Here is a 144,179-nt window from a genome sequence, read left to right as displayed (position 1 = left end):
ATTCTTCCCAGGCACAGAGGAGCCTCTGCTATCAACTGGTAAGGTTTTTTTAATAACATAGAAGATGGACCTATTTCGATTGTCCATAATCTTTCTGTTTCTTACCTAGATGGCCAATGAACTAGGTACACTTGAACAAGTGTGAGGTCCTGCATGATTGCTACTATTGACAAACTCCCCTGAGAGTTAGGGGTACTGCATAAGACAAAACAGCATTTCCCAAGAATCGTCTGTAACCAGGTTACAAGAATTGGCTGTAACTAGGTATTAAGCAAACAAAGGTTCTGCGGTCAGACAAGCTTGGTTTATGCTGGATTTCTTTATCATGGGACTTGTTAGAGCTTCTAATGTTAGCATCATAATCTCCAGGAGGGAATCTGAGTACACAACATTCCCAAACTTATGTGATCATAGAACTTTTTAAAAAATTTTGCATGTAACATCTCAGGTACATTTCAGGAAATGCTGAATTACCTGAAATTATCTTTGTTGTCTCTTCCCCCATTCAACTTTAAGCTTCTCGAGGGAAAAAGGGACTATGGTCTAACAATTTTATTGCTGTATTTCCCAGTATCAAGAACAATGCCTGGTACACTGTAGATGCCCAATACCATAGGTACACCATGTTGTAAGCTGAGGTGGGCAAGCCCATCTTCTCTGCCTTCCTTCCTTTACCTGCACATCTCCCAGATATCTCTCAGTGTCAGGTTATTAAATAGGCAGGAAGTCTACACTTAGTTTAAGTGTGATGAACATTTCATTGTATTAAAATCTAATTATATAAACTGATTTCCTTTTGCTCTTTAAATAGTACTGTGGTATATATATCTGTGTACTTAAACTTGTATTTTTTAACTTCACATTGCTTCTACATGCAGAATCATTGGGTCAAAGTATATGCATATTTTCAAGGATCTTGATAACATAATGCCAATTAATTCCTCAACATTTCTGAAAAGAGTGATAGATTGGTTGATTAATTTAAGTTTGGCTTGATTAATTGCTCAGAGAAGTAAAAATTATTTAGATCATGTAGATCATAGGCATGGTGGATCTACCACTTCATGCTCCTTCTATTTTAGCCTGCTCTCTGATATGCTTTTATATGTATTTGTCCATATACCCAGGTTATTATGTATATTAGGAACTCCAGTTCTGTAGGGCCAGTATTTTTTCTTAGGCTGAGCTTTATGAGCCCAAAATACAAATAGTTAAATTAATCAACCACCTTTTACTATAATTTATGCAGAAAATCTAGAGCTACTTCTAGCTCCAAATGATGTTTATTCCTGAATTACACAACTTAAATTAATAATCAGTTCTCCTCTTCACATTGCACTGAGCATCCTTAGTTTTATCTTCCATTATTTTATTCTGCCTAATGCAGGTTCAAGTACATTGTAAGAACTGGACCCCAGTGGGCAAAATTACTTGATGCTGCAGTAGAAAGCCGACACCAGGGTGTCAGTGAGTGGTAGTAATGATGGACTCTAATGCCTTTTTCAGTAGATTGTCAGTCATTAACATGTGTTAACAAGACTACAGATGTGTGGATGCATAAAATAGCAGTACCATTAAATACTGCTTTTTATGAGTGGTGACGTCTCCCGACTCCACTATTAATATCTCACAATAGCTTCATTCACCATCAACTCTCCATTGTAACTACCTTATACTTTACTATCACTAATTCATCATTTGATGAGACAGTTAACCAATATTTTAAGTTGAAACACCTTCCCCCCCCCCCACAGGACTCTAATTATGGGAGATAAGAAAGCTGGATTTTCTGTATTCTGGGCCGACGATGGTTTAGACACAGGACCCATCCTTCTCCAGAGGTCATGTGATGTCCAGCCCAATGATACGGTGGATGCGCTTTATAACAGATTTCTCTTTCCCGAAGGAATCAAGGCCATGGTCAGTATGCCATCAAGAAGAATTTAGTAAACCTTTGAGTTTTGAAAATATTTTTCTTTTCTTCTCTAAATATATCTTTCTATTGATTTCAGAGAATACAAATAGTTCTTTTTATTGATTTCAGAGAGAGGAAGGGAGAGGGAGAGAGAGAGACGGAGATATCAATGATGAGAGAGTCATTGATCGGCTGCCTCCTGCACGCCCCCGACTGGGGATCGAGCCTGCAACCCAGGCATGTGCCCTGACTGGGAATCGAACTTCGATCTCCTGGATCCTAGGTCGATGCTCAATCACTGAGCCATACCTAGCCAGGCAAGAATATTTTTCTTTTATTGAAAATTTGCTCATATGAATTTTTACTAAAAATATAAATCCAAACAATTAGATTTTATATTTACCAATAGGATGGTATACTTAGGGTGGAAATCTGAACTTTAACATTTCTAGTCTATGAAGCTGATTTGATCTCCTGGGAGCAATGATCAGATGGAGGAACTAGCAATCAAACTGCTTCAGTTACTTTGCCAAGTACTTGACTCTCCAACCCTGTTTATAATGACGGATTGTAAAGAAGTGCAGAGAATCTTGAGAAGTTTTGCTAAGCAATTCGGGCTTCTTTCAAAGGTATTTGAAATCAGTCTGTGTAATGAGGTGAAATTTGGCGTTGCTCTGCTTGCTCAGATGTGTTCTGGGTTAAAAGCTCAGAGCGTGTACAACACAAAGTAAAACTATATAAGCCTGTGAAAGTATTGAAAGATCATTTTAATGTCGTTTAATGTTTTTTAGAGTTTGATATGGTAGAAGTAGCAACACAGAGATGGACAGTAAGATGATATAAAGCAGCAGCCTTTGATTTCAGAGGCAGGAGAGTAATGTTTTGTTTGTATCTTTTAATGATTTAATGACACCAAAGTTCTCATTCTACCACTTATTTATTGTATGGCAATAGGCAGGTCACCTAGACTCTTTAGTATTGGTTTCCTTGTCTATAAAATGTAGATAGTACTGCATGATTGATAGTTGTTGTAAGAATTAAATGACATTTGTGTAATGCACCTGGCATACAATAGGTGCTCAAAAATGATAATTACAATAAAAATAGTATTATGTGTATTCAGTGGCATTTGCTCAAACCCGGTTCCTGTACCCAAGCCCAGATGATGTTGTAGCCAGAAGTGGGTAAGATGAACGAGCTGTAAACTTGTTCTTGTTTCCAGATGGCTTTCTCCATGTGCTCTTGGGGAGGTTGGTCAGCAACTGTGAGGGCTTAGAGAGAAATCTGAGAACCTGAGCTCCCATAGGCCTCCCAGTGAGGGAGAAAGTCTCTCAATTCAAGGCAAACATAAATGTGGCATGGGAGAGAGTGCAGGACACATCCCAAAGGCAATCAAACTCATGGGTAGATGTTAACTTTTTAAAATTCCAGGTATCCTAAGCTAGAAAGCAAGTTGAATTACTTTCATGTAACAATGTGATCACAGTCTAGAATTATCGTGAGGAGCATAAATAATCCATAATGATTTATTGTACAGTTATATCCCTGAAAGTTCCATTGAGTCACCAAGGGGAGATTGAAATTTGTTAAAACAAGAAAGTACAGACTTGATGTTGGCAGTAGATGGACTTGGACGCAGATCTTTTTTCTGACACCTACAAGCTGTCTATTCGACCTTGAGCTAGTTGCTTAACTTTTCTAAGCCCCAGTTTCCTCCTCTGTGAGACAGGAGTAATAATGTCCATCTCGCAGGATTGGTGTGATGTTGCGAAGGGGATTTCACATGAAGTAGCTACCACATTGCTTGCCAGATAGATGGATCTGAAAAAGTGCTAGTTATTATCACAGTCTGAGTCTCTGGACAGATTTATATGCAGTGATTCTGCACAGCAGAAACTTCAGTTAAACAGATCATGCTGTCATTGCCCACTGGGCTGTTAACACAGGTAACATTTCTGATTTTAGGTGGAAGCTGTTCAACTCATAGCTGATGGAAAAGCTCCTCGGATTCCCCAGCCAGAAAAAGGGGCAACATATGAAGGTATCCAGAAAAAGGAAAATGCTGAGGTATTTATACCAACTCAACAGCACATTTCCAAATTCATGGCCCTCAACCTTTAAGTGGTTCCCAATGTGCCATTTTTCGGCCCAAAGGTAGATCTCCAAGCCAGCCCGCCCCACCCCACCCCACCCACTTCTACCTCTGATAGAGAGAAATGTGTCCGTTGCCTTTGACACTGTCAACATTGGGAGGCTCAGCCTGTGGCTTTGTGCTTTTCTAGATTTCTTGGGATCAGTCTGCTGAAGTTTTACATAACTGGATCCGAGGTCATGATAAAGTCCCTGGAGCTTGGACAGAGATAAATGGACAGGTATGTTCTAGGGATCACTTTTTTCTCATGTTACGGTTGTGAGAGGCATTACACATAAGTCTAGGCTTCCCCTGGTCTTCCCTTGGTCATGAGGAGGGTCAGTGATTCTAGGAATATGCGACCTGCTCAAAGAAAACAGCCCCTTCTCTACTCAGCCCACAGAGAGCACTCGCTGGGCCGGCCTCTGCTCTCGCGGAGCCTGCAGCTTCAGGGCAAAGGGGAAGTGAATGAACACTGGTCACACAGTAAGACCCGCGCTGTAGTGCCTGGGCCCAGGCTTAGGCGTGTCAGGGAAGGCTTCCTGGAAGAGCTGAGAGAGAGAAGGTGAAGACCCAGAGACAGGAAGGCGCATTACCCAAATACTCGCAATCAAGCCGGGGCCTCGGGTGTGGGGAGCAGGTGTGAGAGGCCGGGCAGGGGCAGGGAGGGATCTCAGCTCAGCTCAGCTTCTCAGGTTTCTCCTCTCCTAGGAGTTTCCTGACCTCACAGGTCCTGCGTGGTGGGGTTGGGTGCCCGTCCTCTGTTCCAACCACACCCTGCCTGCCTCTGACATAACACTGCATATTGTGTCTATTTATCTATCCCTCCTCCCCCACTAGACTACAAACCTTTTAGGGGCAAAGGCTTCAAATTGCTGTCTTGGTAATCTCAGCACTTAAGCTGGCTTCTTAGTGCGTATAAGTTGCCAACAGAAATATGTGGGTTCAAGGAAGGACCAAGGGAGGAAGTATAGTGAGTGGTTAAGAGTGTGGGATCTGAAGCTGGAATATTTCAGTTAAAATTCTGGCTCTGCCACTATTTGCTGCGTAACCTGGGGCAAGTTACTTAACCAATGGGTGCCTTGGTTTCCTTATTGCAAAATGGGGTATGTGAAGATTAAATGAGTTAACACATGTTAATTCATTTAAGTGCTCGGTCCCGGCCATAAGTATTCAGTAAAGGTTAACTTGATAGTACTCAATAAATGATCGCGGATAGTCATAGAATTATAACAACAAAGGGTCCCTTGGTCACAGCCTAGATCCAGTCCATAAGCTGACCCACAGAGCACCCTGTACTGCCCATCAGTAATCCCACTGCATTGGAATCGCCTGTTTTCTACTTCGCGTCAGCCCTTGCTGCCCTCCCTCCCCGGCACCCCCGCTCCCCTCACACGCCTGCTGCACCTGCAAGGCCGTGACAGCTTCTTACCTCTCTCACCTTGGTGTCCGCGGGAATACACGATAAACGTACACATGCTCATGTTGTCTGGGTGTGGGGCACTTTTTGAAACCCTTCAGTCATTTAGTTGCAGACTGCCTCTTGCTTTGTGCCATTTCTATAGATGCTTGACACAGTCTCTCACACTGGGGTGTCCCGATTTCATTGTAAATGGTAATTCCAGCTTTTTTGCAGAGCACTGCTTGCGCACACCCGTCCAGAGGTGTACCTTCCCCACTCACACTCTGGGTTTGATCTCTTTCTCAGATGGTCACATTCTATGGCTCATCGCTACTGAGTAGCTTGGTGCCTGCTGGGCAACCGCTGGAAATTAAAGGTGCCAAGAAGCCTGGCCTTGTTACCAAAAACGGACTTGTTCTTTTTGGCAACGATGGAAAAGCAGTGAGTGTTCAATATAGTCACCTATAAAATACCTTTTTGGGCTTCCTTCATAACCTGAGCTATTAAGGGAATATCGTTCACCAGCTGATCTGGTTTTGCAGTGGGATGTGGGAGACTCAAGATACTGGTGCCCCGTTTTTCTCTGGGGCTGAGCTGGGTCCATGTGCCTGGATGAGAACAGGTCTCCCGGGATGGGCCCCAAGGACCTGCACCGTAGAAAGTGCGTGGGATTTAGTCAGAAAACAGGATGTGAATCCCTGCTCTGCCACTAGCTGGCCTTGGGCAGGATGCTTCTCCCCCCTGAGTCTCAGTTTCCCCATTTATGAAACAGAGAGAGTTTCCCATCTGCCTTCCCACTGGCAGAGATGAATGTGGTCTTCTTTCAGATGGTCTCCTGTGCTTGGGAGTGTAGGCTCTGGCCTCAGGGGGCGCTTGGGCAGCTTCCCCATGAAGAAAGCAAAAGGGAATTTGCCACATGACAGATATTCTCTGCTAGTTTGCAGGGTACATCAGTTACTAAGATTGTAGGCTTCAGGGTCCAGCTAGTTCTGGGTTGTAACCCCAGCGTTGTTACTTACTAGCTGCTGGCATTGGGCAAATCACTCACCTTCATTAACTTCATTTCCCCATCAGTAAAATGGGTATAGTAATGCTGATAATAATTTAATCAGGATTTATAAAATTAAATAAGACGCTTCAGCACATACATACTAAGTACTGTGCATGCTGAAGTGTTCGGATAATGGCAGTAGGGGTGGCTATAGTAGGTTTTAGTCCAAATACCTACATCAAATGTCAATTTTTCAGGAGCTTATTATCCATTTTGAGATGTATCAGCCCCTAGACTTAACTGTCTCCTGCTACTGCCATTATTAAAATACGATTTCAATCCTTTTATACATATGGTAAGTGCTCTTCCTCCACGTGTTTGAATTTGCCGAATGATCTACTCCTTAAATACATGTGATACGTGGCGCCTTCTCCCACCAACCTCGCTTCTGAATTGCCCGAATCCTCAATTCTTGTTTCGTTGCTCTTTTGTAGCTGATGGTAAGGAATCTGCAGTTTGAAGATGGAAAGATGATTCCTGCCTCTCAGTACTTTTCAGCGGGCGAGACGTCAGTGGTAGAGCTTACACCCGAAGAGGTGAAGGTGGCGGAGACCATCAGGGTGAGCGTGTGACGTCCTCATTATTTCTCTTCCCTTGGGAAAAGTCGTGGAGACGGAATTTTATCTTCTCTTTTTTGTATTAGCTACAATAAGAAATCAACCCCCAAATTATATGCAGATTTATTTTCCAGTCACACAAATAATCCAGGCAGTTTTAGGTTGGTATGGGGATTAGGGGTAAAGCTGGGAAATGAGGGTTGGGGTGGAGTCATTCAGGGACTCAGGCTCTGCTCTCTTCAAGGTCAACCTGGGGGTCATCTCCATTCCAGACAGCCAAGAAGGGCAAAAGAGCACAGGGAACTGGTTGGGGGAAGTTTTTCAAGGGTCAAAGCCAGAATGCGGATCACTTCTACTCATATTTGTTGGCCAGATGACAGTCTTACAGCTGCATCTTACTTGAAGAGATGCTGAGAAATGTAGTCAAGCCATGTATCCAAGATGAACAAGAAAGGGGTTTGGTGAGGAGCTAGCCAGTCTCTGCCAGTGTTCTACGTGGCACATCCCTCATAAAAGTTACCCTTGTTGTGTAGGTCATCTGGGCTGGAATTTTAAGCAACGTCCCTGTTATCGAAGACTCAACAGACTTCTTTAAATCTGGAGCGAGCTCAATGGATGTGGTTAGGTAAACCGCTATTCACACACACCCTCCATGGGGGATTCTGACTATGACTTTGAAAATCAAATCTAAATCCTTGGTTCTGGATGTTATTACTTTATCCTACCTGTCTACTATATTTCTCTCCATCTTTTTTGGTTTGTTTCCATGGTCAAACACATATATTTGCTCCATTCTCTTTGTTGCTAACCAGGAGTTATTTTTTCTTTTTTAAGCCTCACCCAAGGATATTTTTTCCATTGCTTTTCAGATAGAGTGGAAGGGAGAGTGAGAGAGAGAAACATCGATGCGAGAGAGATGCGTCGATTGGTTGCCTCCCCCACGTGCCCCGACCGGGGCTGGGGATTGGGCCTGCAAGCGAGGTACATGCCCCTTGGTTGGAATCAAACCCAGGACCCTTCAGTCCCCGGGCCGACATTCTAACCACCGAGCAAAACCAGCTAGAGTGGGAGTTATTTTCATATTTCCTGTATACCCAGAAAAGCAACCCTTCTAATTGTTTGTTCCCTTTAAATTTGTGTCTTTATATTTCTTAGCTGATTTTCCTCCAATATGACATTGGAATTGGGATGCTCTGGATGACAGTGTCCATCAGGAATATCCTACATAGTCTGATTCAGAGGGATGCCTGACCTTGATTACACTTCCCACCAAAATCTTTTTTTCCTATTCCTCTCTAATTGCCCAGTAAGATCTATCTAGAATGAGGGTTGTAGGCTACTTGTGAGAATAGGGTCATTGCTCTATAGTCAGAATTTCTCCACAGAGGTTTTTAGAGCAAGTTGAAAAGGCTGGAGTCCTAGAAAGCCCCCTCTGTGGCAGACGAGTGTACCAGGATCCTAATGGGGGAGTATTGCAGAGGCATGTTTTCCTTTGGCACTATGGCCATTCACTAACTAAACAGGTAAGGAATGCTTCTCCTCTTGACAGAATCCTTCATGTCAACAGAGCGAGTGTGTTCTCGACGAATATTCTGTCTATTCACTTATTCACTCATTTAATTAACAAAATCTATTGAACACTTACTACATATCAGGAACAGTTTTTGTGCATTGGGGACACAGTCATCAACAAGACAAGGTCCCTTTATTCACGAAGCTTTTGTAGTTTGGTAATCAAAAACAGTCATCTCAAGAGCAAATATCATTATCAAAAGTCAAGAGTTTTGGTTCCTCAAATTATAAATCTTTCAGCTATGACTCATGAGTTTCCAGGAACTTCTAACTTGCTCAACTAAAAATTTCAATTCCGTACTTTTAGTACTTTTTTTTTTTTGCCAGCAAGATACTCTTGCAGGAATTACCCATTTCCTGTTTGAGTGTCTGGCTTACCATAATCATCTAATGTTTTTATCTTGAACTACCAAGGCATCTCGTCTCTTTTAGACAATAAATGACTGAACAACAACTGTGGTAGACTTTCTATCCTGCACCTAGTACACCACTGCTATCCAAGAAATGTCAAATAACAGCTGTAATTTGAAAAATTATCAGTGAAAAGTCAAAGGATTGGAAAAGGCTTCAAAAAGTATATTGACCTATGGTTCTAATTAGTATCTATATTAGCCATGTAACACAAACAACTGTTTGTTTTATTCTTGCACATAATCTGAAGAAAATATTCTGCAATATGACTTATGTTTCTCATAATCTTTACAGTTAGGAAATTTCCTTTATTTTTTTATTCCTTAACTACATTTGAAAGGAAAGGAACTGATTTTATGCGCCCCTTATATCTTGCTTGCATCGAAAGTAATTAAAATGATTTAGTCTTGATTTCTTTTCTCTTTAGGCATGTATAAAGAACTACCATTGTCCTTCCAGATAGCTTTTTAATTTTCCCCCCAGTCTTATCAGTTTCTCTGATTACTATCATGGAAGATCTCATAAAAAAAGCATGTGACATAAGTCTTACTTCGAAGCAACTTGACAAATGTAATAATACAGCTCCCCTAAACCCTTTAACACATGTAAGTAACATGAGCTGTTTTTTACTTTAAGGCTGGTTGAAGAGATCAGACAGAAATGTGGTGGGCTTCAGTTACAGAATGAAGATGTCTACATGGCCACCAAGTTCGAAGACTTCATCCAAAAAGTCGTGAGGAAACTGAGAGGGGAAGATCAGGAAGCAGAGCTGGTAGTGGATTATGTAAGTCTATGGTGTTTAAAACCTGAATCATTAAGATCCCTGTACTCTAAAAGAATGCTATGTCTTTCCCTAGTTTTTAGACTTAAAACCTTTTAAAGATAACAGTTGTATTGAGATATAATTCAGATACCATAAAATTTACCCTTTCACAATGTAGAATTCAGTGGTTTTTAGTATATTCAGAATTACGCAACCATCACCACTATCTGATTATGGAGCATTTTTATCACCCCCAAACAAAACCCTGTATCCACTGGCAATAATTCTCAGCTCTACCCCCCTGGCCACTGGCCCCTGGAAACCACTAATTTACTTTTTGTCTCTGTGGATTTGCCATTCTAGATATTTCACAAAAATGGAATTATGCAATATGTGGCCTTTTGCTTCTGCCTTCTTTTACTTAGCGTAATTTGTTCAAGGGTCATCTATGTTGTAGAGTATATTATCACTTCTTTCCTTTTTCCTGGCCAAATAATATTCCATTGTGTTGACCTACCACATTTTGTTTATTCATTTCTCAGTTCATGTACATTTGGGTTGTTTCTACTTTTTGACTATTACAAATAATGTTTCTATGAAAATTAATGTATAAGTTTCTATGTAAACATATGTTCTCAATTCTCTTGGGTATATATTCAGGAGTGGAATTGATGAGTCATATAGTAACTCTGTGTTTCGCTTTTTGAGGAACTACCAAACCCTTTTCCAAAGTAGCTACACCACTTTACAGTCCCACTAGCAATGCAGAGTATCTCAATTTTTCCTCATAATAAATGTATAAAGCAGGTATTATCTCCATTTTATTGTTGAAAAAACCAAGGTTCATAGAGGTTAATGGACTAACCTAAATTCACTTGTTAGCTAATAGTAAAGTGTACAATTTAGGCAACACGTATGTAAGAGAGAGGAAGTGAAAATGGGGAGGAACATAGGAAAGAAAGCTCAAAAGGGCACCGGCATAAGAGGAAACCTATTGATAAAGGCAATTCCAAGGCTTTAGGTAAGAGCAGTGGCTGCACTTCAGAGAAGCTGCCACTGGGTGGTAGTGTTTCCATTATCTGGAGGTCTTTTGAATTCATGTTTCTTCGTGGGTGTAAGAAAGAAAATCAGATCTTTATGAAGCCCAGCCTCCAGCACTTCCATCATCACAGGCGCCACCCTCCTGCCCCAGCAGCCCTGAGCATCATGGGGCCCAGCTCTCCCATATGCTTGTCTCCTCTGGACAGTAGGAATTAGAACCCCGTTGACTTAACTTCTCCCTCTGCCATAGTGAATAAGCTTTTTAATTACTATTCAGTATCAAATGGATAAGCACGGAAATCCTTTGACTCTATTAACATAATTCTCTCTCTCTTAGGTTTCAAAGGAGGTGAATGACATGACAGTAAAAATGCCCTATCAGTGTTTCATAAACGGACAGTTCACAGATGCTGAGGATGGAAAGACTTACGACACTGTCAACCCAACAGATGGCTCTGTAAGTAATTACTCAGGGAGCACAGTGGCCACTGGTCATGGATTTTTAGTTTCCACACAGTTGTAAAACAGAGAATCCCAAGGAGTTGCTTTATTCTGCCACTCTGCCTCCGAGCACTTAATATAAATGGACTTCAGGCATTCCTTTCAACTGTTCAATTCTGGCACTGGCTGCTGTCAACTATAGGAGCCTATTTTATAGAATGACTATTTATGATGAGTTTAGACAGGTACATGTACACATCAGAGGCACCCCTACACGTAAAGCTACATGTGGGGGGAAACTTTCAGACTTTGCAAGCCCATGGCAAGAAACTCAGCTTCCCTGAGGCAGTAGGAGAAATAGTTATAGTTTTCCTAAATGTGTCTTTCCGTAATGTAGTGGGACATAAGAAGCACCAAATTTCAGGCTCACAATTTTCAGGTTAAATTGTTTTGTTGTTGTTTACTATGTTACTGGATGTATTGGTTTTCTATCATACAATTTCCTGGATTTTATAATATAATATTAATTCTAAGATGCATATTCATCATATATCTCGCTATAAAATAGCCTTTAACCGATATTTACTCATCTTGAAATAGACAATATGCAAAGTAGCCTATGCTTCTTTGGCGGATGTTGATAAAGCAGTAGCAGCAGCCAAGGATGCCTTTGAAAACGGCGAATGGGGCAGAATGAATGCAAGAGAAAGAGGAAGATTGATGTACAGGTATGTTTTTTTTAAAAAACATAATCTTGCCCGGCCGGGCGTGGCTCAGCGGTTGAGCATCGCCCTAGGATCCAGGCGATCAGGGTTCGATTCCCAGTCAGGGCACATGCCGGGGTTGCGGGCTCAATCCCCAGTCAGAGGCATACAGGAGGCAGCTGACCAATGACTCTCTCATCATTGATGTTTCTGTCTTTCTCTCTCTCTCCCTTCCTCTCTCTGAAATCAATAAAGATATATTTAAAAAAAAACAACAACAAAAAACCCCACAATCTTTGATATTGACTAACATTGCCAACATTTAAACTATTTCTTTAAAACATCCTAATTTGCTCCTATAATATGTCTTCTGTTACCTACATCATGTAAAATTTCACATATGTGAGTTCCTAACTTTCGTATTATTGTTTGTATCAGTCAAGGTCCCATTAGGAAAAGAAGTTTAATAAAAGACTATTTACCAAGGTGCAGGCAAGGTCAAGGGAAGATGAAGTACCCAGGCAAGGACAGCAACGGGACAGCTACCACTACTCCAAGGTCTGAAGGGACAGAGGAAGGGGCTGTTACTAGAATCTGGCACGATCTAAAGCTATGGAGAGGACCACACTATGGTGGCTTGGGTTGGGGGACACAGCAGCTGCTGAAGCCATTCCCCTCTGTGAGGGAGCCGGGGGATTCCAATTCCCAGCCACTCTTGCCTCTAGGTGACCAGTCTTCTGGGCGTGCCTCCCATTGGACTCTCACTGGCCAAACCCAGTGAGGGCCAGGAAGCCGAGTGATGCAGTCTATGAAGGTCATCCTCCCAGGTCGCAGAGCAGGGTGAATGATTCACAGCAGCAAGTGGAGAACATCCAGCACCCTGTTGTTTCCCACGACAAAATTTAAACCTCCTTGTGTGTAAGAAACAGACGCAAGGAAGGAAAACACTCAGGCCTGGAAGGGGTGTTATAAACTGATGACTGAGTGTGTCAAGAAGAATCCACTTCAGTCCTGAATTAAGTTCTCTGCTTACCTGAGCCAAATAGCTGACTGTGGTCAAAAGACCTCCTGGAGCAGGATCTGGAAGGAACACAGGGGTAGGAGATTTCATGCCTGACTTTGGAATGATCCAAAAGGGAGACAGCTCAGACAACTACTAACGGAAAGCAAATAGCCAAAGCGAACAAAAAAGAGGAATTTTGACTATTTCATAGTCATTAAGACAGTCCTAGACTTATCTTCCCACAGAAACTGGTGTTTGTAATTTATTCCATCTATTTCTATCTTGCCCTCTTCAGTTAGCGTCAGAAATACTTCTGCACCGACCAGAAATGCTCACGTGTTCGTGGATTCTCCAGGGCTGTGGGTTGCACTCTGACATCTCCCTGAATGTTCATGAACTATCCACATGCCCACTAATTTCTATCATTGATCTCCTTTGGACTACCATGGCGCAATCACTGTTCTACTTCTTGTGCATTTATGAGGCGAATCATACAGGCTTCCAACACCCTCTGCTTCTCTTGTAACTCTTGAAACAAATTTTTATGGCATTATTTGTTTAATGTCTGTCTCCCCACATTCCCTATGAGGACAGAGACCTGGGCCCTTTGCGTTCACCTCTGAATTCTCAGCCCTTAGGATGGTGCCTTGTACAATACAGGGCCCCAATCAGTGTTTGTTGCATGGATTTCTTTCACTGCCCATGCAGACTTGCAGACCTGCTGGAAGAAAACCAAGAAGAGCTGGCAACCATCGAAGCCCTCGATTCAGGCGCTGTCTACACCTTGGCTCTGAAGACTCACATTGGAATGTCTGTGCAAACTTTCAGATACTTTGCTGGCTGGTGCGACAAAATTCAGGTAAGCGCAAATATTTGTCTCCACGTTGGTCATTCCAACAGGAAAAGGGATGGACGTTTATTAGCCTGTAAAGACACTGTGTCAGAGCCGCCCCTTATGAAGGTTTTCTCACTGGATTCTTGTAACAGTCATCCGAGGCAGCTGCATACCTACTGCCCCTTAGTACAGGTAAGGAAACGGAGGCTTGAGGACCCTGAATGACTTGCCTGTGGTAACATGGTTAGTAAGTAAACCACAGAGCTAGGATTTGAAATCAAAATTTTCTGTACTAAAGTCCAGCCATGTTCTTTATACTTTACGGTAATTTCTCCTGAGGGCTTCTAACCTTCTGGATATAGAGGGAGAAACGTGGTATCATGGAGGGATGGCAAACTCAAATGCCTACCGAGGCCAGAAAGCTAACGTAGATGGGCTAGGCAGGCTGGGTATAAGAAAAAAAAGTTAAGACATGGGTACAATAAATATTTCATTTTCCTTTTACTATAAAAAATGTATAGCACATGTGTGATGACAAATAGCAACCATACTTGCTCTTGGCATTGGGGCTACAAAGGGGAAAGGTATGGCTTATGTCAAACAGCAGAATGCATTCCCACCCCATTCCTCCAATGCCTTGGGAGGCTGCCCCAGACCTACTGGGGGTTACAGGTAGTATAACATAATCTAAGGTATATGTATTATATTATGTTTCTAATCCCAAACACCTGGCACCAAGGGTTTCAGATAAGAGATTATACACTTGTATTAGTAACAGCAATTATGTTTTATGTGACAAAACAAATATATCGCTTCAGTAAGGATTACTATCATGAATGAGTTGTGATTAAGTCTGGCTGCATATAATAGAGAACCCAACTAAGAAGTTTGTTTTTATCTCACTTTCAAGGAGTCCAAAGACACCCAATCATGTCTAGTATGTGAGATGAAGGTTCCTTCTCTCTCTGCCAAGCCATCCTTTGTACCATGTGCTCTCCATTCTTGAGGTTGTCTCATGAAAACCACTGCAGTGCCAGGCATTTCAGCAGAATTTTGAGCTGGAAGAAGTGGGAGTAGGGGGAAGGGGGAAAGAGCACTTGTTAGAGCTGAGTCAGCCTACTTTAAAGAGCTTTCCCTTTTCAATGCCATGTGCTTACATCTTCCTTTGACCATCCCTGTCTGCTATGAAAACTGGAAAACAGTGTTTTGTCCAGGCATATTGCCATCCCCATCAGGAATATAGAGTTTCTGTCACTAAGGACAGAGGGGAGAATGGATATTGGGCAGACAATTAACATTCTCTACCATGCCAAGAAATTGGAATGGAGGTGAATAAATTAGAATCACATTTCTTCTCCTGTGCCTCAGTTCTTTCAAGAGAGAAATAGCAGTTCCTTTCTCGGTGTGCATGTATTTCTTACAAAGTGAACACTGCCTTTTCATGTCAGCTGGGAAAAACAAGACAGAAAGTGGATTCTTTGAGATTAAAGGGGGGGAAAAGTTTTTAACCACCCATAATATCCTCAAGTCTTTAACCTATTTTGAAACAGATTAAAGTCACTCATTTCAAAGAGTAAACTAGGTATCAACCCTGTTTGCTTTTTAGGGTTCTACAATTCCCATCAACCAGGCCCGTCCAAACCGCAATCTGACCTTTACCAAGAAGGAGCCACTTGGGTAAGACAAGGAGAGTGCCTCTGAGTGACTTACATTAGCTCCAGACAACTAAGGATGTCGCCTTTCTTCCTCTGCAGCGTCTGTGCCATAATCATCCCCTGGAATTACCCGCTGATGATGCTGGCGTGGAAGAGTGCCGCCTGCTTGGCCGCAGGCAATACCCTAGTGCTCAAGCCAGCGCAGGTGAGGCGCAAGGGGCCGCTGCATCTCCTCCCTCCTATTTCCGTCAATCGGAGCCATGCGCTCTTTGTACTCTATTTGCCACTTTGCTGTAAGTCCGAAATTACGTCAAAATAAAATGAACCTTAGCGCAGCCACCGAGGGAAAGCTGGGTACTGATCTAAAGGACAGGACAGCCTGAAGAAGGTCACTGCCGTCTGCTTCCGCTCAGGTCACGCCCTTGACCGCCCTGAAGTTTGCGGAGCTGTCTGCCAGAGCTGGCTTCCCCCAGGGGGTAATCAACATCGTTCCAGGCTCGGGTAAGCCCGGGCCCCTCACTGCAGTTAACGAAGGGGGCGGGGCAGCTGAGTGGCTGTTTCCCCACCCGAGTCTGCCCTGAATTATAACTGTATCAAAACTCAATACTGTTTACCAGTTAACGAAGGGTAAATATCCTTACCATGCCCTACAATCTTAAACTGGAGATATAATGGTGCATGGGGAGGCCAGGAGGGGCAGCCGGTGAACAGCATTATAGAACTGCCGTGAAGTGGCCCATTTCAATTTTTAAAAACTATTTTGGAAGATAAAAAAAAAACACACACAGGTCTTACCATCTTTGAGGGGGGATGACAGTTACATGGAGGACATTATTTAGATTTTTGTCAGTTTATAATGAATACAGAAAATGTAAAACTAAGATTTAAATGAGAGCCTAGAAGTCTCCTTCAATGAATTCAAAGCCACCCCAGCCATTAGAACTTGACTAATGTTTTAAATCACGTATGATTCCCTAATTCTACAGGTGGAGGAGCCGGGCGACACCTTTCTGAACACCCTGATATCCGCAAACTTGGTTTCACTGGCTCCACTCCTGTTGGCAAACAGATCATGAAGAGGTATTGGTTTGAATAGTCAGTTTGCTGTAGATCCTGTTAAGCCAGGTTTTTGGTTTAGCTTTTCCTTCTTGGAACAGGGTGCTTTGGGAGGGAGAAAAAAATCACATCAGATTTAGAAGAGAAATCTACTTATCACTGCAGGGTACTGAAATGTTTGAATATAGTAAAATGCTTTCCAAATTGTAAAGCCCACAGTCAATAAAACTAGAGCCATGTTAAAGTTCTGTGCCTGACTTGTAGTTTTAACAATCCAGCACGAAACATTTTCTGGACTACATCTGTGGCCCAAATTGTTTTGGGAGCATAAGTAAGAAACGAAAAAGACATATAAATGACAAATCTGGATTATTAATAAAATTAATTTCTAAAAAGCAGTAATATTAGTTTTTTTAAAAATTGCAAATAATCGCCTGGGCCAGTGTGGCTCAGTGGACTTTGATTCCCAGTCAGGGCACATACCCAGGCTGTGGGTTCAATCCTCTGGTCAGGGTGCATGCAGGAGGTAACCAATCAATGTTTCTCTCCTTCCCTCCCTCTCTCTCTGTTCCCCCCCTTCCTTTCCTTCTCCATTTCTCTCTCTCTAAAAAAAATCAATAAAAATATATTTTAAGAAAATAATTGCAAATAATCTAAATGTCCAAAATAAGGCAGTGGTTAAAGGAGGTCAACATAATAGAATACTGTGCGGTCATGTCTATGGAGCATTTTAATAACAGTGAAAAGTGTTGTTAAAATGGTAAATGGAAAGGAAAATAGGTATAAAATTGTATATATTGGGCGATTCCCAAGTAGGTTAAATAAGGCAAAGGCTATGATTGGACACAGACCAGAAATAACTATATCAAAATGGTAAAAACAATGGTCATTGAGCCATTGAATTGAGATTTTTTTCTTTCTGCATTTTTTTTTAAATTTTAAAAATGTTTTAAGTAATACTTCTGCAAGAAAGGGGGGAAAAAAACAATATATTTCTAAAAAATCTATATTTTTCCCCCAATGCTCCAGTAATCTGGTTTGAGGCTAAATTCCTTGCCAGGCCTCTATGTAACCAAAATTCTTATACCTAAAGAATCTGAATTTACCTATAAGGATCTCTAATCATTTACCACAGAATTTTTTTTTAATATGTTTTTATCGATTTCAGAGAAAGGAAGGGAGAGGGAGAGAGAGAAAGAAACATCAATGCTGAGAGAGAGTCACTGATCGACTGCCTCCTGCATGCCCCCCACTGGGTATCGAGCCAGCAACCCAGGCATGTGACCTCACCGGGAATTGAATCATGACCTCCTGGTTCATAGGTCAGCACTCCATCACTGTGCCACACCAGCCGGGCAACCATAGAATTTAAAACAAAACATTTTATTGCGGAAAATTTCTAATATATACAAGGCACACAGAATAGCATAATGAACTCCCATGTGCTCACCACCCAGTTTCAATAATTATCACTATTCGACCATCATGTTTTGTCTTTGTATGAATTCCTGAATATTTTTGAGGCTCAATTATGTTTTCCATGTCAAATGGTAATTTATGGTGGAGAGAGAGAGAAAGAGAGAGGGTCTAAATGTTCATTTCTCACTTATTTTCTCTAGTGCTGCGAACAACTTGAAGAAAGTTTCTCTTGAACTTGGTGGCAAATCTCCACTTATAATATTCAATGACTGTGAACTTGACAAAGCTGTGCGAATGGTAAGAGTGGGTCAAGTTCAACTAAATAGAAGCCTACTTCTAAAACACATTTCACCTCTTTGCTCATCAGAAATCTGAAAGTGAGATTTAGTCTTGTCTTGTCATATATAGAAACTATCCTCTTTATGCTTAGATATGGGAAAACTCAAAGCACTTAATTTTAAAAATAATGTCTTTATAATTTGTCTCATTAGGATGTTTTTAAACTTGGGGGCAGGGGAGTCTTTCTAAACATTCATGATTTATACAAACTAATGGAGAGATCTCAAAAACAAAATTTGCTATACAAGTATGACATTTAAATGTATAGAGTAATCTAAATTTTCTTGTGACACAAAATTTGTCCTTAGTGGCATGTCCTTATTTTTACACACTTTTTTTACATGCTCCTGGACCAAAAGGGGGAAAGGAGAAACAAAACCCCTAAAAGCAGATCAAAGCAGAGTCTCATCACTAACTAGGCCAAGGGATCATGCTTGTCTGTGACCTCTCTGTGTCGTCTGCTGCCTTTCATAGCATCTGATTCTCAGTATGTGCAATTTTACGACAATCCCAACTTCCCAAGTCCTGTTAACAATCTTTTCTCCTCTGCTGCCCAAGGGCATGGGAGCGGTATTTTTCAACAAAGGGGAGAACTGTATTGCAGCGGGGAGGCTGTTTGTGGAAGAATCCATCCACGATGAATTTGTGACCAGAGTGGTAAGGCGCCTTTAAATTGGCTCCATGAGTCGAACAGAAATTCCTAAACCTGAAAAGTACTTCTGAGACGTAGTGAATTTTTAGGTGTGATAATAGTCCTGCAGTTATATTTTTTTAAAAAACAACACAGTCCTTATCTTTTAGAGCTACTCGTGACATATTTATAGGTTCAATTATATAATGTCTAGACTTTGCTTCCCTCCTGCTCCCCAGGAGGGGAGGAAGTGAGTGGTGGAATAAATTGGCCATGAATTGGTAATTGTTGAAGTTGGGTGATGGGTGCATGGAGTTTTATTATATTATTTGTCTACTTTTATATGTGTTTATAATTTTTCATTGTAAAAAGTTATAGGTCTGTATAAAAAACCTTTAAGAGCTGTTATGACCTATTTCTTGCTCTGCATTTATAGTATATTAGGTCCTTGACACTTGAGGTTTTGATAAACCCCTAAATTGACTATGAGAGCTGCACTGGTAGATCCTTAAAAATCCTCAATTCATAGTTAACAGGACTGATATAATTCCCTCCACTAAGATAGATGATTAAGAGAGAGAGAGGTGTCAATAGATAGACAGATACCCACTATAGATTGGTCATGATTCTGTAAATATGGACTAAAAGCCATTTATAGAACTATTAAGATGAATTCTGTGACTAAAATAAACTCTAAACTAATTTATTTCATTATGATAATAGTAATCATGAATTCGCTTATATTTGAAAAACCAGCACCCAGCTTTTTTCTTTCAGAGTCAATTCCCCCACCTCATCCCCAGCAGGCAAACATTCTTTCTTTATGAGAGTAGAAAGCAAGGAAGGCAGATGGAGAGGCAGATTGTGGGCAGTGGCAGCCTCCTAAATATCCCTGGAATCCAATTTTGTGCCTCAGTAAAATAGTTACAGTACCATGTCATGGGTTTTCACAGCTATGACTTGTTGACATTTTAGATGCTGAGACCAGAAATGTCAAGGATTTACTGTATCAGTCCATCAACACACACGTTTTGCACACATGAGATTTATATTCATTCATTTGTTCAAGAGGTATTTTTTTTTGAGCACTTACTGAGGGATTATTGCCAGGCCTAAGTTCAAATTCATGGGCCTGTGGGGTCACGGCTACTCCCATTCTTTCTTACAAGAATTGGACTGAACATTAGAAAATGCAGAAATAAATTAAGATAACTGAGGTGCACAAGAGTGATTACAAAGACATGTCAGTGATGAACAGTGTTCAGTAAAGATAGTTTTTCATCAGAACATTCTAACAATTCCTCTGGAATGGCCATGAGAATTTCAAGGGCAGTCTGCCACATTTAGGGTGGGGGAGAAGGTAACGATTTGGCCATTTTGGAAATTCTTTTGTCATGGGGAGTGTAAGTACACTGTAGTAACAAAAATTCTAGAACATCAGATTTACTATTTTAATGGATTAACATTCAGGACAATTATTTTCCTTGTTGACACTACTGCAGATGTCCCCTATTCGCCCCCACCCCTTTGCCCACCTCCACCCAGCCCCCACCCCCCTCCCCTGGTCTTCACCACTCTGTCGTCTGTGTCCATAGGCCATGTATATATGTTCTCAGGATAATTTTAAAATAGCGTTTGTAGCTTATGTTCTGTTTGAACTCAGTAGTTAAGAGCCTAATGAAACTACAGTATTTGGTGGTTGTGTACCTTGGGCAAGTCACTTAACCTCTCTAAGCCTCAGTTTCTTCATCTGTGAGATGGGGATAATAAATACCCATCTCTAGAGCTGCAGACACATCTTTTAACTGCTTAATACGACACCCACCACATGATCCATTATTAACAATCAATTGTGCTTTGTGAACTGGGTGCCATACAGGTGGAAGAAATTAAAAAGATGAAAATTGGTGATCCGCTTGACAGATCTACTGATCACGGGCCCCAAAATCATAAGGCCCATCTGGAGAAGCTTCTGCAGTACTGTGAGGCGGGAGTGAGCGAGGGGGCCACCCTGGTGTACGGGGGAAGACAAGTTCCCAGGCCAGGTAAGATCGCCTCCCGAGGTCTAAGGGTCGCCTGGCTTCTTAAATGGGACTAGATGGTGACAAGTTTTATAGCAGCGCTAGCTTGCCTCAGAAGTCAGAAGAATTCATTTCCAGCTCCTGCCTGGCCACTTAGAAGGCATGGCACCTCAAACAACACAATTTTTCTGAGCCTCCCGTGTAAAATGGGATGAAATGTGCACATCCTGCTTCACTAGGCTGTGAAAATCCAATCGCAAGATAGATACGACAGGCCCTTAGCCGGACAGTAAACGAGCGTCATGGGTAACTTGTTACTCAGGAGCTGCTGATCTTTCCTCTGGGCCTGGGAGATTTCATCTTAGCCCGCGTGCTCGGGAACGAATCGTCCTTCTTGTCTAACGCAGTACCTCTTACTGAAATACGTGAATGGCTCACTGTCAGGAGACCCAAAAGGAGAAAATGTCAAACAACTGCAAAAACTCATTCTTTTCCTCCTGTAGGTAGGTTGTGTACCAACACCCTACTCTGAAAATTGGTAATTAGAAGGGGGGAAAAAATCAACTTTTTTTCCCCAGAAGAATTCCTGCTAATTAATGTAGAAAAAAACTGATAGAATAGAAAAGTGCACTCCCTAATGGAATGAAATAATTGATTCCAGCAATGGCCATCAGGGAGACTAAAGTTCCTAGGTAAAGGACTGATGGGGACCTGAGTATTTGTAAGATACCGAAGTATCACCCCCAAGATTGCTTGCCAGTGAGAAGAAGAAAAGCACAGTTTTTATAATGGAGGGGTCAGGTGTCCCCACTTAGAACCACTGGTCAATTTAGCATCAGAGAGCAGGACGACTGGATATGATCGTCCCCTACGGGATGCAGTGGGTACCACACAGCATCGCCTGTAAAGCATTCTTGCCAAAATGCTTCACCTGAACCTAGTCATGCCGTTAGATCAGATTTTCCATTTACAAGTAATACAGGGGATAGAAGAACAAATTAAATATCACCCCAAGGAGGCCATGACAAACCTAAAATGCAAGATATTCTACAGGACAAGTGACTCGGTTTGTTTAGCACATCGGTGGCATGAAAAATAAAGGACAGGGATAAGCGGGGCACGTTCTAGATTAAAGAACACATAAGCAATCCAACGACCGAATGCAAGGTGCAGAACTTACTTAAATCCCGAACCGAAGAGATCGACTGTACCAAGATCTTTCTAAACAATCAGAAATTGAAATATAATTATGAAAAAGAAATTAGCATACATTTGTTAGCTGTGATAATGTATTGTGTGGTATGTAAGAAAATGTCCTTGTTTTTACAGATTTGTGCTGAAATACTTGGAGGTCAAAGTCGCAATCTCTGGAATTTTCTTTAAAATATTTCAACCAGGGAAAGAAATGAATCAAATACAGCAAAATATAAATATTTATTTTACTATTCACTATTCTGTATTCTCTACTTTTACATATGTTTGAAATTTTTGTAATAAAGACATTTGAAAAATAAGAACCTAGGAAAACTAATGCCAAATAGGAAAATGAAAGTCTTCTTGGTTGTACTGACCCAGAGGGAAGGAAAAGATGTATAATATAATTAAATAAGAACTGTTCATTGGAGATTACCCTATAATTGATGTTCTTTGCCTCTGTGTTTCATATAGGCTTTTTTATGGAACCGACTGTCTTCACAGATGTGGAAGACCACATGTATCTTGCCAAAGAGGAATCCTTTGGGCCTATTATGGTCATTTCTAAATTCCAAAATGGGTATGTATGTTCTTTAGCACAACTTAGCGAATTTTGACCACATACGTGTTTTTTTCTTCTGCCATTGAACTAGAGAGCATAAAATCAATGAACATGTAATTCCCTACCACAGAATAGTTGATTTAAATAATGAGAAGAGAGTGCTAACTAATGTAGATTGAAATATACGTTTGCTTTGTAGCTTAAATTAGTGGCTGACACAGGATTTTAGCTGACTACATTTTCGTTTTTGTACAGTCAACATTTGAAATGTCTCTGGAACAAGGTAAATGATTGAGAATAACAGAACTGGTTTTCACACATGTTCCTAGGGAAGGTAGCATCTGTGAAATCTGGTTTTCTCCAAAAATGAGTGCTGGTGCCCTAGCTGGTTTGGCTCGGTGGTTAGAGCCTTGGCCAGTGGGCTGAAGGGTCCCGGGTTCGATTCCAGTCAAGGGCACTTACCTTGGTTGCAGGCTCGATCCTATGAAACTATGTCATCTCAATCGTCCTCAAGAGCAATGGCATAAAGCCTTAGTCCGGTCTCTAAATATTTTAGTCCCTACCATGTGCAATGCATGAAGGAGTGTGAGAGTTTCAGCAGAGCCTCAGTAAGTTCCAAACCTCTCACGCGAATTTAAAACTGTGTGTAGTCAAGATTACATTTGAAAATACCTTCTGAAGGCTCCACATTAAAGCCGATGCTGTCTCTTAAAAAATTCAGCACAACTAATTTTTCCTCCAGCTTTGGAACAGATTCTGTTTCTTTGCCAGAGCACCAGATGAAATACTTGGCTTGTGTCTACTGACCGTACTGTACAGAATTCGTGCATTTCTAAGCATTAGGATGAGGCTCAGAAAGGTGAGGTACTCACACCATGACGGGCACGTTGGAACTGGATATATACTGAGGCAGGGAAATCACCAGATGGATTTGAGGGATTATTTTACTCTCCTTTTATTAAATTAGCATCTTAACTGAATTTCCTCGCACTTGCTGATGCAACACCCTGGTGTAAAGAGGAACAGGATGTTATCCCTGCCCTTCGGGAGCTTCCAGTCCAGTTAGGAGGTGAACCATGAGTACATGGAGAGTTTATCCAAATCCTAAGGTGGAGGAACATGTGCTTCCTGATTATAGCTGACTCTTTTTCTTTTTAATCCTTACCCAAGGACATGCTCATTGACTTTGAGAGAGACGGGAAAAGAGAGAGAGAGAGAAAGAGAGAGAGAGAGAGAAACATTGATGTGAGAGAGAACATAAACCGATTGCACACACCTTGCCTGTGGATCAAACCTGCAACCTGGGTATGTGCGCTGACCAGGAATTTAACCCACGACCTTTTGGTATACAGACAACGCTTCAACCAACTGAGCCACACCAGCCAGGGCATCGTAACTGACCTTTATTAATCATTTACCGAGCTCCAGACACTATTAAAGATCACTCAATCCTCACAACAAGACAGGTGCTATTACTATTATTTCCATTTTCACAAGAGTAAACGAAAGCATGGGAAGATGAAGTCACTTGCCCAAGGTCACCCAGGCAGTCTGGGTGCAAAGCCCTCCCATTGAGTCACTTCCATCTACTCCTCAGCTGTGGCACTGGTGGGAGCTGGGGAGGCTTCAGGACGAGGCACCGAATGAGCCTGGAACTGTGTGTAAAATCCGAAGAGATGGAGGGAAATAGGGTTGTTCTGAGAACATATCTGGAAGTGGGACTCGGGGCAGGGGAGGGAATGAAGAAGCCATAAAGGAGAACCAATGAGGAAGGTGGAGAAGATGCTTTCAGATCATATGTGAAGTGGTGGTGTATGACACATGTGAAAATATGATGCTGGAGTTGTGCTATTTCACGGGGAGTTTCTTCTGGCATAAGCCCAGAAAACTTCATTTACAAAAATGCATGTAAGCAGGTTGGCAGTAATGTTTTCCTGTTTCTAGCATGGAGGGGAGGACATTAGACCATAAAATGGGAGTGTTGTGCTTTACATTTAATGAAGTTTTATGTCTTCCTAAAAACATCTGATAGGGACATCGATGGAGTGTTGCAGCGAGCAAATAATACAGAGTATGGTTTGGCCTCGGGGGTCTTCACAAGAGACATAAGTAAAGCGATGTACATGAGTGAAAAACTTGAAGCGGGAACCGTGTTTATTAACACATACAACAAGACGGATGTGGCAGCCCCTTTCGGTGGATTTAAACAGTCTGGCTTTGGAAAAGACTTAGGTATGCTTTACTTTTCTACTTCAGGTTCCCTTTGTTTCCATATCTCAGAAAAGTCTGCTCTGTGTTTCCTCCAACACCCATGTACTGTTTTGAAAAGCATTTATTTCCTACAAGGCAGTTGGGTCTGGGGGTTTACAAGGGCACTAATTTTTTTTAACATATCTTTATTTTAATTTTTAAAAAATATCTTTATTGATTTCAGAGAGAGAGAGAGATAGAAACGTCAATAATGAGAGAGTCGTCATTGATCGGCTGCCTTCTGTACCCCCCCAACTGGGGATCGAGCCCACGATCTGGGCATGTACCCTGACCAGGAATCGAACCGCGATCTCCTGGATCCTAGGTCGATGCTCAACCACTGAGCCATACCCTGCTGGGCAGGGCACTAAATTCTTTCAAATGTTGAACAGCCCTGGCCAGTTTGGCTCAGTGGTTAGAGCATCGGCCCGCAGACCAAAGGGTCCTGGGTTTGATTCCGGCCAAGGACATGTATCTCCGCTGCAGGCTGGATCCCCAGTTGGGGCACTTACAGGAGGCAACCGATTGATGTTTCTCTTTCTCTCTCTCCCCTTCCCTCCCTCCCTTTCTGGAATCAATGAAAAACATGTCCTCAGATGAGGGTTAAAAATAGTAATAGCCCTGGCTGGTGTAGTTCAGTTGGCTGAGGGTGTCCCGTGTACCGAAAGGTTGCCGGTTTGATTCTCAGTCAGGGCGCATAACCGGGGTTGCAGGGTCAGTCCCTGGTTGGAGTGCGTGCTGGAGCAACATATCAAGGCTTCTCACATCGATGTTTCTCTCTCTCTCCCCGTCTCCCTTCTTCTCTCTCTAAAATCAACTTAATAATAATAATAAAATAGGTTTGTTTGTTTTTTACCTGACATTCAGCATGATCTTCGTTTAGTGTTTATGGAACTAAGTAGAACCGGGACAGGAAGAATGGGTACAGGGCAATAACCAGCGAGCTCCAAGAATAAGTCCTGCCTCTGAGCTGCTTGGCAATCTTTTAGAGTTGACACTGCAGCTGGCAGGGTTTTCTGGGGACCTGGGAACTCTGATTTTGAGTTTGTAGAAAACCCAAAATGTAATTCATTGCGAGCAGCGACACCATCACATTTCAAGTAGTAGCTTACTTTGAACACTAAACCAGGCCCTATTCTAACTCCTTCACCTGTATGAGCACAAGCAATCTCACAATAGCCCTGGGAGACAGGCACCATTTATTACCCTTATTTACTGGATGCGGAGAATGGGGCTCAGAGAGTTTGGGTAACTTGCTAAAAGTCACACAGCCAGACACTGGCAAAGAGAGTTCAAAGGCAGGCGATCTGGCTGTGGAGCCCACGTCCTTACTCCCCACAGCCCATCTAGCATGTTATTTCAAAAGCTGAAATATTTGTGATTTACTGAAATTATAGTCCACTAATATAAGTTTGGTTAATTGGGGTATTTTTACATTTTCTTTTTCCTATAACTTTGGGCAGTGTATTTGCAGCAATAAAAGTAGCTCTCATTTTAAATTCCATTGAGTTGAAGGTGAAGGCATTTTTTTCATGTCTTTAATCTGGTTTTCTCCACTGCATCCAAAACACAGTGGGATTTTCTTAGAGAAATTACTATTATAGAGCGAGGCGACTGTGTCCCCTTGTCTTCTGATAGAGTACAATGGCCCAGCTCTAGGTCTGTTTTATTACACAACAGTAGAATTTGCTTAAAAGTTTCTTCCTCTCCCAATTTTAAACTCCCTTAGCCCGGGGGTTCCCACTTGCACATTGGATTAGAATCACCTGGAAGCTTTAAAAAATACAAAGATGCAGATTTAATTGCTCTGAAGTGTGACCTGGATCAGGATTTTCCAAAGCTCCTCAGGGTGATTCTAATGTAAGGTTACAACCCTTGTTTTAGCTCAACTGTCAGAATCACATACTCATTAGCTTCGCCTGTGGCATTCATGCCCTTTAACTGGCAGAAATTGATTATTGTACTGACTCAGAGCAGAAACAGAAGGCAAGACCTATTTGGTTTTTGCCTGGATATGGCTTTCTCAGTTTTTAAGATACTACACAAATCAGGAAAACTGCATTTTCCTTATCTTTGAAATATGATTAGTACTGAACACTGTAGGCAATCGTAACACAATGGTGTTTGTGTATCTAAAGATAGGTAAACATAGAAAAGGTACTGTAAAAATACAGTTATAAAAGATAAAAAATGTTCACCTGTGCAGGGCACTTACTATGAATGGAGCCTGCAGGACTGGAAGTTGCTCTGCGTGAGTCAGTGAGTGGTGGTGAGTGAATGTGAAGGCCTAGGGCACTGCTGTCCACTACCGTAGACTTTACAAATACTCTATCTACACTTAGGCTGCACTAAATTTATAAAACAACACAAGATTAAAGCAAGAGCAAGAAGAAATGATGAAATCAAAAAGACACAGTATATGCTAAGTGAAATAAATCAGTCAAAAAAAGACAAATACCATATGATTTCACTTATATGTAGGATCTAAAGCAATATAAATGAACAAAACAGAAATGGGCTCATGGATACAGAGACCAGACTGATGGTTGCCAGAGGGGCAGGGGGTTGGGGGACTGAGTGAGAAAGGTGAAGGGACTGAGTACAATTGGCATAGTCACAGGATGTAAAGTACAGCATAAAAAATATAGTCAATAATATTGTGATAGCTGTGTATGGTGTCAGGAGGGTACTGGAAATATCAAGGGGAACACTTTGTAAAGTATGTTATTGTCTATCCACGATGCTGTACACCTGAAACTAATACAAAAGAATATTGAAAGTAAACTAATTGGAAAAAAATTTTTAATTAAAACTTTTTTTTAAAGAGAGAGAGACACAGTAAACACGAGATCCACAGTTGTGGGGCCTATGCCTGACTTAATCGAATGAGAATCTGTAGTTTCATAGGATCACTAGGTGATTCACATGAACTTCAGAGTCTGAGAGGCACTGGTCCGGGCCCCATTCTATTTGCTTTGTGACCTAGACACCCACACCTGTGTCCAAAAGCCTGGCGACATCACATCCGCCTGTGAACACTGTCCACCAACAGTTCTTCTCTTCCCTAGGTGAGGAAGCACTAAACGAGTACCTCAAAACCAAGACGGTGACGCTGGAATATTAGGGCAACGCCACGGTCGGCAGCCCCGCGGCAGACAGCCCTGCTCCTCAGTTCCCCACACGCCGAGAGGCCTGCGTGTGCTGGGGAAGGAGGTACCCCCGCAAGCCAGAAACTGCACCCATGGACCATGTACATGTCTGAGCATGTACACCTGTGCCTGAGCTGTTCACCTTGAGACCTTAAAATGAATTCCACACGGTGGTTTTTGACTATGTTGAATATCACACACGTTCCTTCAATGCCAAGCTGCCTTTTTCCCCACCAGAACTAATCTAGCCATGGCCCTTCCTCTTGAAAATGTCAATACCATGCAGTTATAATCACAAAGAGCATTTTTTAGAAGTTTTATATAATATGTGCAGGTTTTAACCTCTGAACCATACTTTTGGCTTACTAAAAAGATTTTCTATAATTTCACCTTCAAGGAACAGTATATCCCATAAGGAAGGTGAAAGAAGTTCCTTTTTTCATATTTGGAAATAAGATATATCTGTGTGCCTTTGATGTTCTATTTTTTAACCCACTGTGATGGATGACCAACCCATGAACAGTTCTTGAGTACCTACTGGGTACAAGGTACTATATTATGTCCTGAGGAGTATACAAAATTTAATGACATGATCTCTGACCTCAATTAGTTTAAATTCTAGTCAATAGCTTTTAAAGTAAATTTTACGGCCTGATATATAGGTGTGGACAAAAGTAGGTTTATAGTTGCAATACAAGTAAATAATGCAATAGTTAATAAGTAATAATACAATAAACTCTGTGTTTTGCATACTCACAACTGTAAACCTACTTTTACCCACCACTGTTGTGTAAAGTGAATACCTTTTGGAGGCTGATCTTGGTTCATATCATACCATCTTACTATCTATGTGCCTTTGGGAAACTTCTCTGAGCCTCAGTTTCCTTACCTGTGAAATGGGTACAGTAATGCTTCCCTCAGGAGCCTTATGAAGACGATTCAATGCAATAATCTAAGTAAAGCACCTTGCACTGTGCTTTGTTCATGGTAAATACTCAATAAAAGCTGTTTCCGCCATCGCTATTTAAGCAATATATAGAGATCTGTTAAGTAGATGGATTCATTCATTCCCCTACGGCCCTTTTCAGTAGACCCCGATTCCTCTCCTCTTTCCCATCCACTCTCCTGACATGACACCCAACACAGCAGCACTGGAAAATGCCATGCAATGAAAAATGACAATGGCACAGGGAAAAGGGATGCTTTCCTTCCTGCAGCTCACACATCCTTCATAGGACATCTTGTTTTCCATTTTCTGTTTACTGGGTTTGCTGCTCACTGGCTGTGTGATCTTGGGAAAGTTAGTTACCTATCTCAGAGCCTCGGTTTGGAATCTAGAAAATGGATGAAGTCCCTGTCTCATTAGGTGTTGTAAGGATCCAATGGAACCATTTATTTAACACACTTAACAAGGTGTTTGGACCACAGTCTGTGCTCAAGAAATGGGAATTATTACAACTTAAGCAATATTCCTATCATTCATTGCCTGTTGTCAGACAAAAATAGGTAAGTAGGTAAATTATCACCATCCTTGTGTGACTGGAAGGCGAATTCCTCCTTTTAAAGTAAAATTTCTGCAATCTCGTTGGCCTTGAAGCCCTAAGGGAATAGTTGTTACTTTGAAGACTCTGCAGCTTACAATCAGGGGATGGTAGGAAATCAATAATCAGTAAGCAACAACAAAATTAGAGGCAGAAAACATCTCAAAGGAAGAATTCCAGGTGAGCCTGGCATGGTCAATAGAGCAAATTTTGCCTGAAAGCAATTTTTATTATATCGTAGCTGATTTACCATCAGAGCTTGACACAGCTGACATTCTCTGTTGGAATGAATGTTCTCTGGGTCCATATTTGAATAAAATGACAAAGGCCTTATTATAATGGAACCACTTTTACACGCAGTGTTTGAAAGTGACTTAAAATATCACTTTACCAAATATTTTAATGACAGATGAAATGGCAAACAAAGACCTTCTAATGGTAATCTCAGCAGCAGTGGTTTTCATCTTCTTCGGGCCAAAAACCTCTTTGAGAATTTGATAAAAATGGAACCCCTCTGCTCACTTCCACTCCCCAAATGCATTGTACACACATAATTCTGCAAATATCTTCCCGGGATTCCAGACCTCCTGAAGCCCATGCTTGGGCCTCAGATTAAAAACTCCTTTTTCCACCAGCTGGAGTTTTTAAGTCTGATTGTTGATCATAATCAAAGGCTCCACGGAACTCATAAAATTATGAGTAAGAGTTGGAACCTAATGATCCGAAGCCTACTACTAGGTGATTTAATCAACACCAAGTGATTAAATTATCACTGTTCCTTCAGATCACTGATTATTTTACGAAAGGATAAAGCTGAGATCTGCTTGTCACCAAACTGGGGAGGTGTGACACCTCAAGCGGTTCGACATTCCTCCTAATCCCGTTTCCCTACACCCTTGCTAAAGCAGCGCCCTTTGCTCCAACACACTTCCTGGCCTTCCTACGCCCCACTTGGTCGAAGTGTCCCTCCTCTGTGCTCCCGCTTGTCTGCAACACAGTACTTCCCACTCGGTGCTAAAATGATATGAGCACCCCCTCCTCACTCCAGAATTGGCATTCTGCCACCATCAGTAACAACAGCTCTCACTCACTGATGGCCTCCTGTGTGCTAGACCAATGTTAAGCACTTTTTAAATGTTATTTAATCTTCACAACATCTGAAAAATTGAGGCGCTTCTTACTACCTACCTCCACCACTACCAAGCCATCATCATCTCTTATCTTACTGCTGAGGTCTCCCAACTAGTCCCCCTGATTCCTCCATGTGGTTCTGTTCAACGCTTAGTCCGACGGTTGTCACACCTTTGCTTAAAACCTTCTGATGGTCTCCATTTTGCTAAGAATGAAGCCTAGTGTACTTACCATGGCCTGTGAAGTCCTGTCGATCTCGCTCCTGGCTACCTCTGACCTCATCTCCTATCCACTTCCCTCTCAGTCTAGCCACCCTGGTTGCCTTGATGTTCCTCAAACACACCAGGCACACTCCTACCTCAGGGCCTTTGCACTTACTCTCCACTGCTCCCTCCTCCCAGTGGTGGAGCTGGTAAATATTTAACAAATGGCTCTCTGGGAGGTGGGATGGGGCAGAAATTCATAGTAGTTGTTGATTTCTGTGTATAAATGCTCTCATCAAGGCTGATTTCAACCTATCAATTTGACTTCACTGAACACAAAGTTGGGAAGAGATGCACGCAATCAGAACAAAGGCAAGCCAGTGCCAGCAGGCCACTGCCTCTTTCTGAAACTCTCCACACACCACCTCCTGGCTGGCTGCCTTACTTTTTTTTTAATCAAAAATGTTCAAGGGTTTTTTTTTTAGGTCTCTCATCAAATACCATGTTAGCAGAGATACATTCCCTCACTACTCTTTCTAGTGCCTACGTGCCCACATTCACACCTCACCTGCCCTGTCATTTAGTCCCACCCTGTGTCATTTTCATAGCACTAACACAACCTGGCAATCACCTGATCAATCACCGGCCTCTCCCCATTGCAGTGCAAGCTTCATGAACAGGTGCTGCTTTTGCTCAGCACTCTATCCCCAGTGCCTAATATGTAGGAGGAGCTCAATAAATATTTGCTTTCAAATGAAAGAGGTTAAGTAGCCTGCCCAGATCACACAGCTATTAAGTGGCAGGACAGGCACTCAAGCAATGAAGCTGGTGGTCTTAACCAAGCCGACATAGCCTTGATTGCCAATGCATAAACCAGGGCCTGGGTAGGGAATGGTAGGCACACACACTAAATAGATGTGAAACTAAAAAACGAAGCAGAAATGGACATTATCTGCAAGAGTTTTTGTGGAAGTGGGTAGAGACAGGGTGAGGAACCAGATTTGGTTCCCACAAACCACCCCTCCAGGAAAGCAACAGCTGTTGAGGGAAACCTGGACTAGAATATCATCAGACACGAGACATGATGGATGGTAATAATTATTACAACTTTGCAAATAATACCCAAGTGAAATTTTAAATGATTAAATTATGTAAAAATACGTAAAACACATTAAGACTCAATCACAAACTCTCCAGAGAAATAACCAGTTATCATTTGAAATTGTCCCAGACTTTTTCTATGCATCGTTTTTACAAAATCAGTATACCAGTGTACATGACTTTGTTACCTGCTTCCAATTAACAATCTGCAAGCATCTTTCTGCCAATAAACATCTCTCTGCATCTGTTTGGTGGCTTTAATTCAACTTGCTCTCTATTATTGAACATGTAGGTTTGCTTTTTACTATTTTAAATACTGCAATAAATCTTATATAGATCTTATATAGATCTATATATAAATCTTATACAGAAATTTGTGAACGTCATACTTATTTAATTGGATAAGTTCCTAGAAGTGGAATTCCTGAGTTCAAGGATATAGGAATCTGTAATCTTACCAAGTTTCCTCCAGGTTTTTGCCACTATTGTGTATTATTCCTTTAGCATACCTCACATTACTAAATACAGTTCTAAGCACCTGATATGTATTAACTGATTCATTTCTTATCAAGACCCTGAGAGGGATACTGATATTCCCATTGACAGATGGAGAAACTGAGATAAGTAGCTAGGCTGGGATCTGATCCAGACAGCTTCAGAGCCTGTGCTCACAGTACCACTAGCAGGCCCACGATGGCCAGGTATGTGACTCAAAACTTGGGTCCACTGCCCAGCCAGCATGGATCAGCGGTTGAGTGTCAACCTATGACCCAGGAGATTAGTTAGATTCCTGGTCAGAGCACATGCCCGGGTTGCAGGCTGGATCCGCAGCAGGGGGTGTGCAGGAGGCAGCCAATCAGTGAATCTCATCATTGATGTTTCTATCTCTCTCTCCCGCTCACTTCCTTTCTATGAAATCAATAAAAATATATTAAAAATATGCTTAGTATCTCCATGCCAATTTTCTCATCTATGGAATGGGTATAAGCAGAATATCTCATAAGGTGGTCTTTAATAAGGAAATTTGTTGTGTTGCAAAACAAGAAATTCAGCAATAGTTCAATCTAGTTATTCGATATAGTGACTCTGCTGCCTTTGGGGTGCGGACTGTACCTCAAGAGTTGGCTCCATTTATGGCCCCTAGATCGGAGTCCCAAGAATCATATGCAGTAATAAGATATTCAGTCCTTTCTCCAAAAAGAAAGGAACCATCTCTTCATGTGCCTTCTTTTTAGGAATGAGAAATACTTTCCCTTCCCCAAGTATACCAACAAGACTGCTCATGCCTTATTCGCAAGTTTGTGTCCCACATGCCCATTCCCAAACCAATCACTGTCAAGGGTTTTCAATGAATGGACGGTTGGGAGTCAACGACAAAGATTCCAGCATTAAACTTTTGGGAAAAGTCTACCAATCATATTTACCTGTGTTTTTTCTTTTCAAAATTGCAAACCACTGATACTTAAGATGAATTACTTTATTAACATAAACAGAAAAAATACTTTAATGAACATTTTTTGTACATTCCAACCGAGTGAAAGGCACTATATATACTAGGCACTGAGGGACATAGAAATGAAAGTAAGACTCAACCTTTGTCCCATCTTTCCTACCATAGTAGTGGATACAGACACAATACAAGCCACAAACTACTTTGCAAGGCTTTTTTGGTATAAGTACCACATTTGATGCACAATTAAAGTAGTATGAAAACAGGTTCATTCAGAATGGAATTTTTGCTTCAAGACCATTATACCTAATTCTCTGATTTATAATGGTCACAGAGCTGTAGATGATATACTGCCCACGAGCCTGAAGAGAACATTTCGTCACCCTCCGCAGGAACAAAACCGGGCTCCCGCCGGCTGCCATCACTCACCCCCCAGCATCAGGCAGAGCGCACAGGGTCAGGCCAACCAAAGGACGTGCTTTCCAGTGGACTGTAAGGCAAACAGCTTACAAGCAAAACAGCTCTTTAATTAAGGTATAGCATACATAAAGTGCACAAATGTTAAATGTAAAACTTGGTAAATTTTTCTATACATATGAATGGTGGGAACACTTAGAATAGCGGCTGACACAGAAAGGGCTCAGTAAGTACTCTTCACCTGCCAATAAATACAATCTTGGTTTCATCTGCATTTCTTTGATAAATGGGATTGAACATTTTTTTGTTCCTTGTTCAGCTCCTATGGTCTTTTCACTACTGAGATATTCAATTGATTTTTATTTTTACTTTTTTTTTTTTTTACTAATTTGTAAGAGCCTTGTATATTCTAATGGCGCTCACTCTGTCTTATATTGCAAATATTTTTCTCAGTTGGTCCCTTGCCCTTTAAATTACTTTGCCACCAGCTAGTTTTTAATATTTATGTGGATGACTTTTCTATTTCTTTTGTAACTTCAGGCTTTAATGTTCTGCTTTTAAAAAAACCTTTTGCCCCACTACATTATTAAATATTCAGCATTTTAGTATGGAACCCCTATAATTTTACTTCTTTATATTTAAACCTTTCATCCATATATAATTTATCTTAGTACATGGCATGAGGCTAGAATCTAACCTTGTTTAAAAATAGTTAGCCAGGCCCTGGCCGGTGTGGCTCAGCTGGTTGAGCACCATCCTGTGCACAAAGCGGTCACTAGTTTGATTCCAGGTCAGGGCACATGGCCGGGTTGCGGGCTCGATCCCCAGTAGAGGGCGTGCAGGAGGCAGCCGATCAATGTTTCTCTCTTTCTCCCTTCCTCTCTCTAAAATCAATAAACACATTTAATAAAAAATATTTTAAAAGTTAGCCTAAGTCCTGACATTGTACATTAACTATTCCATTTTACATTTGCTTAAAATGACATCCGAATCATATGCTAAATGCTCGTGTTTTTCTTTTCTCTCTGTGTCATCAAGATGTCCAGAGGACCTGAATTTAGTTGACTTCCTTAGCTGTACAAGAAGCCTGGTTCTATTATATGCGATAGCCATGGAGGGAGAAAAATATTTAGTCTACTTCCTAGTATGTATTTCTAGACTGAGCAGTCTCTAACTGGCCATTCGGTCTGTTTCTACTGGGACGTGTCCTCCTGCCTGCAGCAGCCTCCCGTGGCTTAAAGTGTCCTCACACACCTGTCACCTGATCTACTCAGCGCCTGCACTGTACCACGCACCATGCTAAGTAATGGGCCAGACAAATGCAACTCTTCCCACAATGTAACATGATAAATTATCTGGTAGGAGACGATCTTTAAATATTTACACCAGTAATTCATCACAGTTGTGTTTGGTGCTAGGACGTACATAGTACAATACCCTTTCCAGCTAAGAAGTCTTGTTTCTAGATCTGTTCATTTCTTTCTACATCTGGTGAGGCACAGCCTGGGAGATCTGGTTCTAGTTTCCAATGGGAAATACCAGAAAGAACCTTGAGAATTATCTTTAGAATATTTACAAGGCTAATGTGAGGAATAGGAAAAAAGAGTCAAAAGAGAGTCCCAGAACATTAGGGGTCAAATTCCATCAGCAGCCTACTTGGAGACAGTCCTCCAAATTCTCCGGTCTGTGTCCTGAGCAAAGCCAGACCCGTGAGGAGATCTGAAACTGTTTGCCACAGTCACAAGTGAGGGAGAAAGCTGACTCCACCCTGGACTATGTTTGCCTCTGAATGGGAAAACCGCTGTTACCTTTTTTTTTGTTCTGTGCCCTATTTTTCCTGTGGTGTCCCTATTTTCTACGTTTGATACATTTCAAACTGTGGGCAACTGTGTAGTTCTAGTAGCTGAGAAAAAAAATTTGCTTTATGAAAAAAAGAAAGACCCCCCCCCCCAAACCATGAATTTTTCCAATCAGTCAGCTTTTTATCCACTGAGTAACTAGAGTTACCAACAGTGATTAAACCCATAGAGAACCAGTTTTCCAGCTCAAACTGGAAAGTAATAGGTTTTTAAATGAAAGGAGATACGCCCGAGGGCAGCTAAGTCTAAGTAATTCTTTTTATTATATAATATTTCTCTGAAAAATTTCTCCCTCACTAAACCCACTTTGATGCTAACAAATAATTTGATGTTATAATACAAAAAAAACCCTGCCTAGGTTGTTTTATCTGAGATGATAATTTAAAACAAAATGAGCAGGTGATTTATATTTTTACTTTGAAATAAGTTTGGCATGTCTGAAGTCCACGCTGAAGAAAACAGAGGCCAACAAATTCACTCATCAGCAAAAATAAACTTTCTAAACCGAATCTCTTCAGCGTGAGATCAAAAACAGTCTGCTCTTAGAGGATCCCCAAATGCTACCTATTCCAACTCTTTTTTAAAAGTCAGCTTCTGTTTCTCCAAGAAACAACACACATCCAATGTGACATAAAAGCGCCATCTACCTGAAATGCAAAGTAACCAGCAGCCACATTTTTTCTCACAGAATTAGCAGGCGTAGATCATTTATTTCACTATTTCTTTCTTTTACTGGCAGGTCCATCCAAAACTTCTATCTTGCCTTTCCCACCTTCTGAATGAGGAAGCTTGATGTTATCTATGGTGACTTCAGAAGCGGTGCTGTCATCTTCATCCTCAGATTCTGAACTGTCCCCTGAACTGTCCTGTGAATTCTCTTCTGAACTATCCTCTTCTTTTGAATCACACTGATCCATCTCAAACAGGGCCACATCCTAAAAAAAAAGACACCACGTGGGAAATTTATTTCCCCAAAAAGGTGCAATAAAACATTGGGAACAACCAACATCTAGCACAATATTGACGCACAAAGGACATATTTTTAATACAATATGGCACTTTGATTCTTTCAGTTGCTGGAGTTCACCATAACGATTTACATTTACTCTAAGTTTAAAAAGACCCCCATGACTCAATTCTATGTGACTTGAATACACTCTTTCATTCAACAGCTATTAACATGAGCCAGGTACCATACCAGGTACTGGAGACTCAACAATAACAACAAATTGAGGCCCTTTTCACATGGGGCTCAATAATAATAATAAGTTATAAATAATTCTGTTATATAATGCATTCTGTTAAACATATCATTAATATTTTCATTCTCAATGAATCAGACTATGACTATCTCTTTGGACCTTGGATGGGAAAAAAACCAACAAACCCAGTCAGGACTTTTACTAAATTAATGCTTCAAGATAACAAATGTAATATTTAACTTGGAAAAGCCCGCCTAGGATTCTGTATTACCTCACCTAGGGAAGCTTATGGACCTATAAGATCCTTAATCTTTAAATGACCAAGTGCCTATGCAGCTGACTTTCCAGGGAGAAAAGTAACAGAATTAAAATGGAAAAGTTCTCTCCCTTTTTCGGTGATGAGGCGCACGGGTAATTTTACTATAGGAAATGAAAACAAAGCATAGTTACCATTTGTATAACTTTTCCAAGAGTCTCATCAATATTTTCAATATTGAAACGACCAGGTGGGGCAGCTGCCATGTCTTTTCTCAGCTTTTCATTTGCCTGAGCCATCTGTGGGAGAAAGGTCTGTACTTGCTCCAATACTAAGGAGAGAAAATATAGCTTATCAATACTTACGTTAGCATCTGCCCAAAGTTGAAATTTTAAAATCCAGAATTTCCTGTGAAATCCAGAATTTCCTGTAAAACAGTTCTGAATTTAATAGTAATAATAATAATTACTATAAATTTTTCAAATTCCTTTCATTTGAAAAATCTCCATTCTCTTCTGAACTCTTAAAGCAGTAGGACCACACAATTCAGCAATTATCTCTCAATGTGTTATCTGGGTTTTTCCTATGCCCCCGGGGCTGTAACCTCCTGAAGGCTGGCATTCGACAAATAGGAACTGAATAAGGAGGCGTATGACTTAATAGTTAGGGCAGCGGGCGGTGGCAGCAGACTGTCATGGTTACCAAGAGAAGCCCAGCTCCACCTCTGACTATCTGAATCACCTTGGGCGTGTTGGTTAAGTAGTGGTGGTTGTGACCTGTCCACCATCTGTTCCCCTTTCTTCTAATAACAAAACCCTGACTTTCCTTTTTATCTCTGTCGCTCTTAGTCACTCCTGTCCCTCACCGTGGGTGTGCCTACATGCTCCGCAACCTTGGCCACCACGAGTTGTTTCAGGGGCATACACAGTGACACCGTGATCTAGTCAGACCAATAAGAGATCGCCCTGAAACATGGTTTGGACTGTTGAGGAAAAAAAAAAAATCTTTCTGAGTGAGTAACTGGGCGAGCTACTGAATCTAAGCCTGGAGATGCTGATAAACTGGCCAACTTGCCAGCGGTGGCGGAAGAGCCTGCTCCAGATGAAGGCAACACTTGGGAGAGAAAGCTAAGAGATGCAGAGCAGCAGACCCCTGATGACACCGAGCACGTGGAGGCAGATGTATCTGAAATCACTAGGGCTTTTTTCCCCCCATAAAAAGAGCCAACATAATTTATTTCCTTCCTTCCTCCCTCCCTCCCTTTCTTTCTTCTTTTGTGCTTAAGGCAATCCAAGTTGGGTTTTAGTTATTTACAATAACAGGAGTCCTAACTATTACATTTAATTTAACCACTTGAAACCTCAGTTTACTCATCTGTAAAATAGGGATGACAACTGCCAAGCATTGTGCTTTGAACAGAGGAGTCAACAAACAAGGGATAATAGTTTCTTTCTCTTTCAAAAGAGGTCCAGCACATAACTAGCTCTCAAAACGCTAAGTCACTGACACAGCTACACAGCAGGTGACTAAACTGTCCAAAGTACAGAAGAAAATGGTGGCAAAGGTCAAGAAATGGGGCTGCTGGAAGAATTAAATGGGGTGACATACATGCCAAGCTCCACACCACGTCTGGCACACACTAAATAGTAAATAAATGTGAACCTTTCATGCCCCTTCAGATACACAGAGTAATAAAAATAAAGGCATTTATGTGTCTACATATTTAAGTCTATATGAAGTTTGAGGCCAGATTTTGTTCTGCTTTGGTTTGTAACTAACGGATTATGGGGAGCAAATCAAGGACCTACATGTGTGGCATGGACCATGATTCTGAGAAGCCAAAAATTTCTATGGTATTCTAGACCAGTACAAGCTGAACCCTTGAAGCTAGTCCAGCTGTAGTTCTTCTAAACAGAATAAAACAAAATCCAGCATACAATAACATAAAGTTCAAAATGCCCAGCATCCAATAAAAATTACCAAGCATGCAAATAAGCCAAAACATATTATCTACAAAGAGTAAAAAAAAATATTCACAGTAGCCAAGACATGGAAACAACTCAAGTGTCTGTTGAGGGATGGATGGATAAAGACATTATAGTACATTCATACAATGGAATATTATTCAGCCTTAAAAAAAAAAACACCACACAGTAGAATAAAAATCAATAGAAATGGGTCCAGAAATGACACAGATTAAGCAATAAGAATGTAAAAGCAGCTATTATAAACACCCCCCATAGTCAAGAAAGCACAGAAAAGCATGATCACAATACGGAAAAAAATGAAAGATATAAATAAAAGACTCAAATTGAACTTCTAGACGTATAAACTACAATATCTGACAAACAAACTGGATGGGATTAAACAACAGATTAGACAATAGAGAAGAAAAGATTAGTGAACTTGAGGACAGCAATAGAAACTACCCAACATGAAACACACAAATACTAAAAAAACAAAACAAAACCAACTAGCAGAGATCTGTGGGACAATTTCAAGAAGTAAAATTATGTGTAGTTGGAGTCCCTGCAGAAAGGTCAGAGGGAAAGGGGGACAAAAAATATCTGAAGAAAAAATAGCCAAAAATTTCCCAAATTTGACAAAAACTAAAATCCACAGATCCAAGAAGTTCAACAAACTCCAAACTCAAGAATCACAAAGAAAACTACAATACATCACCATCAAAGTGAAAACCAGTGATAAAGAAGAAATCTTAAAAACAGCCAGAAAAAAAGGGAAATATTTTATATATGAAGATAGCAGACTTCTCATCAGAAACAATATAAGTCAGAAGACAGCAGAGTGCCATCTTTGAAGTACTGAAAAATTAAAAATTTTAAAAACTTGTCACCTAGAATCCTACATGCATCAAAAACATCTTTTAAAACCAAACCAAAATAAATCCTTTCTTTGACATACAAAGGCTGGTGAATTCATCACCAGCAGGCCCACACTATAAAAAAATATTGTTTGTAACTAAGATAAATAGCTTGATTGTTAAAATGAGCTAAACATTTGAACAGAAAAAAAACTGTAAAGGTAAGAATTCAGTGAATACATTGTAAATGATGCATGAGGTTATGTCTATAAACTAAGAAATCATGAGTATTCAGACTTCACCAAAGACATATAAATGGTGAGAAAGCACATGAAAGGTTCTTCAACATCACTAGTCATTAGGAAAAAACAAATTAAAATTGCAATGTGACAGCACTACATGCTAAAGACAGACCATACCATGTGTTGCTGAGGACATGGGGCAACTAAAACAACTAAACTCTTGCACAAAGCTGGTGGGAATGCAAAATGGTATACCCAACTTTGGAAAATAGTTTGGCAACTTCCTCTTTATAAAAAGACACACTTTCCAACATAACCTAACAATTCCATTCCTAGGTATAAGCGACCCCCCCAAAATGGAAAACCTATGTCCACATAGCTGGTATTTGAATGGAGAGCCACCATGCAGTCATGTTAGCTGTTGTAGATTTAGTGTATACTATGGTTAAGTTCCCTTCTCAAAATACACATGATTTCTTAGCTTATAGACATTATAACCTCATGCATCACTTACAATGTTTTCACTGAATCTTTGCCTTCATTCTTTTTTTAAAGAGTAGATTACACAGATATTGAGTATTACATGAATGTTATATGAATAAAGTCTGAGTGTGGTACAGACTTATAAGTGTGCAGTACAGCAATATGATGGAGCCATTGATGACCAGAATTGGCCCTGTTATGTCATGTTCTGAGTAACATTTACCATTTAAGTAATCATGTCCAGTTTAATGGAATGGGATAGTTTTCTCATACATGTGTATTAAATTTGGGCTCAGTAACCATGAAAAAAAATTTCCCAGAGATTAAAAATAATTTTTTTAAATATATATATTTTTTCCATCACCATTTATCCCTCCACCTCCACCCACACTCCTCTCCCAGCAATCACCACTCTGTTAATAATAATTAATTTGATTTCCAAAAATGTATCCCACAAGTTTTCCTGGAAAAAGTAACTGTCTTAAAGCCAGAGAATATGTAAGGAATTCTATCCTTGTGAGCAGACCTCCCAATGTAAATCCCAGTAAGACTTTCTCCGCTGGACTCTGTGGTTTAATATCTGTGCATGAAGGCAGATGCCGTACCGTCAAGTAACTGCTTAAACAGGCAGAAGTTAGCATCAGAGAGGGTTCCTGCGAGACAGGAAGAGAGAGGGAAGGGTACTTACAGGGGCTCCTCTCTATCCGAACTGTTTGAAGAGCGGAATTCTTCCTGGAATTAGGCTTGGAGTTGATGAGCAATCTGTCCCATATACCTAAAAACACACGCACACAGACACACTTAATTTACTACAGCATAAAGAAATGGGAGCCCGTCAGCAAACTTTCTGTGACCACTCTCAAGTCTTGACTATCCCACATTTCCCAAGATGCTTTTCAAAAGAGGAGCACCCCAAGTTCCATTACAAAGTTTTAGTTCTTTATGTACAACCGCCTTCCCTTTGTTAAGGCTATCTCACACATCCCTGTGCCACCGGTGCTGAGTAGTAAGCACACACTAAACTGCACTTTTCTGGATCAGAAATCCACCGGTGACAACAGTCAGTCCTGCAATGACAGAACGGAGGAAGCGGTGCGGAGTGCAATGGTTAAGGGAAGCCAGAAATGGTTTACTAGCCGTGTTATCGGGCAAATGACCCAAACCTCTCTGAGCACTGGTCTCTTCATTTGTAAAACATGCCTGCCTGGTTAGCCCCCCTTCATGGGAGACGCTCAGCCTACACAACACTGCCCTTTGGAGAAACTCCGTGCTCCCACGCCACCGATTCAGCCTCATCACTCACTGCTCCTCCGACCAACCCGGCTCTCCCGCCCATCAGAGCCCAGAGCACAGGACTTCTTTCAAAGCCCCAGGCTCTGCACCCCGTTTCCAACAGCTGCAGCACCTCCTCAGTCTGGTACAGAGATCGCGCCCGCCCACCGGGCAGAGCTCCACAGCCCGCCGCTCACTAGGGCGGGCGCGGCGGCCGGCCTGGCGTCAGAGCTCGTACCCCAGAGGCGCGCGGACCGCGCTCGGCCCCAGCTCGGCCCCGGCCGGCCACGCGTCTGTGTCGGGTCACTATCTCCACGACACACCGTGGCTCTGCTTCCTCGCCGCACAGGCTTGTCGTGAGGCTTCAATTCTCCCACAAAAGCTCTATAGGCACCACGACTTCCCTTTTCCAAAGACGAAAACCGGGGAGTCGAAAATGCAAGCAACTCCCCTGAAGCCCCGCGACGCACGAGTCTTCATCCTCCAGCGCGGTGTCTGAAATCCTGCGTGGGTCCCCCGGCCCTCCGCCTCCCTCTTGGAGAGGGCGGCACACAGGGCCGGTTCTCTGAGGGGGGGGGACCATCCCTGACAGCTACCTGCTCCCGGCCCCGCCAACCGCCTGGACACGGACAGCCGGCGCCAAGGTCCGCCCCTCAGGGGAGGTGTCCGCCGCCGCGCGTGGCACCGTGGGCGCGCAATGCCGCTCGGCGCAGAAAAACCACCTCCAGCCCCGCGGCCGGGCGCACGCCGCCCCCCGCTATCCCCACCGCGGGCGCGCGACTGGGCCCTGCGCTCAGCGCCCCGCTCCCGGGGCTCCCCGTCCCGTCCCCGCGGCCGGGCCTGCCAGCAGCCCGGCGGTCCTCCCGCCTGCGCGCCCCACGCCGCACGTGCGCGCCCCACGCCGCCGCCCGCCGGTCACCTCCGCGGCCGCCGCTCCCCGCCGTCAGCAGCTCCTTGGACACCGAGACCCCGGAACTATCCTTGGGGGCCGACGCAGAGCTCGGGCTGGACGGGGGGTCGCCGCGCACCTCCATGCCGCCAGCTAGGCTTCACAACCAGCCCGCCCGGGCCCGGATGCAGGAAAGAGGCTCGGACAGGGGCGGGGCTAGAGCTGTTATTGGAGGAAACTAGCTGATGGGCGGGGCGAGGGGCGGGGCGAGGGCCTCGCAGCTAGAGCGACACCTGGCGGAACGTCGAGGTCTTTTCTAGTGTGGGAAAAGCAAGGTTGTAACTCGAGGCCCTGTCGGTGAACTGATGGAAGTCTCCTTGAATTTTTTATTTTTATTTTTTTATTATTATATATTTTTTAGCTGAGCAAATTCGGATGTGAAGAGCGCATCGCGGGGCTGCCCTCTCCTCTTCTTAAAACATTTTTTTAATTGCGCTTGAAAAATACCTATAAGTTTTACCATCTTAGCCATTTTTTAAGTTGCAGTTCAGAAGTGTTAGCTATATCCACAGTGCTATGTAACAGATCTCTAGAATTTTTTCATCCTGAAAAACTGAAACTGCTCCTACTGAACAATGCCTTCCTTATTATCCCCTGCCTCCAGCCCCTGGCAGGCACTGTTAAATTTGTTTCTATGAGTTTAACTACTTCAGATACTTCATATAAGTAGAATCAACAGTAATTCTCTTTTTGTGACTGACTTCACTTAGTATAATGTCCTCAAAATTTATCCATGTGGCAGGATTCCCTTCATTTTAAGTCTGAATAATATTCCATTCTATGCATATACTACATTTCTTTATCTGTTCATTCCTTGATGGACATTTGGGTTGCTTCCACCTCTGGGTTTTGTAAATAATGGTGCAGTCACATGGGTGTGCAAATATATCTTCCAGGTGCTGCTTTCAGTTCTTTTGGATTTATACCCATAGTGTGATTACTGAATATAAAAATTCTCTCTTTAATTTTTTAAGGCTCTCCACACTGGTTTCCACAGTGGCTGCATTATCTTACATTCCGCCAGTTTCAATTTCTCCACACCCTCACCAACAGTTGTTATTTTCTGGTGTTTTTTTAATAGTGGTCTTCCTAGTGGGTTTGAGATGATAATCTCATAGTAGTTTTGATTTGCATTTCTCTAATGATTAGTGACACTGAGCATGTTTTCCTGTAATTATTGGTCTTTCATCTACTTTGGAGAGCTGTGCATTCAAATTTGTTGCCTTTTTTTTTTTTTTTTTAATTTCTTTACTGTTGAAAGTATTACAGGTGTCCCATTTTTTCCCCCCAATTGACCCCCTCCACCTTGCTCCTACCCCCTCCCCAGGCCTTCACCCTGTTATTGACTGTGTCTATGGGTTATGCATATAACTTCTTTGGTTAATTTCTTTCCACCCTCCACCCTCCTTCCCTCTTTCCTCTGAAATATGATCGTCTGTTGCCTGCGTCAATGTCTCTGGATCTATTTAGTTCGTCAGATTCTTTTGTTCATTAGCTTCTTATTAAAGAAGACCCTTCAACATTTCCTGTAGTGCTGGTCTGGTGGTGATGAACTCCTTTAGCTTTTTCTTAACTGTGAAGCTCTTTATCTGACCTTCAGTTCTAAATGATAGCTTTGCTGGGTAGAGCAATCTTGGTTGTAGTTCCATGTTTTTCATCACTTTGAATATTTCTTGCCACTCCATTCTGGCCTGCTTTCTGTTGAGAAATCAGCTGACAGTTGTATGAGTGCTCCCTTGTAGGTAACTAACTGCTTTTCTCTTGCTGCTTTTAAAATTTTCTTTGTCTTTAACCTTTGGCATTTTAATTATGATGTGTCTTGGTGTGGGCCCCTTTGGGTTCCTCTTGTTTGGGACCTTCTGTGCTTCCTGGACTTGTAAGTCTATTTCTTTCCCCAGGCAGGGGAAGTTTTCTGTCATTTTTTAAAAATAGGTTTTCAATTTCTTGGTCTCTTTCTTCTCCTCTGGCACCCCAACAATACAAATGTTGGGCCACTTGAAGTTGTCCCAGAGGCTCCTTATACTATCTTCATATTTCTGGATTCTTTTTGCTCTTCTGGTTGGGTGTTTTTTGTTTCCTCATGTTCCAAATTGCTGATTTGATTCTCAGCGTCCTCTACTCTACTGTTGATTCCCTATAAATTATTCTTCATTTCAGTTCATGTAGCCTTCATTTCAAATTAGTACTTTATTATGTTATCACTTTTCTCAGTTGTTTTTGTAATAATATGCTTGAGCATCCTTATTAACAAAATTCTGAACTCTGTATCTGTTAGCTTGCTTGGATCTGTTTCATTTATTTCCTCTTCTAGAGATTTCTTCTGTTCTTTCCTTTGTGACATGTTTCTTTGCCTCCACAGTATGGCTGCTTCCAGGTGTTTGTTTCTATGTATTAGGTAGAGCTGCTATGTCTCCTGGAATTTGTAGAGTGGCTTTGTGTAGTAGGTGTCCTGAAGGGTCCAGTAGCTCAGCCTCCCCAGTCACCTGAGCTGGGCCTTCTGGGTGCTCTCTTGTGTGGACTGTGTGCTCTGACCTGTTGTAGTTGAGCCTTGGCTGCTGTTGGTGTCAGTGGGAGGAATTGACCCCCGGTCAATCGGCTATGAGGACCAGCTGCAACTACAGCCAAAGAGCTGCTGTGCTGGAGACACCCCTATGGAGCAGGATTTACTTCAGTGGGGCTTTGGTGTTCACAAAGTGCTCCCCTTGAATGTGTCACTCGTGGATGTGGCAGGGTTGTAATCCAGCGTGGTCAAGTCTGCCCACCAGGTGCACTGTCTCTGGGGCCTCCCAGGAGATGCAAAGTTAGCCTCTGCCTGTGTCTTGCCCAGGGCCACCCAGCATGAGCTCCACAGCAAACCGTAGTTGGCTGCTACTTGTGCTGGGCTTGGAGGTGCCCGGGAGAGGCCCAGCTATGAGCCAATGCAGCTGCCGCTAGTGCCAGGCCTGGGGCCACTTATCAAGCTGCATGGGGCCCGCTGCTGCTTGTTTGAGAGATTTTAGGAAAGTCCTAAGCATGAGGCTCGAGAGGCCACTTGCACAGAAAAGTCCCTGGAAAGGGCCTGGATGAGCTGCAGGTGGGGAGGGGCGGGGCCTCCGGGAATCACGGGGCGGGGCCAAAGGAGTGAGTCAGGTGCTGGCGACTCAAATATGGCGCCTGCCTGCCGGCTGTGTGGGGAGGACTCGCCACAGGAGCAACGGCCTCTGCCAGCCCTTCTGCCTGGGAGGAAGCGGCCCCTCCAGCTCTCGCCCCGACTCCAGGCAGGTCAGTTCCCCCCCGAGTGTCCCGGGTCCTTTCAGGCTGGTGCCCGGCGCTGGGCTCAGAGGGAGCGTCCGAGTGAGTCCGTTCGCGGGCCCTTTAGGAGGAGCTGCTGGGGCTCCCGCAGCCTCCGAGACCCTCAGGGACAGTCCCCGCTGGTTTCACAGCCCGGAGTTGTGGGGACGTCTCTTCCCGGCCCTGGAGCCCTGGGCTGGGGGCCTGCTGTGGGGCTGGGACCCCTCCCTCCTCCCTCCTCCGGGACACCCCCGCGGCCGAGATTCCTTCCCGGGTTTACCCCCCGGCACCGGGTGTCAGCCGGCAGCCGGGTCACCGCGACCCAGCCCCATCCGCCCTCATCTCCGCCCCTCCTCCCGCTCTCGGTACTGCTTCAGTTCCCTGATTGTAGGGCGTCATTGCAGCCAGATCTCAGGGGGCTCTGAGTGACGGTGGTTCTGTATTTTAGTTGTGATTTTGATGTGGTCGCCGGAGGCACGGGTGACACTGTGACCTGCGCCGCCATCTCGTTTCCGTCCTCTGTTGCGCATTTTTCAATCAAGTTGTTTTGTTGGTGTTGAGTTGTAGGAGTTAGTAATTGATATATTCTCCATATTAACCCTCATCAGATATGTGATTAGCATACATGTTCTCCCATTCCACAGGCTGCCTTTTTACTCTGCTGATTGTTTCCTTTCCTCTTGGTCCTTTTAAAAGTATTTATCTATCACCCGCAGTATGCCAGGCCCCTCTGCTGCAGGATTCAAAGCAGCAGCAGAGATCTCGGTACAACCTTTGTCTGCGTGTTCCTGACACAATAGGTGGTCCAAAGTCAGCCGGACCTGGGTTAAATCCAGCCCCAGATCACTCACGGAGTAGCTGTGACTTTGGGCAAACCCCTCTGCCAGCCTCATTTTGCTCCTCTGTAAAATCCGAATAATCATACTTCACAGAGTTGTCCTGGGGACTAAAAGGCTGTCCTGATGCGATGACTAAAATGTATATAAGGAAACTGGTAACTGCATTATTGTTATCATAATAATAATTTAACATTATACCGCATTATTACCAAGTTATAAAACTTAGAGTACAAAGACTTATGGGAGAAACGGCCATAGGCGCTGAGGAGGAAAACGCTGATTAGTGCATTTTAAAGGCTACTTTCACTCTTTCTAGTTAAAACCTACTATGTCTGGGAAGGGACAGCACCTTTTTTCCTTTGTATTGCCAGTACGTCACTTAGAGTTGGGCACATAGTTAATGATTAATTCATATTTAACTAATGAAAGAACAGAGAGAAGCTGAGCAAATGAATAATTGTTAATTATTTCAATAATCAATTGGGTGCCTCAGTAAACCTGGATTCTTGCTGCTAGAAATGTCCTCAATTTTTTGTATGTGAATTATTGACTGACTGAGATCAGAAGCATCCCACAAGTACAATACTGTACAAAATTAATGGAGCATTTCTGGCTTATAACAATAACTTGGAAATTAAGGCATTTATGTCTGGCCAAAATAGAATAAAAGATTCACTGGAAGAATTCAGTCTCCCTCCTAGCAAATGATGTTGTTAACCAAAAAAGCAGCTTTATAAAACATGAGCATAAATGTAAAACATAGGTTTTCTTACTTTTAACATCTTTACAAGACAATTGACTGTTTACACTGTGTTACGGGGTTTACAACAAATGTACAAGTAAAATGACAAGAATAGGACAGAAGATGGAGGTGATAAATGAAAATATATGTTGTAAAGATCTTGTTTTTTGTGAAGTGTTTTAACACGGTTTGAAAGTACATGGGGATCATTTAAAGATTTATTTTTTTAGTTTTTATTTAATTGATTTTAGAGAGAGGGAGGAAGGGAGAGAGAGAAACATCAATTTGTTGTTCCACTTATTTACGCATTCATTGGTTGATTCTTTTTTTTTTTTATTGTTTAAAATATTACAGATGTCCCTTTTTCTCCCCACTGACCCGTTCCACCCCATTCCTTCCCCCTCCCCAATCCCTCTCCCCACCATTGTCCATGTCCTTGGGTTGTGTATATATGCACATAAATTCTTTGGTTACTCTCTCCCCCTCCACCCACCCGCCCTCCATCCCTCTGACATTCATCAGTCTCATCTACGCTTCCATGTCATTGAATCTATTCTGTTCATCAGTTTATTAAGTTCGTTAGATTCCATGTATAAGTGAGATCATGTGAAATTTATCTTTCGCTGCCTGGCTTATTTCACTTAGCATAATATTCTCCAGGTCCATCCATACTGTCCCAAAGGGTATATGAGCCCTGACCCGGTATCACACCTGCAACCTTCGTATCAAACCTGCAACCTTGGCTCTAACCAACTGAGCTACCCAGCCAGGGAAGGAGTTTTATTGTAAATACTAGAGCAACTCCTAAAAAATATTAAAAGATGAATAACTACTCGGCCAATGGTTATTGGAGATAAAATGGAGCCATACAATATATTCGATTCATCTAAAAGAAAGCAGGATAAAAGGTAAAGAGGAACGAAGAACAGGGAATGATTAGAAAACAAATAACAAGATGGTAGACTTAAGCTATACCCTAATCACTTATTACATTAGATGTAAATTGGTCTAAGATTTTAAAGGCAAAGATTGTTGACTGAACATAACAAGCCCCATTATGGTGCTTATATCATGAGGGCAAGAGTGGATATTAGTATATTCCATTAGTCTACTAGCATATTAGGATATTAATATGTTAGTATAGTCATAAATATACAGGGAAAGATATTAGACTTCTCTGAATGTACTTTGTTTTATAGTTTTGACTTTGGAATAAAGTAAATACCTTACCTACTTAAAAATAAAAATAAATACAAAAGGAAAGAAAATCCTCCCCCCTCCCCAAAAGAACTAAAAAGGGATAGAAATAAACGAATTTGACTATATATCAAGTTTATGTCATAACAACACGGAAAATAATTATTTTAGGTGACTTTAAAACACAATATTTGGATGGCACATTCTTAGCAAGATATATCTTAAGGACAGTGACCATGAGCACACAATCAAAGAGACATCTTAAAATGTATTCAATCATCTTAATGTCTAGTTGCACTGTTGGAACCGTTATTTTGAAATTCCCATACGAATATTCTTAGACAAAGCAAATAAGTAATTATATCAATATCACTTGCAGCTCAGACTTTTTCATTCAAGAGAAAAGAAATACAAGTAAGTCCCTCCTGTCATCTTACATTTTGAATTGGTAATACTTGTATCAATTTATGATTTCCTTTTCTTTTTTAAGAAAACTATTTAGTCCCTCACTTGGTCCACTAGAATGTCTAGAAGCAATAGCATCCCACCATAACAAGCATTCCTAAGCCCAGAGCATGCCTACTAAATATCTTTCCCCAAGAAGAAGAACAAAGCCTCTCTCTGGTACAAAGGGCTGGTTTCAAGTTTGAGTTGGGGAAATATAAACCTGGGGTTCCAGAAAGCAAGAAAGCTCTCAAAGACTATTGAGGTCATGTAGAAAGGAATCTGGAACTAACTCCAAGAGATTGCCACTAGTCAAAGCTGACAGAGCCTGGCTCTGCCAGTCGTTCTGTGATTACTAGGAGTGTGGTCAACCACATTTTATGTGTCAGTGCATTAGGTCCCGCACAGTGCTACTTAGTGTTTTCTTATTTAAAAGAAAGAGAGCCCTGGCAGGTTTGGCTCAGCGTTTAGAGTGCTGGCCCACACACTAAAGGATCTTGGGTTCGATTTTGGCCAAGGGCATGTACCTTGGGTGCAGGCTGGATCCCCGGCCTAGTCCCTATCAGGGCATGTGTGGGAAGCAACCAACTGATGTGAGACTTTCACATTGATGTTTCTCTCTCTCTCTCCCTTCCACTCTTTCTGAAAAGCAATGGGAAAAATATCCTCGGGTGAGGCATAAATGAATAAAAGAAGAGAAACCTTTTCCTAAATCAAGCCCCTACTTGTAACTACCACTTTACAGGAAATATGAGGAAGAGAGGGATGAGTGAAACTACTCAGGGAAGCAAGCAATCAGCAACATCTAGAATGTAGGAAATCCTACAGGATAAATATTTGTTTTATTCAACAGGAAAGTGATATATAAAAAGAAGATGAGCTGTTTTAAATTTTAAGATTTAAATATATATACATATGAGATACTTGTTGGTTGACTTGCATATATGTTATAGTTATTGTAATGGACAAGTTCTAATAATAAGAGAACTGAAGTAGTACCTGATTGCCGATTGGGTGTGTTAAAAATAAACAACAGAGAGAATGTAGTTAATAACATTATAATGACTTTGTATGATGTCAGATGGGTACTAGACTTATTGGGTTGATCACTTCATAAATTATACAAATATCAAATAACTATGTTGTATACCTGCAGCTAAATATAATATTGTATGTCACCTGTAATGGAAAAATAAAAGAATATTTTATTTTATTTTATTATTTTATTTTATTTTAGTTAGTTTTTAATCCTCACCTGAGGATATTTTTTCCATTGCTTTTCAGAGAGAGTGGAAGGGGGGGAGAAAGAGAGAGGAGAGAGACATCGATGTGAAAGAGACACATTGATTGGTTGCCTCCCAGGGATCCAGCCTGCAAATGAGGTATGTGCCCTTGGCCGGAATCAAACCCAAGATCCTCCACTGAGCCAAACCAACTAGGGCAATAAAAGAATATTTTTTAAAAAAGGAAAAAAGAAACAACAGGCTCAAAATGCAGTCACTTTTGCTAAGCTCCACAAGGACTTAATACCCTAACTGCAATTTCAGTCTCTTCCGGGAGTGGAATTTTAAACCCATCAAGACTGGAATTTCCTGACCCGAGCTAGAAAAGTAACCTGCTTGTTAAGATCTCTTGCCTTCCCCTAAAGAAAAGTGTCTTTGCCGGAAATAATCCACTCTTTTAACTTCTTAGTCACACGGCCTTTCCACCTGTAAAATCCTTCTGTTTTGTACAACTCATCAGATGACCCTTCTAGTTGCTAGATGGAATGCTGACTGATTGTGAATCACTTAATAAAGCCAGTTGGATCTTCATATTTACTGGATTGAATTTTGTTCTTTAACAGGTATTACAATGAAACTTCTCCAAGAAGGTGGAAGTAAGATTGCCGTCTAAAAGGTAAAATGCTAAACTAACCAACTTCAGTCGTGGGCCCACCTTTGGACTAGCTGAGACAAGGAGAGGGAAATTATCCTACCTGGTTTGGCCGATCAGGGCCCGCAGCTGTAGCTGGCAGTCGGTCGGGGAAGTGGATGGGGTAGGCGGTTGTCAATACCACCCAGAAAGCAAAGCTGCCAGGGCTGGGAGAGGGTGCGAAGGAAATTAAAGAGGCAGCCACAATATCAACTACAGTCAGTATTATATTTGGGATTTATTATTTTGAGGTTTTTCTAAAATGTAATTTTTATTCTTTCAGGCTCATTTTTTTTGTCTTCATCTTCAGCAGACTAACCAATCTGATTATTTATACTGGGAACTTCAAATTGCTATTACCTGGCTCCCAGGACCTTAGGAATAATTATCTACTTAATTTAATTACACCATTTCACAAGTCAAAACTATTTTATCTCTAGAGATGCATACATTTATGCTGAAAATGATGGTTTAATTATATTGCAAATAATATATTTTGCTTTGCCTCTTAACCTATTTTAATCCTATGGATAAAGTCAAATGTTTGTGAACAAAAAATGTTCCCCCCCCAGCAATGTAAAATTTTCACTCGGGTGGTGGGGGGAGTGGATTTTATTTCTATTAGACTAGCATTCTAAAGAGTTGCCACCTTAGCCTGGCCGGGCGTGGCTCAGCGGTTGAGCGTTGACCTAGGATCCAGGGGATCGGGGTTTGCTTCCCTATCGGGGTTCAATTCCCGGTCAAGGCACATGCCCAGGTTGTGGGCTCAACCCCCAATCAGGGGTGTGCAGGAGGCAGCCGATCAATGACTCTCTCATCATTGATGTTTCTATCTCTCTCCCCCTCTCCTTTCCTCTCTCTGAAATCAATAAAGATATATTAAAAAAAAAAAAAAAAAAAGAGTTGCCACCTTAAACTGGAGTTACCTTGATTTTTCTGCCTCATCTGCTGGAATTTTAAAATTATTTTTTTTAATTTTAATTTTTAAATTCTAGTTGACATTATTTTATATTAGTTTCAGGTTTATAGCATAGTGGTTAGACATTTATATAATTTAGGAAGTGATTCCCCCAGTAAGTCTAGCACCTGGCATCATACATAGTTATTACAATGTTGTTGATGATATTCCCTATACTGTACTTTACATCCTACATCCCCGTGTCTATTTTGTAACTACCAATTTGTATTTTAACACCTCATCTTTTTTACTCAACCCCGAAGACCCCTCCCATCTCACAACCATCAGCTTGTTCTCTGAATCTATGAGTTTGTTTTTGTTCTGTTTGTTCATTTATTTTGTTTTTTTAGATTCCACATATAAGTGAAATCACATGGTATTTGTCTTTCTCTGTCTGACTTACTTCACTGAGCATAATACCCTTTAGGTCCATCTATGTTGTTGCAAATGGTAAGATTTTATTCTTTTTTATGGCCAAATAATAGTCCATTGTATATATGTCCACATCTTCTTGATCCAGTTGTCTGTTAATGGCACTTGGCTTGCTTCTATATCTTGGCTGTTGTAAATAATGCTGCCATGAACATAGGGGTGCATACATATTTCTGAATTAGTGTTTTGGATTTCTTCAGATAAACATCCATAAGTGAAATTGCTGGGTCATAAGGTAGTTCTATTCTTAATTTTCTGTGGAAACTCCATACTATTTTCCATAGTAGCTGCACCAACTTGCAATCCCACCAACAGTGCAAGAGGGTTCCCTTTTCTCCACACCCTCACCAATACTTGTTTGTAGATTTATTGATGATAGCTACTCTGACAGGTGTGAGGTGATATCTCATTGTGGTTTTAATGTGCATTTCTTTGATGATTCATGACATTGAGCACCTTTTCTTATGTGAATTGGCCATCCCTATGTCCTCTTTGGAGAAATGTCTATTCAGGTCCTCTGCTAATTTTTAAAATTGGATTGTATGGTTTTTTGGTGTTAAGATGTATGATTTCTTTATAAATTTTGGAATTAACCCCTTATTGGATGTGTATCATTGGTGAAAATTTTTTCCATTCAGTAAGCTATATTTTTGTTTTGTTGATGATTTTCTTCACTGTGCAGAAACTTTTTAGTTTGATAAAGTCCCATTTGTTTATTTACTCTATTGTTTCCCTTGCTTGAAATCTATGAGAAAAAAATGCTACTAACAGCAATGTCAGAGAGTTTCCTGCCTATGTTTTCTTCTAGGAGTTTTATGGTTTCAAGGTCTTACATTTGTCTTTAATCCATTTTTAGTTTATTCTTCTATGTGGTGTAAGAGGGTGGTCTAGTTTCATTTTCTGCATGTATCTGTCCTATTTTCCCAGCACTATTTATTGAAGACACTGCTTTTACCCCATTGTATATCCTTGTTTCATCTGTCATAGATTAATTGATCATATAGGTGTTGGTTTATTTCTGGGCTTTCTATTGTTCCATTGATCTATGTGTCTGTTTTTATGCCAGTACCATTCTGTTTTGATTACTGTAGCCTTGTAGTATAGTTTGATATCAAGGAGCATGATACCTCCAACTTTGTTCTTTCTCCAGATTGCTGTGACTGTTTGGTTTTTTTTGTGGTTCCATATAAATTTTAGGATTTTTTGTTCTAGTTGTGTGGAAAAATGCCATTGGTATTTTGATAGGGATTGCAATGAACCCAAAGATTGCTTTGGAAGTATAGACATTTTAACAATGTTAATTATTTTTATCCATAAGCACAGCATATGCTTCCATTTATTTGTCTTCTTCTATTTCTTTATTTAATGTCATAATTTTCTGAGTACAAGTCTTTTACCTACTTGGTTCAATTTATTTTTAGGTATTTTTAAATTCAATTGTGAATGGAATTGTTTTATTAATTTCTCTTTGTGATAGTTTGTTATTGGTGTATAAAATTATAACCAATTTCTGAGTATTAATTTTGTACCAGGCTACTTTACTGAATTTATCAGTTCTAATAAATGAATTCTAATAGTTTCTAATAGTTTCTTTTGGTGGAATCTTTATGGTTCTCTAATATAGTGTCATGCCTTCTGCAAATGATGACAGTTTTAGTTCTTCCTGTTCAATTTGGATGTCTTTTATTTTTCTTTTCTGGATGCTATGGCTAGGACTTCCAATACTATGTTGAATAAAAATGGTGAAAGTGGACATCCTTGTTTTGTTCCTGATCTTAAGGTAAACATTTTACCTTTTCTCCATTGAGTATGATGTTACCTGTGGGATTGTAATATATGGCCTGTTCCCTCTGTTCTCACTCTGCTGAGAGTTTTCATCATAAATGGATGCTGGATTTTGTCAAATGCTTTTTATGCATCTCCTAATATGGTCATCATTTTGTTTACATGGTGAATCGTGTTAATTGATTCATGGATATTGTACCAACCTCGTATCCCAGGAATAAATCCCACTTGATCATGGTGTATGATCTCTTTAGTGTATTGCTGAATTCAGTTTGCTAATATTTTCAAGAGAATTTTTGCTTCTATGTTCATCAGAGATATTGACTTGTGATTTTCTGTTTTGGTAACGTTTTTGTCTGGTTTTGGAATCAGGATAATGATGATCTCACAAAATGAGCTTGGGAGCCTTCCCTCATTGTGAAATTTTGGGAATAATTTGAAAAGAATAGGCATTAATTCTTCTTTGAATGTTTGGTAAAATTCACTTGTGAAGCCCTCCAGTCCAGGACTTTTGTTTGTTGGAAGTTTTTAAAATTATCGATTTGGTTTTGTTGGTGGTCTGTTCAGATTTTCTGTTTCTTCTTGATTCAGTCTTGGTAGACTGTATGATTCTAGGAATTTATTCATATCTTCCAGGTTGTCCAGTTTGCTGACATATAATTATTTGTTGTAGTTTATGCTAATCCTTAGTATTCCTGTGGTGTCAGTTGTCACTTCTCTTCTTTCATTTCTGATTTTATTTATTTGGGTCCTTTCTCTTTTATTCTTGATGAGTCTGGTTAAAGGTTTATCAATTTTGTTTATCTTTTCAAAGAATCAGCTCTTAGTTTCATTAAGCTTTTGTATTGTTGTTTAGACTCTTTCACTTATTTCTGTTCTAATCCTTATTATTTTCTTCCTCCTACTCACTTTGGGCTTTGTTTGTGGCTCTTTTTCTGGTTCCATTAGGTGGAAATTTAGCTTGTTTATTTGAGATTTTTCTTGTTTCATGAGATAGGCCTGTATTGCTATGAACGTCCCTCTTAGGACTGCTTTTGCTGTGTACCATAGATTTTTGGGTTGTTATGTTTTCATTTTCATTTGTCTCAAGGTATCTTTTTATTTCCTCCTTGATCTCATTGTTAACTCATTAATTGCTCAGTAGCATGTTATTTAGCCTCCATGTGTTTGTGTGTTTTTCAGGTTTTTTCCTTGTAATTGATTTCTAGTTTCATACCACTGTGGCTGGACAAGATGTTTGATATGATTTCAGTCTTCTTAAATTAATTGAGACTTGTTTTGTAGCCTAACATATGGTCCATCCCGGAAAATGCTCCATGTGCACTTGAAAAAAATGTATATTCTGCTGCTTTGGGGTAAAATGCTCGGAAAATATTTGTCTAATGTGTCATTTAAAGCCACTGTTTCCTGCAAAGCTGGTGTGGCTCAGTTGGTTGAGTGTTGGCCCATGTACCAGGAGATCACTGGTCAGATTCCCAGTCAGGACACATGCCCAGATTGCAGGCTTGATCATACAGGAGACGGTGTGAAGGAGGCAGCCGATTGATGTTTCTCTCTCTCTCCCTCTCCCTTGCTTTCTCTGAAATCAATAAAAACATATTAAGCCCAGCCAGGCATGGCTCAACAGTTGAGCATTGACCTAGGATCTAGGAGATCATGGTTCGATTCCTGGTCAGGGCACATGCCTGGGTTGTGGGCTCAATCAATGACTCTCATCATTGATGTTTCTATCTCTCTCTCTCCTTCTCCTTTCCTCTTTGTGAAATCTATAAAAAGAAAGAAAGAAAAACATATTAAAAACAAAAAACCAAAAAGAGTTTTATATAGTCTTTTTTGGGGGGAGGTGTATATATGAACATCCATTGAAGAGAATAGTTATATAGTAGGCAGTTAAACAGATGTGAGCTGAGCAGAGCAAAGACAATGGGCCAGGTACAGAAGTCACCAGGGTAGAAATCCCTGGGTGCCTAGCAATGGACAATTGTAGGGTGGGACCTCATCCTCAGGGAGACTTTCCCCCCTGACCTTTCATATTGCTGGTCATTTGGTTTAGACCCCTGACTTTTTCTCCTTAGAAATAATGTCTAGGCCTCAGTTGTATTTCAGCTCTAGGCCCAGAAAAGCAGCAGAACCAGACAAGTGATGTTCCATGGCTGACCTCAGGACCAGCTGCATTGACCAAAGCAGGAGGCAGCCCTGGCACTGAATCAGTCAGTTGAGATCCTGATCCTGAAAGGGCACAGCTGGAAAGCTGCTGAATAGTCTATTGAGATTTTCCCCTGGGACCTCCCCTAAAATCTCCACATTTAAAATGCTTAGGGCAGAGGACCTAGCACTCTCTCTCTCCCAGGAGCATGCCCATGCCTTTTCCGTTTCCTTTCCCCATCCCCTCAAACACATAACCTTGACCTTCCTCATTCATAAGCTCCAACGGCCCTTTCTTTGCCTCTATAACTTGTTTCCTAAGCTCATTTCTTCTACAAATTACTTCTTCTACCTCTGTAATTTTTCAAATAAATGTTCTCTGATAGTTTTGAGTCTTGGCTGGGAATTCTTTCTTAGCCAGAACTCAAATACAGAGGTTGCTGAACCCAGGTCTTGTCTGACCCCACTGGTCTAACACCTGGTGCTGTTCTCCCCACTGCCAACAGTTACAAATAATTGGGTTTGCCTGGTCCTTAAACCAAACAATATCAGCAAGGCATGTCCCTCATGTCCCTGAAAAATATATCAGCCATCAGCATCCCAGTGCTGCAAAAAGCCTGTCTCCTGGCAAAAATTCAACAAAGTCAGGCTAAAGAAGCCAGAACAATGCAATATATAATTAAATTTCAAAATAACTTTATAATTTTGTTGGGAGTGAAACCAGAGCAGAAAATCAAAATTCCAGTAGCAGCACCACTAACAGTAAAGAAAGGTCAATTAAAATGTATCCTTTCATTCATTTCAGGGGTAAAATTATTGAGTATCCATACAGGGCTTATAACACTGTGCTAGCCTGAGATATAAAAAATCTGCCAACAACCTCATAGGAAGATGGACTGATAAGTAAATCTTTTAAGATATGGTATTTTAAAAAAATTATTTAAGTATAGTTGGCATACAATATTATATTAGCTTCATGTGTACAACCTAGTGAATTGACTTGTATATGCTTTATGATGTGATTACCACACTAAATCTAGTAACCATCTGTCACCATGCAAACTATTACAATATTACTGACTATGTTCCCTGAGCTGTATGCTACAAGTCCGTGGCTCATTTATTTTGTAGCTGGTAGTTTGTACCTCTTACTCCCCTTCACCCTTTTCACCCACTCCTCCCTCCCCCGATGTGGTATTTTTAAGTGTTTTGATCAAGCCCTTCACTGGCTCTTATGGAAGCAAAGATGAGAGGCCACCTGTTGGGTGCAGACCTGGGGAGGTTCATGGGAGAATGGAGTGTCCTAGTTAATGAGAACAGCAAGTCCAAAGTCCGGAGGCAGGAACTCATGGTCACGGTTGAGAACTGACAAAAACCTGATGAGTGATCAAGGACAGCAGACCTCTGCTTTCTCAAAGATACAGTCTGAAGACACTAGGAATAGGAAACCTTGAAACATTAGCATGAGTCTGTGGAGGAAAACTCTCCACATACAAATCGACATACAAACATACTGAAATTCTTTCAGTTCCTCCAAATCTACTCCTCTCCTTTTTACACAAGTACTGTGGTTCCCTTTACCTGCAATGCTCTCTCCTTCCTTTTTTACCTCCCTCCTAGAATTTCTCTTAGATAAATCCTAATCCTTTAGATTTCAGCCTAACATCATTTCCTCTTAGAAGTCTTCCCTGAGCCCCGCCTGTCTCTCCTACCCCTAAATTTCAGATGTTTTGCTTTGTATAACTACAGCCCCTCTGACTTTCCCCATCACGACTCTAGAGATTGTCGTAGCTGTTTATTGAGCTCTCTTCCCTGATAGACAATGCAGTGGTGACCTCAGAAGGATTACTATCCCCACGTTACAGCTGTGGGCTCTGAGGCACGCTGTAAAGTATTGCCTCAGTTCTCACCTGCCAAATATGAGTAACAGCAGTATTTACTCAGGGCGATGATGTGAGAACCGAATGAGGTCACACGGACAGATCTTAGAATGGTAAACTCTCACTAGGTGACCTCATACCCAGCTCCTGACTTTCTTCTCATAGGGTTCCTCATTTCAGTGAATGGTAACTCCATTCTTCCAATTGCCTGAGCCAAAGTTTTGGAGGCATCCTTAACTCCTCTCTTTCTTTCATGCCCCTCATTCAGTCCATTAGCACATCCTGCCTGTCAGCTCTACTCTCAAAAACGTTCAGAGTCCAGCCTCTTCTCACCACTTCCTCTACGACCACCCTGGTCTGGGCCACCTTCCCTCTCACCTGGATTATTGTGAAAGCCTCTCGAGCTGCTTCCAGCCTTGTCCATTGAAGCCTTAGTGAGAGTGGGCCATTCCTGTGCTCAGGTCCTTTCAGTGGCTCCTGTCTCAGAGTGAAAACCAAAGGCCCTCCAGTGGCTTACAAGCTCCAGGAACTGCCTCCAGCTGCTTCTCTGACTGCATCTGCTACCACTACCCCTTTGATCATTTCACTCCAGTCACACAGGGGTTTTTGCTGTCTCTGGAATACAACATACACACTTCTGTCTCAGGACCTTTGTGTTTGCTGCGCTTCACGCAGATAACATAGCTGCTCCCTCCCTCCTGTCAACAGAATAAACATTCAGACCTGTAGATAATTTTTATAAAAATGTATTTGAGCCCAGCGGGCGCGGCTCAGCGGTTGAGCATTGACCTATGATCAAGGTGATTGCAGTTTGATTCCCAGTCAGGGCACAAACCCAGGTTGTGGGTTCGATCCCCAGTCGGGGGTGTGCAGGAGGCAGCCGATCAATGACTCTCACCATTAATGTTTCTCTCTCTCTTTCTCCCTCTCCTTTCCTCTCTCTGAAATCAATAAAGACATATTAAAAAAAAATTATTTGAGCCAAACAGGATACACCTGGCAGCAAGATCTCAAAAGACTGAGATAAATGCTTCAAAGGATAACAGTTTGCCGTTTCTCTGACGCATTTGAGATTAAGGAGGGAATTTAAGAAAGATTACATGAAGGTGGGAGGAAGGTAGAATGGGATTACAGCATAGTTAAGATTATGTGCTCTCTTAGGGGTGGTTATTTCAAAGGTATGCTAACTTAGATGCACAGAAACAATGGACAGGGATGCCTAAGTGTTACTCTAGACAGTCAGTCGAAGGGGCAGGCTGCACGGGTGCAATGGAGAGGATGTGGGTGTGCCAGGATCCAGGGGTGCTGTGCAGACTCCAAACAGCTCCCCTGGCTCCAGCACTGGGAGGTAGGCTGAGGGCTGCAGTATCTCCAGGCTTCCTGATGGCGGGTCCTGCAGGCGCCCCCTCCCCATTAATCCTGACAGTCAGGGAGCCCTCAGGAGTCTCCTCATTGGCCAAGATGGTGCACAGAGTTTCTTACACTGAGCATGCCAAAGGCTAGAAAGATTAATGGATAGAGCCCAAGCACACCAAAAGCTAGCAAGATAATTGGATAGAGAGAAAGTCCTGTCCTCCCTATTCCTATAAGAACCACAGGCTTGAGCAGGAGGATGAGATGGTCTTTGAGATGGATGGTCATTCTCACAGGTAGTAGCACCTGAATAAACCCTTTTCCTTTTGCACCAGGATCTGTCTTATAGGTTTGGCTTTCATTGCAGCAGTCAGCCAAACCCCTTTGTTCGGTTACAAAAGGAAAAGATAAACCTTTCACTTGAAAGTTATATACCTGGGATGTGATTACTCTCCACGACCTGCCCCATTAGGAATTTATTATCAGATCACCCTGTGAGGTTACTTTTCATAGAATCCCTTTTTTCATCCACACTTCTTTCTGCTCAAACCAACAAGACCTTCCTGGATCACTCTATATGCATTAGTCTCCCCTCCCCTTTACAGTCCCTCTCACCCTGCCTGAAAACTCTCCAACCCCGTTTTATTTTCATAAGTAGTTATCACCATATCGGATATACACCTATCTATATATTTATACTGTTAACCTAAAAATAAAAGGCCAAAGTGAGAGGCAACAACATTTATTTCAGATCCAAAGAATAACTATTTCAAAAGCACCAATTCAGGCAGAAACCCAAATAATAGTCTAATTTAGAGGTAAAGGCAAGGAGTATTTATGAAAAAGGGAAAGGGAGTAATTAATTACCTGAATAGAAGGAATTTCTATAGGTGCAGATAAGCTAACAGAGTTTTAAGAATTTCAAAGAATGCCTTTAATTTTCAGTCCTAGTCACAATAAACATTTGTTTGGAATACAGTGCTGTTTTAGGCCAACTCCAGAGGTTTATTAGCCCAGTTTTAACATTCCAAAGGCTTGAGGGGTAAGACCGGCAAAGCAATTTCTCTGGGATGGCTGTGACTCCATTATAAAGTGGCTCTGTTTATATTTTTATAAGCCCAAGCTAGAAAGCTGGGAGTCATTCTTTTTTTTTGGTCACTCTTCTCTCACTCACATGTAGTCAAAGACCAAGTCCTTACATTTCTAACCCTGATCTATTTCTTCAATCCACCATCTTCTCCTAATCTCCATTACCTGCAAACTGGTCTTCACTCCTGCTCTGTCGCTTCCTTGTTACTCATTCCCCACACTGTAGCCAGAAATGTCTTTTACAAATGCAAATCTGATCATGTCCCGATGACCCTCTCCTACTCTTTAGTGGCTTCCTTTTGTATTTATTTATTTATTTAAATATATTTTTATTGATTTTTTAGAGAGGAAGGGAGAGGGAGAGAGAGATAGAAACACTGATGAGAAAGAAACATGGATCAGTTGCCTCCTGCATGCCCCCTACTGGGGATTGAGTCCACAACCCCCCCCCCCCCCCCCCCCCCCCCCCCCCCCCCCCGCATGTGCCCTGACCAGGAATTGAAGTGGTCGATGCTCAACCACTGAGCCACACAGGCAGGGCTCCTTTTGTCTTTAGGTTTATGTCCAAAGTCCTGAGCATGACCCTCCAGGCTCCTGCCCAACTCTTCTACAGAACTGTTCATCTCACTCCAGTCACTGGGGCCTTCCCCCACCCCCCCAGACCTGAAGAGGTGGAGCCGCTTTCTACCAATGGGCCTTCAAACCTGCAATTTCAGCTTCAGCTTCGAGTGCATCCCACATCCCTACACCCCTCCTGTGGCCTGGCTTACTCCTTTCCATTTTTCAAGGCTCAGATTAAATGTCACTTCCTCTTGCTTACCCTGTAGAGCAAACAGGCCCCTTTGTTACACTCTCCCATAACTCCCAGGCTTCTGTCTTGCATTCATCACAACAGTGATTAATACATATCCTCAATTCTAAGCCACTTGCTTCGTTTTAAGTTGCCAGTGGTCAGGCAGAAGATGAGTAATAACGTGTTCGCTGCCTGCACGCGTTAGGACCTAATTTTTCAGAAGGGGATATCTCTCCATCTGCTTCCACCTTGAGCTATTTCCAGGGTCGAAATGTCATTTAAATTTAGATTCCAACTTGAAGCTTAAAATATCTAAACAATACACACTATGCTGCTGTAGCATACAGAACGAAGAACACTGCATAAGCAGAAGGTTGCCCACCACACGCCAACGAATGAAATTTAGGGCAGTCGAAACCATCAGCTCTCTCAGAAAAAAAATGGTGGTGGAATTTTCTTTTCTTTCTTTCTTTTTTAAATTATAAGGGAAAGTTTATTTCAAAAGTTACCAAGGTAGTAGAAGTGAGTCAGCTGGTCTGCATGGGCTCAGGAAATAAGTTACAGAAGCAAAAGAAGGGCCCTTGGAGCTTAGGAGAGGGAAAGGCAAAGGTAAGATGCCTGGGGGGGAAGAAGGGTCTGGAAAGGCGCTGGCATGCTCCCAAGAGGGAGAGCCCGGTGGCAGAATTTTCAAAACCTGGAGAGGATGGCCTTTTCTGCATATACTTAGTTCAGAAATCTTGAAAGACTGCATGACCCAGTGGAGGAACACTTATTTGATTGGAACTTTACTCCTGGCGAAATTTCAAGAGTAGCTAATTACCTTCCAGTGATATGTAATTAAAACCCATAAGAACAAAACCATTTGAAATACAGTCGAAACAGTTTTTCCGTATTCTTTGCAATTACACTTTTATTCCTCATTGTGTTTAAGGGGTGAGGAACACCTGCACGGGCCATTTTATTTTATTTATTTTGCACGGGCCATTTTATAAAGCAAGACTACAGAGGGTCCAGACCTTTTACCCTGAAGGTGAAGGTCAAAACTCAGTTTGATTGAAAAGCAGAAGCAGCCCCGAGGGGCGTGGCTCAGTGGTTGAGCATCGACCTAGAATCCAGGAGATCAGGGTTTGATTCCCTGTCAGGGCACTTGCTGGGCTGCAGGCTAGGCAGCCGATCAGTGACTCTCATCACTGATTTCTCTCTCTCTCCCCTTCCTTTCCTCTCTCTGAAATCAATAAAGATATGTTTAAAAAAAAAAAAATAGAAAAGCAAAAGAAAAACACCAAGTAAGTGTTCGCTGTGTTGTCCTTTGGTGTCTGAAAAGCTGCTACAAAATCACTGGCGTGACTTTGAATCGGATGAAGCCTTAATTTGAGGAAGTGTCATTAGCTGGGTAATGTTTAAAGCGACAGTCTCTCCTTGAGAAGTCGTCCCTGAGGACCCACACCTAGAACATCCCGTGGGGGCGCAGACCGTTACCTGAGTCATACACAAGCGGTGCTCTGCAAACAGCCCGTAAGTGAGCTCTTGGCCTCTCGTTGCAAACTTGGCCTCACGCTTACCTAGAGTAAAAGCCAAGTGTGGGCCAACTTGAGAAGTCTGGCACCCCGGCCGCCTCCGGGGCGCCCGTGCGCTTCGCTCCCACGGGGAGGGTGCCGGGGGTGCCCCGAATCGCGTCCTCGCAGCGCCCCCCCCTCCCACCCGGGCTCACGCGCGCCCCTGCTGCGCTGCGCTGCGCTGGAGAGGCACCCACAGAGTTCCGTGCGCCTTGGTTTTAATCTCAAGTCTGCGAGAAGGGAAAACGAACCCTGCCAACCCCCGGCCTGAGAACACAGACCATGAGTCACAGGTTTGGGGGTTCGGACCCGCAGTACTGGTGATGCGCCTGCACGTGGGTAGGTGGGGATGGGGTGGGCTGCCCCAAGGAGGCCACAGCCCTTCTCTCCTGGAAAGTCCCTCTTCCTCTTGGGGATCCGGTCCCCCATCCGCGACTTTCAGGGCGCGGCCAAGGGTCCGGGAAGGGGCGGCGCTTGCGCTCCAGGTCGCCGCCCCCGCGGCCACATCACCAGGCTCTGGCTCCGGCTCGGGCTCCCCTCACCCCCCAGCCCCGGGCGGCGCCAATCCTGCGCCTGCGCCGGGCGGGCGCGCGGGGGCGGGGCGGGGAGCCAGCGGGCCTCGGGCGCCGGCTCCGGGCTGTCAGCGCCGAGCAGCGGGCGCGGGGAGGCGCGCGAGCGGGGAGGAGCCGCGGGCCCGGGCAGCTGCCGCTGCGGTCGCCGCGGGCGAACTAGGTGAATGCCCCACCCTCCCCGGCCCCGGTGCCCCGGCGGGGGCTGAGGAGGCGGGGTCCCCGCTCCGCGGCAGGTGGTAATGGAGGGGAAGTCTCGGCTTTGGCCGCGGCGCCGGGCTCGGGCGCATCCCAGGTACCGGAGGGAGGTGGGGCGGGACCGGGGCTCGGGACCTGGGGCGGGGGTGCGGGGAGCGGGGAGGTGGGGCGGCACCGGGGCGCGGGGAGCGGCTGCGCGGCGGGCCCCGTCCTAGCGCCGTGCCCCCTCCGGCCCGCGGGCAACGCCGGCGCGGGAGCCGGGCCGCCCGCCTGCCCAGCCTCGGGCGGAGGGCGGGCTGGCTCAGGGCGCCCGCAGCGACCCGGGCCGGGGCACTGGGCCGGACGCGGTGGTGGCGAGGGATGGGGGGAAGGGGAGCCGCTGGAGAGGCTGCGAGGCAGCCCGGGCGCACCCCGGCGCCCCTGCCTCGGGGCTCGGCGTTTGCTCTGAGTCACCGTGTTCTTTCATTCTCTTCTTTATATATGCGACGTGTATCTCAGTTTAAAAAACGCCCAAAGTGTTCACTTAGAGAAAGAGATCACATATCCGTCTGTGTTAGCTATTACACTTACATGTATATTACACATACACGCAGTCTTCTGTAATTGAACGGTTTTTATAGTTCACATGCTATATAATTCATCCTTTGAAAGCGTGCCGTTTAGTACAGTCGCGAAGTTCTGCAGTTATCAGCACTGTCTAGAACATTTGCATCACCCCGGAATGAAACCCTGTTTCCAGTTGCAGTCGCTCCTAATTCCCCACTTACCTGCTCCACTCCTTGGCAAACCACTAAGTTACTTTCTGTCTCTGTGGATTTCCCAGTTCTGGAAATTTCATAGAAATGGAGTCATCTATGTGGCTTTTTGGGACTGGTTTCTTTGACGTGGCATAATGTTTTCAAGGTTCACCCAGTGTTGTATCGTGTGTCGGTGTTTTAGTCTTTTTATGGCGGGATAACATCCTATTGTATTGGTGGACCACGGGGGCACATTTTGCTCATCCATTCACTAGTTGATGGATATTAGGGACGTTTCCACTTTGTGGATAATGGCACATTCGTGGATGTTTTTATGTGGGCGAATGCTTTTATTTCTCTTGGGTGTACATATATGTTTAACTTTTGAGGAACTGTAACTTTTGAGGAACTGCCCACTTTTCCCAAGTAGCAGCACTAGTTTACATTCCCACCAACCAGTGTATAAGGGTTCCAGTTTCTACACATCCTCACCAACAGTTGGTTTTTCTATTGGATAATTTTCATTGTAGCCATTCTGGTGGGTGTGAAGTGCTATTGATTTGCCTTTCCCTGATTAACATGTTGAGTATATTTTCCTGTGATTATTGTCCATTTGTGTACCTTCTTTGGAGAAATGTCTATTCAGATCTTTTGCCCACGTACTAATTGGGTAATTTTTTTATTGTTGAATTATAATGTTCATTTATAGAAAAAAATGTTGGTTTAAGGGGCTAGCACTAATAGAGACAATCAACCCGATATTAAGCAACATAATGCTTTGGGGAAAGTTAAATAAGCGCCACTTACGTCTTTCAGAATACCCTGTCAATTCTCAGGCATCTTAGTGCCCCTTTCCCACCTCTGGTGTTTTGAGAAAAGCTGCAAAAGGTGGGTTCATGACCAGAGTCAAGAGAGACCACACATTTAGTTGGCATTTTCATATATTCTACTCTTGGTTTGAAAAAAGTCCCAGTTATCACTTTAATTACAGATAATTTATTTTGTTGGCTAGCTAAACAAACTAATAACAATTAGCAAACCCCTATTACTCAATTAAATTTTCACATGCTTCTCAGGCAAAGTGGAAGATCTTATTTTCCTAAGTTTGTATAGTCTTTATTATAATTATATTTATATGTAGTTGGCAAATAAGTATTTTCTATGGCTTTGACGTTAAGAACCTCTTAAAGCTGAATGAATGCTGCTGTGTTTATTTCGTGGTTAAGTTCTGAGTTCACACAAACTTAGCATTAGCTTCAGGTCTTTCGTAGCAAAAACCACTGAAAAAGACATGACACTTGGAATGACCAGGAATTCAGGCCCATTTTTCTATTACTGTGATACGACTGCTGAAAAGTGTACTACCAAATTTCAGAAATGTTATAGAAAATAAAGTCAAATATTTCCAAGTAGAAATAGTGGATAAGCAACTTACTAAAAGTGTGCTAAGAGCCCTAGCTGGTTTGGCTCAGTGGTAAGAGCATCAGCCCATGGACTGAAGGGTCCCAGGTTTGATTCCGGCTAAGGGCACGAGGCTCAGTTGCAAGCTCCATCCCCAGCCCCATTTGGGGTGCGTGTGGGACGCAATCAATCCATGTGTCTCTCTCAAATCCATGTTTCTCTCTCTCTCTTTCTCTCCCTCCCACTCTCTCTGAAAAGCAATGGAAAATATTAGGATAAAAAAGAAAAAAGTGTGTGAAGAGAAGTCCAATCCTCTGCTTCAAGTACCAAGTTGTAACACAATGGAAACATTTAACCCATTTCTGCCTCATTGGCTGCAGTAGTAGAATGAGGCTAGTAGTTTCAATATATAACCTGAGTATATAACCTGAGTGTATGTTGTTTTGTTTTAGCTATGGAATGATTATCAAGCATTGAAAATATAACCTATCCAACCTAATATTGTTATTGACTTACCCAAAGGATATATAAATATCTTGTGGCTACAACTGTTTTCTCTAGTTTGCCTTCTCTGCCTCCTGGAGAGGGCAGTGGGAACAACTTTTGATACATGATCCCTGGAAAATGCTGGTCAGAGCAGACCCACCTCCTTTATGAGAGACTTCTAGGCATTCCTCATCTTGTCTCTGAAATTATTGTAGTTAGATTTCTGTAGCTTTAAAGTAAAATTAAAAATCTATCATCTATCTATCTATCTATCTATCTATCTATCTATCTATCTATCTATCATCTATCTATCTATCTATCTATCTATCTATCTATCTATCTATCTATCAGTTATCTAATCTAGTAAAGATCAAAGGCTAGGAATGTCGAATACTCTTATCTAATGTGAATGGATTTAATCAGATTGCTTTTCTCCTGATCAGTTGCACTGAGGAAATGAGAGCTTTGACTTGAGTGGGGTTAGGAGAGGGAAGTAGTATGGGATTTTGGAACATTTTTGAGGTTTGGGCAAAACTTTATTTCTAAAAGTGTGGGTGTTGAAAATGGAGATCTTTGGGCAGCGTAAGGGGTCTGGAAGATGAGAAAAGAAAAGCACAGATGAGAAACATTTTGGAAAGGACAGTTGTAGGATATAAAGGCGTATCCAGCTTATTCAGACGTTTTTGCCCAAGAAAAGTTCTAAATAGGAAAAGTGGAAAAACTCTTCTTGTCCTTCATTCCGTTTCCCTTCCCATTTCATTTGTTGCACGTTGCTCCTCCCTGTCTACTCTTCTAGGCCCCAGAATCAGGCTGGGATTACTATTGTTCGTGCTGAGGGCTTCCAGTGTGCTGATTACACCCCTTCTCTCGCCAGATTCTGGTCAAATTGAGCTCAAATTCAAGAAACCAGATGAGGATTAAAGTATTAAAGTAGTTCCATTGTCATTTCCGATAAAGCTGGATTGGAGAATTTAGCTTAGACTTGTGCTTTCCCTATTCCTTCTTAATTTACCTACGCAGACAAAACTGCAGACCCAAAAAAGTGCAGGTCTCCTCCTGCAGGCAGGGAAAGTTTGTATCTCATAGGAGCTGGAGCCAGTGAAAGCTCAGGGGTGGGGCTTATGTGGAATATTGACCTTTATCCTTGTTTTAGCCACTAGATAAATCACTTTCCTGTAGGAGGAACCACTGATGGGGTGGAGAGAAAAGTGTCCCTTCAGTCCTGAGAGAGGTTTTCAGTGCAGAGAGGAAAAGAAGCAGCCATTTCTCATTGGTCACTCGAGTTGTAGGTAAGCGTGTTTTGAGGACCAGCTTAGGAACTTAACCTCTATTTTTAAAATTGGAACTAAGAACGTGTTTTCCTTGGAAATAACTAAACAGTTTTTAAGTGGGCGATCATTTCATTGTGTGGTTCAAGATACAGACTTATTGAAGCCCAGGTCCCTGTTTTACTCATCAGTGGACAGACTCCTTGCTCTCGGAGTTACAGCCTAGAGAGACAAGCATGAGTACAATTATGGTAAAGCATCGTCAGTGTTAGAAAGCATGGAGTACTTTGGGACCACGGAGGAGGGGGAACTAGTTCATCTAAGAGGGTCAGGGAAGGGATGTGTAAGAGCTAAGATCATAAGGCAGAATGCGAAGTAGCCAGGTGAAAGGGAAGGGCGAGGATGGGCCTGTGTTTCAGGCAGAAAGAACGTGGAAAAGCTAAGAAGTGTGAGAGTGTCGTACACAGTATTTTTCAAACTGCAGGCAGCCGGGCACCTACCAGTAGATTGTAAAATCAGTGTAGTGGGTTGTGACCTATCTGTTTTGAAAAAGAAATAAAATAGACAATAAGAGTGTGTCACACACACATGCTTATTAGATTGTGGTATATAGTTAGAAAATCCCTACAACACAGGAAACAGAAGTCCAGTGTCTTCGGTAGTTGGGGATGATTATACGTGATTTAGTTAACCTTATTACAGACTTTGGATTTATCTTAGAGCAGAGGAGAAGGCAGTGAAAAGTTTTCATCAGGGCCTGATTAGATTTATATTTTCTACAGACCCCTTTGAATGCCTAGTCTTGCAAATATAAACTTTACATTTCTTGGTCCGGTGTTACAGGTATTCCAAAATTGGTTCCAGTCCGTTTTCCTAAAGAATCATTCCACTTTTTTTTTTTTGTACTGGACCTTTCCAGATTCTTTGTTTGCCTAAGGGCCTTTGCACCAAGACTGAAAGATCTATGAGAGCAGACCTTGCCTCTGTTTTGTTCACATAGACTCTGGCATTTGGCAAGTGTCTGGTACCCAGTAGGGACTATGCAAATTTTTGTTGATAGAGGGTAAATCCCCTTAATATGAGAACTGTTACAGAGTAGCAGAAATGAACTTGATGTTGCTTTTGAAAAAAAGAAAATGTTTTATTAGAAATTCTTTTTTAGTTGAAATCGTGTGATAGAACCACATTCAGTTATTTAAAAGATAATTTAACAAAAAGTGCTCTTATGTTAAAACAATGGTGGAGATAAGAACAACAACCACCTTTTGATTTTGGGCTTTCTTCCCCCCAGGAGTACAGAGCAACACATTGGTCACGGGAAGAAGGCAGTCCAGCTGTCATTTATGTTTTGTATGAACCGAAAGACATTCTCCGAGCACCCCCCAAAAAGTAGTTTTATAAAGATGGCTGGGGACAAAGGGAATAAATTAGATTAAAATGTATCGTTCGTATGAGAGTAATGGAGAGGAAACAGAAAATAGATTTTGATCTTAGAAGAAGTGAAAAAAGAACATCCGTACACACCAAAGAACTTACAAATAAGAATTTAATGATGTCAGTTTGTTGCCAGAGAGGGATTATACTGTCACAGGGCTGAGCCTTTACAGAACTAGACTGTGAAACCCATCCGTGAAGGAAAAAGTCGTTCAGGGGATGGTTTTGGTAAGTGGCAAGAGAAATTATGAAACATTCATGAAAGGTAGAGTGATTTCAATTTCTGAATCAAATTTCTTTTTAATGTATCTGAGATGTGGGAACTTTGCTAGTTAGTTTTGTAAATTAGGTTTTATGTAGCGTAAACATGAATGCTAGAATCCAAATTTGCTAATAAAGGATGGCTTTTAAAACTCATTACATTTTATATATTTATATTCGACAGAGCCCTATTTTAAACTGTGCGTCATAGAACTTATATTAAAACTATCTTTTATAAATTTATCCTAAGGAAACAATTCTAGATACGGAAAGTATTATGCACAAAGATGTTCATTTTCATTGTGATGTCATTTAGTCAAGAAAATGTCCTACTATTGGGAAATGATTTCTTAAAATATGGCAATCCACTCGAAGAAATTTAACCATTAAAATGCCTTTTTAGAGCAATGTTTTCTTAATACTTTTTTATTTTTGACTAGCAATGTCTGTGCTTTTATTGGCTACTTGAAAGGGCTGAAGGGAGATGAGCGGGTGGCTCTGATGCCAGGCCGGGCGCTTCGGCTTGTAGGTGACGGAGAACTCACCCAGGTGGTGGCCAGTCGGCTCAGGCTTGATTTCCGCCTGGTCGAGGTCTTGGCATTGCAGACGCCCACCGTGCCGCCCACCGTCCCAGGCAGCATGGTCTTGTCCCGCAGGTGCGTCTTCACCTGGGGCCCCTCCACGGGCGGTGCTGCTCCTGGGCCGCCAGCGCCCCTTCCTCCGCAGGCCCGGTGCAGCCGCAGCTGGCGGGGCTGTGCAGCTGCATCAGCTGCATCAGCCGGCGTGAGACCCGTCCAGCAGCCGGTCGAGATCCCCCTCGGGGTAGGTGAACTTGCGGAGGGTCAGTTTTTCCCGCTCCACTTCCGCCATCCTGTCGGTTCTTTGGAAACCCTGTTATTTATTACTTTTTAAATTATAAAATAAAAAGTGCTCAGTATCAACAAAAGTTCAAATCATCTAAAAATATGCAGGGTTTAAAAAGTGAAAGTGGTATTTCAAGTCCTCCTTGCCCTACCAAGCCAGGCCAGCCCAGTTCTCCTGGGGTCAGTGCTCTGAGCACTTGGGTGTCTGCCCTTCCAGACTGTTTTCTAACTCAGCGGTTTTCAAATTGTGCCCCAAGGTGGAGTTTCAGAGTCTTCTCAAGTTAGGTGAGGTGGGTGAAAACCAGGGTGCTTCACCCTATACTGCTTTTATCTATTTTATGTATTGGGATTCACATAACATTTCATTTAAACAAAGAATTTCTCTGCATTAAAAAGAAGTGTTTAAAAACAATTGGTCTGCCCTGGCCGGTGTCGCTCAGTTGGTTGAGCTTCGTCCAGTGCAGTGAAAGGTGACTAGTTCGAGTCCAGGTCAGGGCACGTTGCCCACATTCCGGTTTGGAGGGCTCAGGGTGGAGTGGTACAGTAGGCAACCGATTAATGTTTCTTTCTCTCTCCCTCTACTTTCCTCTCTCTCTAAAATCAATAAAAACATATTTATAAAAAGAAAAATAAATGAAAACAATTGGCCTAATTTATAAAATAAAGTGCTAAGTCCCCTACTGAGGAATCCCAGATCCTCCCCAGTTCCCCATTTTGCTGCTTGGTCGCAAGAATGAAGACCCGTCTTCATTTTCTCTGGCAGTTTTCTGCATGGTCATCATGTATCTAGTTAGAATACACTCCCCCTTCCTTCTTCCCCCCATCTCTCCAAACCTGACTTACTCTTTAAGGCTTAGCTCCTCAATGTTTTGTTCATTCCTTCTTTTAACATGTATTTAGTGAACACCTATACTTTGAATAATAAGGGGGAATATAGAGAATCTTGTATCAAAAGTTCATAGACTAGTAAAGGGTGACTTTCATGTAAATAAGTGCAGTAAGTATTATAAAGTTAAAAGCATTTGTGGTGTGAGTACTACAGATATATGTGGGCTCTTCCTTCTACGCTGTCTTACATGGTACTTATAAAAAGGGCATTTTATGATATGATTGCATTTCTGGTTCTTTGGTAGTTATTTGTTCATTTATTGATTAATAGAAGATAATGCAGAGTTTACCTGTGAATCAGGGATGAGACCTGGGAAGGAGTTGTGTTCATTCTTGAGCAATCAACTATGTTAAAAATAACTTGAATCCAGTTTACTGGATTCCAGTATTGGGCCTGAATAGAGTCGAGAGAGTACTGGGAGGACCTTGGCTCTGTGTTTCCTGTCCCCATGGTCACTTACCCTGCTGTACAAGGATCACAACACAGAGAATGCCTGTGGTGTCTTATCATTAGCCATTTAGTTAGAAAGTTGTGGATTCAAGTCTGTTGTCTTTATCTTGCTAACTTTATAGCTTGGGCGTATTACTTAACCTCTCTGAACCTCAGTTTCCTAAACTGTAATGTATGAACATGTCTTCTAGTGTTTTAAAAAAAGATTATATGGGATATGTACATATAAATGAAGTGTATTCTTTTTGCTGTAAGTGGTATTGATGTTCTATAGAATGGGTGGCTGTTCTTTCCTTTGGGTTTGAACTTTTATGTATTGTGGAGGGTTTATGTATTAGACTCTAGTTCTTTGAAGAAGTGTGTGTGTTTTTAGTCCGACAGTGGCTTTTTTGGATAAGCTATTCATATTTTTGGGAAGTGTAAACAATAGGAGGGTAGACATGGCTCTCTTGGGCACATCCTGGAGTTGCCTGTTGTGTCCAGTCAGTAGGTCGGCGGCGATATTGGGTGTCAGATGGCTCCAGCCCCAGGCCTTCTTGCAGCTACCCGACGCCTGGGGACTCCCAGTCACGCAGCTGAGCCGGGGCAAGGCACGGGGGAATGAGTACCAGCCAAGCAACATCAAACGGAAGCACAAGCACGGTTGGATAAAGCGCTTGAGCACGCCGGCTGGTGTCCAGGTCATCCTTCGCCTCATGCTCAAGGGCCGAAAATCTCTGAGCCATTGAACACGACGCTGCTGCTGAGACCCCCCTGGCCCCCCCAAAACATTTCCCTCGATTCTCCTGCTGCTGTTTTTGTGAGGAGGTTGGATGACTCAGACATGAGTGCTCCTCCAGTTGCATGGTTGGCCCAGGGACAGAAGTGTGAAGTTGGGCCGGAAGGGGGAGTAGGAAGTCAGACCTTGCCAGGTCCCTTTTTACGCTTTTGAATTAAGAATTTCCAACATACGGTAACAGTTCATGGAATAGTATAGTGAATCTCGTGTATCTACCCATTTCTGACTACCAATGAACCACAAGCCATCATCCCCTCTCCTGTTTTTTGAAGCAGACCTCAGGAATCAGGTTATTATGTAAATATTTAAGAATGCATCTCTCCAAGATAAGGACCCTTTAAAACTTAATCATAAAACTTTCACACTTAGAAAAAGTCAGTAATTCCTTAATATCATTAAATATCTAAATTTCAAAAAAACAACACACCAAAAAAAAACAATATAGGAAAGTAATAGGGCCAAAGGAACATGTAGTGAGGGAATAAATCTCTTTCATCATCTAGTATATTTTCCTGAGACTTAAAGCAGACTGTTAGACCTATGATCAAAAAGCAGAATGATTGAGTGTCAACCTAGGATCCAGGCGATCACTGTTGGATTCCTTATCTGGGCACATGTGGGAGTTTCAGGCTCGATCCCCAGTCGTGGACGTGCAGGACGCAGCTGATCAATGATGACTCTCTCATCATTGATGTTTCTCTCTGTCTCTCCCTCTCCCTTCCTCTCTCTGAAACCAGTAAAGATATATATAAAAAAAAGTAAAATTAATAGGTAGCCCCAGAATCCAAAGCCTGTTCTGCTGTTTCTTTCATTATACCTGCCTCTTGCCTCTATCTTTTAGATAACAATCAATTAATAAAAATGTTTTATGGTAATTTTCTGATTCTCTTTAAAAGGAAAAAAGAAATCGTGTACACTATAATTTCTAGATTATAGAGTTTCAAAATAATGGCAGGCAAACTCAGGACGGATTCCACCTTCCTAATGTATAACGATCTGGTTGGGTACATTTAGCTCTCCAGGCCTGAATAAACCTTACAGTGCGGTTAAGGTGGGCTGTTTTATTTGCTTATCATAAAGATGTTATTTAGTTAGTAAATTTTTGTTTATAGCAGCTTTTTTTATTATAATTGCCAAAATAATAACACCCTCTGTTTATTCTTTTTTTTGGGGGGAGCAAGATGTTATTTAGATATCTGTTTAAAAATGAAGAGATACATCAGATATGATATTTAAGTTTAACAACAGTATCAGAACTACTTCCTGTTTCAGCTTTCATTTTCTTTTTAAAACTTTGTGGTTTCCCGAAGACTTGTGTTGTTCCGTATATAGAGGTACTGTTTAATGTGTGTATATACTAGTCAGTATATATATGTATGTTACATATACACACACATACTACTTTATAGTATGCTCGCAGTTTAATTGTAAGGAGGATGGGTAAGGTGTATAAAATGTAAATATTACACTTCAATTGATTTTTTTTAGAGAAAATTGGCACAGAACAGTTGATTTGAAAATTATAAGCCAGGGGTTCAGTACAGCAGCGTATAACATTCTTTGTGATTGTTTGGTATAGTACATTCCGCAGTAAGGAGGAAAAAATGGGAAGTTAGATTTTGAGCCTTTTATAAAAATGTGTAATAATAATGACGGATAATGATAATAATTAGCTAACATTTATTGGAGGCACGATCTACTGTTCTAAGCACTTTACATGTATTAAGTCATTTAATTCTCACAATAGCTGCATGAAGGATATATTTTTTCAGGAGGAAACTGAGGTGTAGAGGCACAGATCCTACAGCTAGTGAAAATCAGAATATAAGCCAAAGCAGTTTGACTTGGGAGCCCAGGCTCTTAATTACTATCACTGTCATTAGTGTGTTGACACTTCTTGACATTTCATTTTTTGGAAGCATATCATCTCTTTAATTGAAGTGTGAAGATTTGCTGAATAAGTCACTTGAAATTCACTCATAAAATCACTCAACGCAAGCGATGTTACTTATTCATCTAATGGAAGCATAGCAAATATCTTGGTAAGCTTTGTACAATTTCAAACATAGCATGAAACATTTGCTGTGATTCCACATGAATAATATAACTTTGAACAGGCAGTTAATATTCTCCTTTTCAAAATGTGATTCACTGAAAACTCTGTCCTCAGGTATGGGATTTTGATTGTGCACAGATTTCATAATCTGATTTAGACTCGGACTGCTCCTTAGAACAAAGCATTCCTGTCTCAGTCCGGGGGAACATTGCTTAATAGGCAATCTAGGCGTGTGTTTGAGCTTAGTAAAGGGAGCATCAAAAGAGAGAAACACATTTAAATAATTTAATGTTTTGTAATTTTTAAAGAAACAGTGAGGTCATCTTTCTGGAAGAATCATACTGTTTGTGACTCATTTTGTTTGGAGTTATTATGGTTTTGAATAATGTGTGGTGGATTGTTGAGGGGACACACCATCGATGAGATGGTAACCTGGCCCTGCCTTGGAGCTTGATGGGGCAGAGACAGTTATTGATTCACAGCCATCTAACAAATACATGTGATATAAATGAAATCATGGTTATGAAAAACAAATACAGTAGCATGGTAGTTGTCTGAAAGCGTTTGTGATGTACTGATTGAAGGAAGACGGTTGCCTTTTATTTCTTCTATCCTCACCGGGAGAGAGAGAGAAACATCGATCGGGTGCCTCCCGAACATGCCCCAACTGGGGATTGAACCCACAGCCTAGGTATGTGGCGCCTGACTGGGAATTAAACCCAAAACCTTTTGGTGTACCGGACGATGCTCCAACCAACCAAGCCACCTGGCCAGGGCAAGGCAGTTGCCTTTTAGTTGTACAGTGGAACCTCAGTTCTTGAACTTCATTCATTCCGGAAGGCTGTTCGAGAAGGGGTTGAAAACGGAATCATTTTTTTTCCCATTAGAAATATTGTATATTGAATTAATTTGTTCCAGAGCCCCCCAAATTATTCCCTGTTTTAACCTTTCTTATATATAGTACCTGTCTAATGTACTGTTTAATCTATAAAGAAACACTTTTCTTAAATTTATTGAACTACCCCCTACTAGCCTTAAATGAATCACATTCAGCACTTGTTCCAGGGTTGTGTTTCAGGAAGTTAAGCAGCACCTTCGCTTTTTCACTTGTCTTTGCCTTCTAAATGCTGTCACCGGCTAACTGCTTTTAGTTTATCCAAATCAGCAATAGTTTTTCTACCTCTTCAGTTGCCTGTGATTGTTTCTTTCACACCCTTAGCAACATTAGCATTCTTGATAGCCTCTTCATGTTTTAAAATAGTACTTATTGTCCATTTTTGCCAGCAGCAAAAGCAACAAAAAAACGAACAAACAAACAAAACCCACAGAAATATTCACAGCACTATTTCCTGAGATGTTAACACTGTGAAGCTTAGTGGTAAACTGACTCACATTCTCTCCTTTGTCTGTGGCCTGAGAGAGAATTTTTGTCATGCTGATGAAGCAACATGAAAGGGTTTGTTCAACTATGAGACATTTTTTCCAAGAACAACTTAGTTGAGAAGGGAATTGTTTGAGATGGGAGACATTCGAGAACTGAGGTTGGACTGTATTTTTCTTACTGGGGAATGTGTGGAGAGGGAAAAGTAGAAAAAAAAAAAATGAAAGAAAAAAATTCTAGGGCTCCTGGGAGTTTTAGAAGCATTCAATTTTAAGTAGCCATTAAAAATAACTTTGTCGAATAATGTTGATAAGGAAGCATTTTTGATACCTTTTGAAGTGCAAAAAACAGGATGCAAAACTCTATGTACAATATGAGCCTGTTTTTGTTTTCAACATACATATAGAAAAAATATGGCAATGTCATCATATATATACCACTATGTGATCAGTGATTATCTCAGATGGTGGGTTTCCAGAGTAAACAATTTTCATTTTATCCCAGGCTTTTTGGTTTTTTTAGTTTTTGCTTTGAACACATATCGCTCCTGTGAAAAAAAGAAAAACAAGAAAAGATAAACTATGCCAGTGGACATTAGAAGCAGAGTTTCAAATGAAGTGTGAAAGATGGGTAGTCAGGACATGTTTATGAGCAGAGGCCAGGAAATAGCAACTATGTTGCATCGGGGATGGCTTTGAGAGTAGTTTTGGCTCTTCAAGTTGGACTTGGAGCCCTTCAGCAAATGGCTCCTTTCCTTTCTTTCTTTTTTTTCAAACTGGCATTTGAATGAAAAAGTGCACAGCCCTGACCAAAGGGTAGAGGAGAGACTTGATTGCAGGGAGTAAAGGTGGTGCGTTAGGTCATCGTTTCAGGTTTGATGCCAGGGTAGTTGAGTAACATGACACTGTGTACCTGTGGTTTATCTAATCGGCACGTAGGCTCTCCTAGAGAGTTTGTGCACTTGAACCGCCTTCGCGGCCCTGAGTACCAGGGAGCGCTCCGAGGGAAAGTGCAGCTTGAGGCAGGTGGAAGATTTGGCTTCATCTACCTGGGAGAAGATGTCGAGGGAGGGAAGGCCATAGGCCGCCGCCCGAGGAAGACCTTCGTGTAGGAGCTGTCCTGTTTCACCACCTGATGGGAGGTAATGTGGTTTGGTGTGGCCTGCTCATTCGGGTAGCCTGCTTCTGCTCCCGGAGAGGGGAAAGGAAAGGGCCCTGGGAAAATAGATGTGCTCTGAGTAAGTATTTGAAATGGGATAGCTGAAAATGATGAGATGCTCTTAATCTTAAAATGTAGGAGAAAAGTGATAACCTTATAGGTGCCAAAGCATTTTTTCTCTCACTTTTCTTATAACGTTTTGCTTTTCTTTTAAACTTTGACACATTAGCTTCCTTTCTTCCTTCCCCTTTTCTTAAAAAGAAGATTTTTAGAACTTTGAGCTCTGGCTGGGTAGCTCAGTTGGTTAGAGAGTTGTTCCGATTTGCCAAGGCTGTGGGTTCAATCTCAGGGCACATACGACAATCAGCCAATGAGTGCATAAATGAGTGGAACAAATCAGTGTTTCTCTCTCTCTCAAATCAATAAATAAAAATTTTAAAAAATCAATTTAAAAAAACCAAGAAAACTTTGACACATTGGCATCCTTTCTGCACCTTAAATTTCTGGAAGCTTTTATTTTCAATTTTCAGTTTAATTATACAAAAAGTTAAGTGCTTATTTCAAATAGGTCCCAGAAGTGGGTTTGCATTTTTAAAATGGAATTCTTTCTAGGAGTGTAAGGATGTGTTAAGGATAAAAGTATGAAAGTATGCTTTTATATAAGTTCTGAATAATAATTTCTACTCATTTGAGATGCTGATGAACTCTACTTATCTAGTTTCTAAATTTAGTTATTTCAGACTTTTAAGTACCAGAAAAAAACAGTAAGTAAATGTTTTATTTATGTTTTATTCTTATGTACATTATCATTTACCCAAGTGTGTTGAGTCAGTTTATAAAAATAACACCTACAAGAAATAATGGTTTCAAGAAAAGAATTACAAAACCAGTAACAAAGAAAATAAAAGTAGTATAATGTTAAGGTTAATAAATTGATCATAGATTTGAGTTTCAGGTGTAGCTGTAAATTTCCTTGCTGCTGAAGTTAAAAAAAAGGGGGGCAGCTAAGTCTTTATTAAAGAAAAGTAAAATACCAGTTTTCAGTAGCATGGCTTTGTGTAGCTGTAATTTCTAAATAAAAATTCATGAGGAGGTGAAGTGTTCTCAGTGGTGGTTTGCAGGAAATTAATGTGAATTACACATCAATTATAGGAGCAAGCTATTAAGTGTTAGGTAGTTTTTTGAATAAGATACAGGTAAGCAATGGTTAAATTAGACAAGGGGAAATCTACTTTTTTGTTGTTTAAAAGCAATTTCTCAACTTCAAAATAGAGTTCTCTGATTCAGTAACTCCCCTGATATCCAGCCATCCGTTGAGTTGTTTTAAACAGAAGCACTGATATTTCTGGCAAGTGTTTGCTTCCTGTATTATTTTTTAAAAATCTATTTCTGTACTGCTATCAACTTAATCAGAATACCTAGTTAAGTGAACCTTTTTTTCACGTTTCAGTTGATTGGTTTGATAGGGCTAGATATAATCTAACAGGTGGCACTTGGCGAGATAAACTGTACTTTGTTTATGCAATACACTTAGTTCTAGGACACACACCATGTCTACTCTGTCAACATTTTCTCAATAAGTGGAAATGGTTTAACTGTGGATTGTTGTTTAGTTGATTCATTGACTTGTTTTTGATGTATCTTTCTTCTAATAAAACATTCTTTAAAAAAGTATCATCATTGTTATGTTAGTGGAGTTGAGGGTTGTAATTCTGAAGACAAAATCATTTGCTCTGGGTCTGGTTGCTTTTGAAAAATTATTTGCACTGTATGGAGGATTTATTATACAGAAGGCTTATTAAACCCACTGATGATTTCTCTGGCCTTAAACGAATTCTTTACAAATATTTGGCTGTCTTTTAGGCATATAGAAACTTAAGGGTTATTAGCCTTTTGTGTCAGTGGGCAGTCTTAGAAATGAGTGATTGTTTTATGCAATCAGCTAGCTTTTGGATGTCAATACCTGAATCATGTCCTTAACTTCTCAAGCTTTTGTGCGTGTTAGAAAACATCAAGCCCACCAATTTTGCAGCAGCGGAGGGCAACTGAAATGGCAGTTAACTGCCCTTTCACTTTCTTCCATTTTTCTTGTCAAGGAAGTTCTACATTACTGCCTGTTAGCTAAATGACACCTATGTGAGCGCTTGAATTCAGTGTAAGTAGACAGCTTCCAGTTTAAGCCAAAGAAGTCAAGTATTTTTAAAGAAGCTAACCCTGGTCCTGGCCTGGTTGCTTAGTTGGTTAGAGCGTCCTCCTGATACACCAGTATTGCAGGTTTGGAATCTGGGCACATACAAGAATCAACCAGTGAATTCATGCTTAAGGGGAACAACAAATCGATGTTTGTCTCTCTCTCCCCTCCCCCTCCCCATTCCTCTCTCTCTCTCTCTCTAAAATCAGTTTTTTTAAAAAAGAAGCTAACTCTGTATTTCAGCCAAAATAAATATTTTTAGAAAAAGGAATGGAGATAGTTTCATTTCATTTTAGAAGGGAGCCTTTTAATTAGGGAGGACAGTTATTTGTGAGGTAGCATTTCTTACATTTCAGTTTCCAAGCACTTTTAAATTAGGTGAACAATAATAAAAATTATAGGATAAAGTATATAAATGACTATGACTCAACTGTGTTTGGAGCCATTTGAAACTTAGACCTTAGAAGATTTGTGACAGTTACTGACGGGGCTTCATTCTTTAGAATTGTTACCATGGGATAGTTCCTTTTCCTCGGGTAGCTAGAGGAAATGGGCAGAAGACATCCATACTCCTTTTTTCCCCCCTAGACATACATTCTTAGTAATACCATACATTATACCTCTGCCCAGAAGCAACAGTACATTTAGAATTCAGATTTCTTTTACGTCGCCGTATTGATTTTTAAATTTTGAGGGTCAAGTGATACATTAAATATCACAGGAAACAAGATGTCATCTGTGCCATGTGGGAATTGACAGTGGATACTTCTTTTTTAAAAACCCTCACCGAAAGATATGTTCTTATTGATTTTAGAGAGAGGAAGGGAGAGGGAGAGAGAGAAGAAGAAACATCTATCGGTTGTCTCCCTTTTGCACCGAGGATTGAACCCGCAACCTTTCTGGTGTACGGGACAACGCTCCAACCAACTGAGCCACCCAACCAGGGCGGGATACCTTTCTCTCTTTCTTTTTCTTTTTTTTAAAACTGTAAGTGATAGCAAAATTGTTAACTGTGTTTTGAGCATTTAATTTTGACTGTTCTTTCCTCTCTATATCCGTAATCCTATATAATTTTTTTCTTTTTAATCCTACATTAATTTGGTAGATTTCTTTCAGGTGGTGTACTTTTATTGTAACCTTTTGAATAGGTGGAAGTTATTGGGTCTTGGGAACCGTTTGGTACCACGTATAGAAGTAGGAAAGCTGAATAAAGGGACTTGGAAGCTTAGGGAAGAGCAAGAGAGGAATTCTGCTGGTCGAGGTCATCTGCTGGAAAGCACTGACTAAGCAGGGCCAGGAGCTTCGTGGGGGAGACGTGAAATCAAAGGGCTTACAACGCGAAACGATTTTAATAATAACCGTAGGGCCAGCTCAGATGGAGGAGAGAGTTCTCTAATATGACCTAGTAGCCCAGGGCTGTGAGCCCCAGGAATGGGACTAGGCTCTCCTCATGGGTTCTGATGACTTCTCAGGGGAGAAGGGTTTGGCAACAAGGTCATGGCAGGATGGCAGAAAGTGCCAGAGTGAACATGAGAAAACCAAAGGGACGATTGTCTAAGAGCTGTTTGGCATAAGTGCTGAGCAGTGATTTAATGGTAAATTCTTCAGGAAAAGGAAACTTTGGAGAAGACGTGGAGAAGCTGAGGAGTTCACTGATACCTAAAAAGCTTTTAAAAATAGTTTTTGCTTGAGAGGAAGGAGTTCATCATTCAGAGAAATTGGTGAGGATTTAAGTTTACACAGGTTTGGGTCTTTAAAATGAAAGTAGTTGGAAAAAACTGAGCAGCCATAAAGTCAACCTGCTATTTGAGTGCTGCAAAAAGCAAATGAAATAGACACGGTCCTTCTTTATGAACCTGTTATTCAGTTAAACAGTTACGTACTTACTGCCTAGTATTCAAAAGAATGGACCAATTTTCTTTTTTATAAAACAAGGAAATACATGGCTTAAATCCGTTAAGGTCTAGTTTTGTTTGGCGTGATCTCGCTGAAAGCTAATTTAACTGAGCACATAATACATCCGGTTTGGGAACTATCTATATTTTAGTAACAAACAGAAACATAGAAGACGTGTTCAAAAAGAAATGAAAGGAGTGGATTGCGCACTTGCAGAGTGGCAAAAGAAGAACACATAATAACCCTAGTTAGACTTCTAGGTTATTTTGTGTGTGTAAGCTATGAGTGTGATAGTCCTGTGTTTTTGTTTATTTACACAAATGTGAAATATCCACTTGATCAAGTTTTGAGATTTCCCCCCCACGAAATATGATAATTACTGGTAATAGGTTAAATAAAAACCTTTTTATTGTTATGGGAAGATAACAAAGTATTAAACTCCCATATAATGCTGTGCTTAGCAATCGGCATGATTTAGGCCTGCTAACCCACAGCTCGGCTAGATTTTTCAAGTGTTTAACCTTTGCAGGGGAACAGAATGCCTTCTTCAGCACAATGGGCAGGTTTTCTCCAAGATACGGCCTTAGTAAATCAACACACATACCATACACTTCTTTTTCGTTTAAAAATAAGGAATTTTAGTAGTAAAGTTTTTTGATTTTATAACTAAATTGAATTCATAAGAAGTGTAGTATTAGTATTTTCCTCTAAGTCAGTGGTTCCCTGACATATCTCTGTAGACCAGTGCTGGCCCATGAACACGGAGTTTTTAATAAATTTAAATGTGTTCAATGGAAAGGCTATCTTTTAGTCTGAGATTTTATCCTATCTACGTTTTTTTTTGTGTGTGTCTTGAAATGTAAACTTAATTTTTAGAGGAAGATTTTGGAAAATATTTTTAGATTGTGTGTTTATACATTTAATTTTTTTCTAGTGTATTGAGACGTAACTGACATGAGTTTCAGGCGGTCCATGGCATGTACTTATTGCAAAATAATTTCTACTACCTAAGAGCATTGTGTTTTTTGTGTGTTTTTTCAAAGCTATTAGTACAGAAACACCACTCAGACCGGCTTAGTCAATGAAGGAGTTTTATTGCACATATGATAGGGAAGATCAGGAGTGGAATGGGCTTCAAATAAATGAAATAGATGTTCTGATTATGTTGTCAGGACCCTGTCATCATGGCCTAGCTCTGGTTCTTTTCCTGTGGGTCTTCTAATGTAGATGGGCTTTCCTTCAACTGGTGGTGGTGGTGGTGGTGGTAGAGGGAACCTTTAGAGGAGGAAGACTTAGTGACTGCTTCAGAATTATGTTATTCCAAAGGGAAGTGAGAAAACTCTCCCAGAGGCCTTCCACTCTGAGCCCTGTAAGCCATTTGTTCTTCGTTAAATTAACTCTTTCCTGCATAGCCTTTATCACAGATGATCTCCTTTATTTGTGCACCTGATTGGTTTTCCTCTCCATCAGAAGCAGGACTGGTTCCTGTTTGGTCAATCATGTAGCCTAGCCAGCACTCTGCAAATAGTAAGCCAACAAATATATGGAATTCCAGGGAAGGACTCAGATCCTGCTCAAGCCGCCTGTCATTATGTGGTCTGGAGGGCAAGGAACTGTGATTGATAGACCTACCAGAACCTCATGGAATAGGGGAAGGATGGTTTCGCACAGGAATTTTTTTTCACATAGCTAAAAAAATCGGGGAAAGATGCTGAGCAAACAACAACAACAAAAATATATATCTGCCATTTGTGTTTTATGTTCTGTAAGCATGGTTTAATACGTCACCCAGCTGCCCAGTGTGCTGTGTAAGATTATGCATGTTCTGCAGTACATGAGGGTGCTTGGCTGAGGGGATGGAGTGGGGCTGAAATGCAGTCCAGGGCTCCACTCGCGAGCTTCCTTTTTCTGGGAGGCACTGTGTTTTTGAGTTTACACAAAGGACGTGTATGGTCTCTGTGCACAATGGCCATGGTAGAGTATCTGTCTCTCTGTCTAACCGGAATAGCTTGTACTGAAGTAAGAGTACTAGGGGCAAAGTATGAATGGGACCCGTGTCTCTGCATCTGGATCCCGCTGCCAACTCACTGTAGACTCCGTGCTTACTTACCCCTGTTCTGCGTATATTCTCAGAGGGATGACTTGTCTTGGGAAATTCCTCTTTTTCTTTCTTCCCTACCCTCCATTTTTCTGTTTGTTGGTCAAGTTTCCGAAGAACGCATTTTGAGCTTTCTGAATTTTAGGGTGACTGAATAGTGATACGGGTATTGTCACGCTTCTTTCTGGTTTATCTACATTTCTCTGCATGTCCATTTTGATCAACCTAAGAATTCTTGAAGAAGGAACTGCCTCCATCCATCACTTGCCCTTCAGTGGAATAGATTTGTCTGAAAGCTCAATCGCTTTGAGGTTTGTTTTATATTTTGTATGATTAAAGATGTCTTTGAGGCAGAGAAATGCTCTATTTAAAAAGAGATGAGTGGGTTGAAGGAAAAGACACTCAATCAGACTCATTTTGGGCGGCCGGGAATCTCCTAAGTTCCAGACATACAGCTGAGCCTCTCATTACGTGGAAGGTTCTCTGGCAGCTCACTAGCCTTATTTATCTCTCTTTCTGGGACTGCTTAGTTTCTTCTCTGCTTCCCCCGGACATTGTTTCCATTCATCTGATTTTCTTTAAACACTGACTTACTCTGTATACATACCAATCTGCAGGCGGCCAAAATTGGCAACTGGTACTTAACCTGCTCATTGGATTCTCAGTGCAGGCCCACAGGAAGTCTGCAGCATCATCACTTGGGGAGCTTAAAGGAAAAGATTTATAGGTCTCAGACATTGATATTCTGAGTCAGTGGGTGTGCGGTCCTAGATTCTGTGTTTGGGCAGTGTTCCCTAGCAGGAATATCCAGACCCCTCCATCATCACAAGCGGGATAGAAGGCAGATGTGTGACAATGACATAGAGGAGCTCGCCTTAGCATCCACTTGTCCCCGACGCAGCCCCTCTTCTTTTTCTCTCTGCCGTTCCATGTTAGAGATCCCCCTATCCGAGACGAGATGGATATTCTAAGGCATCGAAAACAAATATTTAAGGATATAATAATTTTCATTAAAAGCAGCAGTCCTGGCAACAACAGTTCCTAGTCTAGCTGGTGGGTGGGCAGTCCGTCTAGGCCTTGGGGCCCTCTGTCCATTGTCCGGTCAGCACCGTTTCCTGAGAAACACCGCAGGCCTTGAGACCCATTGTGATGGATAGCATCGCAGGCATGCGTAGCTATGGCAGCAGCTGTTCAAACAGGCTACCTGGGCGGGAGGCATGATCTTGCAGCTTCAGTGCCCGTCACTCTGGAACTAGCTATGTAGTATGTATGTGTCTGTGTCTCTTAGTTCGGAGTCTTCAGAGAGCCTGGTCACTGGCCAGCCAGCCAGGGGCCTACTCTGGAATCGTGCATCCGAGCAGACCTTGAGAAGGGTACTGAGTGGTCAGTGCGTTACAAGCTTTCCTTTGGTTGGCTTGCACAGTAGAGGGTTAAATGAGTATTTGTAATCCCTTTTCACTTTGGTTATTTCCTAGATAACGGAGGGATTATATTACTAAATCAATTGTAACGAATTTTTTTTATGTCAGAACTACAAATATGACTCCAATTTAATTTTATATGTGAAATAAGTGCCCCGTGCAGTATTAAGATATTTAACACATGTTTTTATGGCAGACGTTATCATTGTCTCTTCATAATTTAATAACAAAATATCTATTAAGATATAAATAAAGTAACATGGTTTATTATGTAATGTGCTTAAAATATAATATACTTCTTGTAGCAGTTTGATTCTGAGACCTCTCTATAGTAATGGAAGCTATCACTTTAAGAAATTTGTCTACTGTAGAACCTCAGAGACTTGAAGACTTTACATAGGTATTAATTACATAAAATATGCAAAGATAAGAACAACTTAAAACCAAGATTGAGCACAAAAAGTGGCTCTGGTACTATATTTCTGCGTACAAAGCAGTTGTATGGCACAAAGCAGTTACGTGTTAAGCCCATGAAGTATAGTGTTAGTGTCTTAGGGTTTAAGAACATATGTCTTTTATATCTTTAACTATGAAAATCTTAAGTATCAAGATAGTTCATTTGATTTTTAAAAATTATTTTTTTTCTTTTCCAGATCCCATCCCTGTGTGGAACTTCTGAACATCTTTTATTAGTGGAAACGTCATTTTCTACAGAATGAATTCAGCATCTTAATTTAAACCAGCGTTCGTGTGGTTTGGATCCATCTGCTATGGTTCATGAAGCCTCAGATCTAAGGAGCACAGGGTCTTTTGCGATGACAATATGACTAATAGTAAAGGAAAATCTGTTACTAATAAAACAAGTGGTGGTCCAAGCGGTGGAGGAGGTTTTGTGGACTGGACTTTAAGGTTAAATACAATTCAATCTGATAAGTTTTTAAACTTACTATTGAGCATGGTTCCAGTAGTTTACCAGAAACCCCAGGAAGACAGGCACAAGAAGGCGAACGGCGTCTGGCAGGACGGATTGTCGCCCGCAGCACAGACTTTTAGTACTAGGCCAGAGCAACACGGGGAATACCACAGCTTCCCCGAGCAGCCTTTCCACGGCAATAACGGGCACACGCCTTCGAGCTTTAGCCAAAAGTACGACGACTATGCCAACTACAATTACTGTGATGGAGGGGAGACTTCAGAAACGACTGCCATGTTACAGGCCGAAGACGGATCCGGCGACAGTGACGAAGACGTCATTGTGGAAGCAAACCAGAAATTACCGAAGGAGTCCAGCGGGGTCATGGCACTGCAGATCCTGGTGCCTTTTTTGCTAGCTGGTTTTGGAACAGTTTCTGCCGGCATGGTTTTGGATATAGTCCAGGTGGGTTTTCATCTTTCACTTAACCGTCTTTGTTGTTCAAAGTGCTTTATGTAAGGTTATGCATCTCAGACTTTAGATTTAAAATGAACTGATGCCGATTCTGGTAGAGAATTTGTTCTATGTAGGTGTTTTCTTATTTGTTTTATTTTCGAAGTTCTAAGAGAATGGTCTCATTCTGGCCATAAAGTAAGTCTTCATAAAGTATCACAGTAATAAAGCTACCCCCAAATGGGTTCAAACAATATAGAGTGTTAAATAAAAGGTAAAAAGTCTTCCCTATTCCTGATCTTCAGACCAAACTCTCTTCACCTCCTGAGGTTACCTTGGTAGGAGTTTGTTGTATATGCTTGCAGTTTTCTATGCATATGAATATACATTTGTAGAGAGGTGTTTTTTTTTTCAGAAATAAAAAGGAAATACTATATATATTTTTCTGCAGTGTATCATCATTGCTTAATAATACATCTTGGACATCTTTCCAAAGTAGTAACAAAGATATTCTGCATTTTAAAATGAGTGCTTGATGTTCCATTGTATGTATAGACCAGAATTTATTATTCATTCCACTGTGCTGGTGCTGCCGTAGATACCCTTTTAAATATATCTTCATACTCTCATACTAATATTTTCATCTGATTTTTAAAAAACTGGTATTAGGGTAGGTGTATGCGTTTAAAATTTTATAGGTACTTATTTCTTGATACTGTTTGAGAGAACAGCACATGTATATTGGAAAAAGTCCCTTTTATGATTTCATGAACTTTATTACCTCTAGCCCTAAGGACTTTATAGTGTGTGTGTTGATTTTGTATCTAGCAAGTTGCTGAAATCACTTTTTTTTGTTTGTTTTTTAATCTTCACCTGAGGATATTTTTTTCTTGATGTTTTTTTAGAGAGTGGAAGGGAGGGAGGGAGAGGGTGGAGGGGAGAGAGAGAGAGAGAGACGTCGATATGAGAGAGACACATTGATTGGTTGTCTCCAGCTGCGGGGCCAGGGATCGAACCTGCAACCCAGGTATGTGCCCTTGACAGGGAATTGAAGCCACACTGGCCAGGGCTAAAATCACTTATTAATGTTAGTAATTTATCTGTAAATTCTTTTGGAATTCCTTCATCATAACCCTATCATCTGTGAATAATGACAGTTTTACCTCTTTCTAAATCTTATACATTTTAATTCTTTTTCTTGCCGTTCTGTACTGGCTAGGACTTCCAAAGTAGTATAGAATAGAAGTGGCAGAGCAGACGACCTCGTCCTGTTCCAGATTAGAGAGTAGGCTTTCAGGGGTTCCCCATGAAGCATGGGGTTGGCTGTTGATTTGTGTAATATTCTTTATGAGATTAAGGAGGTTTCATTTTTTGGTTTGCTATGGTTTCTTTTCTTAAAATTGTGACTGGATGTTGAATTTTATCAAGTGTTTTTTCTGTGTTTATCAATAAGATTATATGATTTTTCTTCTTTATTTGTTGCTGTGTTGAATTATATTGACTAAACCATCCTTATATTTCTGGGATAAATATAATGTGGTCATGATTCATTGTTCCTTTTATAAAATTCTGATGGTTAATATTCTGTTTAGAATTTTTGCATCTATGTTCATATAAAAGATTAGCTTATAATTGTCCTCATAATGTCACTGGCAGATTTCATATTTAGGTAGTGCTAGTCTCATAAATGAATTTTAAAATGTTCTATTTTCTCCTCCTATCCTTTTTTAAGTTTTATGTAACTGACATTATTTTTTCCTTAAGTATTTGGTAAAATTCCCTAATGAAGGTATCTGGGCCTGCAGTTCTTTTTATGGGATTTTTTTTTTAATATATCTTTATTGATTTCAGAGAGAGGAAAGGAGAGGGAGAGAGAGAGATAGAAACATCGATGATGAGAGAGTCACTGATCAGCTGCCTCTTGCACGCCCCTTACTGGGGATCGAGCCCACAACCCGGGCATGTGCCCTGACTGGGAATCGAACCCCGATCACCTGGATCCTCGGTTGACACTCAACCTCTGAGCCATGCCTGGCCGAGCTTTGTGGGAATATTTTTAATTACAGCTTGAGTTTCTTTAAAAGTCACTGGGCTAATAAAATTTTCTATTTCTTTTTGTGTTACTTTTGTTAAGTTTTTTGTTTTATTTTAACCATTACATCCCTAGCAATGTATCTAGCAGTGGTTTAAACAACAGACCTTTATTCTGTCAGTTCTGGAGGCTGGGAAGTCCAAGACCGAGGTGCCTGCCTATTCAGTTCCTGGTGAGAGCTCTCTTCCAGGCTTGCAGATGGCTCTCTTCTCCGTATGTCCTCACATGGTGGAGAGAAAGAGCTGTGGTGCCTTTTACACTTCTTGTAAGGGCACTAGCCGGTTGGATTAGGGCCCCACCCTTATGACCTTGGTTAACCTTCATCACCTCCTCACAGGCCCTTTCTTCAAATACAGGTCTTATAGGTTTGTTGTGAAGATTAAATGAGTAAGCCTAAAGAACAGTGCCTGGCACATAGTAAGCAATCAGTGAATGTTGATTATTAATATTTATTATTATTATTATGTGTTCTTATTTTTCATTGTTGTCATCATCATTACCACCATCACACCATCATCTCTGAAGGACGCATATTATCACTAGTACAGCAGAATTCCTAACCCAACATGAAACGTGGACAAAAAACATGTTTGTTAGTTTTCTGACAGTTTAAGGAATCTAGGATGCTACTGGAATTCCAGTGCCATTTTAGGCCCATCTTTTATATATATATATATATACTAGAAATTATTTTCAATTTTATTTGCAAGGGAGGGCTTCCCTTACGAATCCTTTGAACCAGGATTTTACCAAAGAATGATCTGATAAACATTTCCTAAACTCTCTTTAGGCCCTAGTTCTACACCTATTTGGAACAACCTCTAGGGAAACTTTGGGGACAAATTGAATTTTTCTTTCATCTGATGGATTTAAATTTTACTTTCCTCATCTGTCTTGGTAGTAATGATGGCTGTGTTCTTGATTTTTTTTTTTGGCATAAATTAATATGCTTAGTTTATAAAGCCTCTTACTAAGACAATCGCCTCTTAGTAGCATTTGTAAAATAGCACTTTGTGTTACTAAGTGATTTGTATGGTCTTTTCAGTTCATAAATTACTTTAATGTTTGTTATTTTCATTATCATGGTATTTCCCAAAGGTCTAGACAGGGCAGATCGTATCTTCATTTCATAGATGAAGAAACTGAGATCAGAAAGATACATAACTCATCTGGGATCGTGCAGTCAGGTTATGAAAGATCCAGTCCTAGAATCACATATTTTCTAATTTGCAATTTATTGCTCTTTTTATGATCTTATGCTCTGCAACCTTTTGCCTCAAACCCTAAAATTGGGACCAGAACATGGATGACTCAGAACCCCTGAGGTCAATTCTGGGTCTCATCTTTTGACCTTGGGAAAATCATTTAACTTCTCTGAATCTTTATTTCTTCATTCGTGAAATTAGATAACAATATTAACTGTAATTTTCCTGTGGGGTTGTTGTAAATAGTGTTGGAACCAAGATTCCAACCCATGTCGTCTCGTTCTTGAGTCTGTGCTCTTAACCATGAATTATATTAACTCTTGCCATCATAAAGGGGTAACGTAAACTAAGCGGTAGAGTGTGTAGCAAGCTAGATGTATCTGGGGATGTAGTGACTATCAGTTGTCACTCTCAACTCTCAGGATCTTCTAGAGAAACTCAAGGCTTCAGAGCTCTGGAGAATGGATTTAAGCTGAGTGTTCCCTGATTAAATGACTTGTGTTGTCATTCAAAATGTAAATGCAGCATTGGAAAAAAGGCTGAGATTTTTTGAAATGTCTTTGTTCTAAAATGTTTTTTAAAAAGTGAGAAAATTCTTTTTTTTTTTCTTTTCTTACAGCACTGGGAGGTGTTCAAAAAAGTAACAGAAGTTTTCATTTTAGTTCCTGCACTACTTGGTCTCAAAGGGAACTTGGAAATGACATTGGCATCTAGGTTGTCCACTGCAGTAAGTTTTCTCCTACCTCAAAGTCTGTACGTTCTCTGTGCTGTTTCTGTTATGGTGAATGTGTATCCGGAAACATTTTTTTCCTGTCTTTCTGACAAATTTCTGGACCTTAGTGCTATGCTGAGTATTTCTGCCTGATATGATACCCTGAGAGTCCTCTGGGTTGTCTGATCTGGAAATTATAGGCCTTCCTTTTCCCTGAGAAGTAGTAGTGTACTTGCCTCCTTTAATTCCACGGCATCTGGCAGGTATCATCAATGCTCAAGACATGGGACAAGTCAGATATTGAGATTCTTTATGATTCAGTGGATGATTCATATTTAAACTTGTGATTATAAAAGTAATACATGTTTATTGTAAAAACTAAAGAAAAGGGAAAAAATACAAAGAAGAAAACTTAAAACTACTCCAAATTCTTCACCTGCACATAATCACTGTTAGTGTTTTGGTATAGAGCCTTCTATACATTTATATGTGGGTATGTCACAGTGCAGATGCATACTGTATGTTCTAAAAGAGAATTAGAATCCTACAAATTCTTTTTTATAATCCATGATACCCATTTGAAGATAGATAAGATACATCATGATCATCTTTCCATGTCAATAACTGTAGACCAATACCATTATTTTATAGACTGTGTACTTTTCTGGAATATAGCTCTTCCACAGTTTAACCCATCGTCCATTATTGGATAGATAGGCTCTTTATAATGTTTATTATAAACGATGTTGTAATGAATATTCTTATGTATACGCTTTTGCATTCCTATTTCTTTTGGGCAGATTGTAGGACTATGATTACCATTCAGAAAAAAATGCATACTTTTAAGGCCTTAGATACATATTTCAATGTAGTCATCTACAAAGGTTGAACATTTTTGAAAATACTGCCATTAGCTGGGTCCTGAGTCATTTTTAGAAGCTGAAAAGGACGTTATTTTATCACTACAACATTCCTTGGGTGTTCACCATTGTGGGACCAGGTAATGGTTAGAAGCATGTAGTTAGTTCCATTGCCGCCCCCCTCCCCCACAAACACACACACACAAAAGTTAATTGAAAAAGTCACAGAAGTAGAAGTAAGCCATAGAAGAAGTGGGCCAGGAAACAAGTTAGGCAAAAGAAGGGCCTCTGGAGCTTAGAAGAAAGGCAAAGGAAAAGGCCTGGGGAAAGGAGTGGGTGAAGGCTCCAGAGAGAGCGCAGTGATCAGGTTATCCCTTTGATGAGCCATCTGCCCATTGAATGTCAGTCAGAAAAATTAACTAAGCCATCAGAGGATATTACTAATGGCAGTGCCTTTTATATGTATTTTTTTCTTTAAAGAAGCTATAGCAAATGAATCTGTCTATGAACTAGGAAAAATTATTGTGTATTTAAAGGCAACCAAGATGTGGAAGCTCAACAGTTTTGATGCTAATGGGAGCAGTCTCCCCCTCCTCCCATCTCCCCATTTTCCCCCCAGGCAACTCTGAGTTCCCTAAGGTTTCTTGAGTACAACCATGCTTGGAAAGGAAATGCATTAAGTAATGTTTTATTAACATTATTGGCTTGCTCAGTTAGGAGGAAATGCTACATGTGCCTTATGGCACTTTCTAAGCCCCATCCTTATATATAAAAAGTCACGTAGCCATACTCTGCCCAGGATGATAATGAAATATTGGGTATTAGTGAGTGCCCAGAATGTGCCGGGTCTGTGCTAGCTGCTTTACAAGGATATCTTACAACAACCCTGTGAAATAAGCCCTGTTATTCCTGGTCTACAGAGAAGGAACTGAGGCTTAGAACAGTTGAGTAACTTTCCTGAGCTAGTACATAATGGAATAGGCCACATTCCAGAACAATCCCTTTTACCTGCACAGGACACCCGTGTCAAAGTTTATAAAACCAGTCAATAATAGCAGTAACAAAGACCTAAGAGCCTCCTCTGCATTGTAGGGGTGCTCTCCTGAGGCCTTGGTCTTAGCACCCATACACAATATTTTTGGTACTTGGTATTTAAAATATTTTGACATTCATAATTTTAAAAATGACTATTTATGGATATAATCCTCTTGCTTATCTCTGTAGGTTGATGAGCTAGCGATGATGTTGGGAGATATCAGCTAGTCATTAAGGTGGAGCCAGACCTCATAGACTAGATTTACTTGGCTAAATTCACTTTAGTCTAGCCTATAATTTTGCATATAATCATTGTAATTGTTGTAATCACACACCTTGGTTTGGGCATGCACCCAACTGGGTGACATGGTCTGCCTCCAGGATTGACTTCTGGAAGAGGCCCTGGCATTGGACTCCAGGCCATTTGGTCAGGGAATTCTGTGGTCCCAGGTATCTGGAGCACGGCCTAGAAGGGGTTGAGGTACAGTTTGAAAGTGGACACATCACTTGGGCCCTATGCACCCCTCACCCTGTGTGGTGGGGCAGAGCCAAAGTAGGGCCAAACTGGGGCTTTCTAAGCCATGGGTCTCAGAGACAGGGCCTCTCTTATCCGAGTTAGAGTACTACTGATTCTAGATTCTGGGAGTGAAGGAATTCTCTAAGAAAAATTACATGACATAGAAGAGCTTTTGACCCTGCCTTGTGATGTACTTCTGCAAGATATTAAAATAAGATGGAGAGAAGATATATATTAAAAAGGGTTGCTTGAACAAAATAGTCTTAATATTGTAGTCTGAAGGTAACAATAATAGAACTTATTAATAATATACCTGTGGCTGCTTACAGAGAATGCATTTTTTTTAACTAGAACTTTCTTAAGTAGCCAAACAGATAGATGTACCTTGAAACATACAAGTATTTTTTACATGGTATCTGCTATAGAAGTCCTGTCATTCTACTCTTGGGAAGGTACTAAAATTGGTATGAATGCAACAAAAGCTGAGATTTAGATGGAAATTCTGTGTGTGTGTGTGTGTGTGTGTCTTGGAAGCCAGTTATATTGCTCCATTACACTTGTAGATTCAAAGTTTAAAAGATGAGTTTTTCTCAGGTGCTCATGTGAAGCAGTATGTGTAAAAATATTAAAATAAATTTAAAAATATAAATTAGGGCAACAATCTTAGACTCATCTGAAAATATTTAGAAAGCATCATCATCAAGCAATGTGCAAAGGCTTAGTTTATGAAATTATTTCAATGAAACTGCATCATCACTATCAACCAAATCTTCAAGCCTAGGAATTAAAGAGGAGATAAGTCTTTTATCAAATATTACGTGAGAGAAAATGAAGCCTAATAATTTGGTAACACCATCATTCTCAGCAGTATCTAGATTGGCAAAACTAGCTCCAGACAGTCTTGATTCACTAATGACTTCGTTTGAAAGTGAGCATCTATATAGTATTGAAAATATGAAGTCAGGTGACCACAGGATCAATCTAGCAGATCTCAGTGCTAAGAAATTATTTCTAGAAAATTTAATAATAAAATGGTAATACAATTTAAAAATTTGGTTAAATTTCATATTTTTCTAGTATCCCAGAAACTCATTATATATGGTAACGTTTGGTGTCACTGAATATTGATTCGAACACTTGGCCATTTGGCATCCGGCTGGAATGTTCTTCCACTATACCTTTAGCTTTTGTCTTAAACAAAACAAAACTGTTCTTTAGTTTTACTAATGTTTTCAGAGTTAATTATATATATATATGTATTCTATCTGTCATATGCATTATGTTTTGTGTTTTTTTAAATGTTATTTACTTATTTTTAGAGGGAGAGGAAGGGGGGGAGGGAGAAAAAGAGAGAGAGAAACATCAATTTGCTGTTCCACTTATTTATACATTCCTTGGTTGATTCTTATATGTGCCCTGACGGGGGTTCAAACCCACAACCTCGGCATATCAGGTCGACACTCTAACCAGCTGAGCTACCCGGCCAGAGCAATATACATGCGTTATGTTTTAAGTACTGGTAGATCACCTAGGTAGAACCCGATCCAAGAGGCTTTTTGGCAGGAGAGGTCTTGAAAAACAAAAGCAGCAACATTTAAGGGAGAAGGTTATTAGAATAAGAGTTAAAAGGTGGCTTTAGTTTGATTTTGTTGGAAAATGAACTTTGTTCTGATAAATATAGTTAAGCATTGCAAGCATTAAGCAACTTGATAACTTTGCCAGGAAAACTGAAATTTTGGCTAGCTTATCTCAAAGAAAACATATCTAAAATTGAATCACATTCCCATTAAAATGGAATCAAGGTGGATTTACTCTTTTATATTTGAGCTCTAGTTGTTTTGGCATATATAGTTTATATTAGATGTTTTCCTCAAATGTCTGGTCATGTTTGCTTGTCTGTTCATATTAATCCTTACCTGAGGATATGTTTTATGTATAAAGGTATTATTAACTTGAATAATTTTCCTGGATTTTTATCTTTTCAATAGTAGATATATATTATAGTAGATACTGTTACAGATACATAATAGTAGTACGTAATTGGAAAATAAGCCAAGTACAGTGGTATTCTGTATGTTGCTGGGTTTAAGTTCTGTTACCTGAGGCCTAAATTTTCTACTTCTAAATGCTAGACATAAAAGAGTCAAAATGGTATCCACTGTCCTAAAAATAGTATCTTTTTAAAAAGCCTGTAAAACTATTTCCCAGAAGCAAATTGCCAAACACAATTCGATGAGCGCTTTTCCACTGTAGGCAAAATTGATTTCTGTTGCCTCGAACCTCTTCTCAGAGAACTCCTGATTCTCTGGAATTATTTTGTAACATTCTACCTTTTAAATCCGTTAATTTAAAAACTATTTTTGAGTCCTAACTATATGCCCAGCACTTCTCTGTGCTAGGGGATCCGCAACAAACAAAACAGAAATTGTTCCTGCCTTCGCTGAGCTTACATTTCAGTGGAGGGATGTGAAGAAGTTGGCAAAACCTCTATCCTTAAGTTAGACTTTCAATTCAAATTGTAGCTCAATAAAGAAAAATTAAAGTTCCAAATAACAGTTTTAATAATTCAGATTTCCAGGCTTAGAAGAAGAAGTATACAAATGAAGACAGCATGAATAATTTTTCCAAAACACTGAGAAACATTAATATTTGCATTTGCTGGATACTTTGAGACTACGGTCCAGAGTGAAGTTGGAGAACAGGACCTGCTTTCTAGATTGATACAGGAAATGTTGATGCCGCACTTAACCTCGTGGTCTGAGGCCAGTGAGCTAAACCCCAGTTTGACCATAGTTAACACTACCCATAAATAATAACCCTTATGTACAGGGTGTCCCCAAAAAACGTATACACTTTAACAGCTGATAACTCAATTTCGAAAATGAAATGTATTTTAATAAACACTGCCTTTATAATTATTCAAGGTGTATGTATACATTTTTGGGGGACATCTATATTTTCCACTTTACCCATTCACCTGTCTTCCATGAACAAGCAAATATGAATAATTGAAACCTGGCTCAGTATTGTATTTTTAATAATGATTGCTCCATTTGTTTCCCAAAATACTGCATTAGAAAAACTTGTCAGATTTGGATATACATTTTTTGAAGCCTTAGTGGTTGAGGAGTATGATTTGGCTTATCGCATAATTAAATATGTGAATAATAATATTTTTGGAGTGTATTCTTCCATTTAGCAGAAAGATGTATAAACTTTAATTCTGAGCTACATGACCAAAATCATATTGAACTGAACAAATTTTTATTAACGGTTAGTCATGACTCAAATATAAATTATGTACGTATACATGATTTGTTTATATCTGGGTTTTTTGGTCAATTCCTCAAATTACATTAGTTTCATGATGTAGAATTAGATGCTAGCAGCTCAAAATTATGTATTTATACTAGGCTGAAATACACAAAATTTGTCATGTTAGGATGCAGTTGATGGTGTTTGTAAAATAACTGGGCAGTTGGATAGTACTAGCTATACTAGTTCTTGTGAGCTAGTAATTAAGCAAAAAAAATGTCTTACACAGTTCAGGCAAGCTGAATGTCATACGTAAAACTAGTAGTGAATTCAGAATTATATTTGGAGTGCAGTGTGAGCTTATCAGATTTACTAAAGAATTATCTTTGGCTTTAAGACTTCACAGGCTATTTAAACAGAATAGAGCACATATAGATTATTCAGTGACACATGAAAATATCCACCTTAACAGGTAAATATTGGGAAGATGGATTCACCCATTGAAAAGTGGAACCTAATAATTGGCAACTTGGCTTTAAAACAGGTAAGTGATACACATATATGTTTATAGATCTTGAGTGTTATCTCTAAGAATGTAATAAATTTTAGTTAAGGCTACCATTTAATTGTTTCAAGGGACCCAAAACGATAATTTAGTACTGTGAGAAAGATATAGAATAATATCCATGATTTTGCAAGTTTTTTTTCTCTAGAAATTGATCGTGTTCTTCTAAATATGAGAAATATATCATATACAAATATAGGTAAATATACAAAATATTTTCTCTCATAAGTGTAGTAGAGCCCGAATTTGAGTTAATACCCATACAAATAAATATTTAGCACTTCATTGCTTAGGTGCTATTTTTCTACTTTGATTTTTTTTACAGAAATCCTCTTATTTAATAATTAAACTTAGTTCTTTTTATATAGTATGATCAGATGTTTGTTTAAGCTGAATTTTCCTTGTCAATGTTAATTAGTGCTGATGTAAATGCGCACATTAAATTGTCAATTACATATACACTAAACCATGAATTATATATAAATTATCTACAGTTCTTCAATCTCAGGAGAATCACTCTTCCTCTGCCACCACCTTCTTGTATCTCCAGAGACACAAGAATGCAGCCCCCTAGTAACTAGCAAGTGTGAGCTTAGGAAATGCTTACTTATTTTAATAATAGGTCAACTGGGACATAATGTTGAAAACATGGTTGCAGAAAAGTAATTCAAATTCGTATTTCAAAGGCAAAGAAAGGAATTTTTAGACAGTAGAGTTAAAAAAAAATCCCTGCAACTACGAAGATCACGGGCTGGAGATAAGAAAATCTGGCATCTACTCTTTAATTTCAGCCCTAACTTTAACCAGCTGTATAACCTTTGTTAACTCACTTAACCTTTCTGGACTACATTTCCTCTTCTTTTAAGTTGCAGTATTGCATTAGCAATGTCTGTGGTCCTTTTCAGCTCAAAACTAGAAATCCATGCAGGGATGATATTCAGAATACACACTAACCACCACTAGACTACTAATGTATAGTATACATTCATCTACAAATAAAAATTTGAAAATAAGTTTTTTATTTTTTAAATATCCTGAACTCTTACCAAATAGTATGAGTTGTAGTATAAATTATTCATCAAATCAGTCTAATCCCATCTTAGCTTTTAATTTTTCCTTCCACTCAGTCTGAGTTCCTTGTCCGCCTCTCTTCCTGCAACTGGTGGTCAGGATGGGAGCCAGAGATGTCTGGGGACTCACTGGTCCTAGTTGCCGTGGCCTGAAGCCTGTGTCTGTCTGTCTCACTCCACCAAGGATGTATGAGAAACAGGGAGCCCCACACAGGCTCCCCAGGACACAGTTGGTGCCAGCCAGTGAGGCAGCAGCTGGTGGGAGCCCAGGCACCTGCGGAGAGAAGCAGAAGAGAGGAGAGGAGGTCAGGTGGGGGGGCTGTGCTCTCTCCGAGGCTTTATCTGCTAAAGCCTGTGAAGGAGATGAGCGGGGGAAGGGAAAGGGCTGGGCTCACCGACTGGCTATGAGGCAGGGGAGGCTGGAAAGGCCAGAGCAGGTACATGCTCTCATCAGCTTTCCTGACTGCTTACTGGGATCCCAAGCAGATTACGTGTTAACAGGTTTCTTAACAGTGGTACAGGGTGGCCGCCTTGACCACCCTGTACCAAATTGCCGAATAAAGCAAAGTTCCCAGTCCCATTGAAGGGCCCTTACCTCACCAGGAGGGATGTGCCTTGCATTCAGTCTAGTTAGGCCTGTGGCCTCCATTCACCTCCCCAGCTACTCCTGGAACCCAAATTTAGCTCTTCTCTTGGGTACAGTTAGGCATTTCTTTTGCAGATTTACGGACTAGGACTTTCTCATCTCAGCTGTGGGCTTCCATTTCCCTATCTATCTATCTATCTATCTATCTATCTATCTATCTATCTATCTATCTATCTATCTATCTATCTATCTATCTATCTATCTATCTATCTATCTATCTATCTATCTATCTATCTACCCTATCTATCTATCTATCTATCTATCTATCTATCTATCTATCTATCTATCTATCTATCTATCTATCATCTATCTATCTATCATCTATCTATCATCTATCTATCATCTATCTATCTATCATCTACCTACCTACCTACCTATCTACCTATCTATCTACCTACCTACCTACCTACCTACCTACCTACCTATCTACCTACCTACCTACCTATCTACCTACCTACCTATGCATATGCCAGCAAGTCTGCCATAGGCTCCCTAGCTCTGTATTTTATTTCCATGAAAAACCTTGGAATCACAGTGCTAGAATTAACATTAGGAATTGATTTTACTGCTTTTACATATTATTAACTCACCAGTGTGAAATGCTGACCTATTTTAACAGCTGGTGCAGCCATAATGATGCTGACCACTTGCATCTCAGCTCTGAATCTGTGGGTGACATGAACAGGAGGAGCTGATGGGAGATCATGGGGCTGGAATCTAGGTTACCTGGACATGCTAGCCCTGGCTCTTCTGTTAATTTACTGTATGACAGGATTAGACTTTTTTTTTAACCTATAGCCCTGGATTCCAGTACATGGATTAGCTTTGGAGGTTCCGTGAGCACCCAGAAATACTACTCAAAATGCTGAATCGCTATAAAATTTTCGCCAGATTGTCAGGAGTCCATGACACAAAGACTGTTAAGAATCAGTAAACCAGATGATTCCTTAAGGGTTTCTTTTAGTTCTGACATTCTACTAATACAATTCTAAGAGTTCCCAGTCACTTTTTTCAGTTACTGTTTTTCTCTGTGTTTTTTTGAGTGTTGCTTAGTGCCACCACTGTGGGGAGCACTTTGTATATTAATGTAATTCATTTAAATCTCAAATAACCCTTTCAGGTTCAATATTATTGTCATTCTTCAGACTAGGAGCTAAAGATTTTATAACATTAATAATGATTGGATTATATGTAAGGTTATTGCTTAATGTCTGTCTCTCCCACCGACCAAGAGCTCTGTGAGAACAGGGATTAAACCTGTTTTGACCACTGTTATAGCCCAACACCAAGCATTGTGCCTGGTACATAACAGATGCTAAATTAATAGTTCTTGAATACCTGAATATGAATAATTTGCCACAAGATTAAGTGGTATAGCCAGGAGGCAAACTCTTATCATTGTATTATAAAATCCAGTCTTGCCAACACTACCCCTAGCGTCAGACTTCAGTTTTGTGGGTTGTGTACTTTTCAGCCCTAAGGTTGGTATTTTCTTAGATGATCTGTGGATTACATCATCAAAGTCACTTGAGGTGCTTGTTAAAAACATTCCTGGACCTGTTGCCACCAGATCTGAACAGTTTGAGAACCCACTGCCTTAGGGAATATTAAAACTAAAACATAGTAGTAGCTTCTCTACAAGGTAAGACAGCTCAATTGCTAATTTCTTATGACTTCTTATGTGCATATTTATATAATCAGACTTAAAAGTGTGTTTTTGAAATGAATAATTCTTTTGGATTTTATGAAAAATTTTTTTAGGTTCAAGCAACAGTAGTTGGTTTTCTAGCAGCTGTGGCGGCAGTTATATTAGGCTGGATTCCAGAGGGAAAATACTACCTTGACCATTCCATACTTTTGTGCTCTAGCAGCGTAGCAACTGCCTTCATTGCATCTCTTCTGCAGGGTAAGTAAATTTACAAACGTCTACTCTTACAGTCTTTTACTTTCACTTCCTAAGATTATGCCTATTTTTATTTAAATGATACATGTTCATAATTTTTAAGAAAATCAAAAAATTATCTATAAACTTTTAAAATGTCTTATTTCAGATATATTTGTATTTATTGTATGTAAACCTGATGTAGAACAGGCTTTCTGAGTCGTCTCCTGGCCTTAGGTGCCCTGGCACAATTCCCAGACAAGATTAGGAAAATAACTTAGTTATTCATTTATTTCTGTTAAGTTAATTTAACTGAGAAACTCCTTTCCGGAAATCATGCTGAGGGTTTTACTGGCTTGTCAGTTGAGTAATAAGGATTCCAAGAATCCTGAGTTCCAAAAGCAGTCTCTCTATTGAAATTTCTTCAAGTTTCAGATTTCAAAGAAAACTCTGCACTATCACTGTGGCAATACAAACATAACCATAAGCTTAACATAGTAGATTATTGACTGTGGAATTTGAAAGAGCTGGAAGTTGTAAAAAATTAACTACATTAGGTAGTTTCAGATGGGCTATCATTTAAAAATATTTATTTATTAACATGAACTTTACACTAGATAACTAGATTATTATGGAGTCGTAATCATAAAGACTTGGTTCTTTTTATTTTATAATCGCCATCTTCTCATCCTCACGTCACCAGCAAAGTTAAAAATAGAAGATTCTCACGTCAGGCGATCATATAATGAAGCTGACTTTTTGGCTAGGTTCTTTCCCAGAATTTAGAGAATTTAATTATCATTAAGACTTAACTTCTAAAATATTTTCAAGCATTTTGTTTTAGCAGTTATATTGGGTAGTTTCTTGTCTATACGGTCATGTACTGCTTAATGATACTTTGGTCAGTGATGGGCCACATATACAATGGTGGTCCCATATATTATAATGGAGCTGAAAAGTCCCTGTTACCTAGTGATGTCATAGTCATTGTAATTTCCTAGCAAAATGCGTGTCTGCGGTAATGCGGGAGTACACAGACTACTGTGCTGCCAGTCATAAAAGTACAGCACATACAGTTATGTATAGTACACAATACTTAATAAAGATAATACATGACCCTGTTACTGTTTATGTATGTACTATATTATTTATCATTATTTTAGAGCCTACTCTTTCTACTTATAAAAAAAGTACTGGAAGCTATACGATGTGTTTCTTAGGCAGCAGTCTCATACATCTCACATTTACCATGTTTCAGCTGCATCATTTTCTCTTGTGCTTGATTTGATCTCGGGTTGTGTTTACAGTAACGTGATGTACAGGCCTCCCGTGTGGCTTAGGTGTGCAGTGGGCTATACCGTCCAGGTTTGTACAAGTACCCTCTGCATGGTGTTCGCACACCAGCAAAACTGCCTCATGGTGCAGTTCTCGGAATGTGTCCCTGTTGTTAGGCGGTGAAGCCTGTGCCTGGAAGTACTAGAATTGAATAGAGTCAACACTGGCCAAAGAAGAGTGAAGTGAAGCTATTAGAAAAATAATTTCTGGTTTAAAAAAATGTTAAAGCATTAGCCCTCTATGTAGGCTCATTCGCTTCTGTTTTCTTTCTAATTTTGTTTCACATGAGAGAATTGTTTAAAAATTTTCAGCCTAGCAAGTGTTTGTATTGCCTAGAATTTTCGAAATCATAAAAATTCAGATTTTTATAATACATTTGTTAATGCTTCTTACTTTGAATAATATGTTGTAATTATGATAACTTGACCTTTATAACCACATGATATATGTAGAGCAGATAATATTAACCACCTTTTTAGGTGAGAAAACTGACTCAGGTGAGTTGGCTTGTCTGATTTCATCACCTGTTCCCAGAAAAATCAGAATTAAAACCTATTTCTTGACTCCCAGCTCTTTCCATTGGTCCATGATGGCAGAATATTTTTTTCAGCTGAAATGATGTAGAGGGCATTCTGTCAAAGGACTTTCCATATAGATCTTAAAATGTGCTGATTTTGAAAAAAGAATTCTATATGATCACATCTTGATTGATTATTGCATAAGACATTTAAAAACGTTTTCTGCTGTTGCTTATTTTGTTCTTCATTGGTATTATGGGAAAGGTAAGAAGTCCACAGATTGAAAAAGCCTCCAGAATATAAGATATGAGACATTGTTTTGATGCAAGACAGAAATTCTACTTTTAATAATTTTGGCTTTATGGGGTAGTAGAAAAAAACACCTGACCTAGAGTTACTTACAATTTGTGTGACCTTAAGCAAGAATATAAACCCTAGTTTTATTACCTATAAAATGAATTTGCTAGAAGAAAATCATTGAGAGTCATTTCCAATCTGAAAATGCTGTGAGATTCTGATTTTTTAAAAATAGCCATATTTAGGTTTTCATATTGATTTTTGATGAGCACAGAGTAAACTAGTCTTAAATTGTCTCTTCCACTGCGTCCTTTCAATGAGTGTGTTAACAGGAGAAAATCTGTACAATTAGGTGGGGATATAAATGTTACCATTTTTCTCCCATTTCTAAGATTCAGGAAAATAAGGACTTAAAAGGATAAGTACACAGTCACATTGTCATCTCCCGTTTAGTTGTAGGTTCCTAGACAGAAATTTGGGATTGAGAGATTCTCTTTTACAAAGACGGCTCCATACTCTTAAATGATTAAAGGAAGCAAGTATTTCTGGCTACTACTATGTAAACAAATCTGTTTTTATATTGGTTTTCTTCCCAGTTGCTGTGCATCTAAATATGACTTACCTTTCTTTGATATTTTCATGCATTATTTGAGGGTTAAAATAAAATCTTTGGGTTTGATACACATCAATACATTACATCTAAGACATACAAGTTTCTAAATTTGAAACTTTAGCTTTAATGTTATTTTATAGGAGGTTTTCAGGTGTCTAAATGCAACATTGAACTTCTCAGATCTTCTGTGATTCCCTCACTTGGAATTTGTTGAGAGGCGTTTTGCCAGAGCACTAGCGTTGTTTGCGCCGGTGAGCTTCCTAAGCAATCCAACTGGAAGTCACATGCTGTTTGTCTAGCCTGTGTATTTCAGTATTTAGGGGACTGATTGTCTTTCAACTCACAGCATAAAAGTAATGAGCTTTCTTTCTTCTAGGAATAATAATGGTTGGGGTTATCGTTGGTTCAAAGAAGACTGGTATAAATCCTGATAATGTCGCCACACCCATTGCTGCTAGTTTTGGTGACCTTATAACGCTTGCCATATTGGCTTGGATAAGTCAGGGTTTGTACTCCTGTTTCGGTAAGTTGACTTGAAACTAGATAGAACATGTTATTGAGAGTCTCTTTAAGTAAATATTGTTATAGCATTGCCATGATATCTTGTCCCCAGTGTCTGAAATCGCTTCAGAGCCAAAAGGTGAAACAGGTGTCTTATTATTCGTAACAAGCCCCTTTTCATCACAACTGGGTTTATGTTATTGAGGTGAGCACCTAAGGATGGGGGGCAGGTTGCCAGGGGACCCAACCCAGGGTAGAGGGATGGACCTTTCAACCCCATCTCCTGATGTCTGGGGAGGGAAGAGGTGCTGGAGGTCAAATCACTCAGCAAAGGCCAATGATTTAATCACTCATGCCTGTGTAATGAGGCCTCCATAAGACCCCAAGGATAGGGTTCGGAGAGCTTTGGGGTTGGTGAACTCATGGAACTTTGGGGAGAGGGCACGGCAGCTCTGGGCCCTTCCCCACACTGTGCCTGTGCATCTCTGCCATCTGGCTGTTTCTGAGTTGTATCCTTTTATTTTTTTATCTTTTTATGATAAACTGGTAACCTAGTAAGCAGAAGGTTTCTCTTGAGTTTTGTGGGCCCCTTTAGCAGATTAATCACACCCAAGGAGGGGGTTGTGGGAACCTCCGATTTGTAGCCGTTCGACCAGAAGCATGGGTGACGGCCTGGACTTGGACTGACACCTGAAGGTGTATGTGTTGGGTGGGGGCTGGGAGGGTCTTGTGGGAAGGGCGGAGCCCTTAATCTGTGGAATCTGATGCTGTATCTTCCCGTATGTAGTGTCAGAATTGAGTTGAATGGTAGGACGCTTGGTGTCCGAGAATTGCTTGGTGGTGTGGGGACAACCACCCCAATCACACACTCCCAGAGTGGAATCGGTACTAGAATCATAGCTACTGATTGATTCCATAGCGGATTTAATAGTCAGAGGTTTTTCTGAAGTGTCAGTGTTTGAACTTCTAAAGTATCTGCATTGTGAGCACTAGGGGGCCTCATAAGATAGCAGTTGTAAGCCTAGTATTAGCCGTTCAATTCCGAGACCTGGTTCCTCCTGCTGAGATGGCCAGTTCTTAGAAACAAAGTTTAATTCCTGAACTATGTTAAACACTTAGCAGTTTTTAGAGAGAAAAAGAGAATTTCATGGCAGCTATAGCTTTGGTTATAAATAGAGGCCGTATGTCTCTCAAAGAACGGGACATTGAGAAAGGCCTCACTTAGAATTTGGGGTATTCAGAAATGAGGTTGAACAGCGTCCCTCATGTCGTTAGCTTTGATACGTGAACTAGGACTCACCTGACATTCACCCAGTGTGCTACCTTTCTTTTAGTCCTGATAAAATTTGCTGATTTGCCCTGGCTAGTTTGGCTGAGTGGTTAGAGCACCAGCCTGTGGACTGAAGGGTCTCGGGTTCGGTTCTGGTCAAGGGCAGGTACCTCGGTTGCAGGCTTGATCCCCGGCCCCCGTCGGGGCACGTGTAGGAGGCAACCAGTTGATGTTTCTCTCACGTTGATGTTTCTCTCTCTCTCTCTCCACGTCTCCCTTTCACTCTCCCTGAAAAGCAATGGAAAAACTGTCCTCGGGTGAGGATTTAAAAAAAAAAATTGCTGATTTCTGATACCTGAAGTAAATATGGATTTCCCTCCTTCTCACCTCTCCAGTTCTAAAAGACAAAGCAAGCCCAAGAGCTTTCTTTACTCCTGTTGACTTTATTTTTTGGAGTCACCCTGAGCAAGTCTTTATTGCTTAATGAACAGAGTTCAGGTTCTGGCCTGGTAATTAGGCCCCGTGGCGTCGTAGAAACTTACCCCCTGGAGGTCTGGCCTGCTCCTCCCTTCTGCGGCCCTTGACTCCAGCCGGACTCGGCCACTTGCTGATTCTCTTACAGCCGTGAGCTTTCTGTTTTCTTTCTTAGGCCGTTCCCCTCCCCTCCATGAAGGCTGCGCAGAAGCTGCACTTTTCAGTATTTTCTCCTCTGAATTCCTATAGCACTTCATCGGTACTTCTCTTAAGACATTCTTTACACTTGGGCAGTCATTAGCTTTTTGTGTAGATGTAGCACCTTCCTTTGTGAGGGTGTAAGCTTCTTGAGGATAAACGTATGTTTTTATTTTATTTGTTTTTGTAGCACCCCATAGTGGATGTTGAAAGCTGCCCAATTAATGTGAGGCGAGGTTGTTCAGGAAGTGGTAGATGCATGGGAAATAGAAGATAGACATCCTTCTGAATGATTTTGTCACAGTGTCTGTCCAATAATATATAACAAAGAAATGGTACTTTTGATGAGTACTTAGTATTAGGGAAATAGCCTCAGCAGAAAGTTTCTAGAAATTACTATCACTATAGAAAAATTAAAATGGCAACATATGGCGAGAAAAGATCTGTTTCAAATGGAAATAGAAAGTTTAGAGAGTAATCTAAGTTCTGGACTAAGATAAACTTTGGTATGACTTGCAGAGAAATATAAAGGCATTTATTCATTCATATAGTAATCCTTAAGCGTGCAGCAATCTTGAAAAGCAATTAACATGTCCTAAAGTTGGGCCAGTAACTGAAGTACCTGTACACAGTCTTGTCTTCTTGTCTTCATAATTTTAAGAAGATTTAAAAAACTTTTTCAATTATTTATAACTGCATGGCTACATAATTCTTTTGTGTACAAGATCTTTATTGATTTGAAAATTATCAGCTTTTCTCTTTGTGGGCAAATTCTGAGAAGCAAAATGTTGGTTTCTCATTCTTCAGGGTTCACATTAAAAAGGTGGCTTACCTGAAGCTGTAAAAGCAGTGACAGTCAGCTTAGGTTGTTCCTTCAGTCCCGTGGACACCAACGGGCGCCTCCTGGTTATTTACATGACATTTTAGAATGTCACTGCCTTGATGTGGTGATGTGAGTAGAATCTAAATTTATCACCCATGTCACTCCTCAGAGTTTTTCAGTACTGCACCATCTTAGTTTAGAGTGATTCCTAGAAGGTCAAGTTAGTGAGAAAATTCGGATGGTTCTTATAAAGGGCATTTTAAAAATTGTTTACAACTTCCAATGCCCATTGCTTTGTTGTTTACACAGAAACAGCTGACATACAAAGATGTCACTCATAGCAGTTACATATTTCAGCATTTAGGGTGGGAATAATGCTGATAGTGAGATTCTGTAACAGTAGTTGCAAAATGCCACCAACAATCTAATAAAAGGTGAAAGCAGTGTATGGCAGTTATGTTTGACAGTTAAGTAGAATCTTAGCAATTTGAACCACTTTATAGCTGTATTAGTCTTTACGTCTCTGTAGTTTACCTATATTTCGGTGTCAGTACTAAGGTACGCAGGTATTAATTAGGCTTAAAATTTCACCAAGTTTTACTTCTCCAGCTGTATTTGTTTCCTGTTGCTGCTATAACAAATGATCACAAACCTTGTTTGTGGAGGCTAGAGCCCAAAATGAGTTCTACAGGGCTAACCTCAAGGTGTCAGCAGGGCTGGTTCCTTCTGGACGCTTCAGGGGAAAATCTGTTCCTTACCTCTTCCATCTTCCGGGGGCTGCCAGCATCCCTTGGCTTATAGCCACACCACTCAATCCCTGCTCCTGTGGTCACATTGCTTTCTCCTCTGCAGTCAAATCCTTCTACTTCCCACCTACAAGTAATCAGTCACACCTGTGATTACATTTAGGGTTCACCCACATAATTCAGGATAACCTCCCCATTTTGGAATCCTTGGCTTTGAAAGGATTTTGCTCTGTACAGTTAACATTCACAGATTTGGGAGCTTACGGTGTGGATGTCATTGAGGGTCATTCAGCCTTCCACAGTATCCATTATATACCCAGAAATTAATAAAAAATGTTATTTTTACTAGGATCACTTTAATATATATTTCATTTAGAAGGAAATATTCTTTTAGGTTTTGATATTAATGCAGAAGTTCATGGTTGGCTTTTTTTAAGTCTTAAAAGAGTTTATTTGAGCCAAGTTTTTGAGGACATGCCCAGAAGCAAGATCTCAAAGGACTGAGAAAATGCTCTGGAGATTGTCAGCTTTGAGTTCCTTTTATGCATTTAGAATCAACAGACAAAAACATAAGAAAGGTAGTGAAATCCATTGGTGATAGATTAAGGAGGCAGGAGAAAACAAAGTGGGGCAATCTCTAGAATTGGATAATGGTTGGCTTTTAATTCACCCTTTTCTCTTGCTGATTGTGTCATTAGTGGTTTTCTAAAAGTAATTTTTCAATTTTATGACATCTATAAAATACCAGTATATCCTAAAAAGAGGAATATTTTAGCACTTCCCTTTTTCTGTATTTGTAATTTTTCCCTAGCTATCAGAATTGGATTGGAAGTTACCCAGGGAAAGGGAATGAGAGTCCTATATAATTATATATATGGTCTAATTTAGTGGGAATGGGTTATGTTAGATTTGTTAGGAAATTGAAATAGAACACATTTACAGCAAATTATTTTAGATACTTTTATTTTATCATGGTTTTCCAACTCTTTTCTTTTTTTTTTTTTTAGTGTTTAGAATTCTTTTTATTTGGAGATAATTTCAAATTTATAAAATAGTTGCAAAAATAAAAATAGTACAAAAAAGCACCTGTATACTCTGCATCCTGATTCACCTAATGTTAACGTTTTACCCCATTTGATTTCTCTTTCTCTTACTTTTTCTGAATGTATGTATGAATGTACAAATGTATGTACAGTCTTTGTCTTTTGTGACATTGGCATTTTTGAAGAGTATAGTCTCCCCTCCTTTTTTCAAATAATTGTTGGAATTTTAAGTTGAGATATAATTCAGGCACCATAGAATTCACTTTAGAAGTGTACAGTGTAGTGGGGTTCTGCACATCTAAAGGTTATACAACCTATTATCTAATTCCAGGACCTTTTGACCACTCCAAGAAGAAACCATTGGCAGTCAGGCCCCATTCTACCCTCCCCCATTCCCTGGCAACCCGTAACCTACTTTCTATCTCCATGGATTTGCCTATTTTAGACATTTCAAAAATGGAGTCATACAATATGTGACCTTTCGTGTCTGGCTTTTTGCAAATTAGCGTGTTTTTAAGGCTCATCTGTGGTAGCATGAATCAGTACTGAAGACTATCCCGTTCTGTGGGTTAACATGATTCCATCGTATGAATGTACCACATTCTGTGTGTCGTTCAGCGTTTGGTGGGCACTCGGGCTGCTGCTCCTTTTTGGCTGTTACGATAATGCCGCTGTGAACATTCTTGGACATTTTTGTGTGACCGCATGTTTTCAGTTCTCTTGAAATATACCTAGGAGTGGAATTGCTGGGTATGTGATCACCCTGTTTAAGTTTTTGAGGAACTGTGCACTTGTTATTTTTAGTTTATCCCCAAGAAATTTTTTCTTCTCTTTGGAAATTCGGGGCAGTGATTCTGGGGTTGGGATGATGGGTTTTTTTTTTTAAACTTCAGATGACCTTCCAGAAAGTTAATGTTGAGAATAACTTAAAAGCCTGGCATGGTGCTCCTCTCTTGACCTGAAAATGAAACACTAAGATGATCTGACCTAGCACAATAGTTCTTTTCATTTGTGTTCAATGGATTTTAATGCTTTTAGTTTTCTGTTTAATCCTGTGAAGAGATTGTTGGCAGCCTTACTTGTTTTGGGAGGTAAGAATGCTTCCCAATTAGGATGTTATTTACCCTTATCCATGGTTTAAAAAGGAACACTGAGAATCCATTCAATAAAGGTTTCTTCATTTCAAAAAAAAAAAATCAGAGAGATCCTGGCCAGCGTGGCTCAGCGGTTGAGCATTGACCTGTGATCCCAGAGATGGAGGTTCGATTCCCGGTCAGGGCACATCCCTGGGCTGCGGGCTGGATCCTCAGCAGGGGGCGTGCAGCAGGCGGCCAATCAGTGATTCTCTCAGCATTGATGTTTCTCTCTCTCTTCCTCTCTCTGAATCAATAAAGATATATATATATATATTTAAAAATCATAGAGAAAAATGACACTATATATAGTATTAGTCAAAACCCTTTATATGGAAGAAAATCTTTAAGTAAATTTTGTAGGATAAGTATTTTGAAGATGTGTCGGCAAATCAGATAAAGCCATGAGAATAAAGTTTGGATATTATTTTAACATCTATAGTAATTGTTTCTTTGTGATAGGAAAGAATTTGAGTTTTTATCTAGTTCAAACGTCTTTAATCATAGGTGAGAAGTTCTGTAAATATGTTAGGAAATGAAGAAACACAAAATCCAATTAAAGATAAGAGTATGAGTAGGGTTGAAGGATTTTGTGAGATGTCAGGAAAATTTAGTAACATTTAAATCTAAAGCTGAAGGCTACAAGGACTATGAGATCAACTGTCTTTACATTATGAAGTCTCTACTATACAAAATAAGTATTAGAGTCACTGAGAAGAATCCAGAATGCCCTGGCTGAAATCTCTGTTAATAATAAAACCTTGATCAGTTAAAGCGATACTGCCAACATGTCCTGGAATGATGGAACTGCTTCAAGAAGAGGCAGACAATTTTTAACCTAGGGAGATTTAGAATGAAGTCTAAAAATATTTGAGAATTTGGCTCATGGCATTAATGGTTTTATGCTAATGAGGCAGTACATATTTTCTTTTTGTGTACTTGTTACTTCGTCCATTGGAGTAACATGTCAGTCTTCTAATTCCATTTTTAAATTTATAATTAAGTAATGGACTTATTCTTGTGATTTTTAAATAGAAATCTTACCAGATTTGTATGCATTATATGAATATTTATGAAAACTTAAGACTCACCATATTTGTACATTTAAAATTTATATGTGCTTGGATACTTTTATGAAACAGGTGAAATATCTAATGTAAGTGGAATGTCTCCTTTATTTAACTAAGTTTGTAAATGCTACCAAATATTATCCCAAACTCTTGAAAGTAATCTTTCGTTGGATGTTTGACATTGTGAATATAATATTGTTACATGCTCAATTTTTTTTTTCTTTGCAAAGTATTGGACTTTGTTCTTGTAGGCTGTTATTTGCGGGTTAGCTTGAGCTTTACAAGGCTTGGCTCTGAGTTTGATCAGGGCAGATCTACAGCAGACCTGACACTAGGGCTAGCTTTGCTACTAAGCCACAACCGTTCTTGGGTCTACTGCATGTTCTCAGTGTTCAAAGAGGCCTCTTCTCTCTAGGGGGTTAGATCTTGAATGACTTCCAGCCCTTTGTAAACTCTTGAGAATTTTTCAGTTTACAAATCCCCAATTATTCTTGGCCTGGTCTTGTGGAGCTCACACTGAGGCCTGCTCTTCAGTTCTCAAGCTCTTTCTCTGATAGCTCCCTCTTTTCCAGTTTTCTACCCTATAAACTCCTAAGCCTCAGTTTGTTCATTAATTAGAAATGACAGTGTCTACCTCATGCTTGTGAGGACAGTTAAATGAGTTGATGAATATAAAGCATTTTGCACAGTGCTTGGTAAATAAATAGCAGGAGCCAAATAAATGTTAGCTTTTTTACTCTTGTTCGTGTTATTATTATTTTTATTATTATTGCTATTCTCATCTAGGTCCCATAGGTATTTCAATAAATGTTTGTTGAAGTAATGTATGAGTTTTCAGTTACATTAATATTTTTACCTTATCTGCAGTTTTAAATGTTTGAAAGTTTTAGAAAATAAATGGCACGTGAATATGTTTGGTAACATATCTTCTAATAAATTTTTAATGTTTACATTTGCTCTATGGTTAGAACAGAAATTGAAATGCTGTCTCTTTTTTAATTTTAGAGAACTATTACTACATTTCTCCATTAGTTGGTGTCTTTTTCTTGGCTCTAACTCCTATCTGGATTATAGTAGCAGCCAAGCATCCAGCCACTAGGACAGTTCTCCACTCAGGCTGGGAGCCTGTCATAACAGCTATGATTATAAGTAGGTTAGTATTAAATGTGTGTGTGTGTACACAGTCCGTATACCTGTATCTGTGTGTATATTAAAACAAATTAGTTGCCTGTTTTTATTTCTTGAATCAGTTATATTTTATAGCCAATTCTTTAGTATCCCAGGTACTAATGGATATAAGTGATAGGAATTATTGAAATCAGTAGATGTACAGAACCTCATTTAGCTACCAGTTTCAAGCTTCTCTCCGACCAAATCCTTATCAGATTGCTGAGTGAAATTTAGTGGTGTTTGTATATGTATTTGTGTGTGTGTGTTTTAACCTGACAAGGACATTACTTGTTTTTCATAGTTAATTGCTCAGATAGGTATCAGAAAGCCTTAGAAATGTGTATACCATTTGACTACTTCCACTTCTAGGACTTTGACAGGACTTAGGGATATAATTAAGGATATATTGCAACAGATTGAGTTGCAAGGATCCTAATAACAGTGTACCTTTTAATGGGAACTCCTAGTAGTTTAGGTATATTAAGCTATTCATTTATTTTTACTAAAGAATTAAAATAACACGATTTAATAATTTCCTAATATTAACCATCAGGTAGTGCAAAGAACCTTTGATCTGATATTTTGACCATAAATCCCATACAGTTTATTTTTCTGTATTTTGAATTGCATTTTCTTAGGAGATTTAGGCAATAGGATCCCATAGAATATTGGGACTGGCAATGTTTTATAGTATGTAGACCAAGAGACTGAAGTTAACTAATTGATAATGGTCTTGGAAATTTAAAAGGTCTCCATGCTCCATTGAGACATTCGAAGTGTATGGCTGGCCACCAATAAAACTGTGTATTATTTTTCCAGACCTCTGTTTTTAAGATCAGCTCTTTTTATGGCTACAGCTCATTATTTTGATTTACCAGTGATAACCTAACTAGTATAAAACTAGTGATAATCTAATTTTAACACAATAAAAATCATCCCTTTACTGTCTTGTTTACTTCAAATATGGAAAGATACTCGTTTAAAATTATTTTTAAATTATAAGCAATAAATGCACATGGTTTTAAAAATTTAATAAGTATAGAAGTATAGAAAATGACCATTATTCTCAGTCCCAGCCCCTAGAGACAGATATTGTTAGTAATTTCTTATATGTCCTTCCATACATTTTAATGCACTTAAAGTACATGCATTTCCTTTTTGCAAGTAGCATATCTTGGAGATCAGAAAGAGAGCCCCGAAATGTGCGGCTACAGCTTGTGCCATGGTTTATTTTCAATATTTTGTGATTGACATTGATTTTTACTTTGAATATTTTTATTCTGTTTTTTTCAATGTCTAAATAGTTTATTTTTAAAAGTAGGGGTGTTTGTATATAAAGAACAGCTTCAAATTAGTACATTTTTTTTCTCTTCCTTAAATTATATGCTTTTGTATCTTTCAGCATTGGGGGCCTTATTCTGGACACAACCGTATCTGACCCAAACTTGGTTGGAATTGTTGTTTACACACCAGTTATCAATGGTAAGAATTAGCAAACTGAAGCTCCAAGAGGTTAAATATCACTGAAGTCCCAGTAAGTGGCTGAGGCAGCTTGCAAACCAATGTCATCTGAGCCAGTCAGCTCTGCAGAGGACTGAGCTCTGCATTTAGGAGCCTTCATTATTCAGCCTTGTCAATATGACTTTGTTTCCCTTTCAAACACATTTTTAAAGACATTTAGCTTCCTTTAGAAAAATCTTCAGAACTCCCTGGCATGCATTTTTAAAATCTTTTAATGAAACTGCATTTTACATTATCTTAAACATTTGCTTTTAATGAATGTTTTGTTTACTAAATGAGATGTGGTGAGGAAATTGCGCACATGAGTTAATTTATTACGGGGCGCCAGAGCGTTTTCACAGGGGACTGTTTACCACGCGTACTCCTGATAGCTGTGCGTAAGGCTTCTCTTTGCTCCACGTCATTACCCACAGTCAGGCTAAGGTTGTTGGGTGTGTAATGATATTTATTGTGCTTTTATTTGCACTTCCCTTAACAATGAGGTTGAGCACCTTTTCATAAAGCGTAGCAGTTTGGATTAACCTCTTGTGAACTATCTGTCCTTTGGCTCTTTCTCTGTTACTGGTACGGGTTCTTCATGCGTCTCTCAGTGTCTCTCCCCTCCGCGGTTGGCAGCCAAGCTCTGCCGGATTGGGCGGGAGCAGGGCTTCTCTTCCCCTCCTCCAGCGGCGGCTTTGCTTCTCCTTTCCTCCAGTGGCAGCTGATCCTTCCCTGGGATCAGGTGGCTGGCATGTTTCCTTCCCCACCCCTGGCAGCCTTGGCTTCCGTGAGGGGTTCAGAGTAGATGTGCCTTCCTGCCTGTGTTACCGAGGTTGGCTGTGTCAGGCCTTCTGCCCTGCCTCGCGTGGCCCACGAGCTCCTCGGGGAGGCCTGCCGAGGCAGCTGGCAGCGCTGGCCGCTGTGGCTCAGGTGGCTGAGCGTTGTCCAGTGCACCAAAAGGTCGCTAGTTCAGTCCCTGGTCAGCCACATGCCCAGGTTTCGGGCTCGGTCCCCAGTTGGAGTTCCTACAGGAGGCGACAGATCGATGTGTCTCTCCCCTTCTCTGTCTCTTCCTCTCCCTCTCCTCTCTCTCTCTCAAATCAATAAAACCATTAAAAAAAAGAAATACCTGACAAGTGAATATGATGCCCTTGTGTCTAGGACTGGCAAGTATGCTGGCCTACCCACAGCATTTAGGAATTTTAGGAATTTTAAATTTTCAGTTGTTTTTTCCTACTTGCTGTTACGGCTGCTGCTTCTTCCTCTCGTTCTGTGGAAGGAGAAAGAGTCGGGGTGTCCTGTCTCACCTTGCGGCTGGGGTGGGGCGTACCACTCTTTGGAATTAGTTTCACTTCTTGGCATCAATCACCTCTTCTCAGAGTATGGGAAAAGATAACCTAGATTAAAAGATGACTTCCTTGAGGTTTTGTGTGTTTTTAGTGCCATATATAAATTTCTTAAGCAACCTGAGAAGTTTCTATTTGAATAAATCCAGCTTATTTTTCCTCTCATTAAGATGATAAACATGATACGTCTTGTTACCTAGTTTTATATCTTGGTATTGATAGTAATTTTAAAAAAGTATTTTGGTCTGCTTGCAGACCAGACAGTAAGTCAGGTTTGAAAAAAATAATGACTCTTTCCTAACAATGATATTTTATGCCTTTGGACTATCTACCTCACCTTAAATAAATCAGCATTTGAGAAGAACTTTTTATTTTGTTTTATTGGCCCAGGATGTGACAAAAAGGGGCCTGCAGTTGGCAGAATTTATTTATGCACATTGTTTAAAATATGAGGATACTTACTTTGTTTTCCCGTGTTTCAGGTATTGGTGGTAATTTGGTGGCCATTCAGGCTAGCAGGATTTCTACCTACCTCCATTTGCATAGCATCCCAGGAGAATTGCCCGATGAACGCAAAGGTTGTTACTACCCATTTAGAACTTTTTTTGGTCCAGGTATGTGCTTGTGGATTTTTGTATATTTTATTTTGGGAACTATTGCTCTCTGTGAATATAGGCAGATAACATTTGTTGTATACATATTTCGTTTGTGAGTGTTGCTCAACTTTTTTATTTCTAAGCGCTAAATAGATTTTAAATAGATTTTGTTCATTAAATCTCAGTGAGCAAAGAATCATTTGTATTAATCCTGCAGTTCCTGAGGAACTTTGTATACTTTTTCTCTTTTGTCTCTTCTCTAGGATAACTTGTTTATGAGTCAGGAAAGAGCAACCTCATGGACACAAGCAAACGTTGCTAGGTGGTTTAGGGAGACAGATGTACTATCTTTCCTGTATTGATCTTTTTGGCTTTCTAAGTGTAGGCATTTGATCCCAAACAAACAGGATGAGGGGCGATAACTCAGTTACAAGGAACGATGCATTATTTATGTCAACCAGGCATGTGATTACCAAAAAACTAAAACAACAACTTAAATCTCACAATTCTTGGCACCTTTTTCTGATGAAAATAAATGTAATTTAAAATTTTTAAAAAATATGTCTTTATTGATTTCAGAGAGAAGAGGGGAGAGGGAGAGAGAGAGATAGAAACATTAATGATGAGAGAGTCATTGACCGGCTGCCTCCTGCACGCCCCCCTGCTGGGGATCACGCCTGAAACCCGGGCATGTGCCCTGACTGGGAATCGAACCACGATCTCCTGGATCATAGGTCGATGCTCAACTGCTGAGCCATGCCAGCTGGGCATAAATGTAATTTTTGACTTTCAAATGAGGATCATAAATGCCCAGCCTATGATATTGGTGGGAGAACTCTTAAAGGAAAAGTAAAATGAAAACATTTCAGTACTTTAATAATAACTTTTAATTTTTTCTTTTGTCTTTCCTCTGTTTTTATGCTAGATATTAAAGTCTGACCAATGTTCTTCATAGCAAATTTTTATCAATCACCTTTTATTTAATTAACATATAAGATAATGAGAATTTCAAAGAAACTTATTTTTAGCAATTGAATTTTATGTGATGCTATGTGGTATATATAGTAACTAAAAAATAATCCTTAAATTTCAATAACTGTGACCTGTTAATAACCAAAATAGGATTTTATTTTAACAACTTTTACATTTTATATTACAGGAGTAAATAATAAGTCTGCTCAAGTTCTACTGCTTTTAGTGATTCCCGGGCATTTAATTTTCCTCTACACGATTCATTTGATGAAAAGTGGTCACACTTCTCTGACTGTAATCTTCGTAGTTGTATATTTATTTGCTGCTTTGTTACAGGTAAGAGTTAAAACCTCTTGTAATCTTCTTTATGCTCAGATTGATGTAAAAGTATAACTATGTAAATCTAAAGGCACATGAAATATTTTAACATTTCAAAAATCAACTCAACTGCCTTGGTATTGATTTGATCTTCTTAAAACCAATAACTCAAGATCTGTTTTAAACTGACCTGATCACTAGAGCCTTTGGATCCTGTTTCCTGGATTCCACAACTTCCTGTGTTTATATATTCTCTTGTTTTGTATGAATACATCTAATAATAGATTCCTGAGAAAGGTGCATCGGGGTAAATATTTTTGAGCCTTTGCATGTTGTAAAATGCCTTTTTTTTTTTTAAACGCAGATCTGTTGACTGGATATAGAATTCTGTTTCTTTTTGAATTTTGAAGGCATTGCTTCCTTGCCTTTTACCCCATTTGTTTAAAATGTCTGTTTTCTTCTATTTTATGATTGCTTTGTAATAAACATAGTATATTAGCACAGTAAGTATGCTCAAATATTTAATACTGAAAGGGCTATATAATCTAAAACTTTAGAGATTACTGAGTAAAAGCATAGAGATGAGGAAGCAGAGAGTTTAGGAGAGAAAGTAATTTATACACAGGGCCTAAGAGAAGGGAGTAGATGAGATAGGATTAAAAGGGTAGATTAGGGACCATGTAGATAGAAAGGCCTTAAATGCCAGGCAAGGGAGACTAGAATCTATTCTTTAAATACCAAAAATCCTTATGACTTACTTGATATTTTAATTTTTCTATGATGCTTTATAGTGCCTGAGATTTTATTAAAAGTTATCTATAAATCATTCATTTATTCATTCAATAAACCTTCATTCTAGTAGATGCAGGGATGGGTTTTCAATCACAGGATGAATAAATTAAGACCCTATCCTCAAGGACTCGTCTAGAGGAAAGACCACTACATGAACAAATAATTAATATAATATCATACTATAATAGAATAAACTCTGGGGACAGCTACATACAACTTGCTGTCAGAGCATGTAAGAAAAGGCAACTGATTACCAGGGGAGTAATATTTTTCTACCGTTCAGTAGGGACAAAGTTATTTCAAATGCCTTTTTACTGCTGGCTACCTTTATTGCTTTATATGATAAGGTCATTTATTATAATTTATGTTCTTTACCGTGGAAAATATCCAGACACTGTTCATTGGTCTGTTGATAAACAGTGCCATTTTTTGAACATGTTCCTATTTGCAACTCTACCCCTTTGCCTCATGGATTGATTTGACATTTGTGTTTATTGCTCTGTTTATGTGTCTATCTCAGTCATTCTAGAGAAGGAATCTTTGTTTTACTTAGTTTTGTATCTCCAGCACCTGGCCCCATCCCTAGTGCTCAGTTAATGTGTGTTAAACCGAGTGTATCTTGCCAGCTCTGTCTCCTCCTTCAGTGGAAGGAGGAAAAAAGTTTATGTCTGTATTTAGGCCCCAGATAGTCTAGGGAAAAAAACACAGAAAAAATCTAAATTTTCTTCTCCTTGCTTTCAATAAACACCAGTTTCCTCTCTTTCACAGATATAGGTATTTAAAATAAAAGGCAATGAACATAAAACACAAAACGTCACAAATTCTCTCAATGTTCAGTCGAAATTGCAAAGATTTACTGAAATGCTTAGAGATGAAATTACTTGGTGATAGCTAGGGAAAAGCACAAGTAAAGGGCATAGATAAAGCGAAATTGGCCCTGGGCTGATAATTGATGAAGCTGAGGGATGGCATGATAATGGTATGAGGTTAATTTGTACTAATCTGTCTACGGTTGTGTATGTTTGATTTTTTCTACAAAAGTAACTTTAATATAGGAGGTTGTCAGAGCACATGAGCTGTCTAATTTTGGTCCTGTGGCTATTTCTTACGTCAAGTGAAAAGTAGAAAGTCTGCTTGAGTTTGAAATTGTTTGGGACTTGGATTGGTCGAGCTTGTGTCTTATTTGCACACTGACTTCATTATTTCGCAGATTATGTTGTTTACGTTATTTGTTATGGGTCTTGCAATTAGAAGGAATCCAACAAGTGTGTCTTTGTTATGTGATATTAAGGCCACTGAGCCACGGACAGTAGATGTGATGGATTATTCACTTACTCAAGTTCTCGCCTGGTGCCCAAGACCAACCAGAGTCGTTGTAATGTGTCACGGCCTGAGTAATGTGTGGAGGACCCATTCACGTTTAGTACCTGATCAGTCACAGTATATTTCGAGTTATTTTTTTCAATAGTACAGATGGGTTGGCACCAAACTCACCATCCTGTGCCGCCCATTGTACCTTTTGTGTCATCAGGGAGCATTTATGAGACTGCTAGCTGTGGTTAAGGGTAAAACTGCTGACGGTGGAACACAGTTTTTCATCTATATCAAATTAGCCCTTTGAACCTACAGCCTTGATTTGCTAGAACCTGAGTGTACTTTCTTTTACAAACTTGGAGACAGCTTGGGTTCTTTCTCTCTAAGAACCCAGTGATCTCCTCTGCCTTCACATCTCACTTATTCAGGTGCCCACTGACTGCTGGAAGCCTGCTAGTTTGTGACATCAAAAGCACAATGTGGAATTCCAGGCTGGGATGGGCCTGTCGGGTTTCCTTCTAAGATGGACAGAGGGAGCATCTTCTTCAGGGTGTTCCGTCGCTGATTCCTGCTTGCCTTATGTAGTACCTTAACTGCATAACACACCCGAGAAGGTTCAAAGATAACAATCAAATATACAGACCGACAATCTCTTGTGACTCATGTCCCTATTTTACTTAAAGCCTCTGCTAGTTCCCTTTTGTGTTGGAAATTCTTCTTTTGTGAAAAGACAAAAACATAGAGTTTGGGTCACATACCCTACAAGAGGCAAAAAGATGGAATATGTTGACTTTTTTCCTGCTATGGAATACCTAAATGGGAAAAGAGAAATGAGACTTTTCTAGCCCTAGATGCCTGTTGGATTCCAACAAAGTGTTTAATATAATTGGTAAGCAATGCAGCCCATTTTCTAAATGAAATTTTTAGTTCCCTCTTTTCCTACAGGAAATTAGATTACAAAGAACTCTACAGAATTCTTGCCAGCACCAAGTTCTATGAGAAACTCACTATGAAAATCTGGTTGTAGAAAACCATTGCTCCTGGCACATCTCTTTTTTCATGTGGGAGAGACAAAATATTTCCTTTAAATGGTAGAATGACAATCAGTTCTCAGTATGTAAAGTTGAGAATTGTGACTATCAAGATTTTATCAAACATATAGTACATACAATCTTCCAAGTACTATGCTTGACACTGTACAAAAGAAATAGGAGACGTTGCCCCTGCCCTTTAAGATCGTCTCTTAGTTGTGGGAGGTTAGAGTTAAATGCATAAAACAGCTAGAAGACTCAGACTTACCTCCTTATAACAATAGTTTTCTTCCTCTGTCACTTCAGAATCAAACTTGGTGCCTGTGCCTGGCTTCATTCTTTAAAAGTGTTTTAAAACATTTTTGGGGGGTGGGGGGATCAGAGTATAGATTATAGCTAATGAGAAACTTGAATTAATAGCAGTAAACATGAAACTATTATTTTAAAAAAATAATTCTTGAATTTATTGTTACCATAGCAAAGAAAATTTCATATATTACCGTCCTAAGAAAACATACATCCAAGTATTTTTATACATAAAATGCAAAATAATGGATATCTTAATCAGTGTTTTTTGGGATTCAAGTCACAGAAACTTTCTGGCACTTGCTTAGACACAAAAATAGGAATTTATCAAGAAATATAAACCTAGCCTGGCTGGTGTGGCTAAGTGGTTGCGCATTGACATAGGATCCAGGAGATCACAGTTTGGTTCCCGGTCAGGGCACAGGCCTGGGTTGTGGGCTTGATCCCCAGCAGGGGCCGGGCAGGAGGCAGCCGGTCAATGACTCTCATCATTGATGTTTCTCTCTCTTCCTCTCCCTTCCTCTCTCTGAAATCAATAAAAATATATTTTTAAAAAACTTAAGAAAAGAAATATAAAGCTAGATATGGAATTGGAGAGGAAGGAAGACACTCCCGCCTTTGGAGGGACAGAGACGGGGATCTAGAGAGCATTTGGCCTCCAGCACCATGCTCTCAGACTCCTTTACGACGCATAACCTTCCATCTTACTGGATGCTCTCTCCGCTGTCTGCATTGCACTTCTGGGGCAGAGTCCACCCCACAGCTGCAAACAGCATGCCTTTCATCATGGGGACGGTAGAGCTGGCCTGCTTCCCCACACCCAGTTCCAGCTCTGAAGGAGCAGATATGAGTGGTCCAGTCTGGGCCAGGTAGCCATTCTAGTCAGAGGGGCATTGCCAGGGAGCCGGGTCATGCAGTTAAAAATACGGTTCCTGGAAACTACTCTTAACAAAATAATAGTAGTTCCACTTTTTATTAATACCATTTTAAAAACATGCCTCCCCAGAGTTCATCACTAGGCAATACTTATTGTTGAATTTTACACTCGTGTAAATTGCATCATGTCATATTTCCCAACACGTTTGTATTCTCAAGGAAAATTGTTCTCAGCAAATCCCAGGTCCACTTTAAGCGAGCAAATGGATGCCCTGCGTAATAACATAGGGTATTGGTTAATACTGATTAATGAATTTCTAAGAAGCATTTCTGTTTTACAAATAATAGCTCATGGTCGTTTTAAAACATATGGTTTGTAATACGAACAAGGCCACAATACAAATAGTGCAAATTAAGAGCAAGCATCTTCCATTCCTCATCTAGCAGAACATGCTTGGGGCAGAAATATGGTCCGCATACTTACTGAAAGAAGCAGTGACAGAGTATAATTGAAAAATAAATGTTAACAAAGGCATTGACAGCATCTTACTCTGAAGTCAGTCACGTGGTTCTGTGTAATTATTTTAACTTTTAACATAAAAGTTAATGTTTCCACAGAAGACAAATATTTATAAGCCAGACTCTCCGTCATCACATACAAAGAACAAAGCAAAGACGAGGGAGAGTAAGATCCCAGCACGCAGAACGCTGGAGAGAGATCAGAGGTCTCGGGGGAGGCCCGCGCCTGTGTTTCTGCCCTGTTACTTACTTTGTGTCCTTAGTTAAGTTTCCTAACCTCTCTGGCCTTATTTTCCCCTGCCTCGAGGACTCAGCTAATGTGTATAAAGTACTTGGAGTTCCTGGAACATCGTAAGTTCCCAATACGGGGGAGCTGCAGTCTAATCTCATGATTGTCATTGGCATTATCATTCTCTTCCTCGTGGTTGGGGCGGGTTAGTCAGCGCCCTGAGGCTTTTCCGTCTCACCACTCACCCTCCCGTGGCCCTGCTCTGTGCTCTTCTGCTGTGCGTGGCTCTCCTTGCTCTTCTGGTGTGGGACCTACCCTCGGACACCACCCTTTCACTGCTGTCTCCCAAACTGATACCTGCAGGTCAGTGTTGAAAGGACATCCCAAACTTAACGTGTCCCAAACACAATTCCTTATTTCCCCCGGAATCTGGCCCGTATCGGTAGGGGTGGTGCACCCACAAGTGGGGACAGTGAACCCAGAAAGAGGGCACACAAGCAAGGATTCCCTAAATCTCTCAGCTTGCAGCTCCTGACCCCACCGCCCCCCGGGAGGGGCAGAGACTCCCTGCCATCGGCGTGTTTCCCGGGTACTGCTGGCTCCCCGAGGCAGCCGGCACCATTGCCTTGCTCTTGTGAGTCCACGCGGTATGACAGGGCGACTTCTGGGCTAGGAACAACTATTTCTGGGTTCTAATTCTGGTCACCTCTGAACTCTAGGACTTCAGCTAAGTCACAGCACTGTCCTGTGGCTTAGTTTCCTCACTCGTATTTTAAGGGTAAAGATACTATCACTAAGGTAACCATATAATTTTTACCCAAACCAGGACACTTTTGAGAATGAAAGCAAGCTGTTAATAATGAGTGACAGGTATAAACTGTTGCTATCCTGGGGACACCGGGAAGTATAGAGACCCTGCTGTCACCCGAGTCCCCTCCTGCATTCTTGACGTATGATTTTGTGAATTCCCACTACCACGATAAATATGATTTGTTACAAAGCATTGTGTACATAATTAGGAATATATGTTAATATTAAAATAATCTGATAACTAAAACAGTATATTAATGTTAAAATCTGTCATTACTACTAAAGTCATATGAAGTTAAATTGGCTTTGATGGTTATCCAGAGAACCCAGGCAATACATAAAACATTGTCTTCCTGAAAAATTATATTCCGAGTCTAAATAGATCATTCTGAATTGGTCTGTTTCTAGGTTTGGAAGCTAGCTATTCTCAAATTTGTTTGGCCTAAAACAGACTCCTTCAGTTTCCCAGGTATACTCTGTGATTCCATTATCTGTATTTTACCTCGAAGTCTATAATCAACTTGTTTTGCCAAGATTTGACCGATTACTTTATCACGTTCAGTTATATCTCGTCTTGATCCATGACTTTTGAGAGGAAAAGAGTACTGGTTCTCTCATACATAAGCCAGTTTGTCTCCTTACCACCTAAGTTGCTCCTTCGGAAAGATTTTCATTTCCGACTGTTCTTTTCTTAAGGTTTGGTGATCTAAGCCACTTTTCATATACATACATATAAATTTCAAAAATTATAAAGCAGCTATTAATATAGCATTTATTGTGAACCATTCATTGTTCTAGGCTCTTTGCAGATAGGAACTCACTGAGTCCTCACAACCACCCGGGGAGGTAGGTTATACTATTAGTTCCCGTCATAGATGGCCAGTTGGCATGGAGAGAAGTGACTTTTCCAGACCCAGACGGCGTGATGGAGTCTGGCTCCAGGCTGCACTCCTATGTTTACAAGAGTAAGTTGGACACTTTGTTTTGCCCTTAGCGAGGGTCATAGCTTTTAGGGTGGCAACTTCTGTAGGCTTAAAGCTGTCTCTCTGGTTTCATTGGATCTTTTCACAGAGTTTGCACAGAAATCACGCCTGCTGAAGTCAAGTAGGAATCCAGCCAAGGACATAAATATGTCCTGAGTGTCCTGAGAGGAGAACGAAGTGCTGTGGAAGTTCGAGAGTTTTTCTTTGTGGGGAGGGAAGTTTTATAGTGCGTAAAATTTTGTGGAATCCATAGAAAATGCCATTTCAGCACAAGGGAGTAGCCTCAAGTAAATGAAAAAACTCAGGGTATTCATTAAAAATAGGAAAAATCTCTGGAGCACAGGGCTTATGAAAGGAAGTGATAGAAAATAAGATTGAAAACCGCAGGCAAGATCATGAGGGATCTTTGGGACCAGAATAAAGAGTTTAGCTTATTCTGTAGAGCAGTGAGTTTCAACACTCTCCCACTCCCGACAAACCTGCGAGATCTGCTGCATCTCTCTCACGCAGTTGGGACAGTGTAAGGGCTTGGGCTCCGGTGGCCGCCACTCACTACCTGTGGCAGCTTAGGCAAGGTAACGCCTCAGGGACAGTGTTTTCTCATCTGTAAAAAGAGGCTAAGAATAGACCTACCTCGTGGGTTTTTATGAGGATGAATGAGTGAAGCATCTAAAGCGCTGTTATTGTTTTAATATCATCCTAGTAGCGGTGGATCACTGGGGCAGTGAGTCTCTTACGGTGTCAGAGAGAGGATCAGACCCTGTGGAATCCAGGATCAGGCATCCCTACCGTGCTTCCGATCCCCCGCTCCGTGGAGTCATTCTTCTAAAGGGTTGTGTAATGTGTGGTGGTAACAGGACCATGAGTGGAATCCCAGAATAACCACCCAGGAGCTGAGCCCGTCAGGTGGTGTAGCCTTGTTGGGCAGGTAACTTAATTCCTGGGGGTTGTCTTGCTCCTGCCTGTAAAAGGAGGACAGGGCTTTCTCTTGGCACAGTAGTTACATATACCTGGCACATAGTAGGTCCTAATTAAATGGTGTGGTTTTGTCTTTTATATGTTGATACTTAGGCAAACCCTAGTCCCAGATGGCATCTCAAAGGAAAGAGCTGGCCAACTAGGGCACTTTATCAGCTTGCCTGGCCCGAGTCACGTTTTTTCCACGCCTCCGGATTTCAATCCACAGGTTCCACCTGGAAGGCAGGGCTCTTTAGTCTTTCTGTGTGCCTGTTCTGCTGTCTCCTAACGGGTTTCTGTCTGTTAGCTTGGGTTGAAAGAAATGTGTGAGGAGAATCAGAAAGGAAAAGTGAGGGGAGGGTCTACAGTTCCAGTAATTTTTTTTTCTATTTGTAAAAATATCTATTTTAACTTGGGGAGTTTATTCATATGGTTACCTTAAGGTAGGAAATGGAAAACTAGGTGAATTTTTGAGATTCCTTTTTAGCCGCGTGATTGCATTTTTGTGATACGATAGTGTGATTACGCTATTATAGCTTAGGTCGTAGGGTCTTAAAATTGGGACGGCTTCCTGAATTCGTATTTATGATTAATTCTCGAGATAGGTGTGCTTGGGCCGCCGGCCAGCTCTGTGCAGAAGATGAAACGACTGCCTGCCTCATTAGCGGCACTGCGTCCTGGACCCCTGTGCAGCGAGTCACTGAGGAACAGGGCTCGTTTCAGTCCTGTCGGGTCTCATAAGAAGACAGGACCAGAGAAGCTGAGCCGTCTCTCTCTAATGTTCTGGTTAGGACATCGCCGAGCCCTGCTGAGGCTGCAGACACGGCTTAGAGGAACTTTCACACCATCTGCAAAGAAAGCTTGCAGCATAGCTCTGTGAAAGCACTGACTGAAAAGCCTAAAAACCATTCCTCACATTTATTTCAGAGTAAAATCTTGGTTGATTGTGACCCCAGAATATTCACCCCCAAAATACTGACCTGAATGATTCCATAATTAAAAATTTCTAGTTATTTTTAAAAATAAATGTTTAGCGCCATACCGCCCTTTAACTTTAAAGCCAAATATCCATGTTAGTTCTGAATAGCAGAGCTAATCTAAATTATTTTCATGCCCACTAGGAAAATGTATTAAAGCAAGAAATTTTTGCGTTCATTAAAAGGGATGTTTAAAGATGTCAGAGAATGATGAGACCATCATTCAGTATCAGGAGCAAAAAGACAAAAAGTTGAATTTATTGTTGTTATAAGGGAGTTATTCTGGGATCAGGCAAACTCTCTCCAGCAGAGCAAAGCACTGACCTTCTAGAGGGTTTGAGCAAAGGGTGGAGCTCGGGGGTCGGCAGATGCTCTAACGCTGGAGTAGGTTGGTGTCATCTGTAGAAGTTTGGTTACTTGGCTGTGACTACTGTTGTTCCGTTGGTCCTCAGAGATGTATTTATTGAACTGGATTTGTTCCTAACTGGCTACTTCAGAAGCAAAAACCATCATTGATTGATGGGCTGGCTTCTAAAACGTGTTCAGTAAGGCAAGTTGTCTGTTGATTGGATGAATATAAAACCAGTCCTGGTGGCTCTTGTGTCCATGGCTAAAGAACAGTCTTTTCCCAGGAGTGTGAGAACTTTTGCATTGTCGGTCTCAGCTTTTGTTGTTCATGTGGTCCAAGCTGCAGGAAGATGTCATTAAGGACCGCCCAGACCTTCACTTCTGTTGTTGATTCATCTTGAAAATGGGTTTCGCTTGGGAAAATCTGATCTTCAGTTTGTCATTCAACAGAATTTCATTTTTTGTTTTGTTTTTGAATCATTTATTGAAACATCTGCCAGGACAGTGGCCGTGTTGAAGCATTTGAAACACTGCACAATAAACATTAGATGACTATGAGACAAACAAGAAGAATTAAAAGTATTATAAGAAGGGACTTCACTGCCATAACCATAACCTAAGATTTTTCCAGCGTGACCAAGAAAACAAGTCCCAGTGATCCCCTTGGTAGTCTGGCTGCCTTGTGTTTTAACTTAAACATACATTGTTTTATTTTATCTGTAATGTCAATTCAGTTGTAACATGAAGTGTTAGCAGTGGCTTTGGTTGGCCAAAAGGAAGTCTGAAACCATTCTGTTATCTATAACTAGAACTATTATTTTGATGGTCTTGGGTGGAAGCTGTCTCCTCGGGTGGTCATCTCCTTGTTCTGGGAATCTTGGATGAACAGTCAGCTCCCATGGAGCGTCTGTTTCTGGACGTGCTCTGGAGAACCTCAGTCTGGGTTCTCTAATGCTCTTACTTCCCAGCTCTGCTAAGGTCCCTTCCATCTTTTTCCAGAGGATAGCGGAGGATCTTGCTAGTTCAGGCTCATTCAGGGATTATGTTTTTCATCTTGATAGATTCAACATCCAGCCCATGCCTGGTACAGTATATATTTATAAAATGGATATTTAGCTTTATATTATTCCAGTGAGTGTAAAGGTGATGTCTTATGGTGATCCTAATTTACACTTACCTGATGACTAATTTAATATTTAGTGTCTTTTTATGGGTTAATTGGCCATTCTTGTTTTCTTTTGTGAAGTTCAAAATTTAAGTCCATTTTTTAAAAATTCAGTTGACTTATTGAGTTGTAAGTGTTCTTTATACATTCTGGATACAAGTCCTTTGTCAGATATATGTAGTGGAAATATTTTCTCCCAGTCTGTGCATTGCCTTTCATGTTCTTAACCATATATTTTAAGAGCAGGAGTTTCAATTTTAATGAAGTTCAGGTTATCGATTTTTTTTATTATAGTTAGTGCTTTTTGTGCCCTAAGAAACCTTGGCTTATACCTAGGTTGTGAGGGGTGATTTTCTTTTAGATTCTCTTAGATTTAGCTTTTATTTGGATCTCTGATCTATTTTGAATTAATTTTTGTATGTGGCACAAGATACAGATTGAGGTTCATATTTTTCCATATGACTACCTATCATTCTGGCGCCATTTATTGGGAAAACTATCGTTTCCCCTATTGAATGATATTAGTATCTTTTTTCTACATTTTATTCTGTAGAATAAATCTACATAGATTATATATAATCTACATAGATTGTATGTCTATTCTTATGCTATTCTTCTTTTGAGCCTTAATATTTTTTAAATTTTAGTCTTAAGAAATCATTTACCATTCTTTTATTTTTTTTATTTTTATTTTTTAAATATATCTTTATTGATTTCAGAGAAAGGAAAGGAGAGGGAGAGAGAGAGAGAGAAACATCAATGATGAGAGAGTCATTGATCAAGCCCGAAATCCAGGTATGTGCCCTGACCGGGAATCGAACCCCGATCGCCTGGACCATAGGTCGATGCTCAACCGCTGAGCCAGGCCCGGCCGGGCTACCATTCTTTCAAACAGCAAAGTCTCTTCTTTATGTAGGTTTGAGTTTATTTATATGAGCATTTGTATTTTTACAGGTATAGATATGCTGAATAACCAAGTCTAACATAGATGTGTTTCTGTCCATGATTCCTGCCAAATCAACATCCTTTTATTCTCTACTCTTTTTAAAAATATATATATTTTTAATTGATGAGGAAGGGAGAGGGAGAGAGAAACATCAGTGATGGGAGTTGCCTCCTGCTCGCCCCCTGCCGGGGATCAAGCCCGCAACCCCGGCCGGGGCCCTGACAGGGACTCGAACCTCCATCTCCTGGGTCCCAGGTCGATGCTCAGCCGCTGAGCCACGCCGGCCGGGCCAGTCTCTACTCTTAACATAGAGTTCTGAGCGTGCTAAACATTTCGGCAGCAGCGGTTAGATATGTTTGTGAATCCTTATGTGATACTGTATCTCAAACCCTGTGGAAGGGCAAGTTAGGTCTGGGCTTCCACACTTGTCACTTCTCAGAGCTGCCTTTTTCTGAGTTATTAGTTCGATTAATTAAGCGCCTTCCTTTTGTGCATCCAACTCTGTCGTCCGCTCTTCTCCATATTCTGTGTCTAACCAAGGACCTTAGACCCTTCTATGTTAGAAAAGATCTATTTTCTAGGTTTCAACCCTCTCAGTTCTGTCTTACCTCCTGCCTTTTCCCTCCCATTTAAAGTGTGTTTTCTTTTCGGGAGTTGTTTACATTATGTCAAAGGAGCTGACAGCTGTACTTCTGAGTTTTCATTCTACAAGCCGTTGAAAGTTTCAGGCAGCTCCATTTTCTAGCAGTTTACAGCAGTGACACGCACGAGCTGCAAAGACTGATAGTGCCGTGAACACTGGCACGCTCATCAGCCGGCCTGAGAAGCACCCCTGCAGTGCCTGCACCTTTCAAAGCCGCCTGGGTGCCCCTTTCTCCTCCAAGAGCAAAGCGGGGCACACAGGTCGCTTTTTTATTGATCTTGAATTGTTTCGCTGATGAGCCTTTGCTTTTTCTTGTCATTTCACTGCATATATTTTTTATGTTTAAAAAACATAAAAGTTATGTTTTTTAGTTTTGCATGGATTTGAAAGTTATAAAAATGGAATCATAGTGAATATGTGTTCAAGTGACTTTCTTATTTTATTCAGTGTTATGTTTGAGATTCATTCTTTTCTCAAATTAAAAAAATTTTTTAATTGCAGTTTACATTCAGTATTATCCTGTATTAGTTTCAGGTTTACAGCAAAGTGGTTAGAAAATCATGTACTTTACAGATTTGTTTTTATGTATTAGTGCTGTTCACCTATTTTACTGCAATATAATATTCTGTTCTGTGAATATTCCATAATTTATTTCGCCATCCTTCTTTGAGTGGAACTTTTAGGTTGTTTGCAGTGTTTTGTTATTAAAAATCAAGGCTATGAGTATTGCTGTGTATGTCACTTTGAACACATTCTGAGAGTTTCTTTTAGACAGAAGGTCTTAACTATTTGTGTGCCGTCAATTCCTTGGGAAGTTTGTGAATATTATGGGCTCCTCCCAGAATAAGGTGCCTTCTTGTCCCACCTTCTCCCCATCTGCCACCTCGCAAATAGAGTTCGGACCAAAGAAAAGATGTTTTTGTCAGGAGTAGATTGACTTCCTGTTGTAATCCTAAATTCTTTTTAGCAAACATTTAAATATTAGATTTTAATGTGTAAAGTTTCCAGTCTGGAAACTGGATTAGAGAAGCATATTTTTTTATAGGGGAAATGAATTCAGCCTTTGTAAGTTAGGGGTTGGGAAGAACTGTACTAATGAGCTTTTCCTGGTGTTTATTTATATCACATTTCTCAGCATTCCTCTCCTAAAGAAGTCATCTTCCTTCACACAGTACACAGGGCTGTTTGTTACTGGCATTGGGGCACGCAGGGGATGCTAGCACATGGGCAGTTCATTCTAGCTCAGAGGAGGAGCTGGCGAGGGAACCACTATTGTCCAAAGCAAATATATATTCTTGTACTTTATATGCTTATTTAAATTCCAAGTAACACATCCAGAATGTGCATAAGTAGGTGGGGCTACAAAATTGCCCTTCTAGAAGGTATATTTACCTTTAAAAAGTTATACGTTTCATAAAAAACAAACAGATGACATGAAAACACAGTTTACCCTTAATTTGATTTTTGATGTATTTTCACAGTGAAAAGCATGCATTTCTGAAATAATCGTTTAGTTTTAAAATAAAACAGGTTGCATTAAGAAGTATCTGATACTTAATGCGATTTTAATAATTCATTCTACACAGTGTTCCAAGGAAACACTGCTGTCCTTGGTTAATCTGCAAAAAAAAAAAAAAAAAATTTAATTTAAGCCGCCTTGAACTTTGAATCATCACAATACCATCAAGAAGAAATTGCATGAGAAATGAAAACTAAATCTCCTTCCTAGAACAGGAATGTGAGAGGAGTTCAGGAGGAAACTCGAAGGTAATCCAGCAATCACTGCGTAGTTTACGACCACAGATGGCTTGTCTTTGTACTTTAGAGCTGGAACGAACTGTGAAGTCGTAAATTCATCCGTTTTAAAGAAGCCCAAACTGAGGCTCAGGATGGGGAAAAGTCATTCTCTCTATTCCTTAAGTAAAGGTCGTAAATTTTTAACATACTCAGTGAAGAGTGATGGTGGCACTGGTCTATTGAGTACTTACTCTACAGCAAACATTTGCCTAACCCTTTCTGTATGTTACCTCATTTCATTTCTGCACCCAGCCCAGGAGGTAGGAAACGGTAATCTCATTTTAGAGATGAGGGAACTGAGATTTAGAGGTTTCTTCACTTGTTGACAGTAACACAGTTATTTAGAGGTAGAGCGCTTTCAACAACAACCACTTACTTCAGGCTTATCACACAAGTTTTTTGTTAGAAACCAAGGAATCAAATAGAAAGAAGGCAGGGTTTCCCCCTCCCAGTGATTTACATGTGAATCCCTAACATGTAAGATGCAGGTGTTAAATCAGTAGCTTTCAAATGTCTTTGACCACAACCCTCAGTAAGAAATATGTTTACATTGAAAACAAAGCACACGTTTGTGTATTTTATTTATATGTAACTTCATAGCCAAACGTTTTATGAAATATCCTTGCTGTGTGCTGTATGTGCTAATACTTTCTATTCTATTCCATTCTATCCTGTTTTATTACATTTTTTTATAAAAGACCAGTTACACACTGGCCGGTGTGGCTCAGTTGGTTGGGCGTCATGCCAGGCACTGAAAGGTTCCTGGTTCAATTCCCGCTCGGGGCACGTGCCCGGGTTGCAGACTTGATCCCCAGGAAGGAGCATGCAGGAGGCAGCCGGTTGATGTTTCCCTCTCACATTGATGTTTCTCTCTCTCTCTTTCCCTTCCTCTCTCTCTAAAAGCCAATTAAAAACTAAAATAAAAATTGAAATTTTTTTTTTTTTTTTAAAAAGACCAGTTACATTAAATGATTTTATAACCCATCTATGGGTCACATTTTGAAAAAGATATTAAAAGGACACTTTTTGTGTGTGTGTATAAAACACTGGATACTGAAAGTCCTCCAGAGCTCCTTTAGCTATTTCTTCTTTTACCTATCTCCCTATCTTACTTGGGTGCTCATTTTGTTTTATCAGTTCAGGAGGTTACCTGTGGACTGTCAGTTACAGTGGTGACGGTGGAGCTGTCTCACCCGAGACTCATTTTCCCGGCTCAATTCTTACCTAATAAACAACTATCGTTTATATTCTGTGGCTGCGAATATCATTTAGCACAGAGCCAACTAGTGTATTCCCAGTTTATTTTATCTGTTTTTAATTTTTTTCTGGCGATAATCACCCTATTTTTTTACCACTTGCAGTTTTCTATGTGCCTAAGCTTAATTTTTCCCCAGGTGTCCATCATAGCTTTCACATACCTATAAGTCGTGTTTGCCCTTAGGTCTGATTCTAACCGTATTATATCAGATGCTTTGCCAGTCCGCCTCATTGCAGAGCACTCTGCCCCCTGGGCCTGGCCCCTGCTCTGCCCGCCGCACACTCCTGGGCTGCCCTCTGCTCTTAGGCTGGCTCTTCTGTTTCCTGGGTCCCGGTTCTCTCTCTTTCTTGGTTCCCTCCCTCGTTTTGCATCCACACATGTTAGAGAAAGTTCCACAGAAAGAGAACATGGAGAAAACTTTCTGAGCGCATGCATGTCTTAAAATGCTTTTAGTGTAGCTTCCCCAGTTGGCTGATAAGTTGGGCATAGAATTATAGATTGGAAACACTTTTCTCTCAGGATTTGGAGGGCATTGCTCCCCTGGGTGATAGTAACTCCCTCAGGTTCTGTGGACCACTGGTCTCTGTCACAGCGGCAGAGTCCTGTCCCTGTAGTGCCACAGCAGCGCACTCAGCTCCCTGGGCCGATGCCTCCAGACGAACACTGGGGACAGTGATAGCACCTGTTTCACAGGAATCCTCTGAGGACTAAGTAGGCTAAAGAGACAGTAAGGAAGCAAGTGGATAGACTTGTGTCCCAGTAAGGTTTTATTTATAAAAACAGACAGCAGGTTGAATTTGGCCCGTGGGCTCTAGTTGGCCAACCCCTGCTGTAGACGAATCTCCCAGTCAGTGTAGACGTCATACAAGGAATTCGTGAATATGCATCACTATGTGTGATATATAAGATATGAGCTTCTTTATAGAGCATATTTACATGTTACTAATACACAACATGCCATATTATAATACCTGTGTGTGTGTGTTTAGATTTTTGCCGATCTTGTAGAAATCTAGCCTCATACTCTTGAAACGGTTTCCCCCTGCACACGTGGCCCACTCAGCAGATTTCTTTATTGAATCCCCGAGTGCTCCAGTCGTACAGAGTTTTCTCCGTAACCTGTCCCGTGTTTCAATGGCCCAGATCGTGCTTTGCTTTTGAGGTTCTGCCTCTTGGCGCCGTCAGCCTTTCGCCTTAACTCTGCCCTCGGCGGCCGTGTTGGTGCAAACCCTTCCCTGCAGAGCAGAGCCTTCTGGCCGCGGCGTCTCCCACCCTCCTGCCCGGACGGACAGCCCTTGTTTGGAGAGGAGTGTCTGTGACCCGTCTCCAGCTCCGTCCCGTGCATTCAGCCAGGTGCTGAGTGTCTCCTTCGTGAGCCGGTCGCTGTGGCAGGCGCTGTGGCAGGTCCCCGTCGCTCTCCGTGCCGCCTCTCGCCCTCTCCCTCCTCCTGCGGGGCGCATTCAGGCCCTGTGGCTTTGCTTTCTTCGCGTGGGGACACGGAGGCTCAGAGGAGCAGGAAGCCTGCCCCGAGGCACGTAGCTGACAGGTGGCAGGACTGGAAGCCAGAACTCCAAGTCCAGGATTCTTTCTGACAGTCCGTGCTCCCTCGCGCGAAGGAGATGGCCCTGATGAAATCTTACCATTCCAGAACAGCCTTTGCCAGTAAAACACTGAGGATGAATCAGCCTCATGTGGGAAAAAAATAGGACTTGAAGTACAACCTCTTTGTCTGACAGATGTCCAAGGCCTCTGGAGTTCACTCCTCTGGACCGGGTGTGTGTCCCTCTGTGTGGACGAGACACTTCCCTTCCTATAAAGGTGTCAGAGCTAAACTACGGCACTTGGAGGTTTCGAGCCCAAGGCAGCTGCCTCCCCTTCATGGTCTGTGTGTCCATGAAAGGTAGTAGACCCTGGGCGGAGACTCGACCTCGAGTGGGCTTCCTCCTGCACCAAGTGTGCCCAGTGTCTGAGAGGCCACAGATGGGAATAGCAGCGACCCTGTTAAAATCTGCTAACAGCAGACACTGTGGATAGTTTGTGTTCCAGGCACTAAATTATTGAGTCTATTTAATCCCTACACCATTTTCATGAGGTAGGTACTATTATTATCTCTAACATCCATTCCGAGAAATAGAGTCAGAGAAGTGACTTGTCTACAGTCAGCTAGTGAGTGATAGAAAAGTGCCCTTAATCACTACGCTGCACTCACCAGCTTGTCCAAAACCATGGGCATTAACCTCTCTAATCCCAAGTCCTCCCCCTGCCTTTTCTTTAAATACATCTTGACTGATTTCAGAGAGAGGAAGGGAGAGGGAGAGAGAGAGAGAAACATCAATGATGAGAGAGTCATTGATCGGCTGCCTCCTGCACGCCCCCCACTGGGGATCGAGCCCGCAACCCGGGCATGTGCCCTGAGCGTGAATCGACCTGCGATCTCCTGGTCAGTGCTCAACCGCTGAGCCACACAGGCCGGGCAAACCCAAGTCTCTTTTAACCCTTCAGGAGTTTGAAAATTACATAATCCTCCTAATCTAAATGCATAAAAAAATCCCCATTTATCTGATCCCCAAACTCAAAGCATCACAAAGGTCTCGGTTTACAGTTGTGATACAAATAAATAATACAATAATTAATAAATAGTAGTACAAGAATAAGCTGTTTATTTGCATAAGCTCACAACTGTAAGCCTTCTTTGCTCACCCCTGTATTCCTGATACCCTAGAAAATACACACACTGTCTTAGTATTTGAATAGCCCTTTAAAATATTTAACTGTCTGTATCCGTGTCTATATAGACAGGTGGTTCCTCAGCGCGCTTACCTTCTGTGCACTCTTCTCACCGTTGCACTGAAATTTTCCTCGGCGAGCCACCAGTGGCCTTCTAATTAGTAAATAAACGGTCCGTTCTCCGTCTTTATTTCAGTTGCTGTATCTGCATATTGAATGTTAAATGATTCCCAGTTTTAATTTTTTACCCTCCTTCGTGTACCTCTCCCTTCGCCACAGGGTCAGCCTATGGAAGGAGCCGAAACATTGCAGCGGTTTGGCGGGCGCAGCTTACTGTTCGCTGTAAGGGTGGCTGTGGCTATTGGGGGGCTAGGAGAAAATGAGAAGATCCATGTGAAATGGCGAGGAACAGCTTTCTTGCAAAGATGCATGACATTTTTTGCCGGGAAAAGAACACCTTCCCGTCATTAAATGTTTCTCCTCTCCCGGCCTGATCCCTAGACGCGCCGGTCACTTTCAGAGAGCGGATGTGTAGCCGTCCGTCCGCGTCCAGGCGACAGCGTGATCCCTGCAGTGATCCCTGTGCTCTCTTGCAGGTGTTCACCTTGCTGTGGATCGCCGACTGGATGGTCCGGCACTTCTGGAGGAAAGGCAAGGACCCGGACAGCTTCTCCATCCCCTACCTAACGGCACTGGGCGACCTGCTCGGGACAGCGTTGTTGGCCTTAAGCTTTCATTTCCTCTGGCTTATCGGAGATCGAGATGGAGATGTTGGCGACTAATAAGTCCTACAGACTGCTCTCAAGTTACCAAGAAGGAAAACACAAGATAAACCACCACGGGCTTGACTTCTGTCAGGGTTCTCTGCGGTTGGTCCCGATCCAATTAAATGGCCTTAACATTTTTTAAAGGAATTTGTGTTGAAACCAGAATGAACAGTATTTATGCTAATTTCACATAGACATAGATACAAGCTCAAACTCTGAAATTAACTAAATAGAAAAGAATATAGGATGTTTACAATGAATAACTTTAAAACCACAGACATAGCAGAAATGTACTTAATTATTGTTTAACTTATAATGCCAGTTTAGAGAGTTCTAGTTTAGCCTTTCTTGTTGCACAGATGTGTCACACCTACTGCATCGAACACCATAAAATGAAAGGGGCCCAAGCAAGCTTGTAATAGTTTCCACTGCACCCGCCTCTCTGCTAGCTGAGGATAAATTTGCCAGTTATTGGCTCCTGACCTGACCTAAATATGTTCTCCTGAGCATAAGATAGATTCACGTTGACGTGCTGCTATGAATTTCCTTGTGCCAATGCTAATTTCATTTCATCTCTCAGAGCCCTTGGCAGGCTGCCCTTGAAACACTATCATGACCTTGAGAGATCTTTAATGAAAGCAGTGGGTCATTTTTGGTCATCGATTTGTGGAAAGAATGTTGATCTTTCTCAGAAGACTTAATAGTCAAGAACCGGAGATAACCCGAGCTGCGTTTGTAGAGACAAGACGTGTGAGAAAGTGTGTGTGTGTGATAGAGATGAAGAAACTTTCGATGGAGAGCTGAATCTTGGCTTGTTGGTAGCAAAGATCATAGTGCCGTTAGAATATTAGCATTATATAGTTATTCTTAAACACATTTTATTGATATACTTTGGTCATTTGGTCCAAAAATTTTGTTACTGCCCAGAACTTAGTATTTCTTACCTACATTATAATAGTTTCTTCTTATTAAAAACAACTGCACCACTTAATGTAACATAAGATTTAGAATGGGCAAGTCATTCATTCGTTCTTCTGAAGTCGATGGAGACGTTTGGGTTCCCCATTCTAAGAGGGAAGTTGGCGGGTTACCTCGGCGGTTGCTCGTGCCTGAACATTTATGTCATCTGTTCACATGGGCTCATTTCCACAGGCTCTATCAGGTACCCTGCTGTGTCAGGTAGCTTCTAAACGCTGCTCTAGGTTCTAGACGCTTGGCCAGCACACACCTTAGTTACCCAATAGGTAAGCATTTTTATATCACATATAGTTCATTTTTAAGACCATCAAATACTTAATGATTTAATTGACAAGGGAAGAAAAATGCACATCAGCTTCCATCGTCATGGTTTAAGTTGTGAGTTAGTGTTAAATATTGTATAAATAGTAGGTCATTTATACAAATACTGGGGAAGTGTTCCTATTAAGCTCTTTAAAATAAGGGGACTGTGGTTTAGAGTTATATATTTTTGCTTATTTTATAACTTTAATTATTCCATTCTTCTGCCTTGTAATGAAGCTTCTGAGGCAGAGAACTGAACGAATTATAGAATTTCTCCTTTGGAGAGTTATAATGTCACATAGTGAGCATTCTTATGAAAGAAAGAATGATTAAGTTAAATTGATGACTATTTATCTGCAAAGATTTTTTAATTTAAAAATCCATAAATAATTTATTTGAGTTTATTGTAAAGTATTTGTAAATTACTTGTTTGCTTTTGGGCCATATGATTCATAAGCATTTATATTTCCCAATGATTTCTATTTTGATTTTTTTTAACATAAAATAGTGCACAGCAAACCACATTGTAAAAAATTGATTTGAGAGAGAGGTGGAGAGAAACATCAATGTGCGAGAGAAACATCGGTTGCCTCCTGCACGTGCTCCAACTGCAGGTCAAACCCACAACCTGGGGATGTGCCCTGACTGAGAAATGAGCCCGTCACCTATGGGTGCATGGGATGGCGCTCCAACCAACTGAGCCACACCGTCCAGGGCCAGCAAACCACGTTTTTAAAGCATTTATCAACTTTAGTGCATTATATAACCTAAAGCACATTCAAATACACTGTATTATTTAGTATTCCCCACAGAACCTGTGAAATAGGTCAGGTAGATCTTTCTCCATATTATAGCAAAAGAAACTGAAACTCAGAAAATTACATTTTACAGGTTGCACTGCTGCAAAGTGACCAAATTGTGACTAAAGACTAGGTGTTTGATCTCCTAAGCCAGTGCTCCTTCTGTGACCCCCCCAAATACACCAGGAGTACCTAACTAGTTACCCGAGAGGAGAGCAACTGGAGAAACAGGATTATCTGAAGTAGAATAGAGTGTTGCTGCTGCTTTTAGATTTCAGACAGGGAAACCACTGATATATCTGGATGGTAAATATAGCCAACTGTGAATGATTCATGTTCTAAGACCCAGGAAAACACAGATAAATGAAAACATCAGAATAAAGAACATGCCTTATTTCATAGAACATTTCATTGCCACCACCCTTCCCAGATCCAGCTGTTCTCCAAGGATGCTCATAAATAACTAGGATGACTGGTTTGAGTTATGTCTCCTTTCCCCATCTTGGTGACAGCAACAAAATGTCTAAAAGGCATGTAATAAGAAAAAAATAAAGACACGGAAAAATCAGTCATCGATTAACTGAATTCATTTATAAGAGGGATGTAGATTCCTCTAAAAAATTTTACTGTTCTTTTGAAAGCCTTTCCATAAGTGTGCAACTGATAACATGACTTCTTTACCCACAAAACCCATTTATTATCAGTCTTAAAATAATGTGAATTCACAGTATTTATTTTTATCCAATATAAAAACTCCTGCTTTCCAAGCTTCCTGCTTTCACTAATCTACCAGGCACTTTATTTGCACACAGATAATTTTTAAAAAACCTAATTTTCAATCTTGGCCACCAATCATTTTTTCTTTAAAAAATCGTTTCTTAGAACATGAACTTAGTAGGGTAATGTATCTTTTGGAAGACATAAAAAATTCCACATCATAGACTACCAGTGATGTAGCCAAATGAAGTACATTTTAAAAAGTCAGTATTGGGCTTCCTTGCCGTATGATACATCTGTGGTCTTATAGTCTATCCATTTACAATGGGCATCTCCCATTCTTGAATTGTTGTAAACTCAAATAGGAATAAAATTGAAGAAATATTTACCCAGCCTTGTTGTATGTGTTTTTTGATGAATCAGATGGACTTCGAGCCTGTGTAGGACTCACCTCGAAGAGACTGGGTGACCTGTGTATGCATGCTGTGTTTATGAGTCTAATACATTGGCTTTGACCGTACCTAGACATACAGTCCACCGCTTGACCTCTTTGTCACTGTTTTTAGCAGTCTCCTCACTTCCAGCTTGGATTCCTGGGCCCAGCAACGCACACACCCTCAGCTTCCACCTTCATGCTCTGCACAGCTCAGGCTCGGGACAGCTCGCCACCGAGCTCTGCCCGCCATTGGGCCGCTGAATACGGCTAGTGACAAACACGTGGCTGCTCACACAGACTTTTTATCATCTCACACATCAAGTTAACCCGCAACTGTCCAGCAGCCGGCTGTTTCCCTAATCACTTCTCTCTCTGGGGGATCAGGCTTTTGTCCCCACCACTCAGCTGAAAGTGTTCCTGTCGAGGTCACCAGCAGTCTCCATGTTGCCAAATCTAGGGATCAACTCTCAACAAGAATTCTCATCTTACTCGGTCTCTAAAAGTATTCGACAGTCTGCTTTCTCCATTTAGCTTCCAAAAATGTCCACCTTTTGCTTTATTTTCTGCACCCCTGGAAGCCCCTTCCCAGCCCCGCTGCTGGGTCCTCCTCAATCTCTAAGTGTTGGAATGGCCCACAGCTCGGTTTTATTACCTCTTCTCTACTCGCCCTCGGTGACCTAACCCACCTCGTTGTTTCAGATATTCCCAAATTTATTTCTCTAGTCCAGGCGTCTCACCTGAGTTCCAGATTTATGTTTCCAAATGCCTGCTGGACACCTCCGCTTGCGTGACTGCTGGGTACCGCAAACATTTGAGCAACGTTTCAACCATTGGGCCTAATGGACACACAAACTCCTATCTCCAACTGCTGCAGAATACGCGTGAAGGGCTAATCTCCTTAATATGTAAAGAACGAATATAAATCAGGAAGAAAAGGGCCAACAACCAAGTAATAAAACAGCCAAAGACAGATGGTTCATTAAAAAGAAAAAAGATGCTCAGTATTATTCAAAGGGAAAGAAATGCTAATTAAAATCACACTGAGATACCATTTCTCACTATCAAATTGGCAAAAATTCAAAATTGGATAAAACATTCTTTCGGCAAGGCTGTAGGGAATCAGACACAGTTGCTGGTGGTGAATGGCAAGTTTACCATGATAAAAGCTCTGTCGAGGGGAGCCTGCCCACATCTCCCAGAATTAGGAGTTTATCATTTGATCCTGCAGTCCCACTGTTACCACATTAGATCCAGGCAAGGGAAGCCTCTGCCCCAGGCCCTTTGCCACAGGCAGCGGTTGGAATATAGCCACGACCCAAATCCAGTTCACTGCCTGTTTCTGTAAATAAAGTTCTATCAAATGCAGCTATGACCATTTGGTTCCATCTGTCTTTGGCTGCTTTGGCTCAACGATGGCAGAACTGAGTAGCTGCGAAAGAGCCCAGATAGCCTGCAACGCCTGAAGTGTTCACTGTCTGACTCACTGCACACAAAACAGTTCACGCACCCCTGCTTGAGAGTGAATTCTTCACATTTTATTTCTGAGTCTTCCTTGGGTACCTGGCACTAGCCAGGATCAGCAGTGCCATCAAGGCAGGGTGTCCCAACCTGAAACATCCTGCATGGTCTCCATCTGCAAAAAGCAGCTACCTGGACTCTTGGCTAATGACAGCCCAGGGTGATCAGACATGGCTTGGGGAGCACAGAATGAAGAAGGTGATCAGATATCAAGGGTATTCAAGTTCAAGGGTGGGGGTTCTGGCTTAGAAGGGGTCTTGCTGTGAGTGCGCTTTACGAGGAAGGCACAGATGGACCTAGAAGTTTCAGGGGCCTGACTAGCGTTGGAATCCTGGTCACCGTGCTGTGAACACTGAAGGAAAGCACATCTAGCAATGCAGGAACCACAGCCTAGAAGTTGAAGAGGTGACATGGTCCGAGATGTGTTAGTCTACATTTACACTATAAAATTCCAAATGGTAAAGTTAACATCAGAATTTTCCTACGTGCTTTTTGGGTAAGATGAGCATTTTTGGCTCCCAAAACAAAACACAGTAACAACCTTTGGGAAAGTAATTGGAAGCCAGTTACTCACCGGGGTTGAGATGGGTGATGTAACATGAGTAACGATAGAAATAGTATTAACTAAATGGTGGTAGGGAACCCCAGAGGCGAGAAAATCTATAGACTGTTTCAATACAGATAGGTTCTGAAGAGCCAGGGCATTGCAAGTAATCACAGTTTTGCTACCTGTAGCCTATCGGTGGGGAAAATTAGCAGGGAATGGCACAGTTGATAGTCACACAAAAAGACCGTGCCTGGACACTGAAGAATCTTTGCATTTATTGGACAATTGACAAATACGTAAGTTCCTCTTTTCTACTCATTTTATTAAATCTTCATTGGATATTAAAGGAAGACATTACCCAGAAGGCTGATGCTCTTGAAGCTATTTGGGGGACACAAGAAAGAGAGCCCCATACAGCTTGCCAACTCAGTCACCAATTCCAACTCCTCCGGGCAGAAAACTAACTGATTTATGTCAGGTCTGACATCCAATCAGCTGAGGCCAAGTAAGGGCAGGGGACATATGGTAATTGGATCGCCTCTTCCTCTAACAAAAGGAAGTAGGCAGAGGGAATGATTGTCACCTCTGGGGTGACACCAAGCCAGTCTGCACATCAGAGGGAAGGTGGCCTGAAAGGCCATTTTATCAGCTGCTAAGAATAGCTCAGAAAACAACCTTTGCTTCAGACTTTATGCAATACCATAACCAGGCACTTCCAGAAGTAAAAGTTGCAAAGTTATATAACTTAAAGCGATAAGAGCCGGAAAGAACCCCACCCCTGCCAGCACACAATGTGCATAAGAAATACTTGGATGATTTTTTCAGTGGTAACTTTCCAGCTGCCTCTAGATTGTTTAGGAAGCAAGATACCCTTAGGTTGAGTTTGGCTGAATCTCTCTTCCCCTCATATCAAAATGAGAGTTTCTATCAGTAAAACAGTGACTGGAAACAGCTCCAGACCACCTCCTGGGAATGAAAAGCAAACGGATTCAATCTAACAGTTACCTTGTATTCCCGGAGCAACTCTGGGCCTGGGGCTGGGCAGATAATAAAGTCCCACGTGGGTAAAACCAAAGCCTTTAATGGTGATTTCCGGAAGTTTTTCTCTCCCGAGGGGGTAGTCAGGTAGCTTCGGGACCTAGGTCTCCTTGGTCTTGGGGACAGGCACGTGTATGCTGTTTGTATCTGACCCACAAACCTGCACTTGATGCTACGATTTGCATTGGATGCTGTACCATCAGCACCAGGAGCACCAGGAGGATAGTTTAAATACGTAGGTCCTCTTGAAAGGACATCATTTGAATAAGGGACTTCGTTGCTGTAGCTATGAATAAATAGGCATGAGGCATTCATTGCAAAGTGTTTTCAAAAAAAATCATTCTTGTGTTTTGATTCTCTGGTGCCTTAACGGTTTCTATTAATGGCATTTCAGAAATTGACTTTAACAACACATGAGATGCCTCTTTACGGAGAGAATAGCTCATGGCAGATGCTAATCGGACTTGGCATGATCTGGTGATTTCACGTCGCTTAATTTTAAAGAGACAGGTTTGATGGGCCCCAGTGAAAGCTGACCTAGACCATGAGTGAGGTTCACCTGTGAAACCACTTCTCCCCTCAGCACTGAGGAGAGTTCACAGGACGAAACGAGGTACTTGCAGTTAACAGTAAATAACCTGTGAGCAGGTCTGAGAAAATTCACAGCAGTTACTAATATGAGTAAAAACTGTAAACCAACTAGATGTCCAACAATAGAGAGACGGTTTTAAAAATTAGGATACATAATTTGCAATATATATATTATATAAAATACATATCATCATGTATAGTCATATTTCCCCAAAACATTTAATGACATGGGGGAAATTCTCACAGTAAAGTGAAAAAACAAACAAATCAGGATAGATGCAGTTTGCTCTTATTGTGGACTGCCTTCCACCCCCCCCCCCCCCCCCCCCCAGGGATTAGAGAGAAACAAAGAGGCCACTTGGGTTTATCAATTTTCCTGGTAAATTAATGCAAGGAAACTAATACAACCCAGGTCAGGAGGAGTACATGCTTTAGGAAGGAAAAGAACCCTCACTAAGGTCAGGTCTGTAATTTCAGATCTTATTTTAGAAAAACAGCATCAGGACTCAACTCTATCCATACCCCCAGGGCCTCCCTTCAACCCCAGGAGCCCGAGGGGCAGTGAGACTGTGCTCGCTGCTGCCCCTGATGGACTCAATGGGAACTGCAACACCGCAGGCAGCCTCCGGGCTGGGAAATGTGCAAGACAAGAGCAGGACTTGGCTGTTTCCACAGGGGTGAGTGGCGCTGTGCTCAAGGGGAAAGGAGCAGGCTGGGGAGACCACGGGGAAAGAGAGAAGTGGGCAGAATTCAGGTACAAGTGAGGTCCATGTGGCACAGCCCTGAAGGCCTGGCTGGCATTTCTCACCGCCCCACATGAAAGCCACCCGAGGGCCTGAAAGATCACTGATGCCGAGACCCTGCTAATAGAGTCAGCTGTGGGGCCAGCGACCTCCTGGCCCTAATGTGAGGGATGCAGCTAATCAGCCCCCGCCCCCCCAGTTCAGTATGACTTTGTAGCAACCACTGAACCATTCATTAAAGGACTTCTGATCTCCTTTGGAAGGAGTGTGCATCTGGTTCAGAGAAAGGGTCGTTGGAGATGCTGGCCTCCTGCCCTGCCTTGGGTGAGCCATGGCCGGCCCCTCACCATGGACCGCTGAACACTGGGGGCATCAGATAAAGGCCCCGACTTTCCTCTTTCCTAAGGGTAGCTCAGATATGCTCTGAAGACAGAGCAGGGGCTACCACAGGACTCAGTGACTTTGAGATGGAGGAAAGATAAGAAATATATGTGTTGTATAACTATGCATTTTCAGAAGATTGGAAGGAAACACACCAAATTATAACAATGTTTATCTAATAGTAAAATTTTAGATGATTTTTTCTTTTTAATCCTCACTAGAGGATATTTTTTCCATTGCTTTTCAGAGAGAGTGGGAGAGAGAGAGAAACATCAATGTGAGAGACACATCAATTGGTTGCCTCCTGCATGCTCCCCGACCAGGGCTGGGGATGGAGCCTTGCAACCAAGGCACGTGCCCTTGGCCGGAATCGAACCCAGGACCCCTCAGTCCATGGGCCAGAGCTCTAACAACTGAACAAAACGGGCTAGGGCAGATGCTTTTCTTTTCTCTTTATGCTTCTCTATATTTCTCAAATTTTCTGCAGTGAATATGTATTATTATTGTATTTTTAAAGTTATATATCCTACCAAAAAAGCAACCCTAGCCTTCCAAAAGGATGTATTCCAAATAGGGTTTTCCAATGAAATTTGCTGCTGAAGCATTCAAATGGCTCTAGTGGTTAGGACAGAGGGTGTCTCTTCGTTGCCCAGGCTACCGTCTGTCACTGTCTTTAGTGCCAACATAAAGTTGATTGACATCGTCACAGTACAGTGATTTAAAAATTTCCTGCATCTTTTTAAAGCTCAGCAAGTGATACCTTCTGCATGAAAAGTCCAGGAGCACACGGGACAAGAGCTCTTCATTGCATTTCCTAGGCTTCAAAAACCTCTATCAGATATATATTGGGCAAAATACATTCTAACTTGTTCTATTGAGTATTACACACCACGGTATCTACTTAAGCCCTGGTGTGCAAGAATATATATTAAATACAACTTCAGTTACTCATGTGACGTTCTACTGCTGATCAAATAATTGGAGTGTGACGTCCTTTGGATTCGACCATATCAACCACATCCGTTCAAATGCACCATCAGAAGTAAGATGGTGCCCTCAAGTCTATTAAGTGTAGATGCCCGCCAAAGTCAAGGGTTAAATTTAGGAATATTTTGGGCCCATTTAGTGTGGTAAGTGGAGATGACTTGCTTAGCTGGGGAAGATCTTGACTCCCAAAACTGCTAGCTCAAATGACAAATGTCCTTCTTCATGGGGAACTGAAGGATGCAGGCCTGTTCTCTTTTCTCTAGTGTATATCTTTCAGTCACCCTTGCGATGGGGAAAAACCCATAGGGGTGATTTTGAGGTTTAATTCAAAGATATTATGAAGCATTTCACATGAGGAAGAAATTTAGATGTCTTTGTTATTTATCCAGAGGCTGAACAGTTTCAGGGCAAAGGCAAATGTGGTTAGTGGCCCGGAGGAGTCACCATCCTGCAGGAATTGGAAACTGTTCTGTGCGGGTTAATGGATACAATTAACACCAAAGTGAGACGCCATATGTAAGTAATTGAGGCTGTTTAACCCCATTATTGACGATACAGTCTCTGGACTGTGGATTAGGCAATCTCACAATTCATTAGAGGCTGTAA

The 144,179-nt window shown here is 40.8% G+C and overlaps 3 protein-coding genes and 1 pseudogene across 8 annotated transcripts in view; 3 read left to right on the top strand and 1 right to left on the bottom strand.

The window, feature by feature from the left end:
* Positions 1–29,125, top strand: part of ALDH1L2 (aldehyde dehydrogenase 1 family member L2) — a 38,518-nt gene extending 9,393 nt beyond the window's left edge. Inside the window, exons 3-23 of one of the 2 annotated variants that reach the window (XM_081129058.1) lie at positions 1–38; positions 1,755–1,920; positions 3,881–3,982; positions 4,198–4,287; positions 5,755–5,889; positions 6,934–7,059; positions 7,590–7,681; positions 9,676–9,823; positions 11,181–11,300; positions 11,885–12,012; positions 13,700–13,850; positions 15,433–15,503; positions 15,581–15,686; positions 15,895–15,982; positions 16,468–16,561; positions 18,157–18,253; positions 18,854–18,952; positions 20,806–20,971; positions 22,616–22,721; positions 24,736–24,935; positions 28,022–29,125. The exon at positions 1–38 is cut by the window's left edge and continues 197 nt beyond it. In XM_081129058.1, the coding sequence (XP_080985184.1) occupies positions 1–38; positions 1,755–1,920; positions 3,881–3,982; positions 4,198–4,287; positions 5,755–5,889; positions 6,934–7,059; positions 7,590–7,681; positions 9,676–9,823; positions 11,181–11,300; positions 11,885–12,012; positions 13,700–13,850; positions 15,433–15,503; positions 15,581–15,686; positions 15,895–15,982; positions 16,468–16,561; positions 18,157–18,253; positions 18,854–18,952; positions 20,806–20,971; positions 22,616–22,721; positions 24,736–24,935; positions 28,022–28,077 (2,379 nt within the window). In that variant the 3' untranslated portion in view covers positions 28,078–29,125. Of the gene's footprint in view, positions 39–1,754; positions 1,921–2,367; positions 2,545–3,880; positions 3,983–4,197; positions 4,288–5,754; positions 5,890–6,933; positions 7,060–7,589; positions 7,682–9,675; positions 9,824–11,180; positions 11,301–11,884; positions 12,013–13,699; positions 13,851–15,432; positions 15,504–15,580; positions 15,687–15,894; positions 15,983–16,467; positions 16,562–18,156; positions 18,254–18,853; positions 18,953–20,805; positions 20,972–22,615; positions 22,722–24,735; positions 24,936–28,021 lie in introns of those variants that run through there. The other variant, XM_081129059.1, reaches the window with a different exon arrangement.
* A 4,412-nt stretch (positions 29,126–33,537) lies between these two features.
* Positions 33,538–43,171, bottom strand: NOPCHAP1 (NOP protein chaperone 1). The gene is made up of 4 exons (XM_081128080.1): positions 43,000–43,171; positions 41,497–41,583; positions 37,457–37,593; positions 33,538–36,739 (listed from the first exon to the last, which is right to left on the bottom strand). Exons 1-4 carry the CDS (start codon positions 43,112–43,114, stop codon positions 36,521–36,523), a joined length of 558 nt encoding a protein of 185 aa, XP_080984206.1. The 5' UTR covers positions 43,115–43,171; the 3' UTR covers positions 33,538–36,520.
* A 20,908-nt stretch (positions 43,172–64,079) lies between these two features.
* On the top strand, positions 64,080–137,720 carry SLC41A2 (solute carrier family 41 member 2). 4 transcript variants are annotated; one of them, XM_081129544.1, is made up of 11 exons: positions 64,080–64,158; positions 85,615–86,339; positions 90,244–90,351; positions 96,476–96,547; positions 100,046–100,190; positions 103,306–103,452; positions 111,193–111,340; positions 112,760–112,839; positions 114,686–114,817; positions 115,959–116,107; positions 134,364–137,720. In XM_081129544.1, exons 2-11 carry the CDS (start codon positions 85,785–85,787, stop codon positions 134,547–134,549), a joined length of 1,722 nt encoding a protein of 573 aa, XP_080985670.1. In that variant the 5' UTR covers positions 64,080–64,158; positions 85,615–85,784; the 3' UTR covers positions 134,550–137,720. The 4 variants fall into 4 exon arrangements, with proteins under 4 accessions (XP_080985670.1, XP_080985672.1, XP_080985669.1 ...); XM_081129546.1 differs by having other exon boundaries at positions 64,091–64,290; XM_081129543.1 differs by lacking the exon at positions 64,080–64,158 and adding an exon at positions 77,135–77,338.
* LOC308552847 (large ribosomal subunit protein bL34m pseudogene) lies at positions 72,419–73,031 on the top strand (annotated as a pseudogene). The gene has a single exon. The product of its transcript is annotated as a large ribosomal subunit protein bL34m pseudogene (transcript).
* Positions 137,721–144,179: the final 6,459 nt, after the last annotated feature.

Source organism: Miniopterus schreibersii, assembly GCF_964146895.1.
Source record: "Miniopterus schreibersii genome assembly, chromosome: 2".
NCBI classification, from domain to species: Eukaryota; Metazoa; Chordata; class Mammalia; order Chiroptera; family Miniopteridae; genus Miniopterus; species Miniopterus schreibersii.
Note: the sequence above shows the minus strand (reverse complement) of the source record. Positions and strands in the feature narration are given on the sequence as shown.

Bases quoted from the DNA above. Each gene is read 5' to 3' on its own strand.
- NOPCHAP1 (XM_081128080.1), bottom strand. From the start codon at position 43,114: ATGGAGGTGCGCGGCGACCCCCCGTCCAGCCCGAGCTCTGCGTCGGCC. The intron at 37,594-41,496 runs GTAAGTACCCTT...TTCTCTCCTTAG, and splicing joins TCGGATAGAGAGGAGCCCCT to TATTGGAGCAAGTACAGACC. The intron at 36,740-37,456 runs GTAACTATGCTT...CTTTTTTTTTAG, and splicing joins TTGGAAAAGTTATACAAATG to GATGTGGCCCTGTTTGAGAT.
- SLC41A2 (XM_081129544.1), top strand. From the start codon at position 85,785: ATGACTAATAGTAAAGGAAAATCTGTTACTAATAAAACAAGTGGTGGT. The intron at 96,548-100,045 runs GTAAGTGATACA...AAATTTTTTTAG, and splicing joins GCAACTTGGCTTTAAAACAG to GTTCAAGCAACAGTAGTTGG. The intron at 114,818-115,958 runs GTATGTGCTTGT...TTTATATTACAG, and splicing joins TAGAACTTTTTTTGGTCCAG to GAGTAAATAATAAGTCTGCT.